We start from the raw sequence: 144,179 nt of genomic DNA, 5'->3' as shown, positions 1-144,179 counted from the left end.
AAAATAGCAAGAAGATATTGGTAAGTTTAGTCAAGGCTTGGTTCTCATGGCCCAAGAGGGTTGTCATGCCAACCGTGGCAGGGAATGAAAACATGGTACCTCGGAGAAAGATATTCACTGACAAACTATTCAACCGCGACCGTAATGTGCTTGGAATGTAATTGGATCAACATGATAGCACTCCGCAATAAAAGAGTCAAGGGTACGTTTCGTTTTGATGAAACATCGGGAAGAACAAAAAATACGGAATGAGGCTGAGAGGCAGAAACAACAATATGGAGATAGACAAAAGGAGAAAGAGGGAGGTAAATAAACGATAGCGGCAATAGGGACAGCGTGAGACGGGAAATGCTACACAGTAAAACTAAATCACAGAGAACGGGGAAAAGGGGCGCACACAGACCCATCATCTCTTCCAAAGTGAAAATAAAGAAAGACTTGCATTTATATAGCACCTTTCACGTCCCAAAGCGCTTTGCAGCCAATGAAGTACACCTTGATGTGCAGTCGCTGTTGTAATGTGGGAAACTCAGCTAATTTTGCGCACAGCAAGCTCCCACAAACTGCAATGTGATAATGACCAGATCACCTGCTTTATTTTTCGGGATGTTGATTGAGGGATAAATATTGGCCCAGGACACCAGAAGAAGAACTCCCCCTGCTCTTCTTCAAAATAGTGGCCAAGCAATCGTCTACGGCCACCTGAGAGAGCAGACGGGGCCTCGGTTTAACGTCTTATGCGAAAGACAGCACCTCCGACGGTGCGGCGCTCCCTCAGCACTGCACTGGGGAGTGTCAGCCTGGATTTATGTGCTCAAATCTCCGGGGGGGGGGGGTGGGGGGAATTTGAACCCGCGACCTTCTGCCAAGCATGCCATCAACTGAGCTGCAGCTGATACCTAAGATAGACAGAGATGGAAATGTGTTTAGAGAGACAGGGAAAAAGAAGCTGCAGTTGACATAAATTTTTTTGACACCACTGTAGTGAGCAACTGGCTTGAAGCAAGTCGTCAGAACCATACTCGGTGAGTTAGAAGTCAGTGTGATGCTAAAAGCATCAAAGTTGGAGGAAACCCAGATAGAAAAGAAAGACTTGCATTTATATAGCGCCTTTCACGACCACTGGACGTCTCGAAGAGCTTTACAGCCAATGAAGTACTTTTGGAGAGCAGTCACTGTTGTAATGTGGGAAACGCGGCAGCCAACCTGCGCACAGCAAGCTCCCACAAACAGCAATGCGATGCCGATTGAGGGATCAATATTGGCCCCAGGACACCGAGGAGAACTCCCCTGCTCTTCTTCAAAATAGTGCCCACGGGATTATTTAGTCCACCTGAGAGAGCAGACGGGGCCTCGGTTTAACGCCTCATCTGAAAGACGGCACCTCCGACAGTGCGGCGCTCCCTCAGCACTGCGCTGGGAGTGTCAGCCTGGATTTATGTGCTCAAGTCCCTGGAGTGGGACTCAAACCCACAACCTTCTGACTCAGAGGCGAGGGTGCTGCCCACTGAGCCACAGCTGACACTGGAAGATAGTACGTAACTCCCTCTCTCAGACAATTAGCATATCATTTCCACGACTCCTTTGCAGTTAATGGATTTTTAATTATGGGTTTTGGGTTGTCAGAATGTGAAGTCTGCTCTGAATGAGTATCTAGCGCCCTGCAGTACATCTGATCCCTCTATCCCTAATTAATAACGGAATATATTTTATAAAATGAGACATCAGTGATGATTGTTGGGCTTCATTCTGCATTGCGCTGGGATGATGGAGTCAGACGGTTGGCTCGTAGTCCAGAGGTGCATGAGCGAGATCCGTACCGCCTTCAGTCTGACTGCCCGGGTGGATTGACAGCTCTTCCAGTTGGGCAGGCTGTCAAAAAAGCACCCTGGCCTTTATAAGGAGGGTAACTAATGTAACACCACTTTTTTAAAAAGGAGGGAGAGAGAAAGCGGGTAATTATAGACCGATTAGCCTGACATCAGTAGTGGAGAAAATGTTGGAATCAATTATTAAAGATGAAATAGCAGCATATTTGGAAAGCAGTGACAGGATCGGTCCAAGTCAGCATGGATTTATGAAAGGGAAATCATGCTTGACAAATCTTCTGGAATTTTTTGAGGATGTAATTATAGAGTGGACAAGGGAGAACGAGTGGATGTGGTGTATTTGGACTTCCAAAAGGCTTTTGACAAGGTCCCACACAAGAGAATAGTGTGCAAAATTAAAGCACATGGTATTGGGGGTAATGTATTGATGTGGATAGAGAACTGGTTGGCAGACAGGAAGCAGAGAATCGGGCTAAACGGGTCCTTTTCAGAATGGCAGGCAGTGACTAGTGGGGTGCCGCAGAGCTCAGTGCTGGGACCACAGCTATTTACAATATACATTAATGATTTGGATGAGGGAATTGAGTGTAACATCTCCAAGTTTGTAGATGACACTAAGCTGGGTGGCGGTGTGAGCTGTGAGGAGGACACTAAAAGGCTGCAGGGTGACTTGGACAGGCTCGGTGAGTGGGCTAACGTGTGGCAGATGCAGTATAATGTGGATAAATGTGCGGTTATCCATTTTGGGGGCAAAAACACAAAGGCAGAATATTATCTGAATGGTGGCAGGTTAGGAAAAGGGGAGGTGCAACGAGACCTGGGTGTCATGGTTCATCAGCCATTGAAAGTTGGCATGCAGGTACAGCAGGCGGTGAAGAAGGCAAATGGTATGTTGGCCTTCATAGCTAGGGGATTTGAGTATAGGAGCAGGGAGATCTTACTGCAGTTGTACAGGGCCTTAGTGAGGCCTCGCCTGGAATATTGTGTTCAGTTTTGGTCTCCTAATCTGAGGAAGGACGTTCTTGCTATTGAGGGAGTGCAGTGAAGGTTCACCAGACTGATTCCCGGGATGGCAGGACTGACATACGAGGAGAGACTGGATCGACTGGGCCTGTATTCACTGGAGTTTAGAAGTATGAGAGGGGATCTCATAGAAACATATAAAATTCTGACGGGACTGGACAGGTTAGATGCAGGAAGAATGTTCCCGATGTTGGGGAAGTCCAGAACCAGGGGACAAAGTCTAAGGATAAGGGGTAAGCTATTTAGGACTGAGATGAGGAGAAATTTCTTCACTCAGAGAGTTGTTAACCTGTGGAATTCCCTGCCGTAGAGAGTTGTTGATGCCAGTTCATTGGATATATTCAAGAGGGAGTTAGATATGGTCCTTACGGCTAAAGGGATCAAGGGGTATGGAGAGAAAGCAGGAAAGGGATACTGAGGTGAATGATCAGCCATGATCTGATTGAATAGTGGTGTAGGCTCGAAGAGCCGAATGGCCTACTCCTGCACCTATTTTCTATGTTTCTATAATCAGAGGCATAGAGTGCCAAAGCAAGTGGAGTTATGCTACACCTTTATCAAACACTGGTTGATACAATTCTGTGCACCATGCTTTAGGAAGGATGTCAAGGCCTTGGAAAGGGTGCAGAGAACATTTAAGAACAGAAGAAATAGGAGCAGGAGTCGGCCATTTGCCCCTCGAGCCTGCTCCGCCATTCAATAAGATCACGGCTGATCTGATCCTGGCCTCAACTCCACTTCCCTGCCCGCTCCCCATAACCCTTGACTCCCTTATCTCTCAAAAAATCTGTCTATCTCCAACTTAAATATAGTCAATGACCCAGCCTCTACATCTCTCTGGGGCAGAGAATTCCAAAGAAGGTTGTAAATCTGTGGAATTCGCTGCCTCAGAGAGCTGTGGAAGCCGGGATATTGAATAAATTTAAGACAGAGGTAGACAATTTCTTAATCGAAAAGGGGATAAGGGGTTATGGGGAGCGGGCAGGGAAGTGGAGCTGAGTCCATGATCGGATCAGCCATGATCGTATTAAATGGCAGAGCAGGCTCGGAGGGGCCGTATGGCCTACTCCTGCTCCTATTTCTTATGTTCTTATGTTCTAATTCCAAAGACTCACAACCCTCTGAGAGAAGAAATTCTTCCTCATTTCCGTTTTAAATGGGCGACCCCTTATTCTGAGACTGTGTCCCCTAGTTCTAGATTCCCCCACAAGAGCAAACATCCATTGAATCTATCATTTACTAGAAGGATACCGGGGCTGAGGAACTTCAGTTATGTGGAGAGACTAGGGAAACGCCTCAAAGCCGAGAAGGTTAAGGGGTGACCCGTTCACCCATCACCCCCTGTGCTAGCTGACCAACACTGGCTCCTGGTCCAGTGATGCCTCGATTTCTAAAATTCTCATCTTTGTTTTCAAATCCCTCCTTGACCTCACCCCTCCCTACCTCTGTAACCTTCTGCAGCCTCACAACCTTCCGAGATCTCTAGGCTCCTCTAACTCTGGCCTCTTACCTATCCCTTATTTTCATCGCTCCACCATCGGCGGCCGTGCCTTCAGCTGCCTGGGCCCCAAGCTCTGGAACTCCCTCCCTAAACCTCTCCGCCTCTCTCTCCTCCTTTTCGACGCTCCTTAAAACCTAACTCTTTGACCAAGCTTTTGGCCACCTGTCCGAATATCTCCTTATGTGGCTCGGTGTCAAATTTTGTTTGATAATCGCTCCTGTGAGGTGCCTTGGGCTGTTAAAGGCACTATACAAATGCAATTTGTTGTTGTTGTGCGAGGTTGAATAGAGACTTCAAAATCATGAGGGGTTCTGATAGACTAGGTAGGGAGAAACTGGTTCCAGTGGGAGGACGGTCGGTAACCAGAGGAAACAGATTTAAGGAAATTGGCAAAAGAACCTGCAGGGAGAGAGGAGAATGATTTTTTTACGCAGCGAGTTGTTGCGATCTGGAACGCGCTGCCTGAAAGGTCGGTGAGAGCAGATTCAATCGTAATTTTTAAAAGGGAATTGGATACTTGAAAAGTAAAATTGTGCAGGGCTGCGGGGAAAGAGCAGATAGTGGGACTAATTGGAACGCTCTTTCAAAGAGCCGGCACAGGTATGATGGGCCGAATGGCCTCTCTCTGTGCTGTATGCTTCAGGAATCTGAAGCTAATTTTGGTTCTGAGCGAGCTTGAACATGTAAGATTTGAACCCAGGTGATGTAACTCACGACCTTTACCACCTCGAAGGACAAGGGCAGCAGGCACATGGGAACACCATCGCCTCCTAGTTCCTCTCCTTAGTCGCACACCATCCTGACTTGGAAATATATCGGCCGTCCCTTAATCATCGCCGGGTCAAAATCCTAGAGCTCCCTACCTAAAGCATAACTAAAACTGCCTTTTTTCACCTCCGTACCATCGCCCTCCTTCACCCCTGCCTCAGCCCTTCTGCTGCTGAAACCCTCATCCGTGCCTTTGTTACCTCTAGACTTGATTACTCCAACTCACTCCTGGCCGGCCTCCGACAATCTACCCTACGTAAACTTGAGGTCATCCAAAACTCAGCAGCCCGTGTCCTAACTCGCACCAAAGTCCCGCTCACCCATCACCCCCTGTGCTCGCTGACCTACATTAGCTCCTGGTTAAACAACGCCTCGATTTCAAAATTCTCCTCCTTGTTTACAAATCACTCCATGGCCCCCTCCCTATCTCTGTAATCTTTTTCAGCCTCACAACCCCACAAGATGTCTGCGCTCCTCTAATTCTGCCCTCTTGAACATCCCTCATTATAACTGCTCAACCTTCGGTGGACATGCCTTCAGCTATTTGGGCCCTAAGCTCTCGAACTCCCTCTCTTTCCTCCTTTAAGACGCTCCTTAAAACCTACCTCATTAACCAAGCTTTTGGTCACCTGCACTCATTTCTTCTTTTGTGGCTCGGTGTCAAGCTTATCTGTTTCGTCCTGTAACACTGCTGTGGTTCGCCTTGGGACGTTTTACTATGTTAAAGGCGCGATATAAATAAAGGTTTTCGGCCCTGAAATTCCGCTCCAGCTCTTCCATGCGGGCACACGGCAGAAAAAGAGATAAAAAATGCGCACTTACCTGTTGCTGCTGCGCCCATTGGAACGTCCGAGCCTGAGGCCTCCCGTGACTGTGCGTCGCAGCGCGTGCATGTGGGGACGTGCGCAGGCCGGGAGCTGGAGACAGCAGCCAATCAGGTGTAGTATAGATTCTCATTCATAGTAATAGGAGTTCCGTAAATCCGGAACTCCGATTACTATAAATGAGAAACCCCCCCCCCAAAAACACCCAAAACACAATAAAAAATAGAAGATAAACTACATATTTAACATTCATTTAAATTAAAGTTCTTATAAAAAAAATATTTTCCCGACTTTTTAAAAAGTTTTTTTAATTAAGCCTTAAAATAAACTTATCGTAGTGGGGAGGGATTTTAACAATAAAATGTGTTTTTATAACTTTATTTTAAAATGTTTGTGTGTATTTTTAAACACTTGAGCCTGTAAAAGTAAGCCAGACACCTGCTTTTTCAGGCGCAAGATTTTAAAGGATATTTGCTGGGCAAGATATTCGTAAATATCGGAAATCTTGTCCTGCACGTGCCCTCGCTCCCGGTACGCGCCAGAAACGTGACAGATCGGAAAAGCCGGTTTTCAGTGCATGCGCATTGCACGCTGAAAACCGGCTTTTCCGATGCCTTCCCGGGTCCGTCGGAACTTTGTACGGATTCGGGACATCGGAATTTCAGGGCCGTTATTATGGGCCAGCCCACACTGCGATATTTGTGCGCGCACTAGGTCCGTGCAGCCAAACTGGTCTCCAGTCATCCTGGTTAACCCTTGCCACTGGACCAAGACCTAGCTCTGTCAAGCCCCGTGTGGGGGCTGGTGTGCAACGGCCACCCCATGTTAAAACAATCCACGCACAGGCATCTTCCACCCTTCAACATGTAGTTCGGGATCTGGAATATTAGGTCCTTCATTGAAACACCTGTGAACTCATCCCTTTTTGGCGTGGAAGCAAGTCATCCTCGATACGAGGGACTGCCGATGATGGTGACGACGGTTATTATTAATAACTTATTATTACCTAATGGAGCTGTGGGAGCACCTTCACCACACGAACTGCAGAGGTTGAAGCAAGAGGCCCACCACCACCTTCTCAAGGGGCGACTAAGGATGGTTAATAAATGCCGGCCTTGCCAGCGAGACCCCCATCCTGAGAATGGATTTCTCTTAGAACTGCACCAGTTTGATGATGTCACCTGAAGAGTTCAGTCACGCTATGGCCTTGCATCAAACTCCCTGCCATCTGTTCCTGTGCATTACTCCCTCAGGGAGACCTTTTCAGTTTAATTGAATCTCACTCAGTCTGAGCCCTTCATCTGTGGCTGTGGAGTCTACAAGAATACAACTGGAGATTTGTCAAGAAACAAAACCTCGCCTGCACGATAGAATATAAAAGTATAAACTCTTCAATTATCTTCTTTATGAGGTGTACAGAAATCACCTTTGACATCAAGCAGAGAAAGAAAGCAGGAGGGAAAAGAAATATTCCTTTACCACATAGAAAGACTTGCATTTATATAGCGCTTTCACGACCTCAGGATGACCCAAAGCCAATGAAGTACGATTGAAGAGTAGGCACAGTTGTATGTAGGAAACGCGGCAGCCAATTTGCGCACAGCAAGCTCCCACAACAGCAATGTGATAATGACTCAGATAATCTGTTTTTTTTAGTGATGTTGATTGAGGGATAAATATTGGCCCCAGGACACCGGGGATAACTCCCCCTGCTCTTCTTCAAAATAGTGCGGTGGGATCTTTTACATCCACCTGAGAGAGCAGACGGGGCCCCGGTTTAACGTCTCATCCGAAAGGCAGCACCTCCGACAGTGCGGCGCTCCCTCAGCACTGCACTGGGAGTGTCGGCCTGGATTTATGTGCTTGAGTCCCTGGAGTGGGAACTTGAACCCACAACCTTCTGACTCAGAGGCGAGAGTGCTGCCCACTGAGCCACAGCTGGCAGACATTCGGCAGGAGTAATGGAGAGCTGGAGGGGGGGGCGCCGTGAAAACTAATATTGCGTAGGTGGAAAGAAGACGATCTTGGAACAGAGGCGAGAAGGAAATTCAGCTCGGGATCCAGCGATCCATTGAGATTCTGTCATATCCAAACAGGTCAGAGCCCGTAGCGATATCATCAGCTTAGCAACACGCGCGGCTTCTGTTAATGTGGAATGGCCGACGGCAACTGCTGCTTAATAACGTGGAATAGCCAACGGCAATATCTGCTTAGCAACGAGGAATGGTCTATGACAACATCTGCTTAGCAACAGGGAAATCTGTCGGTGGTGTTATCAATCAGCTTAGCAACGAGAATGGCCTGTGGGTATCGTGAGCGTAGCAACAGGGGATGACCTACGATGACATCACCATTAACTTAGCAACAAGGAAGCTGGTGCCTATGGCCACATCAGCATCAGTGGAACGGCGACGGCCTGCGTTGACATGAGCTCAGGCGCTCTCCTACACGGACCGACCCTAGGAACTCATGGCAGTGAATTTCCCCGGCTCCGCCCCCCCCCCCCCCCCACTCGTGTTCACCCCGTTTCTCAGGGGATTTTCCACTGAGGCCTGTAGTCAGAATTCAGCACCCCCACCCCGACCCCCACCCTTGCGATAGTACAATGGGGCTAAACCCAGGGATGGGGGCACTTCTGCCACTGGCCGGTCAGCCGTGGCAACCGTGGGCCCTCAGTGCCCGAGTTTCCTGTCCGATTAAACGGATGGATAGAAAGTCAACTCGCGCAGTCAACTGGATTGGGGTGGCCGCTGTGCGGAGCACCTCGGTTCAGTCCGTAAGCGTGACTCCCGGTCACTTTAATTCCCCGCTCCCACTCCCACTCTGACCTCTCCGTCCTCGGCCTCCTACACTGGTCCAACGAAGCTCAACGCAAGCTCGAGGAGCAGCACCTCATCTTTCGTTTAGGCACTTTACAGCCTTCTGGACTCAACATCGAGTTCAACAATTTCAGACCAGAACCGCCGCCCAGATCTTTTATTTCCCTTTTGAAACACTTTTTTTTCTCTTTCCCATGGCAGCTGGTGATAATTCCACTATTCCTACCCTATCTAGACGCATCTTTTGTTTTCTAACTTGTGCCATTACCATCTCAACTTTGCCCATTAGGAGGCTTGGATAATTTATGTACATTTATATATATATGGTAGAAGCAGAATCCCTCATAGCATTTAAAAAGTACTTGGATGTGCACTTGAAGTGCCATAACCTACAGGGCTACGGACCAAGAGCGGGAAAGTGGGATTAGGCTGGGTAGCTCTTGTGTCTGTGCCGGCCAAGAAAGAAAGACTTGGATTTATAGTCACGACCAACGGACGTCTCGAAGCGCTTTACAGCCAATGAAGTACTTTTGGAGTGAAGTCGCTGTTGTAATGTGGGAAACGCGGCAGCCAATTTGCGCACAGCAAGCTCCCACAAACAGCAATGTGATAATGACCCAGATAATCTGTTTTTGTTCTGTTGATTGAGGGATAAATATTGGCCCCAGGACACCGGGGAGAACTCTCCTGCTCTTCTTCGAAATTGTGACGTGGGATCTTTTATGTCCACCTGAGAGGGCAGACGGGGCCTTGGTTTAACGTCTCATCCGGAGGACGCCACCTCCGACAGTGCAGCACTCCAGTGGAGTGTCAGCCTTGATTTTTTTTGTGCTCGAGTCCCTGGAGTGGGGCTTGAACCCACAACTCTATCAGAGGCGAGAGTGCGGCCCACTGAGCCACTGGCGGACACTGTCCAGACAAGATGGGCCGAATGGCCTCCTCCTGTGCTGTAAATGTCTATGATTCTATCCAGAACAGCAGATACCCGGGCTCAAGCTATGGACTGGAATCGCTCAAATCTCTCCTGCCTTCCACCCTGTCACAGACCTTCCCTTTTGTTCTTTCCTCCCCTCCCCCTTTCATTGCCCCCTGCACTTCCTTAAGAACCTGTTACATCTCAAACTTTTTCCAGTTCTGACGAGGGGTCACAGACCCGAAACGTTAACTGTTTCTCCACAGATGCTACCTGACCCTCTGAGATTTCCAGCATTTTCTGGTTTTTAGTGCAAGCCTTCGCTTGTCTAGCCAGCTCTCCCTCTTTGCAATCAGATGTCGCTCACTCCGTCCTCTTCAGCGAAGGCAGTGGTATTCAACCACAACAACAACTTGCATTTATATAGCATCTTTAATACAGTAAAACATCCCAAGGCGCTTCACAGCGGCATTATCAGCCAAACATATAATCAGTCTAGGACAAGGGGAACACCACTTTAAAATCAGAGCCAGGCTATTCTGGAGAGAAGTTAAGAAATACCTTTTTGTGCAAAGGGTGGTAAACATAGAAACATAGAAAATAGGTGCAGGAGCAGGCCATTCGGCCCTTCGAGTCTGCGCCATCATTCAATATGATCATGGCTGATCGTGCAACTTCAGTACCCCATTCCTGCTTTCTCTCCGTACCCCTTGATCCCTTTAGCCATAAGGGCCACATCAAACTCCCTTTTCAATATATCTAACGAACTGGCCTCAACAACTCTCTGTGGTAGAGAATTCCACAGGTTCACAATTCTCTGAGTGAAGAAGTTTCTCCTCATCTGGGTCCTAAATGGAAAGTGTGGCACTGTCTCCCGCAAAAAGAAGGCGATGCAATTAATCAATTAGTCAATTAATCAATATAAATCTGGGAGCGATAGATTTTTTGCTGGACAAGGGATTTTGAAGCGGGGCTTTCAAGCTCTGTTATAATTAAAGGGTTAAGAATGGGTCTCGGGACCTAAAAGGGCTTTAGTAGTGGTCAGCTTTACAAGCTGTGTAACCTGAGGACAAGTACAGGAGGCCAAACTGTTGAATCACAGAGGCCCAGAGGGGCAGCTAAACAGGGCACGGGGTCAAAGGTGATGCATTGGAAAAACTCCATCTCGTGTGAGACATAGGCCAATGATTGTGTGACGTGAAAGGGAATTCGTCAATCAGCAACTGTGCATGCGGGCTTTGGGCCAATTAAACGGCATGGGGGGAATGTGCACGAGACTGACATGCATCATTAAGTGTATAAAAGGTGGTTTGGAACTTTGTATCATTGGAAAGGCCTGGCTGCAGACAACCAGCAGGCAGGCTCCCCATTGGTATGAATAAAGATGACTTGAATCTTCGAACCCAGACCTGGTGTTGAGTATATTGTATCTATAAGCACTCTAGTAATGACTCCACAAGGTAAGGTATTGTACTTGAACTGTGGTGACCTTAGTCCATTTATTGCAGCTCCTGAGTGAGGGTACAGTATGGTGAGCTCCCTTTTATACCTGGTTACCTGTCGTGTACAGGTGACCCCTAGGTCTCCACCAGTTGCACCCTCTGGTGGTACAGGCATAGTGTATACAGTGTGACGATACATCCAGTAGTCTCATGTAACTCCACATTGAGTGTACAGGGAGTATACTTATATTATACATACACAACAGAGTGTTTATTTTAAATATTCCACTACACATGTGGAGCAAAGGTGAGTAAATGGGGTTAGGTTACAGATCAGCTATTCCATTGAATGGCGGAACAGGCTCAGGGGCCTCCTCTGTACCCATCTTTTGTTCCTTTACATGTCTCATTATCACTACATTTTGCCTTGCACTATCATCCCTTTTGTCCTTTAATCGCTCCTACTAAGCTCTCTCCCTAAACTTCTCCGCCTCTCCACCTCTCTCTCCTCCTTTACCATCTTCCTTCTATGGGTTCTAATATCTCCTTCTGTGGCTCGGTGACAAATTTTGGTTGATAATCGCTCCTGCAAAGTGCCTTAGGACGTTTCACTAGTTAAAGACGCGATAGAAATGCAAGTTGCTGTATCCCACTGGGTGTCATCCCGGAATTCCTATCAGGAAAGGATAAACATGCTGGGTCTCTTTTCTCTTGAAAAGGAAGGCTGAGGGGTGACATAATAGAGTTCTTTAAAGTGATGAAAGGTTTTGATAGAGTGGATACAGAGAGAGTGTTTCCACTTGTGGGGAAGATCATAACTAGGGGCCATCAATATAAGATAGTCACCAAGAAATGCAATCGGGAATTCAGGAGAAACTTCTTTACCCAGAGAGCGGTGAGAATGTGGAACTCGCTGCCACAGGGAAGGGTTGAAGCGAATAGTATTGAGGCATTTAATGAAAGAAAGACGTGGATTTATATAGCGCCTTTCACGACCACCGGACGTCTCAAAGCGCTTTACAGCCAATGAAGTGCTTTTGGAGGGTAGTCACTGTTGTAATGTGGGAAACGCGGCAGCCAATTTGCGCACAGCAAGCTCCCACACACAGCAATGTGATAATGACCCAGATAATCTGTTTTTGTTATGTTGATTGAGGGATAAATATTGGCCCTAGGACACCGGGGATAACTCCCCTGCTCTTCTTCGAAATAGTGTCCTTGGGATCTTTTACATCCACTTAAGAGAGCAGACGGGGGCCTCGGTTTAACATCTCATCCGAAAGACGGCAACTCCGACAATGCACTGGGAGTGTCAGCCTAGATTTTTGTTGTGCTCAAGTTCCGGGAGTGGGATTCGAACCCACAACCTTCTGACTCAGCGGCGAGAGTGCTGCCCACTGAGCCACGGCTAGATAATCATGCGAGGGAGAAGGGAATAGAGGGTTGTGCTGATAGAGTTGGTTGAGAGGAGGCTCGAGTGGAGCATAAACGCTGGCATGGACTGGTTGGACCGAATGGACAGTTTCTGTCCCGTATATCCTGTGTAATTCAGAGTCACAGCTCTGGGACTGTCTGGAGTGGGGTTCGAATACTGCATCTGTCTGACTCAAGAGGCTCTGATGCTATCACTGGGCCAGAAATTTGCTCCCTTCAAAGAGAGAGATTTGAGGAGGTATTGTTACCGTCTCAGAAGGCTGACAGTGACTAGCTCAAGAGGCACGTAATGTTGGATGATGTGATGGAACAGACAGGTGTAACATCAGGAGCAAATACAATCCACCTGAACAGATCACAGAAACTATGAAGTGTTCTCGTCAATAACCTTCAGAACAGAGAAGGCGAGGGATAGAGAGCGAGAGTGAGAGCGAGAGAGAGAGAGAGAGAGTCCTGGATGCTGTCAATCCAAATCAGCAAAGAGGGGATCAGATGTTGTGTTGTAATCATAAAAAAAAAAGGGCTGGGCTGGATTTGAACCAAGGTGAAAGGTCAAGAAGATGGACAATGATGGGCTGAAGCACACTGTACCGTTTCCTCGCACTGTAGGGGTCAGACAACTTTAAATCCTTTCCGTAAATCGATTGCTGAATGCACAGCACATCCCAGACGCTCAGTTCCAAGAGAGCAGTTCTCAGCAATAGAAATCGCAACCACTGACTTGGGTTTAATATATATTTTTCCTCTGCACTCACCCTTGAGCTGTCGAGACCCAAAGCTGCTGACAGTAGGGCCATTCACATGTCACGTCTCTGACTGCGCTCCAGAGGGTCCCGCCGTCTTCTCTCAGATTACGGGGGGGGGGGCAGAGAGCCCGCCCCGTCAGCGACATGGCGAGGCGGATTCTGCCATCTGCCAGAGCACCCCCCCACCCCCCACCCCACACGCTCATCAAACCGGCTGAGCGTCTCGAACTGTTGCTGCTTAGATCAGGCTCAAGGGCGCGACCACTTCAAAAAACCTGAGGAAGTCATCAAAATAAAAAACCTCGGCAGCTTTCGCTCCCCGCCGTGACCTTGGCGATGCAATCATTCACTCAAGCTTGGTGGGCTGTTGGGAATCTAATAAAATCTGGCAATGCTCGTGATAGCGGAAGACAGGTTAACAGACAGAAACAAAGCAAATGGCCATTCTATAAATAAAGTGAGCGATTCCAGTCCGTAGCTTGAGCCCGGGTATCTGCTGATCTGGATAGAATCATAGACATTTACAGCACAGGAGGAGGCCATTCGGTCCATCTTGTCTGGACAGTGTCCGCCAGTGGCTCAGTGGGCAGCACTCTCGCCTCTGATAGAGTTACGGGTTCAAGCCCCACTCCAGGGACTCGAGCACATAAATCTAGGCTGACACTCCCAGTGCAGTGCTGAGGGAGCGCCGCACTGTCGGAGGTGCCGTCTTTCGGATGAGACGTTAAACCGAGGCCCCGTCTGCCCCCTCAGGTGGACGTAAAAGATCCCACAGCACAATTTCGAAGAAGAGCAGGGGAGTTCTCCCCAGTGTCCTGGGGCCAATATTTATCCCTCAAGCAACATAACAAAAACAGATTATCTGGGTCATTATCACTTTACTGTTTGTGGGAGCTTGCTGTGCGCAAATTGGCTGCCATGTTTCCCACATTACAACAGCGACTTCACTCCAAAAGTACTTCATTGGCTGTAAAGCGCTTTGAGACGTCCGTTGGTCGTGAAAGGCGCTATATAAATCCAAGTCTTTTTTTATCGACCGGCACAGACACAAGAGCTATCCAGCCTAATCCCACTTTCCCGTTCTTGGTCTGTAGCCCTGTAGGTTATGGCACTTCAAGTGCACATACAAGTACTTTTTAAATGCTATGAAGGATTCTGCCTCTACCATATATATATATATATATATATATATATATAAATGTACATAAATTATCCAAGCCTCCTGATTGGGTTCCAGCCTGCATCTCACTATCAGCTCTCTATTGTTCTATATATAAACCATCTGAAGCCCTCAATTATAGCGCAGCACAAGGTATCCATTATTCCACACGTAAACTATCAACACTTTTTATTCAGATTTCAGCCTGTAACTCTCTCAGGTATGAACTTGATCATATTCCAGCCTGTAACTCACTCCCGGGTATCTGTTATTCTATATATAAACACCCCGAACACCTCGATTAGATTCCAGTCTGTAACTCACTCCCAGGTATCTGTTATTCTATATATAAACCTCCCGAACCCCTCGATTAGATTCCAGTCTGTAACTCACTCCCGGGTATGTTATTCTATATATAAACCCCCGAACCCCTCGATTAGATTCCAGCCTGTAACTCACTCCCGGGTGTCTTGTATTCTATATATAAACCTCCCGAACCCCTTGATTAGATTCCAGCCTGTAACTCACTCCCAGGTATCTGTTATTCTATAAATAAACACCCCAAACACCTCGATTAGATTCCAGCCTATAACTCGCTCCCGGGTCTCTGTTATTCTATATATAAAGCGCCTGAACCCCTCCATTATAGTGCAGTCCCAGGTATTTCAATCAGATTTCAGCCTGTAACACTGATGTCTATTACTCTATATATAAACCAACCGAGTCCATCAATTAGATTCTTGCCTGTAGCTCAACTTTAGGCATAGATTATAAATGTTCGAAGCCTTTCACTAACTTAAATCTCCTGACACACTGTCAGGTGCCTATTGTACATATAAAATATTCAAAGACATCAATTATAGTGCAGTATCCACTATTCTATGTAAAAAAAAAAACTGTCTAAGACCCTAGATGAGATGGTAGGCTTTGACTTACACAGAGTTACATTGGATATACGGCCCAGGAACAGGCCATTCGGCCCAACCAGTCCATGCTAGCGTTTATGCTCCACTCAAGCCTCCTCCCGTCTTTCCTCATCTAAATCTATCAGCATAACCCTCTATTCCCTTCTCCCTCATATACTTGTCCAGCCTCCCCTTAAATGCATCGACACTATTCGCCTCAACCCCTCCCTGTGGCAGCGAGTTCCACATTTTCACCGCTCTCTGGGTAAAGAAGTTTCTCCTGGATTTCTTGGTGACTATCTTATATTGATGGCCTCTAGTTATGCTCTTCCCCACAAGTGGAAACATTTTCTCTGCATCCACTCTACCAAAACCTTTCATCATTTTAAAGACATCAATTAAGTCGTCCCTCAGCCTTCTTTTTTCAAGCAAAAAGAGATCCAGCCTGTTCATCCTTTCCTGATCATAGAACCATAGAAAAATTACGACACAGAAGGAGGCCATTTTGGCCCATTGTGTCCGCGCCGGCTGACAAAGAGCAACCCAGCCTAATCCCACTTTCCAGCTCTCGGTCTGTAGCCCTGTAGGTTACAGCACTTCAGGTGCACATCCAGGTACTTTTTAAATGTAGTGAGGGTTTCTGCCTCTACCACCCTTTCAGGCAGTGAGTTCCAGACCCCCACCACCCTCTGGGTGAAAAAATGTTTCTTTATCTTTCCTTTAATCCTTCTACTAACTACTTTAAATCCATGCCCCCTGGTTATTGACCCTCTCTGCTAAGGGAAATAGGTCCTTCCTATCCATTCTATCTTGACCCCTCATAATGTTATACACCTCAATAAGGTCTCCCCTCAGCCTCCTCTGTTCCAGAGAAGACAAACCCAGCCTATCCAATCTTTCCTTATAGCGAAAGTTCTCCAGTCCTTGCAATATCCTTGTAAACCTCCTCTACACCCTTTCTAGTTCAGTCACATCCTTCCTGTGATATGGTGACCAGAACTGCACGCAGTACTCCAGCTGTGGCCTAACTAGTGCTGTATACAGTTCTAACATAACTTCCCTGCTCTTGTATTCTATGCCTCAGCTAATAAAGGAAAGTATTCCGTATGTCTTTTTAACTATCTTATCGACCTGTCCTGCTACCTTTTAGGATCTGTGGACATAGACTCCAAGGTCCCTCTGTTCCTCCACACTTCTCAGTATCCTCCCATTTATTGTGTATATGTATACCCTCGCATTTCTGGTATCCTCCTTGTAAATCATCTCTGCACCCTCTCCAGTGTCTCGATAGCCTTTTTATAATATGGTGACCAGACTTGGTCCCAGGAAGGATCTATTTCCCTTAGCAGAGGGGTCAATAACCAGGGGGCAGAGATTTAAAGTAGTTGGTAGAAGGTTTAGAGGGGAAATTTCTTCACCCAGAGGATGGTGGGGGTCTGGAACTCACTGCCTGAAAGGGTAGTCAAGGCAGAAACCCTCACCACATTTAAAAAGTACTTGGATGTGCACCTGAAGTGCCGTAACCTACAGGTCTACGGACAAGAGCTGGAAGATGGGATCAGGCTAGCTCTTTTTCGACCGACGCAGACACGATGGGCCGGATGGCCTCCTTCTGTGTTGTAATTTTGCTGCGATTCTATGATCGGGAAAGTATCTACGTTGCTGGCTGGTCACCTCTCTCGCGTACAGTTTAACAAGACACCTTCAGGTTAGCCGAGAAGAGCTCTCAGCCACAATCAGTGAAAGCACTTCAACCTATTTGAAGCCAAAATAGCCTTTAAACTCTGTCTCATTAACGTCAAGAGTGCAGTAGTATTAATTAGTGTTGATGAGCGAGGCAGGGACTAATTACAATTGTAAGATAATGACAGTCAGAAAATGCATACAAGAGCACATTGCTTTTTTTCCCTCGGAGTTTCGGAGCTTGCGACCAATGCTGATTACACAGAGAGCGAGCTATCACCTCGTTTGCATAATTTTCCGAATATTTAATCATCGCGCTTGAATACCAGAAGCTGATTTTTCCGCAGGACATCCCTGGTTGCGAAGTGGGGGAAAGTATAGGCTGGTAGGGTTGGATGGAGTATGGTGGGAGGGGGCTCGTGTGGAACATAAACACCGGCACGGACCCATTGGATGGGTCTGATTCTGTGCTGTACATTCTATGTAATTCTATATACAGGGTATTGGTGAGGCCACACCTGAAGTATTGGGTCGCGTTCTGGTCTCTTTTAGGAACATAGGAAGAGGAGGAGGCCATTCAGCCCCTCGAGCCTGTTCCGCCATTCAATAAGAAAGCAAATGGTATGTTGGCCTTTATTGCAGAGGATTTCAGTACAAGAGTAAAGACGTCTTACTGCAATCATATCAGCATCATAGGCAGGCCCTCGGAACTTGCTTCCACTCTTAAAATGAGTCCTTAGGTGGCTGAACAGTCCAACAAGAGAGCCACAGACTCTGTCACGGGTGGGACAGATAGTTGTTGAGGGAAGGGGTGGGTGGAAATGGTTTGCCGCACACTCCTTCCGCTGCCTGCGCTTGATTTCTGCATGCTTTCGGCGACGATACTCGAGGTGCTCAGCGCCCTCCCGGATGCATTTCCTCTATTTAGGGCGGTCTTTGGCCAAGGACTCCCAGGTGTCAATGGGGATGTCGCACTTTATCAGGGAGGCTTTGAGGGTGTCCTTGTAACGCACTCGGGAGCAGCAAAGCAACATTACAGACAGCTCAAGGCTGAGGTCCAACAAAAAACCCGGGACCTAAAGAACAGTTGGTGGACAGAGAAAGCACAGGAGATACAGCAGTTGGCCGACAACCATGATTCTTCATCACAGTCAAGGCCACCTACAGTCCAAACATCCAAGGCCCCACCCCACTGCTGGCCAAGAACAGGGAAACACTCATCAAGGACACCGAGGCAGTCAGGGCCTGCTGGAAGGAGCACTTCGAAGATCTCCTCAATCGAGACTCTGCCTTTGACTCGAGTGTTCTCGACTCCATCCCGCAGCATGCAATTATACAGGGCCCTGGTGAGACCACACCTGGAGTATTGTGCACAGTTTTGGTTCCTTACCTAAGGAAGGATATACTTGCTATAGAGGGAGTGCAACGAAGGTTCACCAGACTGATTCCTGGGATGGGGGGATTATCCTATGAGGAGAGATTGAGTAGACTAGGCCTATATTCTCTAGCGTTTAGAAGAATGAGGGGTGATCGAATTGAAACACACAAAATTCTTAAGGGGCTTGACAGGGTTAATGCTGAGAAAATGTTTCCCTGGCTGGGGAGTCTAGAACACGGGGTCACAGTCTCAGAATAAGGGGTCGGCCATTTAAGACTGAGATGAGGGGAAATTTCTTCACTCAGAGGGTGGTGAATCTTTGGAATTCTTCACCCCAGAGAGTTGTGGATGCTGAGTCATTGAGTATATTCAAGACAAAGGTTGATACATTTTTGGGAACTAAGGGAATCAAGGGATATGGGGACAGTGTAGGAAAGTGGAATTGAGGTAGAAGATCAGCTATGATCCCAGTGAATGGCGGAGCAGGCTCAAGGGGCCGAATGGCCTACTCCTGCTCCTACTTCTTATGTTCTTATGTTAGTGCGAGTGAGGATATCTGAATGATGTCACGGGAGTGTGATGTCACATGCAAGGGACATCAACAGTTTGAAGTATCCTGGTCTGATGATCTGATTGGTTCCAGTCTTCTGTTCCCTACTAGTTTGTATTCTCCTCTTCTACATTTTGCTTGCTTATCAAGGTATAAGGATGTAATCAATAATAATAATAATAACAACTTTTATTTATATAGTGCCTTTGTTATGTATTGATGCTTGAGGTCACCAGACACCAGAGGTCGTCACTGTCAGAGGTCATCGAGCTGTACGTGCGTGTGCGCGGTCACTGGTATATAAGCGTGGGTACTATGTCACGTGTGTACTTTGGGTGCGAATAAAGATGGATCAGGTTTACACCTGAGGCAGTTTACAGTAACAAGACTCTTGAGTCACTACATTTGACGACGAGGTAAATTATGAACCTTCGCATGTACAATGGACACTATTGGAATTCTGGAAAAATCCGTGGAGGGTGAGGATTGGGCGGATTTTATCGAACGCCTGGATCAGTATTTTGTGGCCAACAAAATGGAGCGGAAGCAGTTCAGCGTAGGGCAGTTTTTCTCACTGGTTGTGGTCAGAAAATTTACAGCCTCATGAAGAATCTTCTCGCGCCTTTACGTCCAACGGACAAAGAGTACGAGGATTTGTGTGTTTTGGTGTGTGACCATCTTAAGCCAAAAGAGGGGATCATCATCTCACACTATCACTTCTACACACATGTTCGTGCTGAGGGCCAGGATGTGCCGGGATTCGTCACTGACCTGCGACGTCTTGCTGAGCCGTGTAAGTTCGGGAACGTGTTGGAAGACATGCTGCGAGATTTCTTCGTGATAGGCATCAACCACGATGTGATTCTCTGGAAGTTATTGGCCGATGAGAAGCTGGATTTGAGCAAGGCCATCGCGACTGCCCAGGCATGCATGACGACTGATGATAATTTGAGGCAGATATCATCGAAGAGTCGGAGCTCCACGGCAAGTACTGTAAACAAGATTGTGTCGTCTGGCTGAGCTGCTTATGGCAGGGCCTACTCGACTGCTTACGTGAAACCTGTAGTTGCTCAGAGTCCGCCAACTGGTACGAATCTGATTTCACCCTGTTGGCGTTGTGGAGGCAATCATCGACCTCATCAGTGTCGGTTTAAACAATACTCCTGTAATGGCTGTAATGAAAGTGGAGCATCTGCAGAGAATGTGCCCAAAACTGAGCAAGCGTGCTGCTGCTCATCACATTGTTGATGATGACCAGTCCAGTGCTGGCCCGGATCCACAACCCGAGGAGGAAGTCTATGGTCTGTATTCGTTCTTGGCAAAGAGCCAGCCAATAATTGTTAATGTGAAACTGAATGGCGTGCCTGTATCAATGGAGCTGGACACGGGTGCGAGTCAGTCAATAATGAGCCAAAGGACATTCGACAAGCTGTGGGACACTGAGGCTGTGAAGCCTAAGCTGAGTTCAGTCAATGCCATGTTGCGTACTTACACTAAGGAACTCATACCGGTGATTGGCAGTGCAGTAGTCAAGGTGTCATATGATGGCATGGTTCAAGATCTACCATTTGGATCGTCCCAGGTAATGGTCCAACGCTGTTCAGCAAGAATTGGCTCGAGAAAATGAAGCTGAACTGGAATGATGTCAAAGCGTTGTCCTTGGTGGATGACACTTCGTGTGCTCAAGTGTTGAAGAAGTTTCCTTCTTTGTTTGAACCGGGCATTGGTAATTTTACTGGAGCCAAGGTGCAGATTCACCCGGATTCTGATGCAAGGCCTATCATAAAGCTCGGTCTGTTCCGTACATGATGAGGGAGAAGGTTGAAATTGAGCTTGACAGATTCCAATGTGAAGGGGTCATATCACCGGTCGAGTTTAACGAGTGGGTCAGTCCCATTGTTCCTGTGTTGAAGAGTGATGGCACTGTCAGGATTTGTGGCGACTACAAGGTTACGATTAACCGATTTTCAAAACAGGATCAGTACCCGTTACCGAATGCTGATGACACCTAAGGCAGTTTACAGCCACAAGACTCTTGAGTCATTACAGCCTTTAACGTAGTAAAACGCCCCAAGGGGTTTCACAGCAGTGTTACGGACAAACAGATAAATTTGACACCGAGCCACAGAAGAAATTAAAGCAGATGATCAAAAGCTTGTTTAAAGAGGTCGGTTTTAAGGAGCGTCTTAAAGGAGGAAAGAGAGGTAGAGAGGCGTAGAGGTTGAGGGAGGGAGTTCCAGAGCTTGGGGCCCAGGCAGCTGAAGGCACGGCCACCGATGGTTGAGCAGTTAAATTGAGGGATGTTCAAGAGGCCAGAATTAGAGGAGCGCAGACATCTTGTGGACTCGGCTCCACTTCCCTGCCCGCTCCCTTTACTCCCTTATCACTCAAAAATGTGTCTATCTTCGCCTTAAATATATTCAATGGCCCAGCCTCCGCAGCTCTCTGGGGCAGAGAATTCCATAGATTTACAACCCTCAGAGAAGAAATTCCTCAGTTTTAAATGGGTTGCCCCTTTATTCTGAGACTATGTCCCCTAGTTTTAGTTTCCCCGATGAGTGGAAACATCCTCTCTGCATCCACCTTGTCGAGCCCCCTCATTATCTTGTATGTTTCGATAAGATCACCTCTCATTCTTCTGAACTCCAATGTGTATAGGCCCAACCTACTCAACCTATCTTCATAAGTCATTATTACCCTTAGGAGCTGGACTGACTGCACCAAACGGCCAGAGAATTTCAATGAGAATATGTTTTCTTAGCTCTCGTAACTGCATCGCCCCCGTGATCTCCAGACTTGTAAAGTCCAAGCTTGTCATTACTAAATAGGTACTTTATAGCAATTATCTTGTCATTTACCGCCTCCATTGCAATCCTCCGCCACCCCCAATATTCACCAAAAAATTAAATACTTATCAGCTGAGAATCATGTTTACATTTAATTATTACTAAAAGCAGCAGACACAGACAACCAGAATCAGAGTGGGGCTAAAAGGGTTCATTACGAAAGCAGGTTGCACAGACTAGCCTTGAGTATCGGAGATTAAGGGGCGATCTAATTGAGGTGTTTCCAATCATTCAAGGAGTTGATAGGGTAGATACGCTAAACATCAGTAAGACAAAGGTCCGCCACCAGCCTGTGCTCGCTGCAAAGCACTGCCCTCAGACATTAAGATCCACGGCGTGGCCCTGGACAACGCGGACCACTTCCCTTATCTCAGGAGCCTCCTATCAACAAGAGCAGGCATTGACGACGAGATCCAACACCGCCTCCAGTGCAGCCTTCGGCCGCCTGAGGAAAAGAGTGTTTGAAGACCAGGCCCTCAAAACTGTCACCAAGCTCATGGTCTACAGGGCTGTAGTAATATCCGCCTTCCTGTATGGCTCAGAGACGTGGACCATGTACAGTAGACACCTCAAGTCGCTGGAGAAATACCACCAACTATGTGTCCACAAGATCCTACAAATCCCCTGGGAGGACAGGCCCACCAACATCAGTGTCCTCGTCCAGGCTAACATCCCCAGTATTGAAGCACTGACCACACTTGATCAGCTTCGCTGGGCAGGCCACGTAGTTCGCATGCCAGATACGAGACTCCCAAAGCAAATGCTTTATGCGGAGCTCCTTCGTGGTAAACGAGCCAAAGGTGGGCAGTGGAAGCGTTACAAGGACACCCTCAAAGCCTCCCTGATGAAGTGCGACATCACCACTGACACCTGGGAGACCCTGGCCGAAGACCGCCCGAGGTGGAGAAAGTGCATCCGGGAGGGCGTTGAGTTCTTCGAGTCTCGACGCAAAGAGCGTGAAGAGGTCAGGCGCAGACAGCGGAAGGAGCGCGCGGCAAACCAGCCCCACCCACCCCTTCCCTCGACGAATGTCTGTCCCACCTGTGACAGGGTCTGTGGCTCTCGTATTGGGCTGTTCAGCCACCAGAGAACTCACTTTGGGAGTGGAAGCAAGTCTTCCTCGATTCCGAGGGACTGCCTATAATGATGATTTGATTTTTGATTGATGGTTTCAACTAAAATAGTTGCAGACCCGTTGATTGCGCTCTTAAAAAAGGGGCACTTGATTTAAAAGTTTTACAAAAATAGTTGTAGAGCTGTTGAGTTGGGAGTGGCTTAGCTAGTCACATGATGTTCACAAGACTCAATAAAACCTCAGCCACTTGGGTTTGGGGGATCCACGATGGGGCAGGTGATTGTGAGCCTGATGGATGAACTGGTAATGTGTAGTGTGATTGTTAAACCTTTTGCCAAATAAACCAACTAGTTCTTAACAGCAATGTGTTGCTATGTATTCTTAAGCAAAGAATCCATGAAGCAAATACACTACAGGGGTGATGTCAGGAAACACATCTTCCCACAAAGGGTAGTGGAAATCTGGAACTCTCTTCCCTTAAAATGCCAAGACCAGGGGTCAATTGAACATTTCAAAAGTGAGATTGATAGATTTATGTTCGGAAAGGGTATTAAGGGTTACGGAACAATGGCGGGTAAATGGAGTTAAGGTACAGATCAGCCATGATCTAATTGAATGGAGGAACAGGCTCGATGGACTGAATGGCCTCCTCCTGTTCCTATGGTAACAGGCTTGAGGGGGGCTGAATGGCCGCCTCCTGTTCCTATGGTAACAGGCTCGAGGGAGGCTGAATGGCCTCCTCCTGTTCCTATGGTAACAGGCTCGAGGGGGGCTGAATGACCTCCTGCTGTTCCTATGGTAACAGGCTCGAGGGGGGCTGAATGGCCTCCTGCTGTTCCTATGGTAACAGGCTCGAGGGGGGCTGAATGGCCTCCTCCTGTTCCTATGGTAACAGGCTCGAGGGGGGCTGAATGGCCTCCTCCTGTTCCTATGGTAACAGGCTCGAGGGGGGGCTGAATGACCTCCTCCTGTTCCTATGGTAACAGGCTCGAGGGGGGCTGAATGGCCTCCTCCTGTTCCTATGGTAACAGGCTCGAGGGGGGCTGAATGGCCTCCTGCCGTTCCTATCTTCTGAAACCAGATTTCCTGTCCCACCACTGTGCTGCAAAAGACTTTCCAGCGAACTGAAAGAAGATTGAAGACGGCACGATAAATTTAAATTATAAATGTCAGCCTTTTTGCATCATATTTAAAACATCAGTGGGAGATTTATCGCCATTTCACACAAAGACAATGATGTTTATGTAGCACCGAGGTGAAAAATGGCCCTGCTTCAGGTGCATCAGCAGCAGAACCGCTAGCTGCTGGTAGCCCGTCTAGCAATACTCGGGCCTGGATTTTCGGCTGGAGGCCTCTTGGGGATGCCAATGGCGGCAAATTTTGCGCCGGAGAATGGAATACAACGGTTGTCAAATGATTCGGTTGCTGCACTCTGAGAATGGGGCGGAGCGCTAAGGGAGGCCTTCAACTCCTCTCTTAGGGCGCTAGGCAGGATGAGCAACTGTATATCCCGTTGCTAAAGAGGCGGCCTCGGAACACCGAGAGAGACCTCCCAGCAAAATAAAAATCGGGACAAAAAACACAAAATACATTCCCGATAAAGTACTCCCCCCCCACCCCCCCCACCCCCAGCCCCCAAATAAAGGTGAATCAGGAAAGATCATCATCATCATCATAGTCAGTCCCTCGGAATCGAGGAAGACTTGCTTCCACTCTAAAAATAAGTCTTTAGGTGGCCGAACAGTCCAGTACGAGAGCCACAGTCCCTGTCACAGGTGGGACAGACAGTGGTTGAAGGAAAGGGGAGGGTGGGACTGGTTTGCCGCACGCTCCTTCCGCAGCCTGCGCTTGGTTTCTGCACGCTCTCGGCGATGACACTCGAGGTGCTCAGTGGCCTCCTGGATGCAATTCCTCCACTCAGGGCGGACTGGTCTTTGGCCAGGGGCTCCCTGGTGTCGGTGGGGATGTTGCATTTTATCAGGGAGGCTTTGAGGGTGCCCCTGTGACGTTTCCTCTGCCCGCCTTTGGCTCGTTTGCCGTGAAGGAGTTCCGAGTAGAGCGCTCGCTTTGGGAGTCCCCCCAAAGAAATATGGGGCGAGACTTTCCACTTCACATCACCCATCTAAGGCCCATCTATTGCCTAAAATGGACCTCTATCGCCCATTTTGAGGGAAAAGTGGAAACTAGACCCAAAATATCGCTGGAAAAACAGGTGCCCAACTTTCGGCTCACTTCGCCGAAAGGATCGGCGAACTGATCGCCCACACGAGGCCCATCCCAAGTTTCGGCACCTAGCCTGCACTTCGCTGGGCTGATGCAAGGCCCAAAAGATCACTGAGCAATCGTTGCTTTTCCTGGGCTTAGCCACCTAAGTGGAAAGTCTAGCCCCCATGAATTTCTCTTTACATTGTTCAGTCCTTCCTTCCCGTAGTGCCCCGGGGCAGCTCTGCACGCCAGGCTTTCGCTGGTGGGGTCACTGCAGGGGGGGCGCTACGTGGCGACGCTCCCAGCCAGTAGCGCATCGCTGTCGCTAGCGGGGGGGTTGTCGCACACCGGTGTGGCGCTCCCGGGCGGTACTGCTCCCCGCCGCCATAAAACTAGCACCAAATCTCCTGGCGGGGCGCGGGAAGTTGGCTGCCCATTTCGCGGCCCGTTACAGAGGCACAATCAAAACGAAAATCTAGCCCTGTACAAGATCCTGTCATTCCTTTCAAACAAAAGGCACAGTCAGTGTTCACTTTTGCAATCTTTTTCCATTTCTGTTTAATGTTGGTGTTTAGTGAGAGCCAACATGATTGAGGCGAGTGGATCCGATTCGGTCTTAAGTCCATTTTGTGTGAGGAACCCTTCAGTCAACCCATTACGACTCTCCCAGCGGGCCTCGACTCAACCCATTACCACCACAGCACGGTGGCATGGTGCTTTTTGTTACTGGACTAGTAATCCAGAGGAAGCAGAGTTAATGTTTCGGGTCGATAACCCACTCCAGTTCTGACGAAGGATTATCGACCCTAAACGCTAACTCTGTTTCTCTCTCCACAGATGCTGCCTGACCCGCTGAGTATTTCCAGCATTTTCTGTTTTGATTCCAGATTCCAGCCTCCGCAGTATTTTGCTTTTGTAGTAACCCCGAGGTCTGGGCTGTTGATCCAGAGACGAGAGTTCAAATCCCACTACGGCAGCTGGGGAATTTCAACTCAGTAATTAAATAAACTTGAAATTTTAAAAACGCTAAGACCAGTGAGCAAGGGCGGCAGCTCACCACCACCATCTCAAGGGGCAATTAGGGATGGGTAATAAATGCTGACCTTACCAGCGATGCCCACATCCCAGGAACGCATATTTTTTTTAAAAACATCCGCCCTCATCCATGCCTTTGTTACCTCCACACTTGACTATTCCAACGCACTCCTGGCTGGCCTCCCACATTCTACCCTACGTAAAATAGAGGTGATCCAAAACTCGGTTGCCCCGTGTCCTAACTCGCACCAAGTCCCGCTCACCCATCACCCCCTGTGCTCACTGCCCCGTGTCCTAACTCGCACTGAGTCCCACTCACCCATCACTCGCTGTGCTCGCTGCCCCGTGTCCTAACTCGCACCGAGTCCCGCTCACCCATCACCCCCTGTGCTCACTGCCCCGTGTCCTAACTCGCACCCAGTCCCGTTCACCCTTCACCCCCTGTGCTCACTGCCCCGTGTCCTAACTCACACCAAGTCCCACTCACCCTTCACCCCCTGTGCTCACTGCCCCGTGTCCTAACTCACACCCAGTCCCGTTCACCCATCACCCCCTGTGCTCACTGCCCCGTGTCCTAACTCACACCAAGTCCCACTCACCCATCACCCCCTGTGCTCGCTGCCCCGTGTCCTAACTCGCACTGAGTCCCACTCACCCATCACTCGCTGTGCTCGCTGCCCCGTGTCCTAACTCGCACCGAGTCCCGCTCACCCATCACCCCCTGTGCTCACTGCCCCATGTCCTAACTCGCACCCAGTCCCGTTCACCCTTCACCCCCTGTGCTCACTGCCCCGTGTCCTAACTCACACCCAGTCCCGTTCACCCATCACCCCCTGTGCTCACTGCCCCGTGTCCTAACTCACACCCAGTCCCGTTCACCCATCATCCCCTGTGCTCGTTGACCTACATTGGCTTCCAGATAAGCAGCGCCTCAATTTCAAAATTCTCATCCTTGTTTACAAATCCCTCCATGACCTCGCCCCTCCCTATCTCTGTAATCTCCTCCAGCCCCACAACCCCCCGAGATGTCTGCACTCCTCAAATTCTGCCCTCCTGAGCATCCCTGATTATAATCGCTCAACCATTGGTGGCCGTGCCTTCTGTTGCCTGGGCCCCAAGCTCTGGAACTCCCTCCCTAAACCTCTCCGCCTTTTTACCTCTCTTTCCTCCTTTAAGACGCTCCTTAAAACCGAGCTCTTTGACCAAGCTTTTGGTCATCTGCTGTAATTTCCTCTTATGTGGCTCGGTGTTAAATTTATTTGTTTTGTCTTATAACACTGCTGTGAAGTGCCTTGGTGCATTTGACTACATTAAAAGCACTATATAAATACAGGTTATTGCTGTTGGCTCATTACCCAGTCCATGACCTCCACTGTTTCACCCAAAACCATCACTACCCTCTGTAAGGGCTTTGACCTACCCAACACCAACAATATCGCAGAGGGCCAAAGCAATCAAAAAAAGCCTTTCAGGCCGTCTCAAAGCGCTTTACAGCCAATGAAGCACTTTTTGGAGTGTAGTCACTGTTGTAGTGTGGGAAATGTGGCAGTCAATTTGTGCACAGCAAGCTTCCACAAACAGCAATGTGATAATGACCAAATAATGTCTCTTTTAGTGATAAGTATTGACCAGAGCTCCACTTTAAAATAGTGCAGTGCGATCTTTTTTTACGTCTACCTGTGAAGGCAGGCGGGGCCTCGGTTTAACACCTCACTCTTTAAATCGATTATAAAAACAGAAAATGCTGGAAATACTCAGTAGGTCAGGCAGCATTGGTAGAGAGAGAGAAATAGGGCAAACGTTTCAGGTCGATGGCCCTTCAGCAGATTTTTCCTCCAACTCCTTCGCAGTCTCAGTAGTCTTCGCAGTGTCAGCTGTGGCTCAGTGGGCAGCATTCTCGCCTCTGAAGGTCATGGGTTCAAGTTTCACTCCAGAGACTTGAACAGAAAATCTAGGCTGACACTCCCAGTGCAGTGCTGAGGGAGCACCGCACTGTCGGAGGTGCCGTCTTTCGGATGAGACGCTAAACCGAGGCCCCGTCTGCTCTCTCAGGTGGATGTAAAAGATCCCACGGCACTATTTCGAAGAAGATCAGGGGAGTTATCCCCGGTGTCCTGGGGCCAATATTTATCCCTCAATCAACATAACAAAAAAAACAGATGATCTGGTCATTATCACATTGCTGTTTGTGGGAGCTTGCTGTGTACAAATTGGCTGCTGCATTTCCCACATTACAACCAAGACGGCACTTCAAAAGTACTTCATTGGCTGTAAAGCACTTTGAGACATCCGGTGGTTGTGAAAGGAGCTATATAAATTCAAGTCTTTCTATCTTGTGAACCGGCTCCTGAGCTGTTACCGCTCTCCAATCTCCTCCTGCTTTAATATTTCATGGGGCACCGACTATATTTGTATGGATGGATGACAAAGCTTTTATGTAAATATTAAAATTGATGCTTAAAATTTCAGCGGTATTATCTTCCGAATAAACACCTTTGTCGTCGTTCAGAAAGTGTATTCACTGCAAAGGAATACAGCTGATGTGTGTGTATTGAAATATTGGCAATCAAATACTGTACTGCAGTGACAGACTTTTGCCACTGTAATCAATCTTTGACTGAAGCATTTTCTCTTCTTTTCCGAATGGGGTAAGGCCAGAAACAGCGGAGGTCCAAACAGACTTCCAGGTATCGAGATCATTAAAATGTCACGAACAGGTACAGAAAGTAATTATAAAGGTTAATGGAACACTGGCCTTTATATCTAGAGGACTAGAATACATCGGGGTAGAAGTTATTCTGCAGCTGTACAAAGCCCTGGTTAGACCACACCTGGAGCACTGTGAGCAGTTCTGGGCTTCACACCTTAGAGAGGATATATTGGCCTTTGAGGGGGGTTTATCGTAGGTTTACCAGAATGATACCTGGACTTCAAGGGTTGTTACAGAGAGAGATTACACAAATTAGACAGGTTAGATGCAGGAAGAATGTTCCCAATGTGGGGCAAGTCCAGAACCAGGGGTCACAGTCTAAGGATAAGGGGTAAGCCATTTAGGACCGAGATGAGGAGAAACTTCTTCACCCAGAGAGTGGTGAACCTGTGGAATTTTCTACCACAGGAAGTTGTTGAGGCCAATTCACTAAATATATTCAAAAAGGAGTTGGATGAAGTCCTTACGACTAGGGGGATCAAGGGGTATGGCGAGAAAGCAGGAATGGGGTACTGAAGTTGCATGTTCAGACATGAACTCATTGAATGGCGATGCAGGCTCGAAGGGCCGAATGGCCTACTCCTGCACCTATTTTCTATGTTTCTATGTTTCTTAAGGGAGTGTTCCCCAGCATTTAGAAAGTTAAGCGATGATCTGATCAAAGTTTTCAAGATATTAAGGGGAACAGATAGGGTAGGTAGAGAGAGACTATTCCCGCTGGTTGGGGAGTCTAGGACTAGAGGGCATAGTTTAAAAATTAGAGCTAGGCTTTTCAGGAGTGACGTTAGGAAACACTTAGAAACATAAAACATAGAAACTTACAGCGCAGAAGGAGGCCATTTCGGCCCATTGTGTCCGTGCCGGCCGACAAAGAGGCGCACGGCCCTCGGTCAGCAGCCCTGAAGGTTACATATAAACCTCTGGAGAATGAACAATGGTGGACAGGTAAAGAGCACACAAAGGATGGTAGAAGTTTGGAACGCTCTTCCGCAAACGGCAACTGACGCTGGGTCAACTGTTAAATTTAAATCTGAGATTGATAGCTTTCTGTTAACCAAAGATATTGAGGGATATGGGGCAAAGGGATATGGAGTTAGGTCGCAGATCAGCCAAGATCTCATTGAATGGCGGATCAGGCTCGAGGGGCTGAATGGCCTCCTGCTATTCCTAATAATCTTAATTCCCTTCAAAAGGGCTGTCCCGCCTCTCCTAGAACATGTGCCCAGGTTTCTGTCACCAAGACACGCCAAAGGCTTACACAATTTTTGTCTCCCCATTGTGACATCCTCCTTTATTTGGCCCCCGCCCCTTTAAATCCGACTTGCACTCACTTGTCCTCTCTCAACACTAGTCTGCTGTTTCGATCCATCCAAGTTTATAGCGGAAACTCTGCTTATGGGAAAATTTTACTGCAAACAGCACACTTCCATTCGAGATTATCGAAAAACCCCAATTATCCTTCCGATGGCAACTATGACAAATACAACTTGCATTTAACGTAGTAAAGTTACGATTATCAAACAAACTTTGACACCGAGCCACACATTAGCAGAGTTGGCCAAATGTTTGCTCAAAGAGGTAGGTTTTTAAGGAGCATCTTAAAGGAGGAGAGAGGGAGAGACGTAGAGGTTTAGGGAGGGAGTTCGAGTGCACGCTGCAGTTGCCACAACCTTGACGCTTGCTGCTGCAGAGTGCTGGGACACAAGTTCAGTTTCCTCACTCTAGCGAGTTCCCAATCTCGCCCTTAGCGCTAGGAAGAAACGTGTCACCCGGGCTCGCTGTCTCCTCACAGAAAAGAAACAAAGATTTGCATTTGTATAGCACCTTTCAGAACCTCAGGACATCCCAAAGCGTTTACAGCCAATGAAGTACTTTTTGAAGTGCAGTCACTTTTGTAATGTGACGTGGAAACACGGCAGTCAAAATTGTGCATAGCAAGATCCTACAGATAGTAACGTGTTAAATGACCAGATAATCTGATTTCAAGTGTTGGTTGAGGGATAAATATTGGTCAGACTGCTTAGGGAAAATTCCCTTTTCCTTCTTCGAATAGTGCCATGGGATCGCTTACATTCACCAGAGACGGAAGACAGGGGTCACAGTTTAACATCTCAACTGAAAGATAATTCCGTCACAAACTCCGCTCCCCAACCACCGACTCCATCCCTCTCCCCAACTCCTGTCTGAGGCTGAACCAGACTGTTCGCAACCTTGGTGTCATAATTGACCCTGAAACGAGCTTTCGACCACATATCCGCAGCATAACTAAGACCGCCCATTTCTGCCCCTGCCTCAGCTCATCCGCTGCTGAAGCCCTCATCCATGCCTTTGTTACTCCAGGCTTGACTATTCCAACGCACTCCTGGCTGGCCTCCCACATTCTACCCGTCGTAAACTAGAGGTGATCCAAAACTTGGCAGCCCGTGTCCTAACTCGCACCGAGTCCCGCTCACCCATCACCCCCTGTGCTCGCTGACCTACATTGGCTCCCGGTTAAGCAACGCCTCGATTTCAAAATTCTCATCCTTGTTTTCAAATCCCTCCATGGCCTCGCCCCTCCCTATCTCTGTAATCTCCTCCAGCCCCACAACCACCACCCCCCCCCCCCCCCCCACAACGAGATGTCTGCGCTCCTCTAACTCTGCCCTCCTGAGCATCTCTCATTATAATCGCTCAGCCATTGGTAGCCGTGCCTTCTGTTGCCTGGGCCCCAAGCTCTAGAGCACCCTCCCGAAATCTCTCTACCTCTCTGTCCTTATTCGAGACGCTCCTTCAAACCTACCTCTCTGACTAAGCTTTTGGTCACCTGCCCTAATTTCTCCTTATGCGGCTCAATGTCAAATTTTTTATCTCATAATAATCCTGTGAAGCGCTTTGGGACATTTCACTACGTTAAAGGCGCTATATAAATACAAGTTGTTGTTGTTAGATCAAATTTCAAATCTAATGTGGCCACGGACCCTTTAACGATGCGGGCTGTGTACAGACCCTGGAAGGCATCGCAAAAGTTGGTTTTCAGTGGAGGGAAGTCTTGTTACAGCTGTACAGGGTATTGGTGAGGCCACACCTGGAATACTATATGCAATTGCTTTCCATATTTACAAAAGGATATACTTGCTGTGGAGGCAGTTCAGAGAAGGTTCACTCGGTTGATCCCGGGGATGAGGGGGTTGACTTATGAGGAAAGGTTGAGTAGGTTGGGCCTCTACACATTGGAATTCAGAAGAATGAGAGGTGATCTTATCGAAACGTATAAGATTATGAAGGGGCTTGACAAGGTGGTTGCAGAGAGGATGTTTCCACTATGGGGGAAGACTAGAACTAGAGGGCATAATCTTAGAATAAGGGGCCGCCCATTTAAAACAGAGATGAGAAGAAATTTCTTCTCTCAGAGGGCTGTGAATCTGTGGAATTCACTGCCTCAGAGAGCTGTGAAAGCTGGGGCATTGAATAAGTTTAAGACAGAGATAGACAGTTTCTTAAACGATAACGGAATAAGGGGTTATGGGGAGCGGGCAGGGAAGTGGAGCTGAGTCCATGATCAGATCAGCCATGATCTTATTGAATGGCGGAGCAGGCTCGAGGGGCCTTATGGCCTACTCCTGCTCCTATTTCTTATGTTCTTATGTTATGTTCTTATGCGCTGAAAACCGGCTTTTCCGATCTGTCAAGTTGGAGCTCGGCAGATCGCACACATCTCGGGAGCGAGGACATTTGCACGGGCAAGATTGCGGGATTTATCCATATCTTGCTCAGCAAATGTCCTCAAAACTCTTGTGCCTGATAAAAGCAGGCGTATAGCCTACTGTTACAGGCATAAGAGTTTTAAAACATTCAAAAATATAATTAAATTAAATTTAAAAAACACATGTTATTGTTAAAAACCTTGCCCACTAAGGTAAGTTTATTTTTTAACCCTAATTACAAAACTTTTTTTAAAAATCGGAAAAATATGTATTTTTTCTAAGGCCTTATTTTCAATTAATTTTAATTATGTGAGGTGTGGTTTATTTATTATATGTGCTTAGTGTGCTTGTTTTTTTTCTCATTAGATACGGAGATCCCATTGCTGCTAATGAGAAAGCTGTGGAATGCTGTACCTGATTGGCTGAGCAGTCACACGTGACTGCGCCGTCTCCGTGGGAACCTGGAGGACGGGAACGCGCTCCGCAGCGCGGGAAGAGAAGGCCTCCCCACCAGAATCCCACGCTCCTCCCGGATCACCAGGTACTTTCGTAGAAATTTTTCAGGTCGGAGGCATCTGCCCACGGGAAGCCGCAATTTCTGGGCCAATGATTCTGCTGTGGCCATTTCATCATTTCATCATCATAGGCAGTCCCTCGATTCGAGGATGACTTGCTTCCACGCCAAAAAGGGATGAGTTCACAGGTGTTTCAATGAAGGACCTAATATTCCAGGTCCCGAACTACATCCTGAAGGGTGGAAGATGCCTGTGGGTGGATTTTTTTAACGTGGGGTGGCCGTTGCACATCAGCCACCACACGGGCTTGACAGAGCTAGGTCTTGGTCCAGTGGCAAGGGTTAACCAAGATGACTGGAGACCAGCTCTGCTGCACGCACACATAGCGCAGTGTGGGTTGTCTCGTGCTGCCTCTGGGCCCCAAATCTATCTAGACCCATCTTTTGTTTCTTAACATGTCCCATTACCTTCTCCTTTCACCCCGCCCCATCATCCCCTTTTGTCATTTAATCGCTCCTGCCCTCCACCCTCTCACGGACCTTCCCTTTCGTTCTTCCCCTCCCCTCCTGCCCTTTCCCTGCCCCTGCACTTGCTTAAAACCTGTTACGCATCCGGGATATTTCCCAGTTCTGACGAACGTTCACCGACCCGTCATGTCATGTATCTCACACCACTGCACATAATTGTATCTTACCATGCTCTACATGACTGTAACTAGATATGACCCGTAACCACAAGCATACCTTGCCACCAGGGGTGCACTTGCAGGAGACACGGCACACCTGTCCCACACAGGTATATAAAGGCAGGTCTCAGGCAAGTGAGGCATTCGAGAGCTGTGAAATAAAGGTGCAGGTCCTGAGTGACCTCAACTTCAGCATGTGCCTCGTGTAAGTCTGTACTGCAGGGTCAGGACTTTACATTAACTCTGTTTCCCTCTCACCACGGATGCCGCCCGACCCGCTGAGTATTGACGCATTTTCAGTTTATATTTCCGATCTGTTGCATGTTGCGGGTTGAGTACACAGTCTAACTTGGTTCCCTTCAAGCACTGGTTACTCTTGGCCCTTTCTCCTTGTTCTTTTAAAGTGTTGGAGGTCGATTTATTCCCAATTTTCTCTCTTAGTCCTCCGCACCACTACTGCTGACAAAAAATAACTCAGCAGAGGGGCGTAGCTAATGCCAAATTCACAACATTAATTTCCAAGGTTCTCCAGGGAGCGCAGGTTTGGAATCCATAAATGGCGCCCTCTGTTGGCAGACTGCTGAAAATCACCTCGGTGCTTCCCAAACAATTACAGACACGGGTCATGTAGAACATGTTGCGTTAGACTTTCCCGAGAGCTCCTCGATGCCCGATTGCCCGCCCAGATAAACTGCTAACTGCAAGTAATGCTGGCGAAAATTTCCATTAATAAGTTAAAACTAATCGCCCGGCGAGAAAATGGATCTTGCACCATTATTCTCGGCGGTTAAAGGGGAAACTAGGTGAAACGGGTTTTTAAAAATTTAGTCTGAGGCTGCAGTTGGGCCTAGGGAGATGTCATGTATGTAACCTTCATGTAACTGTAACCTTCATATAACAACACTGTACACTGTATACACCTAAGAAATACACACCTTGACCACAGGGGGTGAACTTGTGGGAGACACTCCTCACCTGGCCATCCAGGTATATAAAGGGAGGTCCCACCTGTGAATAAAGGTACAGGTCACAGAGTGAACTTGTCTCCAGTATGTGCCTCGTGTTGATTTGCAGTAGAGTGTAAGGACATAACATTTGGCGACGAGAAACGGGAATCAACGACTCACGAGAATGACCACCGGTAGCACAGAGGAACAGTACTGTGTTGGTGAGGACTGGGACGATTTCGTTGAGAGGCTCCAGCAGAGCTTTGTCACGAAGGACTGGCTGGGAGCGGCAGCGGCTGACAAGCGAAGGGCGCATCTACTGACCAGCTGTGGACCTAAGACGTACGCGCTGATGAAAGACCTGCTCGCACCTGAGAAGTTGGCGGACAAGACCTTTGAGGAGCTCAGCAAACTGATCGGTGAGCACCTCAAACCGGCGAGCAGTAGACACATGGCCCAACACTGTTTCTATACGCACCGACGTCAGGAAGGGCAGAGCATACCGGACTTTGTTGTGGACCTTCGGCACTTGGCCAGCCTCTGTAAGTTCAGAGACGCCTGCAGGGGGGAGATGTTGTGGGATTTCTTCACTGAGGGCATTGGTCATGCCAGGATTTTTAGGAAGCTTATTGAGACCAAGGACTTGACCTTGGAAGCAGCAGCATTGATGGCTCAAACCTTCATGGCGGGGGAGGAGGAAACCAAGATCATATACGTGCATAACTCTGCTCCCAACGTGGCGATGGAGCAGGGAGTTAACATTGTAAACGCGACTCAGAACCCCGCAGGCAGGCAAGGGCAATTCGATACCACCCAGGCAGCAACAGACACTAGAGTGGGTCCTCAACAGAGACAATGGCAGGTCGAACGGACATTTACACCATCACAAGGGACAATACGTCCCGGGATGGGGCCATTGACACCCACTAACAGAGTGCTCAAGAGTAATCAGAGACAATCAGAGAGGAATGCCTTGTAACAGCTCTTTTGTTCACAACAATCTCGGCTCATGCTGGAGGTGCGGGGGCAGACATGCTGCGAAAACCTACAGATTTCAACAATTTATCTGCAGAAATTGTAACTTCAGTGGACATTTGGCCATTCCCGAGGCTGGTTTATGAAGCGGATGAACCACAAGAGGGGTCTGCAAGGCAGGGTTATGCTTGGGACACAGCAATGGACGCTGAAGTTCAGTGAGTCCAGGTGGCAAACATCCACAGCTCATACACAAAGACGCCACCTATGATGATGAGAGTACTGTTAAACGACATCCCGGTACGCATGGAGCTGGACACAGGAGCCAGCCAGTCACTTATGAGTGTCCAACAATTTGAGAAACTACGGCCACTCAGAGCTAGCAGACCCAAACTAGAACGCATTGACATGCAATTACAGACATACACCAAAGAGATCATCCCAGTGCTCGGCAGTGCAATGTTGGTGGTCACACATAATGGATCAGAGAACCGGCTGCCACTCTGGATTGTCCCGGGAAATGGTCCCGCGCTTTTGGGGAGGAGCTGGTTAGTCGAGATGAACTGGAAATGGGGGGGGATGTGCACGCCATTTCATCTGTGGAGCGAAGTTCATGCTCACAGGTCCTACAAAAGTTTGAGTCACGATTTCAACCTGGTGTCGGTACTTTCAAAGGTACCAAAGTAGTGATACGCATCACCCCGGACGCCACACCAGTGCACCACAAAGCCAGAGCTGTGCCGAATGTCATGTGGGAGAAAATTGAGAGTGAGTTGGACAGGTTGCTAAGAGAGGGCATAATTTCGCCCGTTGAATTCAGCGACTGGGCAAGTCCCATCGTCCCTGTCCTAAAAACGGATGGCTCGGTCAGGATTTGTGGCGACTACAAGGCCACCATCAACCGAGTGTCACTACAAGACTCGCTTCCGAGAGCGGAGGATCTTTTTGCCACGCTGGCAGGCGGCAAGCTGTTCACCAAGTTGGACCTCACTTCGGCCTACATGACCCAGGAACTGGCCGAAGAATCCAAGCTACTGACCACCATCACCACGCACAAGGGGCTATTCGTTTACAACAGGTATCCATTTGGCATTCGTTCAGCAGCCGCTATCTTTCAAAGGAACATGGAAAGCCTGCACAAATCCATCCCCGGAACAATCGTATTTCAGGACGACATCCTTATCACGGGTCGAGACACCGAGGAACACTTCCACAACCTGGAGGAGGTGCTACGCCGACTGGACTGGGTAGGCCTGCGACTAAAGAAGTCCAAGTGTGTGTTTTTGGCCCCAGAGGTCGGCTTTTTGGGCAGGAGGGTTGCTGCAGACAGGATCCGGCCCACCGAATCCAAAACGGAGACGATCCGTCGCACATCCAGGCCCAGCAACACATTGGAGTTGCGTTCATTTCTGGGACTATTGAACTATTTCGGGAACTTTCTGCCAAACTTAAGCACATTGTTGGAGCCACTACACGTGCTCCTGCATAAGGGTTGCGATTGGTTTTGGGGGGACTGTCAGGAATGGGCTTTCAATCGGGCGCGGAACCTGCTTTGTTCTAACAAGCTGTTGACCCTGGACAACCCCTGTAAGAAATTGGTTTTGACATGTGATGCATCATCCTATGGGGTTGGGTGCGTGTTGCAGCAGAGTAATGATGAGGGCCAACTCCAACCTGTGGCTTATGCTTCCAGGTCACTCTCCCAATCAGAAAGGGGATATGATGTTGGTTGAAAAGAAAGCACTCGCATGTGTCTACGGGGTGAAAAAGGTGCACCAGTACCTTTTTGGCAGAAGGTTCGAGTTAGAAACGGACCACAAGCCGTTAACATCCTTGTTGTCTGATAGCAAAGTTGTCAATGTCAATGCGTCAGCTCACATACAGCGATGGGCTCTCACGCTGGCTGCGTATGACTACACCATACGGCACCGGCCAGGCACTGATAATTGCACTGACGTGCTCAGCAGGCTTCCACTGGCCACCACTGAGGGGGCAGCGGAGCAAAGCGCTGAGATGGTCATGGCTGTCGATTCTTTCGACAGCGCAGGCTCCCCCATCACAGCCCACCAGATCAAAACCTGGACAAACAGAGATCCCCTCCTATCCTTGATAAAGAAATGTGTCCTGACTGGGGATTGGGCGCCCGCACACGGAGCATGCCCCGAGGAGGTCAGGCCATTTCACAGACGGATGGATGAACTCTCCATCCAAGCCGACTGCCTACAATGGTGCAGCCGGGTAGTCATGCCCCAGAAGGGAAGGGAAGCATTCATCAGGGAACTCCACAGCGAGCACCCAGGCATTGTGCTAATGAAGGCCATTGCCCGGTCACATATATGGTGGCCGGGAATTGATGCAGACCTGGAACACTGTGTTCGCAGGTGCATGACGTGTGCCCAGCTGGGCAATGCCCCCAGGGAGGCCCCACTCAGCCCGTGGCCCTGGCCCACCAAGCCATGGTCACGTATTCACGTAGACTACGCAGGCCCGTTCATGGGGAAAATGTTCCTCATTGTTGTTGATGCGTACTCGAAATGGATCGAGCGCATCATATTGAATTCGTGCACGACATCCACCACTGTGGAGAGTCTGTGTGTGGTCTTTGCGACCCACGGCTTGCCGGACATCCTGATTAGCAACAACAGCCCATGCTTCACTCGCTATGAATTCCAGAGTTCATGTCGGGTAATGGCATCAAACATGTCAGGACAGCACTGTTCAAGCCGGCTTCCAATGGCCAGGCGGAACGTGCGGTCCAAATCATCAAACAGGGCATGCTCCGGATTCAAGGACCCTCCCTTCAATGCTGCCTATCACGCCTCTTGCTGGCCTATAGGTCCCGACTGCACTCGCTCATGGGAGTCCCGCCAGCGGAACTACTCATGAAACGTACACTTAAAACTCGGCTGTCTCTCATTCACCCAGTCCTGTCAGACATTGTTGAGGGCAAGCGCCAATCCCAAAATGAGTGCCATGACCATAACTCAAAGGGGAGATGTACAGAAATCGATGACCCTGTATTTGTTCTTAATCACGCTTTGGGGCCCAAGTGGCTCGAGGGTACTGTAATTGGTAAAGAGGGGAATAGGGTCATAGTGGTCAGACTTAACAATGGGCAGATATGCCGCAAGCATCTGGACCAAGTAAAAAAAAGGTTCAGCATGGACACTGAGGACCCTGAGGAAGATCATGAGACGTTGCCCATACCACCGCCAGTGAACGAGCAACAAGAACATTCAGCAGCATGCACAGTCCCTGCGGCCAGCCCGGACAAGCCAGAATCACCACAGGGGACAGAGACGCATGCCAAGGCTCAACAACCAGAGCCCCAACTGCGGCGCTCCACGAGAGAGCGTCGACCGCCTGAAAGACTCAATCTTTGACCCAAAGACATTGGGAGGGGGAGGTGATGTCATGTTTCTAACCTTCATGTAACTGTAACCTTCATGTAACAACACTGTACGCTGTATACACCTAAGAAATGCACACCTTGACCACAGGGGGTGAACTTGTGGGAGACACTCCTCACCTGGTCATCCAGGTATATAAAGGGAGGTCCCACACAGGGTCATCACTCCTTGGTCCTGTGAATAAAGGTACAGGTCACAGAGTGATCTTATCTCCAGTATGTGCCTCATGTTGATTTGCAGTAAGGACATAACAGGAGGGGTGAAAACTTTAAAAAAAAGGTTTAACTAAAAAAAAACATTAAAAAACATTCCCAAGACACTTTTAAAGCTAATCGTCATTTTAAAATGTAAAAAATAAAGAAAGAATCTTTAACTTACTTTCCTTTGCAGAGTACTCACCTACTGCCCTGTTTAAGCAGCTTTCACTGGGCGGTTCCCTCGGCGATCTGGACGGGCTTCCGTTGAGGCCAAACTTACGCCCTGGCGATTTCCTCGGTGGTGCACATCTGCGGTTTGGTCCCGCCGGGCGTTTCGGGATTTGGGCGGTACCATTAAAAAAAACTAAGAGGGAAACTTTCGCCGGGCGGTTTTTCCAGCAAAAACAGCTGTACTGCCGAGAAAATCGCCGAGAACCCGCTGAAAATGAAGGTGAAAGTTTAGCCCACAGAATCACAGAATAGTACAACACTGAAGGAGGCCGTTCGGCCCATCGAGTCTGCACCGGCTCTTTTTTATTCATTCACGGGATGTGGGCGTCGCTGACAAAACCGTCATTTATTGCCCATCCCTAATTGCCCCGCGAGAAGGTGGTGGTGAGCCGCCATCTCGAACCGCTGCAGTCCGAGTGGTGAAGGTCATCCCACGGTGCTGATTTTGTCGCAGGGGTTTGGGACAACTGAGTGTCTTGCTGGGCCATTTCAGAGGGCAGTTAAGAGCCAACCACATTGCTGTGGGTCTGGAGTCATATATAGACCCAGACAGGATAAGGGTGGCAGATTTCCTTCCCTGAAGGACATTAATGACCCAGATGGGTTTTTACGACAATCCGGTAGTTTCAAGGCCACCATTACTGACACTAGCTTTTTATTCCAGATTTATTTAATTAACTGAATTTAAATTCCCCAGCTGCCGTGATGGGATTCGAACTCACGTCTCGAAGAGCAATCCGATAGTCCCACTCCCCCGCCCTTTCCCCATAGCCCTGCAAATTTTTCTTCTACAAGTATTTATCCAATTCCCTTCTGAAGGCTACTATTGACTCTGTGTCCACCACCCTATCAGGCAGCGCATTCCAAATCCTAACCACTCGTTGCGTAAAAATGTTTTTCATCATGTCATCTTTGGTTCTTTTGCCAATCACTTTAAATCTGAGCCTTCTGATTATCGACCCTGCACCATTAGAAATAGTTTCTCTTTATTTACTCTATCTAAACCCTTTGTGATAGTAAGCACCTCCATCAAATCTCCTCTTAACCTCCTCTGCCCCAGGAGAACAACCCCAGCTTCTCTAGTCTATCCAGGTAACTGTAATTCCTGGAACCATTCCAGCAAATCTCTCCTGCACCCTCTCCAAAGCGTTCACGTCCTTCCTAAAGTGCGTTGCCCAGAATGCGACACTGTACTCGAGCTGGGGCCGAACTGGTGTTTTATATAATAATAACGTGTATTTATATAGCGCCTTTAACGTAGTAAAACGTCCCAAGACGCTTCACAGCAGTGTTAAAATACAATACAAATACTCTTGACACCAAGCCACAAAAGAAGAAATTAAGGCAGATGATCAAAAGCTTGGTCAAAGAGGTAGGTTTTAAGGAGCGTCTTAAAGGAGGAAAGAGAGGCGGAGAGGTTTAGGGAGGGAGTTCCAGAGCTTAGGGCCCAAACAGCTGAAGGCACATCCACCGATGGTTGAGCGATTATAATGAGGGATGTCATGTATCCTACATGTTCACTGCTGGTACCATTACATGTGATGTACCACCAGAGGGCACTGCAGTGGGAGACCTGTAAGTTACCTGTACAGGTGTGCCTGGCCTAGTATAAAAGGCAGGTCACCAGGTGTGATCCTCACTCTGGAGTTAACTAATAAAGGACGGTCCAGGGTGTCCTTGGAGATGGAGCACGCGGTGTCCACCGGTACGCTCGCGGCCTTCCGCGAGAGGTGGGCACCGGAGGGACTGGAGTGCATCATCACGCCCGGCAACCAAATTTTAATTTGATTTTACGTTTTTTAAGTTTAATTTGTTTTAATTGCCGGTGCTTTTAGTGTCCCCCTTCCCTTTTATAGGGGGCACTGGGGAAAATTGTGATTTTAGTGCCCAAAAAAAAAGAAAAACACAAAAAAAAAAGGGGGGAAAAAAAAAAAGGGCCTTGTAAATGTCTGGAGTGTCACCCAGATCGGGTGGCACCGTTTAATGTTTTATGTTTTGCAGGTGAACTCCAAAAAGAGTTAACTAATAAAGGACTAAGGTCACTACAGTTCAAGTACAACACATTGCCTCGTGGAGTCATTATCAGAGCATCTAAAGACATAACAAGGGATGTCCAAGAGGTCAGAATTTGAGGAGCGCAGACATCTTGTGGGGTTGTGAGGCTGAAAAAGATTACAGAGATAGGGAGGGACGAGGCCATGGAGTGATTTGTAAACAAGGAGGAAAATTTTGAAATCGAGGCGTTGTTTATATCTCGGTGAACTTTGAGGTCGTCTGGTCGACCAATTGGCACAGATCTTCCACCTATTGCTGATTAGTCAGTTTACAAACGCGGCCTCTGCTCCAGGGATGGTGGACACCTCTTTGCTCTAAGATGCTTTCCCCTCTCCTACGCCTTGTTCTGATTCATTCTGATATCGCTAACAGTGATTTCTCGGCACACGTGGTACTCGACTGGGTTGATCGAACCCAGGCTGCTTCAATCAGGATCTTGGTTAGACACGAGAAAGCTTCCTTGTCATCGCCCCGGCCCCCCCCCACTCCTCTCCCTCGGGTTGGCCAACTCTGATTGGACGTATTCCTGGAGGTATCACCACATGACCTCGTGCCTCCAACCACCCTGCCAGAGAATGCAACCGCTACACCAGCAAAGACAAGCCGATCCAGGCCCACTTGAACAACCTACCACCAAACCTGTCTCAAATCTAGAAGGCCATTTTGGTCCATCGCCGACGTCCTTCAGTGATCTCCCCTCAGCCTTGACGACCGACGGCGAAATGCTTGGAAGAACTGCGACATACGGAATGGGTTCCTTATCAAGGACCCCACAGTACAACCTGAAGGATCAAACCTTCCTCGCAAACATAGACAACCATCCACCGCCTCAGAACCGGTTATGGTCGATATCTGCCATAGATAGAAGATCAAAGCATCTCCATAAATGCAAGTTCTTTTTAGAATTGGCTTATCTCAACCAGGGAACAGCAGCCTGGGCTAAGGTCCCTCTCCTGACACCGTCCTCAATCCCCACTGATAAGTGGGCGTCCGTGGGTCTCAGCTGAGGGCATGACCATGGCCGCGATGCCTTCCACGGTCAAATAGCCCATCACAGCACACGGTGCAGGCCCGCATATGAAGAGCGGCCACTAGGGCAAGGCACTGTTTGGTAGCCTGTGCCTATGGGATTGTTCTCCAGCGGGGATACGCGCCTTAAGGACAGGAGGGCGGGGAGGAAACCGTGAGAATAGATCACTTGGCCGGGAAGGGGATCAGGAGAAGGTTGTAGGGCCCAACCTAACTTGGGCCCTTCTGGAAGAGGACCTCCAGTTGTCCACCTTCTCACCGTGTGCCTCCTCCACAAACACTTCGAATCACCGTGCCAAGCAAAATATCAATAAAAGGGTGATTCACAGAAAGATTTTTAAAAATTGATTGTTTTTTAAAAAATTGAGTACAAGTTGTACCGAGACAGTGAGCATGAATAATTTGTCAGCGGAGAAGCATTGCAGATTGCAATGATATTTTCATTTCAGTCAGTCTCAATGTACGAATGGCGCCTTGGGTCAGCAGACAGACAGCAGTTCCAGGCCACGTTCTCAGGGTGTCTCAAAGCGCTCGACAGACAACATTACAAACCTGAGTTTGATAGATTTTTGTGAGGCCAGGATATTAAGGGTTACGGAACTAAGACGGATAAATGGAGTTAGATACAGATCACATAAGATCTGTAGAATTTACCAATATCTCGCAAAGATTCCATGTACCTTTCCCCTGCAGAGGAGAAGAATCCCTTTCTGGGCTTTTAAAATGAGTTTAAAGGGGCAGACGAGGCCTGCGGGGGATAAAAGGGGATGCATTCATGGAGTCCCCTCCCCCTAGTGTTTGGACTCATAGGAAAGGGAATTCAAAATGGACCTAAATTACAGAAGCTTGAGATCCCCTAAACATCTATGGGAAGGAGCATATCAATTTTAAGATTCTACAACATTTTGGTTGCGAAAAAGAGTTACCAAATACAGGATGTGGGGCCAACGTCTGAAGCAAATTCATGTATTAAAAACCCCAGGCTATTCACCCCCTAAGAGATAATCGAATTACCCAATCAAGCACAATGGAAATCATGGTCAGACAAACTGGACAATCCTAAAACAATGCAAACCCAGTGATAGCACATTCTCACACCCTAATCGAGTAACTGCTGACAAAGGAGACAATTGAAAATCAATGGACAGAACAGTTTAAACAGAGCCCAAGAGATTTGATGGGAGATAACGGAGCTTTTTTTTTGGGGATATATCTATCCCCCAGTTTTTACAAGTAAGAAGTAGCAGAACACAGAACGGAGCAGAACACAGACTCGAACAGAACACAGACTCGAAAGGAACACAGACAGACACAAGCAGCCGGAGTGAAGAAATGGAGTCGTGAAGGAACTTACAAGAAATCGTCAAGGACCGACTGAGCACGAGGCCCACGAAACGGAAGGTTGTCAGCAACCAAATTGACAAACGCGGGCCACCACAACCAGCGAAACGACCAACCAAAACCAACTCAGCAAAAACCGAAGAATCGACATTTATTTCCACTCTACAATCTACTTCTGAACGGCCAACAGGTGAGAAATTACCTAAAGGGACTAACTAAAACCAAAGAAAGTGGGTACTTATCCCATACATCCGAAACGCAACTTACCGCATCAACGGACGCACCCCAACCGAAGACTACGCAGTCCGAAGCCCTCTCCTCCGTCCGGGGTACGGCTCGCCTAGAAGGCCAAGTGCAGTGAACCCCGAAACCGCGATTCACCGGCAACTGTCTAAAGGGATTGGTGAGCATAGCCCCTGAACCCTCAGAGCTATAACTTAGTTAGTTAGGGGAATTGGGAGGGGGAGAGGCTGGGATAACTTGTGTAAATGTATCTGCATTCTCCTCTTTACCCCATTTAGAGTTTAAGCTGTATTCTTTTCCCCACAGGCTGTACTTTGACAATTTATTCAATGTGTTGTATCCTTCAGTGTGTATTGGTCTGTGTGTGTTATTAAAGGTGTGCCTTTTACTTCTTTTTAAACACAATAAAGCCATACCTGCTTCCTACCTTGAAACCGACTGTCTGTCCAAGTCTGTCACAGTCCCTTCATAATTCCAGTGTCGAGAACCAAAGGTGTGGGAGCGATTCGGAACCGCTCATATAAGGTCAGAAGGGAAAGCTGACCCCCTGCAAACCACCCCTTACAGATCTGATCCATTCAATGAGATCATGGCTGATCTTCTACCTCAACTCCACTTCCCTGCATTCTCCACATATTCCTTGATTCCCTTAATATTCAAAAATCTATCGATCTCTGTCGTGAATATACTCAAAGACTGAGCCTCCACAGCCCTCTGGGGCAGAGAATTCCAAAGATTCACCACCCTCTGAGTGAAGAAGTTTCTCTTCATCTCAGTCCTAAATGGCCGACCCCTTATTCTGAGACTGTGACCCCTGGTTCTAGACTCCCCAGCCAGAGGAAACATCCTCCCTGCATTTACCTTGTCAAGCCCTGTAAGAATTTTGCATGTGTCTATTATGTATGCAATAAAGGTTCAAAGTGAGTACTGTCTAAACTGAACAAGGTACAACCTTGCTTCTGCTTTATTTTGGCCCAAAGTGCCTGACTCACAAAATGGCTGGCCTTTTATACCAGAGCAGCACCATGTGCATGCTGCTCAGTGGCCTCCAACAATGCCACCATCTGGTGGCCACAAACAGCATGTACATACATGACAATACCCTCCTCTGAGATCTTATCACGAGTCTTTCACAGGTTGAGGTGGTCCGGTGCTTTACGCTCCTGGGTTGACCGTCTCAGTTCGATTCCGGCCTTGGGTGAATGTGCGGGGTCTGTTGTGGCTGGTGGCTGGATGGCTGACTTGTTGGGGGTGGCAGTGGCCATGTCAGGAATTGAAAGTCCATTTTTATTGAACAAGTCCGTGATGGAAATTCCGGGTTCACTGATGACCCTTGAGTCCTCTGAAGGCTGCTGGTAGGTTGGTTGGTCGTCGATGGTTTCTTTGTCCGACTGCTCTGGCTCGCCTGTGTGCCTCAGCTTTGTCTGATCCATGTGTTTCCTGCAAGTTTGCCCATTCTTGAGCTTAATAACAAATACTTTGTTGCCCTCCTTGGCCATGACCGTACCAGCGATCCATTTGGGACCCTGACCATAATTCAACACATATACAGGATCATTAACAGAAATCTCGCGTGACACAGTTGCGCAATCATGGTACCTTTGTTGACTCTGTCTTCTGTGTTCAACATGATTACTTAAATCCGGGTGTACAAGAGATAACTTGGTCTTAAGACCTCTTTTCATCATGAGTTCAGCAGGCGAGACCACTGTGAGTGTGTGAGGTCTTGTCCTGTAACTCAGCAGTATGCAAGACAAGCTGTTCTGCAGTGACCCTTGGGTTACTCTCCTCATGCTTTGCTTGATAATTTGTACTGCACGTTCTGCTTGCCCGTTGGACGCAGGCTTGAACAGTGCTGACCTTACATGTTTTATTCCGTTAAGTTTTACAAACTCCTGAAACTCCTGACTGGTGAAGCACGACTCATTGTCGCTCACCATTATGTCAGGCAGATCATGTGTCGCGAACATGACATTGAGATTCTCTTGGTTGCCGTGGACATACTGGATGACATGATTATGCATTCTATCCACTTCGAATAAGCATTCACCACCACTAAAAACATCTTGCCCAGGAAGGGACCTGCAAAATCTACATGGATCCTGGACCAAGCTTAGGATGGCCATGACCACAGACTCAGCGGCAATTCCGCTGGTGCTTTGCTGAGCTGCATGCAGGTGTTGCACTGATGCATGCATGCTTCCAGCTCAGAATCAAGTCCTGGCCACCCCTACATGGGACCTGGTGATGGCCTTCATAATCACTATACCAGGATGTGTGCCGTGTAACTCTCGCACAAACTTCTCTCTCCCTTTCTGAGGCATTACAACTCGATTGCCCCACAATATACAATCTGCTTGAATAGACAGCTCGTCCTTGCGACGAATGTACGGTTTGGCCTCCTCGCACATTTGCTTAGGTATGGCAGACCAATCTCCTTTGAAGGTACAACCTTTTACCACTGATAATATCGGGTCCTGGCTGGTCCAGGTCTTAACTTGGTCCAGGGCCGCCAGTCACAGGGCCCCCAGTCACAGGGCCGCCAGTCACAGGGCCCCCAGTCACAGGGCCGCCAGTCACAGGGCCCCCAGTCACAGGGCCTCCAGTCACAGGGCCCCCAGTCACAGGGCCGCCAGTCACAGGGCCCCCAGTCACAGGGCCTCCAGTCACAGGGCCCCCAGTCACAGGGCCTCCAGTCACAGGGCCGCCAGTCACAGGGCCGCCAGTCACAGGGCCTCCAGTCACAGGGCCCCCAGTCACAGGGCCGCCAGTCACAGGGCCCCCAGTCACAGGGCCGCCAGTCACAGGGCCCCCAGTCACAGGGCTCCCAGTCACAGGGCTCCCAGTTGATCTGTGACAGGGGTACCTTCACTCTCAAAAGCATCCATGATTAACATTAAATCTGCCGGTTGTGGCGTTTCCACCTCCGGTGTGGGCAACGGCAACCAGATCAAAGCATCATCACAATTCTCTGTGCTAGGTCTGTGGCGAATGACTCAATCATAGGCAGATAATGTCAGCGCCCACCTTTAGATGTGAGGTGAAGCGTTGGTATTGATACCTTTGCTCTCGGAAAACAATGAAATGAGCGGCTTGTGATCGATCTCCAATTCGAACCTCAGACCGAACAGGTACTGATGCATCTTTTTAACACCGCACACACATGCTAAAGCTTCTTTTTCGACCATAATGTAGGCTCTTTCTGCTTTAGACAAACTTTTGGATGCATATGTAAGAGGTTGAAGTTTCCCTGACTCATTGGCTTGTTGTAACAATTCCATACGACGGTGCGTCACAGGCCAAAACTAAACGTTTACATGGGTCATAATGTACCAACAGCTTGTTCGAGCAAAGCAGATTGGTGGCTTTCTCGAAAGCTCTGTCTTGCAATGCACCCCACACCCAGTTGTCGCCTTTTCTCAACAGCATGTGCAGTGGTTCCAATAAGGTGCTCAATTTAGGTAGGAAGTTACCAAAGTAGTTAAGTAGACCCAGGAACGAACGCAGCTCCATCATGTTCTGCAGCTTGTGTGCATTCTTAATGGCCTTGGTTTTCACGTCAGTACGTCTGATGCCATCAGCGGCGATTTTCCTCCCGAAAAATTCCACCTCTGGTGCCATGAAGATGCACTTCGGGTGTTTACGTCTGAGTCCCACTCTGTCCAAACGGAGTAGAACCTCTTCCAAGTTGTTCAGATGTTCCTTGGAGTCACGACCAGTGATCAGGATGTCATCTTGGAACACAACGGTTCTGGGAACGGACTTCAGTAGACTCTATATTCCTCTGGAATATTGCTGCAGCTGAATTAATTCCAAACGGGCACCTGTGGTAAATAAACAGTCCTTTGTGCGTGTTAATGCACGTAAGTCTCTTCGACATCTCGACCAACTCCTGCGCCATATAGGTCGATGTCAAGTCCAGTTTTATGAATGACTTCCTTTCGGCTAGTGTCGCAAACAAGTCATCAGCCTTCGGTAATGGGTACTGATCTTGTTTCGAAACCCTGTTGATCGTTGCTTTGTAGTCTCCACAGATTCTGACTGTGCCATCACTTTTCAGCACAGGAACAATGGGGCTGGCCCATTCATTAAATTCAACCGGTGATATGATCCCTTCACGATGGAGTATGTCCAGTTCAATTTCGACCTTCTCCCTCATCATATACGGCACTGCCCGAGCTTTATAATGGACGGGTCTTGCAAACGAATCCACGTGGATCTGCACCTTGGCTCCCTGAAGTTGACGATACCCGGTTCGAACAGCGAGGGGAACTTGCTCAATACTTGGACACGTGTATCTTCCTCCGATGACACGCCTTTATGTCGTTCCAGTCGCATCTGATTTTCTCCAACCAGCTCCTGCCGAGCAGCGTTGGGCCATTGCCTGGAACAATCCACAGCGGTAACTCATGAACCGCACTGTTATACGACACATTACTTTGTGCACTGCCAATCACCTTGATCAGTTCTTTGATGTACGTGTGCAGCTTGGTGTTAACAGGGCTCAGCCTGGGCCTCACAGTCTTAGTATTCCACAGCTTATTAAATGCCCTCTCGTTCATGATCTACTGACCTGCCCCCGTGTCCAGTTCCATCGATACCCGTATTCCGTTAAACTTCACATTAAGCAAAATTGGTTTACTCTTGGTTATAAAAGAGTACAGTCCATACACTTCCTCCTTTGGCATCTCGGATTGCGTATCCGGATCCGGGCTAGTCTGGCTCTCATCCTCCATGTGGTGTGTAGCAGCTCGCTTGCTCATCTGCAGACACTTACATAAAAACATAAGAACATTAGAAATAGGAGCAGGAATAGGCCATACGGCCCCTCGAGCCTGCTCCGCCATTTAATAAGATCATGGCTGATCTGATCATGGACTCAGCTCCATTTCCCCGCCCACTCCCCATAGCCCCTCATCCCCCGCCCATCGCTCAAGAAACTGTCTATTTCGGTCTTAAATTTATTTAATGTCCCAGCTTCCACAGCTCTCTGAGGCAGCGAATTCCAGATTCACAACCCTCTGAGAGAAGAAATTTCTCCTCATCTCAGTTCTAAATGGGCGGCCCCTTATTCTAAGATCATGCCCTCTATTTCTAGTCTCCCCCACCAGTGGAAACATCCTCTCTGCATCCACCTTGTCAAGCCCTCTCATAATCTTATACGTTTCAATAAGATCACCTCTTATTCTTCTGAATTCCAATGAGTACAGGCCCAACCTACTCAACCTTTCCTCATAAGTCAACTCCCTCATCCCCGGGATCAACCGAGTGAACCTTCTCTGAACTGCCTCCACAGCAAGTATATCCTTTCGTAAATATGGAAACCAAAACTGCACGCAGTATTCCAGGTGTGGCCTCACCAAAACCTTGCATAACTGTAGCAAGACTTCCCTGCTGTTATACTGCATCCCCTTTGCAATAAATGCCAAGATTCCATTGGCCTTCCTGATCACTTTCTGTACCTGCATACTAACCTTTTGTGTTTCATGCACAAGTACCCCCAGGTCCCGCTGTACTGCAGCACTTTGCAATCTTTCTCCATTTAAATAATAACTTGCTCTTTGATTTTTTTCTGCTAAAGTGCATGACCTCACACTTTCCAACATTATACTCCATCTGCCAAATTCTTGCCCACTCACTTAGTCTGTCTATGTCCTCCTGCAGCCTTGTTATGTCCTCCTCACACATTGCCCTTCCTCCCATCTTTGTATCGTCAGCAAACTTGGCTACGTTATACTCAGTCCCCTCTTCCAAGTCATTAATATAGATTGTAAATAGTTGAGGTCCCAGCACTGATCCCTGCGGCACCCCACTAGTTACTGATTACCAACCAGAGAATGAACCATTTATCCTGACTCTCTGTTTTCTGTTTGTCAGCCAATCTTCTATCCATGCTAATATATTACCCCCAACCCAGTGAACTTTTATCTTGTGCCGTAATCTTTTGTGTGGCATCTTGTCAAATGCCTTCTGGAAGTCCAAATACACCACAACCACTGGTTCCCCTTTATCCACCCTGTTCGTTACATCCTCAAAGAATTCCAGCAAATTTATCAAACATGACTTCCCCTTCATAAATCCATGCTGACTTTGCCTGACCAAATTTTGCTTTTCCAAATGTCCTGTTACTGCTTCTTTAATAATGGACTCCAACATTTTCCCAACCACAGATGTTAGGCTAACTGGTCTATAGTTTCCTACTTTTTGTCTGCCTCCTTTTTTGAATAGGGGCGTTACATTTACAGTTTTCCAATCTGCTGGGACCTCCCCAGAATCCACGGAATTTTGGTAAATTACAACCAATGCATCCACAATCCCTGCCACTACTTCTCTTAAGACCCGAGTATGCAAGCCATCAGGTTCAGGGGATTTATCTGCCTTTAGTCCCATTATCTTACTGAGCACCTCCTCACTTGTGCTGGAGATGCCCCACTCTCAGACAGCCTTTGCAACTATATTGCTTAAGTCGGCACTGCTGGTGCCGATGATTTCCCCCACAACGCCAACACGGAGAAGTCGAATACATTCCGGCTGGGGGACTTTGGGCAACCACAGGTTTCGCGAACGCAGCCAGATAGGCCCTGCCATGTGCCGCTCTGCCGAACGCCGAATCAATCGCATTTACAGTACTTGCCGAGTTTCGGTTCTTCACCGATATTTGCTTTAAACTCCTGTCTGTCGTCATCCATGATTGAGCGATCTGGATGGCCCTTTTTAAATCCAACTCCTCCACCGCCAGAAGTTGCGCAGGATCAGCTCGTGGTTGATACCGATAACAAAGAAGTCCCGCAGCATGTTTGCCAACACTGTCCCGAACTTGCACGGTCCCGCTAGATATCTCAGGTCGGCAACGAATTCCGCCGCGCTCTGGCCCTCCGACCGAACGTGTGAATCAAACCTGTATCTCGAGATGATGATGCCGTCGTCTGGCTTGAGGTGCTCCTGTACCAATGTACACAACTCCTCGTACGTTTTCTCTGTTGGATCACTAGGCATGATACAACAGTAGATTCTTTATCAGACCGTAGATCTTTGAACCGCACACAGTGAGGAACACGGCCCGGCGCTGATCTGCATCATCGACCCCCTTCATTTTGTTGGCCACGAAGTACTGGTTCAAACGGCTCACAAAGTCTGCCCAATCTTCTCCCTCCACGAATCGCTCAAAAATACAATCGTGCTCATTTTGCAAACAAAGGTTCTTGTATTCTCGTCGCCAAATGTTATGTATGCAATAAAGGTTCAAACTGAGTACTGTTTAATTAAGGTACAACCTTGCTTCTGCTTTATTTTGGCCTAAAGTGTTTGACTCACAAAAAGGACTGGCCTTTTGTACCAGAGCAGCACCATGTGCATGCTGCTCAGTAGCCTCCAACAATGACACCATCTGGTGGCTACAAACAGCATGTAAGTACATGACGGTTTCAGTGAAATTCTTCTAAACTCTAGAGAATATCGGCCTAGTCTAATCAATCTCTCCTCATAGGACAATCCCCCCATCCCAGGAATCAGTCTGGTGAACCTTTGTTACACTCCCTCTATGGCAAGTATATCCTTCCTTGGGTAAGGAGACCAAAACTGTACACACTACTCCAGGTGTGGTCTCACCAGGGCCCTATATAATAGCAGTAAGACGTCTTTACACCTCATACTCAAATCCTCTTGCAATAAAGGCCAACATACCATTTTCTTTCCTAATTGAATGGTGGAACAGGCTTGAGGAGCTGAAGGGCCTCCTCCTATTGCTGTGTTACTAAAAGTGATTGCCAATTTAGCCCCAATCAGTACGGAATTAGGGTCAGTTCTGCACTGTGAGCCACACTGGATTGAAACAGCATCTAACTCATTGGAGGTAGGACCCCTGCAGTTGGGCAAGAGAGGGAGAGGAGGCTTTCATCTGAACTGGAGATAGCTGAAAGCGAGAATTTGTAGAATAAATTATGCATCAAAATGATGTGTTTGCCTATTAAAGTACAGTTACAAGACACGGATTATGTTCATTACTGGAAGAGATGAAGTTGCATTATAATCCTTCTTAATGGCTTGCATAAAATATGCATGATACGTATTATAATAAATTGTAAAAAAAAAACAATTAAATTCTTAATTATGAAATGGAATCTCACCTGAGGGGACAGTCTCAATTATTTTTCCAGCGTCCTGACTTGTTATTATTCATTCTCGGGCCGTAGGCCGACATTGATTGACCTGAGGTTGGCCTGAGATGGTGGTAGGCCTTCTTCTTGAACTGCTCATGGTTTGGTAAAACTGAGTGCCTTACTTAGCCACTTTTTTATTTTATTCGCTCATGGGATGTGGACGTCGCTGGCAAGGCCAGCATTTATTGCCCGTCCCTAATTGCCCCTTGAGAAGGTGGTGGTGAGCCGCCTTCTTGAACCGCTGCAGTCCCGTGTGGTGAAGGTGCTCCCACAGTGCTGTTAGGGAGGGAGTTCCAAGATTTTGATCCAGCGACAATCAAGGAACGGCCGATATATTTCCAAGTCAGGATGGTGTGTGACTTGGAGGGGAACTTGCAGGTTATGGTGTACGAAGTGATACAATGATCTCCGTACTGTGAGCCAGTGACCAGGTGTAACCTGGTTAGTCTTTAATGGCTTCCAGAAGTGAAGATACAAAGGTGAAGTTCAGGTTATATACCGGGCCCAGCATGAGTGTACCTATGACCCTAGGACCTCCGACGGTAGTGCCCTCTCCTAGCGAGCAGTCCTTATGTACATACATTACGCAGGTGGTAGTGTTCCCATGCGCCTGCTGCCCTTGTCCTTCTAGGCAGTAGAGGTCGCGGGTTTGAGAGGTGCTGCCGAAGAAGCCTTGGCGAGTTACTGCAGTGCATCTTGTAGATGGTACACACTGCAGCCAGGGGGCGCCGGTGGTGGAGGGAGTGAATGTTGAAGGTGGTGGATGGGGTGTCGATCAAGCGGGCTGCTTTGTCCTGGATGGTGTCGAGCTTCTTGAGTGTTGTTGGAGCTGCACTCATCCAGGCAAGTGGAGAGTATTCCCTCACACTCCTGACTTGTGCCTTGTAGATGGTGGAAAGGCTTTGGGGAGTCGGGAGGTGAGACACTCACCACAGAATACCCAGCCTCTGACTTGCTCTTGTTGCCACAGTATTTATGTGGCTGGTCCAGTTAAGTTTCTGGTCAATGGTGACCCCCAGGATGTTGATGGTGGGGGATTCGGCGATGGTATTTTACCTGGCTCTGTACTTGCTTATAAACTGGTAAATCTCTTAACTTCTTCCAATTACTTTTGCCCTGGTTTTCAGAGGGCAGTTAAGAGTCAATGTTAGGCTTTAACAGCCTTAAAATGGGACTGGTCACCTCACCACCCCGTTAAAACGTTAAAACTGGAGAAGTGGCGACCGACATTTTGAAAGCGGCCTGTCGTCGGGTGTCTAAAGCTCTTGCCTGTTTCAAGTGACATGGAAATCAGGGTCCTGCAACATAAATAGGACCCCCAATTTTAGGTGGCAAAGGTCGGGCCTGTGCTATGCACATACTCCAAGCAGTTCCACGGGCGAGGAAGTATGGATCGGCAAGTATGGATCGGGAGGGGCGGGGGAGGAAAGAATAAAAGGGAAGGTCTGTGATAGGGTGGAGAGCTTATAAACTAAGAAATCTCTTGAAAATTTATCGACCTGAAATCTTAACTGTTTCTCTCTCTCCCCCCCCCATGTGTTAGCTATGGCTCAGTGGGTAGTACACTTGCCTTTAACTCAGAAGGTTGTGGGTTCAAGTCCCACTCCAGGAACTTGAGCAAATAAATCTAAGCTGACACTCCCAGTGCAGTGCTGAGGGAGTGCCGCACTGTCGGAGGTGCCATCTTTTGGATGAGACGTTAAACCGAGGCCCCGTCTGCTCTCAGGTGGATGTAAAAGATCCCACGGCACTATTTTGAAGAGGAGCAGGGGAGTTATCCCTGGAGTCCTGGAGCCAATATTTATCACTTAATCAACATGACCAAAAACAGATTATCCGGTCATTATCACATTGCTGTTTGTGGGAGCTTGCGGTGTGCAAATTGTCTGCCGTGTTTCCTGCATTAAAACAGTGACTGCCCTTCAAAAGTGCTTTGGGTGATCGGGAAAGGTGCTATAGAAATGCAAGTCTTTCTTATTATGAGATGCAGACCTGCTGAGTATTTCCAGCATGCTGTGTTTCTTTATTTCAGATTTCCAGCATTTTGCTTTTAGCTGCTAAAAGTTGCTTTTTTTCAACAAAAAAAATAATGTTTGTTCTGCAGCTTTGACATTGGGAGCTAAATGAGAATCTGATCCCAGAATCTGAAAATGGTAAGCAAGGTAGAAAAAGGTACAAAATGATTGCCTACTGGGCTTCCCTGCAGTGTGTGGGAGGCAATCTGAAGAGCAAATTAGAAAGAGCAAAGGAACTAGAAAATAAGCTATTTCCAGAAGAGTGCAATGTGCAGAATATAAATAGCAGGAGCTCGCCTTGAAAATGCAACAATGGTCTTCTCATTTGGCTCTGATTGTAAACACTTGCACAAAGTGCACTTCCACCATATGCACTAGAAGGTATGAAAACTGAAAATGCTGGCAATCTCAGCAACTGTGGAGGGAGAAACAGAGTTAACGCTTCACGTCTGTGACCCTTCGTCAGAACTGGAAACGGTCGAGATGTCTCAGATGCTTGAGGATGTGCAAGGGGCAGGGAAAGGCTGGAGGGGAGGAAAGAACAAAAAAGGGGAAAGTCTGTGATAGGGTGGAGAGCGGGAAAGATTTATGAGACAACGGGGATGATGGGCCAAAATGAGAGGGCAGAGTTTTGGCAGATACTTGTTCAAGCATAAGAGAAACGGAAAGCAATGCCCTAAATTGGCCTGGGTTTTTAATCTGGTTTTTGCCTCTGCCAGATCGCATGGCTCCGGTTGGAGTGGAGTGTAGAATGCTTCAGTGTAAGGGGTGTCGCAGTTGTGTGGGGCGGACTGGTTGGGCTGCGTGCTTTTTACCTTTCCGCCATTGTTCACAGGTCTGTATGTAACCTTCAGGGCTGCTGACCGAGGGCCGTGCGGCTCTTTGTCGGCCGGCGCGGACACGATGGGCCGAAATTGCCCCCCTCTGCGCTGTAACTTTCTATGTTCCGAAGATGAACAAAGTAAAAGAGACAAATGGGGATCCCGTCGGTGAAGGTCCTGTGTTTGATTGGCAGTCAGTGCCGAGTTTGATCGCTCGGTTGACGAGCTACAACTCGTTTCAGGACTCTTGGAGTAGGGGGGACAGAAACAGGAACAACTCCTGTTCAGCTGGTCCATTAAATGAAGCATCATCCACCAAAACGGCATGTACCCTGAGCACTAGCAGGCAATTGTCAATCAGCCCTTAATGATGTTTGGGATGGCTGATACGAGCACTGACTTCAAATCCTTTACCAAGATGGCATCTTGTGGGCAAAACAAGCATTGCAGCTCAAGACCCCCACCTTGGCCACCTCTTTAGCGCCGAAAGTATTTGGCCACAATCGGCCCCCTTGCACTCTATTAATAAGAACCTAAGAAATAGGAGCAGAAGTAGGCCATACTCGAGCCTGCTCCGCCATTTAATACGATCATGGCTGATCTGATCATGGATTCAGCTCCACTTCCCCGCCCGCTCCCCATAATCCCTTATCGGTTCAGAAACTGTCTATCTCTGTCTTAAATTTATTCAATGTCCCAGCTTCCACAGCTCTCTGAGGCAGCAAATTCCACAGATTTACAACCCTCTGAGAAGAAATTCCTCATCTCTGTTTTAAATGGGCGGTCCCTTATTCTAAGATCATGCCCTCTAGTTCGAGTCTCCCCCATCAGTGGAAACATCCTCTCTGCATCCACCTTGTTGAGCCCCCTCATAATCTTATACGTTTCGATAACATCACCTCTCATTCTTCTGAATTCCAATGAGTAGAGGCCCAACCTCCTCAACCTTTCCTCATAAGTCAACCCTCTCATCTCCGGAACCAACCTAGTGCCTCCAAAGCAAGTACATCCTTTCGGAAATATGGAAACCAAAACTGCACGCAGTATTCCAGCTGTGGCCTCACCAATACCCTGTATAACTGTAGCAAGACTTCCCTGCTTTTATACTCCGTCCCCTTTGCAATAAAGGCCAAGATTCCATTGGCCTTCCTATCACTTGCTGTACCTGCATATTTAACCGGTACTGATCCTAATCTGGAAGTGCTTGACGGGAGAGTTCAGAGGGAGCTTTTTTCTGTAACTAGTGCCGAGTACAGCCAACGGATGTGAACAATGCAAGGCTCTAGTCTGTTGACCCCTTCAGGACTTTGAAGTGTTTGACGGGACACTGCGTGGGAGCTTTCCTTTGCAGCCAACGCAGGCTGGAACGAGGAATGCTTGATGGGACAATAAGGAGGCTTTACTCTGCCTGAACATGTACTGTAACTGACTGGAGTGTGCTTACACAGAATTATGAGCAAGCACAGAATGAGATAATTGGCTCGGATGCTGCCACTCCAGGTTAAATGTAACAAGTGCAGGCAGCTGGAGAACCGGGACAGCATGGTTTCTTCCAATAAGCAACACTTCAATGCTGGAATTGGCAACTCTCCTGCAGTCACCGGTGCTCCAGACCTGTCAAGCCTCATTGAGTGACAGTACCACTCCACTATTTTATGGGAAACTCAACTGCGTTTCCACAAAGCAAACATTTCATTTCTGTAGAATCTGTTTCAACCATAGTGCGAGGGACGCTAGGACGGATAATGTAACATATCTTCGCATTCAGCACCCAGCTTCAGCATCAGGCATAAAAACAGAAAATGCTGGAAATCTCAGCATGTCAGGCACCATCTGTGGCGAGGAAGCAGAGTTAACGTTTCAGGGCTGTGACCCTTCGTCAGAACTGGAGAATGTTCGGAAAGAACAGATGCTTAACCAGCACTGAAAGGGGAGGGAAGAAAGAACAAAAGGGAAGGTCTGTGATAGTGTGGAAGACAGGAGAGATTAGAGAGACAAAAGGGATGATGGCCCAAATTCAAATGGTAATGCCAGGAGTCAGAAAAACATTAGTCAAGATAGGATGTGAATGGTGGGATAATGACCGACTGCCATTAGAGACACGGAAATAAAAAGGAAACAGGCTCTGGGAGGGGGGGGGGGGGGGGGAGAGGGGGTAAGGGGAGCCAGATTAGCAGAGGTTACGCTCTGAAATTGTTCAACTCGATGTTGAGTCCAGAAGGCTGTAAAGTGCCTAAACGAAAGATGAGGTGCTGTTCCTCGAGCTTTAGTTGAGTTTTGTTGGAACAGTGTAGGCGGCCGAGGATGGAGAGGTCAGAGTGGGAGTGGAGCGGGGAATTTAAATGACAGGCAACTGGAAGCTCAGGGTCACACTTACGGACTGAACGGAGATGTTCCGCAAAGCGGTCACCCAATCTAAGCTTGGTCTCCCCAATGTATAGACCACATCGTGAGCAGCGAATACAGTATACTAAATTGAAAGAAGTACAAGTAAATCGCTGTTTCACCTGGAAGGAGTATTTAGGGCCCTGGACAGTGGGAAGGAAGGAGGTAAAATGGCACGTGTTGCATCTCTTGCGCTTGCACAGGAACGTGCCGTGGGAAGGGGGTGACTGCGGAATGCACCAGGCTGTCGCAGAGGGAGCGGTCCCTTCAGAATGCTGAGGGAGGCGAGGGGACGATGTGATTGGTGGTGGGATCACGCTGGAGGTTGCGGAAATGGCGGAGGATGATCGCTGAACGTGGAGGCTGGTGGGGTGAAAGGCACTTGTTAACTGCAGAGTAAAGCCACCTCTATAGCGCTCCTTTGGCAACATCGACCACGGCGTCGTCCTCCACCACCTCAATGGGACTGCCCTTGCTTGCTCCTCACTTTCCTACCTGATTGTAGCCAGAACATCTCAGCATGGCTTCTCTTCCCACCCCTGCACCGTTGCCTATGGAGACTCTGAATCTATCCATGAGCCCCCCTCCTCTTCCAAATACTGCCCTGTGGGCATCATCTCGGGATATAGCTCCCACGTGTATGCTGACAATATTATCTCTCCACCCCTTCTCTCGCACCCTCCACTGCCTCGGTGTTGTCTGACATCGTGTCCTGGATAAGACTTGCATTTATATAGCGCCTTTCACAAACACCAGACCTCTCAAAGTGCTTCACAGCTAATGAAGTACTTTTGGAGTGCAGTCACTGTTGTAAGGTAGGAAACGCGGCAGCAATGTGATAATGACTAGATATCATATGATGTTGATTGAGGGATAAATATTGGCCAGGACAGCGGCGATAACTCCCCTGCTCTTCTTCAAAATAGTGCCATGGGATCTTTTACGTCCACCTGAGACCAGACGGGGCTTCAGTTTAACGTCTCATTCGAAAGATGGCACCTCCGACAGTGCGGCACTCCCACAGCCACAGCATCCTCCAGCTATACATTGGGAGGGCTAAAAGCATGGCCTTTGGCCCCCGCCGCAAACTCTGTACCCGTGCCGCTGATTCAATCTCCCTCCCTGGCCACTGTCTCAGGCTGAACTGGAGCGTCTATAACATCAGCATCTTATCAGATATGGAGCCGAGTTTCCAACTCCATATCCTTTCTGCCACAAAGACTGCATACTTCCACCTCTGTGCTGTCATGTGCCTCCACTCCAGCCTCAACCCATTTCCTGACTTGAGCCGTCATCTGTGATTTTATCGCCTGCAGTCTTGATTGTTCCAACGCTGTATTGGCCAGCCTCCCAGCCTTCACCCTCCATAAAGTGCAACTCCATGATTCTGCATCCATCACGCCTGTCCTTGTTGACCTACGCTGGCTCTCAGTCCAACACCTCAAGTTATTAATTCTCATCCTGGCATTTAAATCCTTCCATGGCCATGCCCCTCTCTATCTTTGTAACTTCCTCAGACACTACAATCGCCCCCCCCACACCCAGCCCGGAACTTGCCAATCCTCTGAATTTAACATCTTGTTCACCCGTTCCCCTCCCCGCCCCCTCCATTTATCTCACCATTGGCGGTTGTGCCTAAACCCTACCACCTGTCTGCTTCCTTCTCCTTTAAGAGCCTCCTTAAAACCCACTTCTTTGACCAAGCTTTCGGTCGCTTTCATACAAATTAGGAGCAGGAGGCCATTTGGCCCCTCGAGCCTGCTCCACCATTCAATAAGACCATGGCTGATCTATCTCAACTCTACGTTCCTGCACTGTCCCCATATCCCTCGAGTCCCTTAATATCCAAAAATCCCGATCTTAGCCTTGAATAAACTCAACGTATTTTTTTTTAATACTTTCCTAACATCATCATCTTTGGTTCAGTGTCCATGGTTTCTTTACACGGAACAGCAGGGCTTTTTTTCCCAACGTTAACAGTGCTAAATAAATACTTGTTGTTGATTGGTCTCAACACGCACTCCCAGGTCAGGTTACAGTGGGGGGGTGGGGGGTGGGGGTCCATGTTACATATGCATTATATTCCCAAGACTTTCTGCACTACATTACAACAGTGACCACACTTCAAAAGTACTTCGAAAGCTGTGAAGCGCTTTGGGACAGCCCGACGTTGCGAAATGCCCTACAGAAATGCAAGTCTGCCTTCCTTTCAGATTGATTCACTCGCAGATTGCTGCACCAATCCCCTCCCAACTCACACACCATCCTGAGCAAACATAGCCATTCTTTCATCGGCGCTGGATCAAATTCCTGGAACTCCCTCCCCAACAGCGCTGTAGGAGTACCTTCAGCACACGGGACTGCAGCGGTTTAAGGCGGCAGCTTACCACCAACTTCTCAAGCGTGATTATGGATGGGCAATAAATGCCGGCCTTGCCAGCGATATTACATTCCATGAACGAATAAAAAGTCTATTTCTTATCTTCAGGTAATTTCTCTTCCAATCGCCATCACACCCTTGTAAACCCATCCCTCCCACGATTCACTCAGCCCTCTGATGTAGGAGGAGCAGACACCGAGATGTACACACAAGTCAAACAGGACCGTCCGAGAGTGAATTGGACGCAGTACAAATCGCCACGGACCTGCAAGAAAATACTGACGCTCGTGTTTCTAGGGTTTGGTTTATTAGCTGGATAAAAAAAAACACAAGCCACTTTATAAACTGGTGCCCTGTCGTGCCGGGATCCCTGCTGTTCAACCAGACCAGAGACTGCAGTCCCATCAGCTCACTCGATTTAACAACTTTAAAAATGCAGCCGTTTCAAAATCATCCCGGTAACAACGCGTAAGTAGCCACGCGCGATCAGGCACCGAAACGCGCACAGTTAATCGGCATTGTGGTTAACAAGGTGCAATAGGCTGGGGCTGCGGCAAAGGTTTTGCCTCAACGGTCCCGGGCTAGAGGATGGAAGGGAAGAGGATGTTGAAGGACATCAACCAAGGCTCCAGCTCCTGATCGCAAACTCTTGCTCAGCGAGGCCAGGATCTGTGCGCCGATGGACGTGCTGTGCTGACAACCATAGCCAAATAGCCTGCCAACGCTCGCAGGTGAAGAATGGCCGCTTCAGCAAGGCGGCTTGGCGTGTATTCCCTCGAGGTTAAGGGGGTGATCGAATCGAGGTCTTTAAAATAAGAAAAGGGATTCGATAGTGTAGATACGGAGAAGCGGTTTCCTCTGGTGTGGAGGGGAATCCAGAACAAGTGTGGCACAAATTTCAAATCCGAGCTAGGCCGTGTTGGCATGAAATTGGGAAGCTTTTTTTCCCCCATACGAAATGGGTGACGGAAATCTGGAAAAAGGCTGTGGTTACAGGGGGTCGGGGGGAGTCAACTGAAGTTTGTCAGGACCAAGATCGACATTTCTGTGAGGTAAGGGTATCGAGGGATATGGAGCTAAGGCGGGTAAACAGAGTTGAGGTACAGGTCAGCCGCGATTGGACAGAGTGGCGGTGCAGGCTCGAGGGGCTGAATGGCCTCCTCCTCCTCCTGGGGGCCGGCTTTGGCCTGTTGAACAGCAACACTGTACCTGCAGGTGAGCGAAGGATAAACATTTTGTTTTTTAAGCTACCGCTGTGCTTTTGGCTTCAGTCTGAGCCACGCAGGGGACTACGATCACACTGGCTTAATCCAACAGGAGACGAGCCCAGGCACGATGGGCCGAATGGCCTCCTTCAGTGCTGCATCACTCTTAAGAGTTTGAACGATAAGGCAGTCGAGGGTTACGGGGAGCGGGCAGGGAAAGTGGAGTTGAGGCCAAGATCAGATCATGAATGGCAGGGCATGCTCAAGGTGCCAAATGGCAGACTCCTGCTCCTATTTCTTATGAAGCGATGTCAATGTAGAACCCCACCCCTCCACAGAGAATGCAAGTTACCCACAAAGTCCCTGCTGTGAATGTGGACTCTCCCAACATCTCCCCGTCTTCCCGCGGTCTGTATCCAACCTTAAAGGGACAGGCACAGCGCAACGCCAACAACCACTCAAGTCCTAAAAGCTGGGCTCGCTTATTAGGATCAGTTCAGACTCGAAACGCAAACGCTCTCCCTCTACCCCAGCCGCTGACCATAGGAGCATGGGAACAGGAGGAGGCCACTCAACTCCTCAAGCCCGTTGCGCCATTCAATGAGATCACGGCCGCTCTGTGTATTAAACTCCATCCACCGGACTTGGCTCCCTGTCCTTCTGTACCCTTGGCTAGCAAAAAAGACCGTCTATCTCCGATTTAAAATGTAACTGAGTTAGCTACTGTCTTTTGTGGGAGAGAGCTGCACACTTCTGCCACCCTTTGCATGAAGAAGTGTTTCATCATGTCTCTCCTGAATGGCCTGGCTCCAATTTTAAGGTCACGTCCCCTTGCCCTCGACCCACCTACCAGCGGACAAATTCTCTCACTAACTATCCCATCAATTCCTTTCAAAATCCTTAAAAAAACATAATCAAATCACCCCTTAACCATCTCTATTCCAGGGAATACAAGGTCTACTTTATGTAATCTCCCTCATAATATTAATGCTTGGAGCCCTGGCAACATTCTGGTGAACCTGCACGGCCAATATATCCTAAGGTGTGGTGCCCAGAACTGCTCCCAGTATTCCCGATGTGGTCTAACCGGTGCTATGTACAGCTGCAGCAAAACTCCATCCCCTTTATACTCCAGCCCTCGAGTTTTAACGGCGAACATTCCATTGGCCGTTTGAATTATTGCTCCGAATTCCGCTAAGTTTTCATTCTTGTATATCTCAAATTGTTAAAACGCTGTGTGTTGCTCTTAGACTGGCCTCCCTTTGCTGGGTCCTCTTATCAACATGGTTCCGAGCTCAATCTCCTGTCCATAAATAGGCGTAATAAATATTATAAATAAATAAATTAGAATAAATTAATTGCTAATGTTCAGTCGATGAGCCGAGTGGCGGACGTTCTGATTGGCGGCCCCAGGTCGCGACTTTCGGAGGCAGGCAGACCGTAACTTGCACTGCACACTGGCCCGCTGTTATATCGTTTCATTCCAAATTAAATCCGATTCGTCTTAAAATCTGCACGCTCGGGGGGGGGGGGGGTGGTGGGAGATGGTAGCAAGGGTAGATCAGGAAACGCAAGATGTCCTGCATTATCGGGGCAAATTAATGAAAAGCAGGCAGACTCACGGCAGCTGGAAGGGACCAGGCACTGTAAGCGGACGCGCCCTGGTTGAACGGAATTGTGGACACAGTCAGACCCGCCACAGAAACAGATCGAGGACCACAATAGATACGGAGCTCCCTCCCTCGCCCCAACAGTTGGAACTGCCCAGCTTGGGGAGAGTGGGGAGGGGGTCACAATCAACCGCTGTGGCTGGCGAGTATGGGTGGATGCCCCTTTTCCCAAATCACCCGGATTGGGGCCCAGACCAGCGACCACCGGCCGGTTTTCTCCTCCCCGCCCATCGCAGCCAGAATGGGGGAGGGAAGGCAGGGTCGCCGATATACTTCTCTCGCGTGCAGGGATTACGGGTCACACGGTCTTGTGGTTTCCGTGCATGAACACCAGCATGTCCACGTGTTCGGGCGCAAGGGCGGCACGCTTGCTGTAGACGGCGTGCCCGGCCTCCGTGAATATCCAGCTGGCCGGCACCACGGTGGCCGGCACCGCCAGCAGCTTGCGGGCGGCGTGGGCGAGCAGCGGGTACTGGGTGTGGTGGGCCTTCCACCACTGCAGCGGGTCCTGGCACAGGGCGGAGGCCTCGCTGGTCTGGAAGCTGCTGATCTCCTGCTCGGCCTGCTGGCTCACCGAGTTGGCCGAGGCGCTGCGCACGTTGCACAGGTCGCCCAGGAGGAACTCGATGCCAGAGTCGTGCCGGGGCCGCTTGGCCGCCTCGGGGAGGGCGCCGGGCTGAGGGGGGGGCGGCGGCGGCGGCGGGGGGAGGAGGAGGAGGGGGGGGGGCGGCAACGGCGGCGGCTCCGGGCCGAAGCGGGCGCCGGGCGTCGGCTGCAGCCGGGCCAGCTCGGCCGCCTGGCGTTTGAGGGCGTGGAGCGTCTCCACCCGCTCGGCCTGGCTGAGGAAGTCCAGGCCGCGGAAGCGCGGGTCCAGGGCGCAGGCCAGGTTGAGGATCTGGTTGACCTCCCGGTCGGCGTACCATTGGTTGAGGTCGGCGCAGATGGTGCGCTTCACGTCATGGGCCAGCTCCGAGTCGCTCTCACTGGCCGCCAAGTGCTTGTACACCAGGCTGGTGACCACCGGCTTGACCAGTGACAGGCTGGAGAAGCGCTCCTTGGTGAAGGTGGAGGTGGCGATGGCCAGGGGCTTGAGGATACCCACCACCTCGTGGACCACCTGCCAGTCGTCTGGCCGCAGGGCCAAGCCCTGCTCCTGCAGGCTCTCGCTCAGGCCCCCGATGAACTGCCGGTGCTCCTGCAGGCTCTGCAGGACGCTGTACGTGCTGTACCAGCGCAGGCTGCCGCCGAGGAACAGCTTGGACTGCGCCTTGAGGAAGGGCTCGCTAGAGCCCAGCTTGTCGCTCAGCGACGGGGAGGAGAAGATGCACTCCATCAGCCGCTTGCAGCGGCTCAGCACCCGGAGGATCAGGGGCTGCTGCAGGGCCGAGTCCACGCAGTTTTGCAGCACGTGGCCAATGCACGGGAGGGCCTTCCAGCCCAGCTTGGAGGCGGCCACCTTGACGTCGACGTTGCTGACCATGACGGAGTACGAGGTCCGCTCCCGGATCCCCCACTCGTTGGCGGTCTCCAAGAGGGCGGCTTTGATGTTCTCCGCCGTGGTCTCCTCGGCGACGGGGCGGGTGGACAGCACCCGGTTCTTGAAGTCGAAGGCGGCGTCGATGTGGTGGACGATGACCGTGAGGTAGGAGCGCGCGCACTCGTGCTTCCAGAGGTCGATGCTGATCGCGCAGTGCTGCAGCGACTTCAGGGACTCCAGCACCCGCAGCTTCGCCTGGGCGTGCTTGTCCTGCAGGACGGCCTGGGCAAAGAAGGCCACGGTGGGGATCTTGTAGGTGGGCTCCAGCACGCTCATCATCTGGACAAAGCCCTCCCCCTCGACGGTCTTCAGGGGCAGGAGGTCGGCCACGATGAACTCGGAGATGGCCCGGGTCGTCCTCCCGACGGGGGGGGTCGCCCCCTTGGCGGTCCGGGACGGAAAGTCCTGCGGGTAGGGCTCGCCCCCCTTCTGCGGGGCAGAGGTGGCGCCCACCAGCTCGTTGTACTCGTGCCGGTGCTTGTAGATGAGGTGCTGCCTCAGGTTGGTGGTGTTGCCGCTGTAGGACAGCCGCACCCCGCACAACTTGCAAATGATCTTGGTCTTGTCCAGGATGCGGCCCAGGGCGTCCCCCTGGAAGCCGAAGAAGGTCCAGTAGCGGCTCTGCGCCCGCCCCAGGCTCACCAGGTTCTGGGTGCCCTCCAGCATGGCACCGGGGCCCTCCCGGCTCACGTGGCACAGGCTGCCGCCCTGCAGGTTGGCCTTGTGGGCGTGGATGATGGAGGCCACCAGGTCGCTGCAGTTGTACTGGTCCTGGGGGTTCAGGTGGCTCGCCATCCCTTCGGGAACCTTGCTTTGGAGGTCCTGGAACAACTTCATCAGCAGCTCTTTCTCGCCAAACTCGTACTTGAAATGCTCACCTGATGGAACAAAAGCTGCATCAATCAGCGCCTGCTCAACGTCCCGTGGGGCTGGCTGCCCACTATAATTTAGAGACAGCGCTGTTACACATTTTTTTACTCGGCAAAGTGTGGGTGTGTGTGGTTCAGGCGACAAAAGTCTAAATGATGTTGTGCAAGCACTCGATGAGTTCAAACGGAGGTCAGTGATGAGACTGCAGATATTCTGGCTCCTGTGGCTCGCCTTCACACTTTCCTTTGTTCTACAACACTAAGTTAAGTGCAACTATGAAAGGCAGGGAATGTGTGCTAGACATATCTTCAGACATATGATTGCCTAAATTCTGACGGGATTGGACAGGTTGGATGCAGGAAGAATGTTCCCGACGTTGGGGAAGTCCAGAACCAGGGGTCACCAGTCTAAGGATAAGGGGTAAGCCATATAGGACCGAGATGAGGAGAAACTTCTTCACTCAGAGAATTGTGAACCTGTGGAATTCTCTACCACAGAAAGTTGTTGAGGCCAGTTCGTTAGATATATTCAAGGCTAAGGGGATCAGGGGGTTATGGAGAGAAGGCGGGAGTGGGGTACTGAAGTTGCATGAACAGCCATGATTATATTGAATAGTGGTGCAGGCTTGAAAGGCTGAACGGCCTACTCCTGCATCGATTTTCTATGTTTCTATCCAATTTCCCCAACTCACACTCCTTTCCCTCCCAAGCCTAATGTTACCAACTATGTTGAAATCCACGTTCATTACACTGTCACTCACTCTATCCTTGGTTCTTGGGGTCATTGCCTCCTCTTTGTAAATCAACAGGGTTCTAAAATCCAACCCAAATCTAACTACTATTTCATCCCAATTGTATTCCACACTGTGAGCCTTGGCAACTCCACCTCGGTTTCTGCCCTACACTTAGGGTACCATTCCGCAGGGGATACAGGCCATGGGTACCTCACCCAAGTGACTATTCTTCATGTACAAACTTAGACCCTTTCTCACAATGTGCTCTTGGCACATGGGCAAAGCAGCTAAGGTTTCGTATTCGTTGGGAGAGAGGAAGGTTTGCAAAGTGGCAAGGTACGTAGTCCGGTATAAAATAAGGAATTCAGGAGAAACTTCTGCACCCAGTGAGTGGTTAGAATGTGGGAGCCACTAACACAAGGGGTAGTTGAGGCGAATAGAGTAGATGCATTTAAGAAGGAGCGAGATGAACACGAGGGAGAATCCAAGCGTCTGTTGTTGGGGTTAGATGAGGAGGGTGGGAGGAGGCTTGTGTGGAGCATAAACACTGGTATTGACCTGGAGAGTCAAACGGTCTGTTTCTGTGCTGTAAATACTATGTAACTAGACAGGGACTGCAGTGTGGCTATTTTACCGTGGGAGGAAGCACATCCAAATCTGCCCCTTTTCCCATCCTATGTCCACACTGGATGGTCATTACATGCATCAATCTGGTTTGTTTTTTTGTCCTTCTTAAGTCAGGAGGTAATGAGGCAATTTGTTGACACTCCAATGCTACTCTGGCTGAGATCACCCAAATAAACAAAAACTAGAAATTGAGCATAACATAGGAAATAGGAGCAGGGAAATAGGAGCAGGAGTAGGCCATGTGGCCTCTCGAGCCTGCTCCGCCATTCAATGAGATCATGGCTGATCTTCGACCTCGTCTCTACTTTCCTGCACTGTCCCCATAACTCTTAATGCCCAAAACTCTACGATCTCAACCTTGAATATACTCAACAGCTGATCATCTACAGCCCTCTGGGGCAGAAAATGCCGAGGATTCACAACACTCTGAGTGAAGAAATGTCAACTCATCTCAGTCCTAAATGGCCGGACCCCTTATACTGATACTGTGACCACTGGTTCTAAACTCAGCCTGAAGGCGGGATCTTCTTGATACCTATGGCTTGGTACCAGGCCAGACAGTATAACAGAACGTGATGGGTCTTTGTCATCGTGCACACACAGGCTCCTACAATCAATGAGCCTCTGTCTGCACACAAAAGGCTGTAGGCACAGGGAACTGTTATGAAGACAGATGTCCTACCAACCTAGTTATTCCCAAATTACAGGAAAACCTGGAGGAATTTGACTTGGCAAATCAAGAGGCCAATCACAGCCTCCCAACCATGCAGCAATCAGTCAGCCTCACCTACAGGTTAAGAAGTTCCCATTTGTAATATCGCCAGCTAGTCAAGGACTCAGGAGGCTCCTGTCTGAAGCAACCCCTACTGTCGTGTGGTCAGTACCCCTTATCTAGGGCCAAGAGACTCCCGTCTCCAGAAACCTTACCAGCTTGTAATGATTACCCCTCAAAGCCTCCCTGAAAAAAAACGTAACACCTCCACCGACTCTTGGGAACCTCTGGCCCATAACCGCTCAAAGTGATGGCGAAGCATTCGGCAAGGTGCCGAACACTTTGAGTCTCTTTGCCGGGAGTACATGGTAGTCAAGTACAAACAATGCACCCCGACCTACCCGTCCCCTCCAACCTCCCGTCTGCCCCACCTGTGACAGAATCTGTAGATCCCGCTTTGGACTCATCAGCCACCTTAGCACTCATGTTACTGTGGAAGCAAGTCATCCTCGACTCCGAGGGACTGCCCAAGAGGAGTACCCCTTATCAAAGACCAAGAGGCTCTGTCTTGTGCTTAGCTAGGCTCGTGGCACGTTCTGTCATTTCATCGTTAACACCAACAGCAACGACGCACAGTCACCCTAACACTTCCTATCTCGGATGTCTCACCGCCACAGATATTCCTTTCAGTCCCTACCCAGTTTCAGCCCAAGAGTCCTGGCGTATTCTTCCCCGATCCACACCAGCAGCTCTGCTGCGGCGGCAATGGTCTGGCACGCCCGGTAGTAGATTTTGCTGCGGTACTGAAAGACAGTCAGATTATGTTCCTCTTCGCTTGAAGCACATGCCACGTACCTGGAGGGAAAAGGCAGAGTGTTAATGGAGAGCCAGGTCATGAAGCATGGAGTTCTTCAGCCAGTTCAAACTTCAACTAAGAGTTGAAGATACACACACGGGCCGAAATGGGCGATATCGAATTGGCTTCCCATTATACATCTGCTCCGATTGTCTCTTCCATTAACCTCAGGTGGCCATTTCGTTTTGGCCCATTTTACGCCATCATCCAAAGTAACAACGACCCTCGAGGAGTCAAGAGCAATCAGGAGGACAAAAACAAACTGGATCGGGGCATGCAGACAGGCTCAGTCCCCATTTTAAAATCATAAAGAAAAAGACTTGCATTTATATAGCGCCTTTCACGACCTCCGGACATCTCAAAGTGCTTTAAAGCCAATGAAGGACTTTTGGAGTGTAGTCACTGTTGTAATGTGTGAAACACAGCAGCCAACTTGGGCACAGCAAGCTCCCACACACAGCAATGTGATAATGACCAGATCATCTTTTGTTGATTGAGGGATAAATATTGTCGCCAGGACACCGGGGATAACTCCCCTGCCCTTCTTCAAAATAGTGCCATGGGATCTTTTACGTCCACTTGAGAGAGCAGACAGGGCCTCAGTTTAACGTCTCATCCAAAAGATGGCACCTCCGACAGTGCAGCGCTCCCTCAGCACTGCACTGGGAGTCAACCTAGATTTTGTTTTTTGGAGATCAAGTCCCTGGAGTGGGACTTGAACCCACAACCTTCTGACTCAGAGGCAAGTGTGCTGCCCACTGAGTCACAGCTGACACGGACACATACACTTAGATTCAGTACTGCGCTTTGGTATTATATATAGTTAATTAGCAAAATGTCCGGGAAGTCAAGACATAAGAGTTGTTTGGAGCACCGGAGTTTCTCTGCAGTACAGGCTGAGGAGCTGCAAAAATGCAGCGCCACCACTGGTGGGAATGTGTTACTACAGCGTGATATGTTTACATAGCCATTTACTGTTAGTAATGCGGAGATAGGAATTGGCAGTGGAAAAGTTGACACGAAGGTGTGACAAATAAAAGTGCTAAGAGGGAGTAAGGAGTTACAGACGGGGAATGTAAATTCTACACCTCTGCAAAGCCATGGGACATTTTTCTATGCTTAAGGCTCTGTATAAATGCGAGTCGACCCTACAAACCCAAATGCTGCACTAACTCTACGGCAGAAGCAAATCAGTCTGCGACACTGAAATATCAGGTCAGTCATCTTTCACTCCAGAATAATCTGCTTGTCAAAAAATATTACCGGATTAAATTATTGGGAATATAGCTCAGTGAACCAGAACGCAGAGTGACATATCACTGCAGTCAGGCTCCGTCTATGAATAAATCGATTTGTCACATATCGTGAGCGTTCACTGAACAATTCTTGACAACAGCTAGCAGATTCCCCTGGATCTCCAGCAGGGCCAGTGCCCTCTCCAGGTGTATCAGTGCCCTGGAATGGTTGGCAAGTCACATTTTGACTCTCTTCCCTGTGCCGCCAATCTACTGCTCTTTCTCATTCTTGTCTTCGGCCCTTCCTTTCTTCCACCCTCCTGCTTCTCCCTGGCCGGAGAGTCTAGAACCGGGACTCTCAGTCTCAGAATAAGTGGTCAGCCATTTAGGTCTGAGAGGATGAGAAATTTCTTCACTCAGGGGGTGGTGAATCTTCTGGAATTCTCTACCCCAGAGGGCCGTAGAGGCTCAGCCGTTGAGTATATTCAAGACAGAGGTCGATAGATTTTTGAACACTACAAGGAATACACTAAATTGAATATCGATGGCTATATTTAAACCGTGAACTGATCAAGTGTCGTTCATAACGTCTCCCCCAATGTGGTGTATGTAGTACACAAATCACTGACTCCACACGGTCTGGTGTAAATCTAACTGCTGTGACCTTCGCCCTTTATTGTTCCGCTCCAGAGTGCCTCTCAGGTGTGGTGGTCAGCCTTTTATAGTGCCTGTTGCAGGTACTTCCAGGTTTCCCACCACAGCGCCCTCTGTGGTGTAGCATTGTGCTTACATTACATTTAAGGTACCAGGACGATACACACATCAATTCATAACATCACACTTGTCCAACAGAAGGCAGGTAGGCATAGACAGTGCGTTAGTATGGTACATGTTATCTGGTACATTAACTAGTTATTGACTGGTATTTTCTTGTTAGCCCTCATCATTAATTGTACTTCATATCCATTATTTTACACAAATACAGTGGCCATTCAGCATTAAAAAATTAATTCTTATTATAAATTCGCCATCTCACATGAACATAGCTCATTTTAGACTCACTCTGCCTTACAGAAGTCCTCTGTGGGGACCACCACATGGTAAGGCCCTTTTAAGACTCCCGGGTGCATTTCCTTTTTAAGGCGCCATCTTTGATGCAGGAGGATTCCACGAGGCTTCTCCTTGGGCGCCGCCATCTCTGATGCACTGGACTGAGGACACCGACATCTTGCCCTCCGCCGCCACCTGACTTGCTGCCTCTCCCGCGGCCGTCATCGTCGCTTCTCCGGCGGCCACCGTAGCCACCTCCCCTGTGGCCGTCGTGGCCTCTCCAGCGGCCGCACTTGCCGCCTCCCCCGCGGCCTCCGACCTCCAGCTGCTGCCGCCGCCCGACTCTCCCTCTGCGTGGGCCCTTCCGATCCGCCGGCCATCCTGGATCCCTCGCACCCCGCCGGCTCACCTCCTCCCCACTAGGCCCCTCTCTGCAGGGCTGCTTGCCTGTGGGGGCTGAGGCTGCAGGATCTCTGTGTGAGGTCTGGGCCTGGGGCTTGCCTGTGGGTGGATTGAGGCTGCAGGGTCTCTGTGTGAGGTCCGAGGCTGGGACTTGCCTGTGGGTGGATTGAGGCTGCAGCTCCAGCTCGGTCGGCGCTGCTCTCTGGGGACCCGGGGCACGGCAGCACCCCGGGGAGCAGCAGCCTGTGGAGTGATGAAGTCTTCCCAGCTCCCACGGACCGTCCCCATCCACCTCCGGCCGAGGAGTGTCGGCCCATCGCCTGCAACGACCCACAAAGGTAAACCGTGCGTCTCGTCCCCGTGGGATACCTGCACCATCGCTCTGCCAAGAACAGGTATCAGTTCCCTGGTGTAGGTACGCAGCTTCGCCGTGACCGGGACCAGCTTGGGTCGTGCAGCTGGGTTCATCCACAGTTTATCAAAAGTTCTCCGACTCATCAACGACGGACCCGAGCCCGTGTCCACTTCCATACTCACAGGGACTCCGTTGATTTTTACTTCCCTTATCACTGGGGGCGAATCGTCGGTACACGTGTACAGTCCCAACACCTCATCATCTTCTGCCTGCTCCTCGCTGAATGGTGGATCATCCCCCATCTCCCCAGCTACATGGTGAGTCCGATTTCTTTTACACACACGCTGAAGGTGGCCTTTCGTGTGGCAGGTATTGCACGTGTACTCCGCAAACCTGCACCGGTGAGCCCCATGGCTTCCTCCACAATGCCAGCATGGTGCTGCTTGATTGGCCCCCCTCAGCGGACTCTGAGTTCCAGGACCCCGAGGTCCGTGCTCTCTGCCCCGGGCAGAGCCACGTTCTGCAGTTTTGTCCGTGGTGGGCGCTACCCTGTGGACAGTGCCTGCCGGGTTCGAGACTGTGTGGATCATCTGCCTGGTGCTGCAAGTCGAGGTCATATATGCCCGGCTGATGGTGATGGCCTTTGTCAGAGTGACTGTGGGTTCCGTGGCTAACAGCTTGTGAAGGAGGCACTCGTGGCCAATCCCCATAACAGAAACGTCCCGTAACACCTCGTCAAGGTGTACGCCAAAATCACACGGCGCCGCGAGTCTCCTGAGGTCCGCAGCATATTTGGTGACATCCTGGCCCTCAGGTCTGCAGTGATGGTAAAATTTGTATCTGGCCGTGAGGATGCTCTCCTTCGGTTTCAACTGGTCACGAATGAGTTCAGTCAGCGCCTCGTACGACTTGTCCCTGGCGCTCCCGGGTGCCAGCAAATCCCCGACGAGACAGTAAACCTCATCACCACAACTGGAGAGCAATATCGCCTTACACTTATCTCTCATTGCATCCGTGTCCTCCGTCAGGTCGTTTGCTGTGAAGTAGTACTTGAGCCTTTCCGTGAAGGCCTCCCAATCACTGCCCACGGTAAAATCCTTTAGCGAGCCCAGAGTAGCCATGGTTGCGTGGAGTTCGTCCGCTTCCTTGTCGCCAATGTGGTGTATGTAGCACACAAATCACTGACTCCACGCGGTCTGGTGTAAATCTAACTGCTGTGACCTTTGTCCTTTATTGTTCAGCTCCAGAGTGCCTCTCAGGTGTGGTGGTCAGCCTTTTATACTGCCTGTTGCAGGCACTTCCAGGTTTCCCGCCACAGCGCCATTGTGCTTACATTACATTTAAGGGACCAGGACGATACACACATCAATACATAACACCCAAGATACCTCATCCAGTTGGCCTTCGACTCATCTGAAGCATCGACGTAATAATAAGATCCATTTTCTCGTAGCTGCAACAGAAGGATTACATAGGATTACATGGGATTTACGACACAGGAACAGGCCATTCAGCCCAACCAGTCCATGCCGGCATTTATGCCCCACTCGAGCCTCCTCCCGTCTTTCCTCATCTATCAGCATAACCCTCTATTCTCTTCTCCCTCATATGCTTGTCTAGCCTCGTGTTAAATGATCAGATCAGCCATGATCGTATTAAATGTCGGTGCAGGCTCGAAGGGCCGTATGGCCTACTCCTGTTCCTATTTATTCTGTTCTTATGTAGGAAAGGATGATACTATTCGCCTCAACCCCTCCCTGTGGCAGCGAGTTCCACATTCTCACCACCCTTTGGGTAAAGAAGTTTCTTTTGAATTCCCTATTGGATTTCTTGGTGACTATCTTATATTGGTGGCCTTCCCCAGAAGTGAAAACATTCTCTCTGTATCCATTCTATATCAAAACTTTTCATAATTTTAAAGATTAAGTCACCACTCAGACTTCTTTTTGCAAGAGAAAAGAGACCCAGCCTGTTCATCCTTTCCTACATAACAGAAGAAATAAGAGCAGGAGTAGGCCATACGGCCCTTCGAGCCTGCTCCGCCATTTAATAAGATTATGGCTGATCTGATCATGGACTCAGGTCCACTTCCCCGCCCGCTCCCCATAACCCCTTATCCCCTTATCGTTTAAGAAACTGACTATTTCTGTCTTAAATTTATTCAATGTCCCAGCTTCCACAGCTCTCTGAGGCAGCGAATTCCACAGATCCACAACCCTGAGAGAAGAAATTTCCTCCTCATCTCACAGTTTTAAATGGGCGGTCCCTTATTCTAAGATCATGCCCTCTAGTTCTAGTCTTCCCCATCAGTGGAAACATCCTCTCTGCATCCACCTTGTCAAGCCCCCTCATAATCTTATACGTTTCGATAAGATCATCTCTCATTCTTCTGAATTCCAATGAGTAGAGGCCCAACCTTTCCTCATAAGTCAACCCCCTCAACTCCGGAATCAACCGAGTGAACCTTCTCTGAATTGCCTCCACAGCAAGTATATCCTTTCGTAAATATGGAAACCAAAACGGCACGCAGTATTCGAGGTGTGGCCTCACCAATACCCTGTACAACTGTAGCAAGACTTCCCTGCTTTTATACTCCATCCCCTTTGCAATCAAGGCCAAGATCCCATTGGCCTTCCTGATCACTTGCTGTACCTGCATACTAACCTTTTGTGTTCCATGCACAAGTACCCCCAGGTCCCGCTGTACTGCAGCACTTTGCAATCTTTCTCCATTTAAATAATAACCTTTTCTGCTCTAAGGAGAACGATGTCAGCTTCTCTAGTCCTCTCCACCTAACTGAAGTCCCTCATCCCTGGTATCGTTCTGGTAAATCTTTTCTGCACCCTCGCCAAGGCCTTGACCTCAACGCTCCCTCTAGCTGTGTGGCCGCTAGGCTCTCAGCCGGTCCTGATTAGATATAACCTGACGTTTCTGGTATCATGCTTGTAAATCTTCTCTGCACCCTCTCCAGTGCCTCTATATCCTTTTTATAATATGGCGACCAGAACTGTACGCAGTGCTCTTAACTATGGTCTGACCAAGGTTCGATACAGGTTTCGCATAACTTCCCTACTTTTCAATTCCATACCTCTACAAATAAACCCTAGAGCTTGGTTTGCTTTTTTTGTGGCCTTGCTAACCTGCGTCCCAAATTTAGTGATTTGCGTATTTGTACCCCAAGGTCCCTTAGTTACTCTACCCCACCTAGACTTGCACCCTCCAAGTAATAAGTGACTTCCCTATTCTTCCATTTACCTGTGTTGAACTTCATTTGCCAATTATATGCCCATTCTATTTATTAATGCCCCCCTGTTAGTTGTTGCAATCCTCCTCAGTATTGACTATCGCCCCCACAATTTGGTGTCATCCGTTTTTTTTGGGGGTGGCGGTTTTTGATGAATTTCCAGCCCTAAATGTTCTTCGACTTTCTCCTTTACTAGGGATTCCATTATTTTTCCGACCGCTGACGTTAAGCTGACTGGTCTATAATTCCCTGGATATGTTCTAGCTGCCTCCTTAAGTATAAAAGGAAATGTCAACTGAAAATATTTCTGCTTGGCTTCTTGATAGGAAGGAATCAGGATACGGAATGATGTCAAGCTATGTACACCCCGTAAGTTATTTTTTGGGTGCATGGCCCCTTTAAGGGGCTGCGTGAGACCGGCTGAGAGCTGTGCAGTCACATAGCTCCGAGGGAGCGTTGAGGTCAAGGCCTTGGCGAGGGCGCAGGAGAGATTTACCAGAACGATGCCGGGGATGAGGCACTTCAGTTTTGTGGAGATGACTAGATTGTTCTCCTTAGAGCAGAAAAGGTTAACGGAAGGTTTAATAGGAGTGTTCAAACTTATGACGGGTTTTTGAGAGAATAAACAAGAAACTGGTTCCACTGGCAAGAGGGTCGGTAACCAAAGGACACACAGGTTGGAGATAATTGGCAAAGGAACCAGGAGGGAGATGCGGGGATTTTTGTCCCGCTACACAGCGAGATTTGATGATCTGGAACGTGCTGCCTGAAAGTGCAGTGCAAGCAGATTAAATGGTAATTTTCAAAAGGGAACTGAATACTTGAAAAGGAAAAATTTGCACGGTTATGAAAAAAAACTTGCATTTATATAGCGCCTTTCACGACCACCAGACATCTCAAAGTGTTTTACAGCCAATGAAGTACTTTTGGAGAGCAGTCACTGTTGTAATGTGGGAAACGCAGCAGCCAATTTGCGCACAGCAAGCTCCCACAAACAGCAATGTGATAATGCCCCAGATAATCTGTTTTTTTTGTTGATAGGAATAAATATTGGCCCCAGGATACCGGGGTAACTTCCCTGCTCTTCTTCGAAATAGCGCAACGGGATCTTTTACATCCACCTGAGAGGGCAGCCAGGGCCTCGGTTTAACATCTCATCCAAAAGACGGCACCTCCAACAGTGCGGCACTCCCTCAGCACTGCACTGGAAGTGTCAGCCTAGATTTATGTGCTCGGGTCCCTGGAGTGGGACTTGAACCCACAACCTTCGGACTCACTGTGTTCCCCACTGAGCCATGGACGACACTATGGGGAAAGAGCAGGGGGAGTGGGACTAATTGGTCGGTGTTGGGGTAAAAAGACTTCTCTTCCTCTAGGTAGGCTCACTGATATAAGGAATCGACACCCGCCCGTATAGCGACCACGGGAATCACTCAGACGAAACCTCGGTTTAACGGGTTTTTATTCAAGCATGCTCGGGAAGTGTTCACGGATGAACCTCCTCAGAACAAAGGTTTTACAATTACAATTTGCGAGGTGTGCAACCCTCCTACAAAACCATCGATTAGCCGGCTGCTATCAGCAAAGTTACATTGATTTATTGACCCTGATCAGACTGGCTCTGGGTGGTTCTCCGCCACCTGTCCATCTCCCATCACCCTACCGGAATGTGTTATTCAGTGGTGTCAATTTTCAAAGAGCCGGGCATAGGTACAGTGGGCCAAATGGCCTCCTTCTGCCCAGTGTCAATCTATTCTATTCCCCAGCATTGGGTTAATGGTCAAGAATTCACGAAGGAAAGCTGAAGTGGGATGTTCTTACCGCCCAGGAGTACACGGTGCAATCATTCTTGTCCGTCAGGATGTCCCCGTCGAAGGGCCCGAAGATGCAGCCTCGCGGTATGGCAGGCAGCGTGCACCAGACTCCGAGCCCGCCCTGCGGCCGCTCTTTGATGGCCAGGCCCTCGGGGAGGGTCAGCAGGGCACGGGATGGCATGCGCTCGGGCACCAGCCGGTCCGACACGAATGTCGGAGCGCCGTGGTGCGGGCAGGAATCTCGGAAGTAGAGCCGGCAATCCTCGCAAACTGAAGGAGGAGCAAAGAGCACACGTTAGTGACGAAGCCCGGACTTTCAATTTAAAAAGATTTACATGTTCTGTGTCAGCCGTGGCTCAGTGGGCAGCACACTCGCCTCGGAGTCAGAAGTTTGTGGGTTCAAGTCCCACTCCAGGGACTCGAGCACAAACATCAAGGCTGACACTCCCAGTGCAGTGCCGAGGGCACACCCGCAGGTCGGGGACATCAAAGTGCATACCACTGCAGCTTCCAGCCGAGCTGTTACAAGTGTGCGACAGCGTCAAAGTGGGCGACTGGGTGACGTCATCAAAACCCAGGTCGCCATTTGGAGCACGGGCAGCGACATCGGCGGGGCCCTGAAGGAGCGGGAAGGTCGGGGCGGATGAGCAGTGAGAGATTGTGGCGGAGGAGCAGCGAGAGATCGTGGCGATGGAGCAGCGAGAGATCGTGGCGATGTGGCGGAGGAACGGCGAGAGATTGTGGCGGAGGTGAGGAGAGAGATTGTGGCGGAGGAGCGGCGAGAGATCGTGGCGATGTGGCGGAGGAACGGCGAGAGATTGTGGCGGAGGTGAGGAGAGAGATTGTGGCGGAGGAGCGGTGAGAGATTGTGGCGATGTGGCGGAGGAACGGCGAGAGATTGTGGCGGAGGTGAGGAGCGAGATTGTGGCGGAGGAGCGGTGAGAAATTGTGGCGGAGTTGCGACGAATGTTTATGGCGAAGGTGCGGCAAATGAGGGTACGGGGCCTAGAAGGGGCGAGGGCCCAGGGGCAGCACGGACCAGCCCACACTGCAATATGTGTGCGCACTAGGTCCGTGCAGCAGAGCTGGTCTCCAGTCGTCCTGGTTAATCCTTGCCACTGGATAAAGGCCGAGCTCTGTCAAGCCCGTGTGGTGGCTGATGTGCAACGGTCACCCCACGTTAAAAACATCCACGCACAGGCATCTTCCACCCCTCAACTGGAACTCAGGACTGGAACATCGGGTCCTTCATTGAAACATCTGTGAACGTAAGTCATCCTTGTTCGAGGGACCGCCTATGATGAGTACTGAGGGAGCGCTGCAATGTCGGAGGTGCCGTCTTTCGGATGAGACGTTAAACCGAGGCCCCATGTGCTCTCTCAGGTGGGTGCAAAAGATCCCACGGCCACTATTCCAAAGAAGAGCAGGGGATTTCAATAGCGCCTTTTCCTACCCTCAGAACGCCCCAAAGTGCTTTACAGCCAATGAAGTACTTTTGGAATGTAGTCACTGTTGTAATGTGGGAAACGCAGCAGCCAATTTGCGCACAGCAAGTTCCCACAAACAGCAATGTGATAATGACCCAGATAATCTGTTTTTGTTATGTTGATTGATTGGCCAGGACACTGGGGATAACCCCCCTGCTCTTCTTTGAAATAGCACCATGGGATCTTCTACATCCACCCGAGAGGGCAGACGAGGCCTCGGTTTAACGTCTCATCCGAAAGACAGCGCAGCACAGGAGTGTCACCAGATTTTGTGCTCAAGTCTCTGGAGTGGGACTTGAAACTACCAACCTACTGACTTCAAAGGCGTGAGTGCCACTGGGCCACACCCGATGCGGCTCGGCACTGGTACCGGGCTAGACCTCAAGGGTCTGAGAATGAGGGGGTCCATCTTGTGCAGAATTGGGGAATGCAAGGGTCAGAGGTCAGGGCTCAGAGAAACAACAACAACAACTTGTATTCATACAGTGTAGTAGTGAAACGTTCCAAGGTACTTCACAGGAGCGTTATCAGACAAAGACTGACAACAAGGCAAACAAGGAGGCATTAGGGCAGGTGACCAAATGCTTGGTCAAAGAGGTAGGTTTTAAGGAGTCAATGGCGAGGCGGAGAGGTTTAGGGAGGGAGTTTCAGTCTCGGGCTTGGACGGGTGAAGGCACGGCCGCCAATGGTGGGACGAAGGAAGTGGGGGATGGACAAGAGGCTAGAGAAATGCAGGGGCTAATGCAGCAGCTGAGATCAGCACAGGACATGAATTGAACCTTCCTGGTTTTGCTTTTATGAACAAAACTTTGAAAAAGTATTGGGTTGGGTTGCCCATTTGTTTTCTTAAAAAGTAACACGACTGACAACACCAGGCTGCATTCATTAATTATCTCCGCGTCTGCTCTTTGATGGTGTTTGTGGGACTTGACTGTTCGCTCAGTGCAGGTTCGACTAGTCTCTCCGTTATCATCAAGAAGAATTTTTGGAAATTAACGAGAACACAAAGGAAACCGACGCAAGAATGTGGCGAATTATTAGACGAAAGAAGGACCCAGGTCCATCTGCCATCCTGGATAGTCGCACGATACAACTAAACGACAGGTATCCCGATCTCGGCCTACACCCACTGTTCGCTCATAACCTCCGGCGCAGCACAAAAATAAGCGCAATGCAGGTTACCAGAAAGCAAAGGGAGGCAAGGGTTATGGGGAGCGGGCAGGAAAGTGGAGTTGAGGCCAAGATCAGATCAGCCACGATCTTATTAAATGGTGGAGCAGGCTCGAGGGGCCGTATGGCCTACTCCTGCTCCTATTTCTTATGTTAAGCTTAGTCCTTCTTTAGCTGTGAGGCTGAGTTCAACCAAACAGGAGGAGCTTGGTGTTAGCTAGCTCGGCGCTGGGAAAGTTCAGGTGGCAAACTGGGTGAGATAATAAAAACAGAGAATGCTGAAAATCTCAGCAGGTCAGGCAGCATCTGTGGAGAGGAAGCAGATTTAGCCTTTCAGGTTAATGACCCTTGGTCAGAACTGGAGAGGGTCATCGACCCAAAACGTTAACTCTGCTTCCTCTCCACAGTTGCTGCCTGACCCGCTGAGATTTCCAGCATTTTCTGTTATTATTCCAGATTCCAGCATCCGCAGTATTTTGCTTTTGTACTGGGTAAGATAATAGAGGCACCACTGTAATTAAAATGTATATTAATTGTCTTTAGTCCGCAGAATGAAGGAGCCGGGGTACTCGGTCAGTCTGTTCTGCTGACATCAAATTCTGACCAGGCTCATTCTGCGGGGGACAACTCTGCCGACACGTCAATGTCTCGCAGAATGAAACATGGTGTTGCACGGACTTACAGAGCAACTCATCCTCGAGCTGGGCGCACGCCTCCTCGGCAATTTGCATCTCCCTCCGCCTCTCGATCCGCCAGCTGAAACACATCGGGCCAAATGAACAAACAAGGTGAAAGGGTGCGTCGCGACCCCAGCAATGAACTCAAAGTCGCGCAGAGCAAGGACGGGAGCAGTGGGTTAATGGGAGCGTGCGAGGAGGAGCGGGTGGGTTGGTTAGGGTGCGAGTACAATGAGGGGGAGATTAACGGGACGGTACTAGGAGCGGGGTCCGTGCGAGTGCAGTGAGGGGTGGGGTTATTGTGAGAGCAGTCTCAGGATGAGTCGGCCATTTAGGACTGACATGAGGACATATTTCTTTAATCAGAGGGTGGTGAATCTTTGGAATTGTCTGCCCCAGAGGGCTGTGCATGCTGTGTCGTTGAGTATATTCAAGGCCGAGATCCGATAGATTTCTGGACTCTCAGGGAATCAAGGGATATGGGAATCGGGCGGGAAAGTGGAGTTGAGGTAGAAGATCAGCCATGATATTGAATGACGAGGCAGGCTCAAGGGGCTGTATGGCCAACTCCTGCTCATAATTCTTTATGTTTTTATGTTCGTACAGCGAGCAGCAGGGTCGTGTGACAGTGCAATGAGGAGTTGGGTAGTGAGAGCAGTGAGGGGTGGGGGTAGGGTTAGAGTACAGTGAGAGGTGGGTGGTACAGAGGGGTAGTGTGAGAGGGCAAGGAGGGGTGGGAGTAGGGTTAGAGGGCAGTGAGGGGTGGGCGATACAGCGGGATAGTGTGAGAGGGCAGTGGTTCTATATTAGCTCGGCTGTGAACTGAATTGGTGATTGGCCTCTCGGTGGTTTAAGCCGCAGGGTTTGCAGGTTATGGAAAGGCTGCTCGGTTTCATCATGAAGGTAATGTCCGGATTCCGGTAACTAACCATCCTATCTGATGCGTAGATTCCTCTCGTCTATCTGTAGTGAGCTGGTGTGATGTGCGAGACCTGCTTATTGACTGCTGGGGAATTATGCTACTTTGTCAGCCGTGGCTCAGTGGGTAGCACCCTCGCCTTGGAGTCAGAAGGTTGTGGGTTCAAGTCCCAGAGCACATAAATCGCGGCCGACACTCCCAGTGCAGTACTGAGAGAGTGCTGCACTGTCAGAAGTGCCATCTTTTGATTGAGCAGTTAAACCGAGGCCTCGTCTGCTCTCTCAGGTGGATGTAAAAGATCCCAAGGCACTATTTTGAAAAAGAGCAGGGGGAGTTATCCCTGGTGTCCTGGGCCAATATTCAACCCTCAACCATCAGAACAAAAACAGATTATCTGGGTCATTATCACATTGCTGTTTGTGGGAGCTTGCTGTGTGCAAATTGGCTGCTGTGTTTCCCACATTACAACAGTGACTACACTCCAAAAGTACTTCATTGGCTGTAAAGCGCTTTTGAGACTGCCGGTGGTCGTGAAAGGCGCTATATCAATGCAAGTTTTTTCTTTTTCTTTGAACTCCTGTTCAATTAGATTAATCTCCTGCGTGAACCTGCAGACTGCACAAGATGAAAGTGGCTGCCGACTGTGATCACACCCGCAGGCTCCTCGTGTGTTACGATATAGATTCACAGCTTTGTCTCCTCGCTAACTGATCCTTCCCTCCCTCGGTCCCCCACAGTGGCCTTACAGTTCGACAACCCATGCTTGGGGTCATCTGATTCCCCACCTCCCCCCCCGCAACCCCCCTCCCGGATATACTTCACCTTCGCTCCTGCTCTCTGAAGCCTTGACAATGTCCCGCGCTGTGACCCTTGGCCTGTCACCCAGCAGCAATCAAGGAGGCGCTGGAACAAAAAGACAGTGCACTTCGATAGTGCCTTTCACCACCTCCAGAACATCCAAAGCACTTTAGAGGTCAGTGAAGTACTTTTTGGAGTGTAGTCACTGTCAGAATGTGACAAACACGGCAGCCAATTTTGGGCACAGCAAGCTCCCACAAACAGCACGCTCCCACAAACAGCACGGTGATCATGACCAATACAAAAGCAAAATACTGCAGGTGCCGGAAATCTGAAATAAAAGCAGGAAACGCTGGAAATACTCAGCGGGTCAGGCAGCGTCTGTGGAGAGAGAGAGAGAGAGAAATGATTCAGGCCGATGACCCTTCATCAGAACTAGCTAGTTCTAGAGATAATGACTAGATGATCGGTCTTGGTGATGATGTTTGCGTGCTAAGTGTTGGCCAGGACTCCAGGGGGAACCCTGTTTTTCTTCGAATAGTGCCATGGGATCTTTTTAATGTCTCATCTGAACGATGAGACAACCTCTGCCGCCTAGAAGGACAAGGGCAGCAGGCGCATGGGAACACCACCACCTCCACGTTCCCCTCCCAGTCACACACCATCCCGACTGGGAAATATATCGGCCGTTCCTTCATCGTCGCTGGGTCACAATCCTGGAACTCCCTCCCTAACAGCACTGTGGGAGCACCTTCACCACACGGGACTGCAGCGGTTCAAGGCGGCAGCTCACCACCACCTTCTCAAGGGGCAATTAGGGATGGGCAATAAATGCCGGCCTTGCCAGCGACGCCCACATCTGGAACAAATTTTAAAAAATATGAAGCAACCAAGTTCTGAACAGCAGCAGCCTGCTGATCCCATGTGGGCTACCTGAGATAGCTCATTCAGAGCTCACCTCTCCTACTCTGGCATTAACAGTCATCAGGACAACCCACCGTCTTTCCAACAAAAGTCTTCAGTCTCCTTATGAAGGATTGCCTCCACCCAATGTGACTGAGCACCGTGCCAGACAATAATTTGTGACTATGCCCCAAACGTACTTCATTGGCTATAAAGCGCTTTGAGACGTCAGATGGTCGTGGAAGGTGCTATATAAATCCAAGTCTTTCTGCCTTTAATAGTCTTCTAAGTAGAGGCAGAATTAGGCGATTCAGCCTCTCGAGCTTGTTCCGCCATTCAATTAGATCATGGTTGATGTGTATCTCAACTCAGTGTGTGAAATAAAATTCTCCTCATCTCACATCTGGTTCTTTTGCCAATTTCCTTAAAGCTGTGACCTCCGGTTTCCAAGCCTTAATAAGAAGAGTTTTATGTCCTTTTCATTCAGGGTACAAATCATGGTACCACAGAATCTGATCTGATACATTACAGCACACAGCCCTACCTCCCCCAATTTGACTATGGCTGCAGAGGGGGGTCAAACAAACCATCATCTGCGTGCCTTTGTTACCTCCAAACTTGACGACTCCAACGCACTCCTGGCCGGCCGCCCACATGCTAGAGGTCAGCCCGTGTCCTAACTCGCACCAAGTCCCGCTCATCCATCACCCCCTGTGCTCGCAGCCCCGTGTCCTAACTCGCACCAAGTCCCGCTCAAACATCACCCCCTGTGCTCGCTGACCCGTGTCCTAACTCGCACCAAGTCCCGCTCATCCATCACCCCCTGTGCTCGCTGACCCGTGTCCTAACTCGCACCAAGTCCCGCTCACCCATCACCCCCTGTGCTCGCTGCCCCGTGTCCTAACTCGCACCGAGTCCCGCTCATCCATCACCCCCTGTGCTCGCTGCCCCGTGTCCTAACTCGCACCAAGTCCCGCTCATCCATCACCCCCTGTGCTCGCTGCCCCGTGTCCTAACTCGCACCGAGTCCTGCTCACCCATCACCCCCTGTGTTCGCTGCCCCGTGTCCTAACTCGCACCGAGTCCTGCTCACCCATCACCCCCTGTGCTCGCTGACCTACACTGACTTCCGGTTAAGCCACGCCTAGAGTTCAAAATTCTCATCCTGGTTTATAAATCCCTCTATGGCCTCGCCTCTCCCTGCCTCTCTAATCTCCTCCAGCCCCACAACCCCCCCGACAGAAAACTCCCGTGGAGCAGAAGTGCAAAAGCTCGCTTGATCTTGATTTTCAGTATGAATACAGACCGTGAAAGCAGGGCCTCACGATCCTTCTGACCTTTTGGGTTTTTAGTAGGAGGTGTCTTTCGGCCCTTTGAGCATCCTTGATTATAACTACTCAACCATTGGTGGCCGTGCCTTCAGCTGCTTGGGCCCCAAGCTCTGGAACTCCCTCCCTAAACCTCTGCACCTCTCGTTCCTCCTTTAACACTCTCATTAAAATCTACCTCTTTGACCAAGCTTTTGGTCACCTGCCCTAATTTCTTCTTATCTGGCTCGGTGTCAATTTTTTGCATCTTGTAATACTCCTGCGAAGCGCCTTGGGGCGTTTTACTGCAGAAATGTACCTCTCTAGTTCGGGACTCTCTAATCCAGGACTCTCTAATCCAGAAACATCCGTGGTCCAGCATCAGTCCCAGCGAGGGTGGCGTCCCGCGCTGTTCGGTGAGGTAAGCGAGCCAAGCAAGGAAAGGGAAGGGAAGGGCAGGTGGCTGAGTGAGGTGCCGAAGCTGGGCCTGAGGGAGCGGGGCGGGTTTAAGAAAAACGGAGTGATTGTAGACAATGACGAAATGCTGCGCATGCGCAGAACGCTTCCGTGTCGTTGGTCCCAACCGCGTCACACCCTGTCACTAGATCGTATAGATTTGCCCACGCGCACAAAAACCGCGCAAATCCAGCTTCGGGGTCAGCACCCGACAGCTGCCGCCATCTTGTTTCGAACTACCCGGAGCTGGGGAGGGAGACATGACCTTAAAAAAAAAAAAGAGCAGCAAACCAGCATTGAGAGAGAGAACGAGGCCCGAGTTTCGCAGCCAGAGCGTGGCGGAAGTGTTCAGGAACCTGTGCTCAGCGCGACCTCCCGCGGTTCAGACATTTCTCTGTTCCAGCACCGGTCGGGTCCCGAGGGCGCTGGACCAGAGAGGTCCAACCTGTACGTTAAAGGCGCTATATAAATTCAAGTTGTTGTCGTTGTTGCATTTTAAGTTGGGATTCTGGGCCTTGGAGTCAGCACATTATCAAAACCAGCTATGAGGGTCTTCCCTGTTGATAAGTTGTACGGGACGCCAAGACTTCCTCATTGCTGGACCAGAATATCTGCTTCTCAAACAGGCCTCCACTATATGGCCATGTTCCACTGCCTAATGCTGCCCTGTTGAGTTGGGGGACTGGGTATTCTTGGAACGCCTTCCTTACAGAAGTATCTTCTCTACCAACCACCCCATGCTGCACCATCCTGGAAAAGACCTAAACACTCCTCACTGGTGTGCAGATTTCTATTCTTTCCATCCAGTGTGTTAGTGTTCGAACATGCTCCCTGGATATACCACACTCCGCACCCCTAGCTTGCCATTATTTATACATAATGCATCCCCATCTCTGTGCCACCTCATGCGTAACGCATCCCCGAGCTCTGCGTTCTTATACACAAGAACATAATAAGAATTAGGAGTCGGCCATTCGGCCCCTCGAGCCTGCTCTGCCATTCAATAAGATCATGGCTGATCTTCGACCTCAACTCCACTTTCCTGCACTGTCTCCATATCCCTTAATATTCAAATATCTATCTATCTCGGAGTGAAGAAATTTCTCATCTCATTCCTAAATGGCCGACCCCTTATTCTGAGACTGTGACCCCTGGTTCTAGACTCCCGAGCCAGAGGAAACATCCTCCCTGCATTTACCCTGTAAGAATTGTGTACATTCCAATGAGATAACCTCTCATTCTTCAAAACTCTGGAGAATATCGGCCTAGTCTACTCCATCTCTTCTCACAGGGTAATCCTCCCTACCCAGGAATCAGTCGGTGAATGTGGAAACATAGAAAATAGGTGCAGGAGTAGGCCATTCGGCCCTTCAAGCCTGCACCACCATTCAATATGATCATGGCTGATCATGCAATTTCAGTACCCCATTCCTGCTTTCTCTCCATACCCCTTGATCCCTTTAGCCGTAAGGGCCACATCTAACTCTTTTGAATATATCTAACGAACTGGCCTCAACAATTTTCTGTGATAGAAAATTCCACAGGTTCACAATTCTCTGAGTGAAGAAGTTTCTCTTCATCTCGGTCCTAAATGGCTTACCCCTTACCCTCAGACTGTGACCCCTGGTTCTGGACTTCCACAACATCGGGAACATTCTTCCTGCATCTAACCTGTCAGAATTTTATATGTTTCTATGAGATCCCCTCTCATTCTTCTAAATTCCTGCGAATACAAGTCTAGTCGATCCAGTCTTTCTTCATATGTCAGTCCTGCCATCCCGGGAAACAGTCAGGTGAACCTTCACTGCACTCCCTCAATAGCAAGAATGTCCTTCCTCAGATTAGGAGACCAAAACTGTACACAATATACAGTAAGACCTCCCTGCTCCTATACTCAAATCCTCTCGCTATGAAGGCCAACATGCCATTTGCCTTCTTCACCGCCTGCTGTACCTGCATGCCAACTTTCAATGACCTTTGTTGCACTCCCTCTATGGCAAGTATATCCTTCCTTAGGTTAGGAGACCAAAACTGTACACAATAGTCCAGGTGCTGTCTCACCAGGGCCCTGTACAATTGCAGTAAGACATCTTTACTCTTGTACTCAAATCCTCTTTTAATAAAGGCCAACATACATAATGCACTCCCAGCTCCATTATCCAATTGGCAACGTACCTTGGGTTCTGTATCTTTTATACATAATGCACCATGAACTCCACATTATACATAATGCACTCATAGCTCTGTTACATTGTTACATGTGCACTTCCAGCTCTAAGTTATCTTATACATAATGCACCATCAGTTCTTTGTTATCTCATAATGTCCTTCCAGCTCTGCAATATATTGATGGCAATGCACCTTCAGCTCTGTGTTAACATATTGGTGAAGTACCCTCAGCTTGGTGTTAACTTGTTGGCGATGTGACGTACCTCTGGTTCTACATTATCTTCTACATAATGCAGGGACTGGAGCATAAAATTCTAGGCTAACACTCCCAGTGCAGTGCTGAGGGAGCGCTGCACTGTCGGAGGTGCCGTCATTTGGATGAGACGTTAAACCGAGGCCCCGTCTGCTCTGCCAGGTGGACGTAAAAGATCCCACTGGCACTGTCTCGAAGAGGAGCTGGGGAGTTATCCCCAGTGACCTGACCAAGATATTTATCCCTCCATCAACATAATGAAAAAACAAGTGATCTGATCATTATCACATTGCTGCTTGTGGGAGCTTGCTGTGCGCAAATTGGCTGCCGCGTTTCCCACAATACAGCAGTGACTGCACTCCAAAAGTACTTCACTGGCCTTAAAGCACTCAGACATCCAGTGGCCGTGGAAGGTGCTATATAGATGCAGTTGTCGTTGGAAATGGCCTGATCGCCATTGGGGGTGTGGAGGCCTGATCGCTGTTGGAGGGGGTCCAATCGCCGCTGGAGGGGGTCCGATCGCCTGGTCGGAGGCTCACCTGGTTCACCGGGCATCATCGAGGATCAGGGATCGGGCGGAGCAGCTGAGTCGACGTCGAAGGAGGAGGCCGCCGAAGGAAGGAAGGAAGACGATCGGGACATTCCCAATGACGACAATCAGGCCACTCCCAACGACAACCGGGCTCCCTCCAGCGGAGATCAGGCCTCCCTCCAGTGGCTCTCGGGCCTCCTCCAGCAACAACGGCTGGCCTCTCCTCCTCCTCCTTCGACGGCAGCTGGACCTCACCTCCTGAACGGTGATCGGGCGTCCTCCCCTTCAGCGACGACCGGGCCTCTGCTTACCCGCTGGTGACCTGGCCTCTTCTCCCCCAGCACGTGGCGAGTACCCTGACCTTCCACACTGAACTCCAGCGGACCGCTGACCCCTCTCAATGCCTGCCCCCCCCCAACCAAGCAGCAGACCACCTACCATCACGGGCGCTACTCAGCGCAGAGCTTGCGGCCAACATCTCGCCGTAGGCAACGAGGCTCATACAGCAGAGCCTAGCTTCCAGTCGTCTTGGCCCCCCTTGCCACTGGACCAAGACCTTGCTCGGCTAAGTCCGTGTGGTGGACAGTGTGCAACGACCACCCCACGTTAAAAGAACTCACGCACAGGCATCTTCCACTCATCTAAAATGAAGTTCGGGACCTGGAACGTCAGGACCCTATTGGACAACTCCAGCAGTGACAGCTGGAACGCCGCCATAGTTGCCCGGGAACTTAAGACGCTTTGACATCGACATCGCCGCCCTAAGCGAGACCCGGCGGGCAGGGGAAGGCCACCTCAAGGAACATGGTGGAGGTTACACCTTTTTCTGGAAAGGAAAACCAGAGGAAGAACGCCGTCTTCATGGAGTCGACTTTGCCGTCAAAAATGAATTGGTCAACCGCCTCAAAGACTCCCCCTGCGGGGTTAACAAATGCCTCGTGACCCTTCACTTTACCCTATCCCAGAACCAATGCGCCAGTTATCAGTGCGTACGCCCCAACGAATGAGGCTAAAGAGGGTTTCCAACCTCGAGACATCCCTGTCCCGCGTCCCCATGGCCAACAAATTAATCCTCCTTGGTGACATTAATGCCAGGGTCGGCAAAGACACAACCCTCTGGGGAGGCGTGATTGGCAGAGAGGTGGGTAGGGAAATCCAACTCCAACGGCACCCTTTCTCCTGACAAAATGTCTAGAACACGGACTCATCACCAAAACCCTGTTCCACCAGAGGGACAAATACAAGGCACCGTGGCAACTATTGTACATGCAGACTATGGATGTACTCTATGTGTAGTCACTGTGTGATTGCACAAGATGAAAACTGGTTTACCTGATGTACCATCACTAAGGTTTACACTGTGTACATACATGCTGGCACCACTAGAGGGTGCAACTGGTGGAGACCGGGGGTTTCCTGCCCTGGTGGCAGGGCCCTGTATAAAAGGCTGCACACCATGCTTGTACAGCACTCTGGAGTTTGGAATAAAGGACCAGGGTCACTACAGTTTGAGTAGAACACATTGCCTCGTGGAGTCATTCATAAGTACATTACAGACATAACAGCTGGCGACGAGAATAAGGACTTTCACGCGATCATGGCTACCTTTGTCACACTAAGACTTTGCAGAGGGTGATGATTGGGATGCCTTCACGGAAAGGCTTGAACAATATTTCATGGCAAACGACCTGGCAGGGGAGACGGATACATTGGCGGAGAAGCGCAAGGCTATACTGCTGACCAGTTGTACCGTCTCATCAGGGACTTGCTGGCACCCACGAAGACCAAGGATAAGACATACGATGAGCTGACTTAAGTTGGTCGCGACCAACCTAAACCAAGAGAGAGCATCCTCACAGCCAGGCACAGATTCTACACTCACCACAGACCCGAGGGCCAGATTACAAAATATGCTGCCGACCTCAGGAGACTTGCGGCACCGTGTGATTTTGGCACGCACCTCAACGAAGCATTGAGACATCTTCGTTATAGGAATTGGCCACGAGGGCCTCCTTCACAAGCTATTACCTGCCGACACCACAGTCACCCTGCAGAATGCCATCGGCATCAGTCAGGCGTTCATGACCTCGACCTGCAGCACCAAGCAAATCATTCATCCTGTGGACTCAAATCCGGCAACTTCTGTACACAGAATGGTGCCTTTCACAGGCAAGATTGTAGAACGTGGCTCTGCCCAGGGCAGAGAGCACAGACCTCAGGGTTCCAGAACTCAGAGTCCGCCGAGGGGTGTTAATCGAGTAGCACCATGCTGGTGTTGCGGAGGAAACCATAGGGCTCACCAGTGTCGGTTTGCTGAGTACGTATGCAAAGCCTGTAACATGAAGGGCCACCTCCAGCGCATGTGTAAAAGAAATACGACTCACCGTCCAGCAGAGGAGTCGGTAGCTGACTTTGAATCCAGCAGGAATATATGATTTGGCCAGAGAGGCAGCTCAGCCCCAAGATGAAGTGTATGGAGTGTATACCTGCACCACCGATTGTCCTCCAGTGAAGATGGAAGTTGAGATAAACGGCGTCCCAGTCTTCATGGAAGTGGACACGGGAGCGAGCCAGTCAGTAATGAGCCAGGATGCCTTCGAAGGCTATGGAACGAAAAACGACCCGAGCTGGTTCCAGTACAGGAAAAGTTGCGCACCTACACCAAGGAGCCGATCCCAGTCCTTGGTAGTGCGGATGTAAGTGTAATCCATAATGGCGTGGTGCACAAGTTACCTCTGTGGATTGTTGCAGGTGATGGTCCAACGCTACTCGGAAGAAGGTGGATGGGGAAGATCCAGTGGAAATGGGAAGACCTCTTCACTCCAGCAATCGATGTCCCCCGTGCTCAGAGGCAGAATAAAACCTCACCTTCGCTTGGGCCAGGCACCAGAGAACAGACCAGCGCAGCACCTGAGGCACAGACCGTCCATCACGACTGCGAGGCAATGATCCGACTGGAACGACCTAAAAATACCTTCCCGGCTCCAGTGGCAGGACTCCTGGGAAGGAAGATCGAATTCACAGGCACTCGTCTAGCGTTTGTGGCAGAATCGCGGGAGAGTAGGATCGAGGCAGTCGACTTTGAGGACAGAGGCAAGATGGCGTTCTGCTGCAGCGAGGGGCAGCGTGGCAGAAAAAAAAAGATGGCCGCGGCAATATCCCGAGATGCAACGCTGAGGGACCAACACGTGGTGTCCAACAAAGGATTTGATTCGGGTAAAGCCAGCAGGGTTCTCTTAAAGGAGACCTGCAACCAACTGAACTTAGAGAGATATTGTATGCATGGCAATCAATGTCACGAACCGATTAAGATTGTGAACAAGATGCTGCGAGATGTCGGTACTATAAAGAACAAAATGCTGTTGTGAGATGTCGGGAATAGAGTGTCCCCAAGTGTAGCAAGCGAGCGAATTCGGGAGGGTAAAGACGCTGATCCTGATGCCCTGCTCCAGGTGTCCCTACAAGTTATAGGCCAGCGACCTCAGGAGGGTGAAGGCACTGATCCTGATACCCTGCCCCAGGTCTATCCCACGCTGCAGGCACCCGATGGCACCAATCGCCACGGACCCGGAAACGAAAACTGCGCCAATACGCGCAGTCGGCCGCCGTTACCCACCACACCCGGGTACAGACTGCACAGCCCCCAGACCCAGTCGTTACCTCGGCCATGTCCGGGAGCGAAAGGTCAAAACCAACGAGTTCCCCAAACGGGACCTGGAACAGCCAGGTTCCCAACATCATTAAGAGAGCAGGCAGAAGATTCTGCAGCCCTCAAAGGAGGACAGGGAGGCCGCACACATCTGTGGCTCTGCCCACCACTAGGCAACGGCAGGGGCCCCCCCGAGTCCTGGCTAGTTGAGCGAACCAAACCCACCTCGCTAGCAGGGGGCACAGCGCCACCATCAGACGACTAGGACCCCGTCCGGTTGTTCTGGAACCAGCGTCCTCGCATACCTGTACTGCTACCTCAGTACTGACCATGATTGAACCATGAATGCAATCTACCCAATCCTGGCGCACGACAGTAAACGTAACGAATAAAAGTCACTGAACCTAGGTGCCACGATTACAAACTGAAAAAAGAGTTTTTTCTTCCTTTCTTTGTACTTGCACTGTGTCTGATCCCGTATGTTAATGTAACGGGCCTGCTGCATGATCTTGTGGTGGAGGGGTGGGGGCAGGGTGGAAATGGATGTATGTAGCCATGGACACACACATGAATCACACCCAGAACCCACTGCAACCTCCACTGCATCATCGAACCATCCAATCTGGTAACCACTACCCAATGTTGTGGCAAAAGGACTTGGGGGTTAACAGGGAGAGTGCCAAGCCAAAGCACAGCCAAGGCACTTAAATCTGGAGAGAGCCAAGCCAGAGCACATAGTGCAAAGGTAATTGGGGGAAGAGTGATGTTGTACATGCCGACAATGGATGTACTCTATGTGTAGTCACTGTGTGATTGCATAAGATGGAGACCGGTTTACCTCATGTACCATCAATAAGGTTTACACTGTGTACATACATGCTGGCAGCACTAGAGGGTGCAACTGGTGGAGGCCAGGGGTTTCCTGCCCTGCTGGCAGGTTCCTGTATAAAAGGCTGCCCACTATGCTTGTACAGCACTCTGGAGTTTGGAGCAAAGGACCAAGGTCACTACAATTTGAGAACAATACATTGCCTTGTGGAGGCATTCATAAGTACATTATAGACACAACAGCAACACCCTCACCCCAAACACTGGCACCTGCTGGACTATGTCATCGTCCGAGCCAGGGATCGCAAGGATGTGCGCATCACCCGCGCCATGACAGGAGCTGACAACTGCTGGGTGGACCATCGCCTAATCCGATCCATCATCAACATTAACATTGCCCCAAAGCAGAGGGGACAGCAGAAACAGTGCCGCAAAAAAGTTAATACCGGGGCACTTAAAGACCCAGCTAAGAGAGCCCTATACAGCCAGTGGCTGTGAGGCGCTAGCTGTATATGGCTCTCTTAGCGTGCCTTGATGACCCTGAGATACTCAATGCCCACAGTGCTTGGTCTGCCCTGCAGGCCTCCATAACCAGTGCCTGTGAAGAGACACTTGGTTACTCAACCAGAAAACACCAGGACTGGTTTGATGAAAATGATCAGGAGATCCAAGAACTAATAGACCGTAAGCGCAGAGCATTTCTGAGCCTCAAGCAACAAACCAACTCGGGAGCTACAAAGCAACGTTACAGACGGCTCAAGGCTGAGGTCCAACAAAAAACCCGGGGCCTAAAGAACAGGCGGTGGATGGAGAAAGCGCAGGAGATACAGCAACTAGCCGACAACCATGACATGCGAGAATTCTTCATTGCAGTCAAGGCCACCTACGGTCCAAACTCCCAAGACCCCACCCCACTCCTAGCCAAGAATGGGGAAACACTCATCAAGGACACCGAGGCTGTCAGGGCCCGCTAGAAGGAGCACTTTGAAGATCTCCTCAATCGAGACTCTGCTTTTGACTCGTGTGTTCTCAACTCCATCCCTCAGCATGTGATCTGCCACCAACTCAGTGAAACCCCAACGCTGCACGAGGCAGGCAAAACCATAAAACAGCTCAAGAATAACAAGGCCACGGGTGCGGATGGAATTCCTGCTGAGGCGCTAAAATTTGGCGGAGAGGCGCTGTTGGCGGGGATACACGACCTCATCTCTCTCATTTGGAAGGAGGAGCGCATACTGCGAGATCTCAGAGATGCAGTGATTATGTCCATTTTTAAAAAGGGGAACAAATCTGACTGCGGCAACTACAAGGGAATCTCTGGGAAGGTTGTCACTAGAGTTCTCCTCAACCGTCTTCTCCCTGTGGCCGAGGATCTCCTCCCGGAGTCACAGTGCAGATTTCATTCCCTACGGGGCAATGGACATGACCCTTGCAGCACGACAACGGCAGGAAAAATGCAGGGAGCAGCGCCAGCCCTCATTCACTGTCGACCGTGAGGGCTTATGAAGCGTCCTCCTCCGTTTTGAATGCCCCCAAAAGTTTGTCAACATCCTCCGCCTGCTCCACGACGACATGCAGGCCGTGATCCTTATCAGCAGATCCATTACAGACCCAATCCACGTTCGGACCGGGTGTCAAACAGGGCTGCGTCATCGCTCCAACCCTCTTCTCAATCTTCCTCGCTGCCATGCTCCACCTCACTGTCAACAAGCTCCCTGCTGGAGTGGAACTAAACTTCAGAACCAGTGGGAAGCTGTTTAACCAACGACTCCAGGCCAGGTCCAAGATCACCCCAACCTCTGTCGTTGAGCTACAGTACGCGGACGATGCCTGCGTCTGCGCACATTCTGAGGGTGAACTCCAGGATATAGTCGATGTATTCACCGAGGCATATGAAAGCATGGGCCTTACGCTTAACATCTGTAACACAAAGGTCCTCCACCAGCCTGTCCTCGCCACACAGCACTGCCCCCCAGTCATCAAGATTCACGGCACAGCCCTTGACAACGTGGACCATTTCCCATATCTCGGTAGCCTCGTCAACAAAGGCAGACATTGATGCGGAGATTCAACACCGCCTCCAGTGCGCCAGTGCAGCCTTCGGCCGCCTGAGGAAAAGTGTTCGAAGACCAGGCCCTCAAATCTACCACCAAGCTCATGGTCTACAGGGCTGTAATAATACCCGCCCTCCTGTATGGATCAGAGGCATGGACGATGTACAGAAGGCACCTCAAGTCGCTGGAGATATATCACCAACGATGTCTCCGCAAGATCCTGCAAATCCCCTGGGAGGACAGACGCACCAACATCAGTGTCCTCGCCCAGGCCAACATCCGCAGCATTGAAGCACTGACCACACTCGATCAGCTTCGCTGGGCAGGCCACTTAGCTCGCATGCCAGACACGAGACTCCCTAAGCAACTGCTCTACGCGGAGCTCCTTCACGGCAAACGAGCCAAAGGCGGGCAGCGGAAACATTACAGGGACACCTTTCTTGGTGAAGTGCGACATCACCACTGACACCTGGGAGACCCTGGCCGAAGACCGCCCGAGGTGGAGAAAGTGCATCCGGGAGTGCGTTGAGTCTCATCGCAAAGAGCGTGAAGAGGTCAGGCGCAGGCAGCGGAAGGAGCGTGCGGTAAATCAGTCCCACCCCGCCTTTCCCCGACGAATATCTGTCCCCCCCTGTGACAGGGTCTGTGGCTCCTGTATTGGACTGTTCAGCCACCAAAGAACTCACTTTAGGAGTGGAAGCAAGTCTTCCTCGATTCCGAGGGACTGCCTATGATGACGATACAAATGCAAGTCTTTCTTTTAAGGAAAGCGTATAAATAATACCCGGGGGGAATAAATTGGATCTCGGGTTCAGGTTCGCTTCTAATTTCTCCGACCGACCATCAGCTCGCACCTTTAATAAACCAATGTTGCTGGGAACACAACTACAGCAAACCCAGAAATAATTGTTCCAACACATCTCCAATTGAAGCAAATTTAAATATTTTGAATTTTTTTTTAATTATTAATTTTGGCATCCCTTTCTCCCTACATCACATCATTGCCTACCAAACAATCTCGATTTCAATCAGCAAATCATTGCCTTCGGTTGTTACTCCTTTTCTCTTCCCTCCCCCACCCCAATCGATTATATCGATTATTCCCAAAACCCGAGGCAGTTTCCTGGGGATAAAAAAAAACTCGGCCAATCGCAATTTGACGTCGAGTGTTATTTTTTTTTAACAACTCGTTCTTAAAAACGCAACTAATCGCTTTCGATACCCGCGATAAATCGATTTCGGCCTCGAGTTTTTTTCTCCCCGAAAGAATCGCCCGATTTCCGGAACCGGCCCGCCGTATCGGCCGGGTATCTTGCCCACGTATCGATTAGTTCCCGATTAATCGGACGATTTTTGTTTTCTCCCTCCTCAAAAAAAAAACTGGGATGGGGAGGGGAAGGGGGGGAAACCGGAAAAAATCGATTATTATCACGATCGCGACCCTAATCGGATGGGTATCGGCAACTGTTTTACCTGATTAATCGGCGGGAAGGGTCGGAGCGAGGGGGTTCCCGGCTTCTCGGGTCGGGGGGTGTGTGGGGAGGGGGGGGGGTTGTTTAAAGTGACTGGAATTTAATTAATTTGTTAATTCTTTAATCTCTCCGCCTCCGCCTCAAACTCGGAGAGTCGATACCCAGCGCGCGCCCGCCCTCCCGCTCCCGATCCCGCCGCTCCGATTGGTGGCGGCGGCGTGAGGGACGGGGCGGCCGACCAATCGCAGCGCGGCTTAGGAAGGTGGGGGCGGGGGGGGTAAGCCTGCCCCGCCCACCCCTTCCTTTCAGCGGGTGACTGACAGTCCCCGGCGTCCAATCAGGGCCCGCCGCCCGCTGATTGGTCGGATTGAAAGGGGGGGAAGGAGGACAAAACTCCACATTGGCCAAAGAAAAAAGGAAGACCTTTGCATTTGTTTAGCGCCTTTCCGTCCCAAAGCGGCGTGTCGTAACGTGGGAGCCAATTTGCGCACAGCAAGCTCCCACAAACAGTAATGCGATAATAAGAAATAGGAACAGGAGTAGGCCATACGACCCCTCGAGCTTGCTCCACCATTTAATAAGATCATGGTTGATCCGATCATGGCAGCTCCACTTCCCTGCCCGCTCCTTTATCGGTTAAGAAACCGTCTATTTCTGTCTTAAATTTATTCAATGTCCCAGCTTCCACAGCTCTCTGAGGCAGCGAATTCCACAGATTTACAACCCTCTGAGAGAAGAAAGTTCTCTTTATCTCTGTTTTAAATGGGCAGCCCCTTATTATAAGATCGTGCCCTCTAGTTCTAATCTCCCCCATCAGTGGAAACATCCTCTCTGCATCCACCTTGTCAAGCCCCTTCATAATCTTGTACGAGACCTGGGTGTCATGGTACATCAGTCATTGAAGGTTGGCATGCAGGTACAGCAGGCGGTTAAGAAAGCAAATGGCATGTTGGCCTTCATAGCGAGGGGATTTGAGTACAGGGGCAGAGAGGTGTTGCTACAGTTGTACAGGGCCTTGGTGAGGCCACACCTGGAGTATTGTGTACAGTTTTGGTCTCCTAACTTGAGGAAGGACATTCTTGCTATTGAGGGAGTGCAGCGAAGGTTCACCAGACTGATTCCCGGGATGGTAGGACTGACCTATCAAGAAAGACTGAATCAACTGGGCTTGTATTCACTGGAGTTCAGAAGAATGAGAGGGGACCTCATAGAAACGTTTAAAATTCTGACGGGTTTAGATAAGTTAGATGCAGGAAGAATGTTCCCGATGTTGTGGAAGTCCAGAACCAGGGGTCACAGTCTAAGGATAAGGGGTAAGCCATTTAGGACCGAGATGAGGAGAAACTTCTTCACCCATAGAGTGGCGAATCTGTGGAATTCTCTACCACAGAAAGTTGTTGAGGCCAATTCACTAAATATATTCAAAAGGGAGTTAGATGAAGTCCTTACTACTAGGGGGATCAAGGGATATGGCGAGAAAGCAGGAATGGGGTGCTGAAGTTGCATGTTCAGCCATGAAGTTATTGAATGGCGGTGCAGGCTAGAAGGGCCGAATGGCCTACTCCTGCACCTATTTTCTTTGTTTATATGTTTATACGTTTCAATAAGATCACCTCTCATTCTTCTGAATTCCAATGAGTAGAGGCCCAAACTCCTCAACCTTTCCTCATAAGTCAACCCCCTCATCCCCGGAATCAACCGAGTGAACCTTCACTGAACTACCTCCAAAGCAAGTATATCCTTTCGTAAATATGGAAATCAAAACTGCACGCAGTATTCCAGGTGTGGCTTCACCAATACCTTGTATAGCTGTAGCAAGACTTCCCTGCTTTTATGACCCAGATAATCTGATGTTGATTGAGGGTTAAATGTTGGCCCCAGGACACCGGGGATAACTCCCCCTCTTCGAAATAGCGCCCATAGGATCTTTTACATCCACCTGAAACGCCACCTCCGACAGTGCGGCGCTCCCTCAGCACTGCACTGGGAGTGTCAGCCTCGATTTTTGTGCTCAAGTCCCTGGAGTGGGACTCGAACCCACAGCCTTCTGACTCAGAGGCGAGGGTGCTGCCCACTGAGCCACGGCTGACACGCTCAGAAACAAACAGTCACAAGAATGGCCCCTAATAATAAGAGTCCCCCACTCATCCTTCAAGGGAGGTGCCCATCACTGAGACTCCTTCTCCTTTCACACCAGTGCCTCAGTTGGTCGCAATTCCCTCCCTATCTCTCCAACCCACAACCCTCCCGAGATTTCAACTATTCCAACGCACTCCTGGCTGGCCTTCCCCCCCGCTACGTAAACTTCAGCTTATCCAAAACTCAGCCGCCCATGTCCCAACCCGCACCAAGTCCCGTTTGTCCATCAACCCCTGTGCTCGCTGACCAACATTGGCTCCCGGAACCCCTGGCTTTTACAATTCTCATCCTTGTTTTGAAATCCCTCCATGGCCTCGCGCCCCCCTCCCTATCTCTGCAATCTTCCTCCAGCTCCACAACCCTCCGTGATCTCTGCACTTCTCCAATCCAGGCCTCGTGCGCTTCCCCGATTTTCGTCACTCCACCATGGGTGGCAGTACCTTCAGCTGCCTGGGCCCCAAGCTCTGGAATGCCCTCCCTAAACCTCTCCGCCTCTGTACATCTCTTTCCTCCTTTAAGATGCTCTTTAAAGCTACCTCTTTGCCCAAGCTTTTGGTCATCTGCCCTGTATCTCCTTATGTGGCTCGGTATCAAATTTCGTTTGGTAACGCTCCTGTGAAGCGCCTTGAGATTAGGTTAAAAGCACTATATAAGTGCAAATTGTTGTTATTGTTAAGTGCGGCAGTATTTCCTGTTCTCCAGAAAACCTTGGTAAACCTGCAGCCCCCACAACCTGATAACGACACAGTTGATTCTTTTGCTTTCTTTTGAGAAGAGATCAAAGGGAAAACACTATCGAGAAGCGTAAATGATGTCGAAGCAAGCAAACATTTAGAGTTAGATTTTGTGTAAGCACAGAATCAAATGTCAAAGCAAGATTAGAGGAATGAAGAGCTCCCTACCCCACTCCCACAGAGTCATGGATACGTGGAACACATCTCACCAAAAATAATTGTTGCTGTGATGTTGGATTCCTTCGAAGCGAGCTGGATAAATTTCGAGTTGAGAACAGGATTGACGGGTACTGGCAGAACATAGACTGAAAAGATTAAATACTCAAAGTGGTACAACAATGTTTGGGGGTGCAATGTAGGCATCTGTGAGTGTGCTCAGGTTTGTAGACTGTCGCTGCTCCTGAGCACGGCCAAGGTGGCCATCAGCCGGTCCAGGCAGCGGGCGGTCGAGGGGGTCGTTCAGCCCGACTGCCTGCCTCTCTTCCGCGGTTACATCCGAGCCAGGGTGTCCCTGGAGATGGAGCACGCGGTGTCCACCGGTACGCTCGCGGCCTTCCGCGAGAGGTGGGCGCCAGAGGGACTGAGTGCATCATCACCCCCGGCAAAATCATTTTAATGTGATTTAAGGTTTCGTTCAAGTTTAAAATTGTTAATTTGTGGGTTCTAATGCCCTTAGAATTATAATTTAAAATCTATGTAGAGCTGCTGCATTGTGAGTGGCTAAGCCAGTCACGTGATGTTCCACAAGACTCAATAAAACCCCAGCCAGTTGGGTCTAGGTCGTCCACGATGAGGTATGCAGTTGTGAGCCTAGTGGATGAACTGGTAATGTGTAGTGTGATTGTACAGGGTCCCTTCGGCCAGGGACAGGAGCGTACCGGACATTTCTATCCCGGGCCAAAAGGACTCTGCACCGGCCCGGGCCAAAGGGACTCTGCACCGGATTCGGGGGATGTCCAACCAGCCGAGGGGACTCCGGGACGACCTGCCAAGGGGACTCGAGGACATGGAACCGGCTGAAGGGACCGAGGCGTGGCGTCGTTTTATACCCCCAACCAACTTTTAATTAATTCTTAAACTTTTAACCAACTTTTAAACTTTTAAACAATTTGGGAGAACTTCTAAAACTTACATTTTAGATTCTCAATCGAAATACCTTTAAATATCTATTATTAATCTACATCTTTGACTTTTAACAAATTTTAGAAACTTTTAAAATTGGGGAAACTTTTATAATCTATTATGGATCTACATCTTAGATTTTTAACAACTCTTAGAAACTTTTTAAAATTTCTTAACAACTCTTAGAAATAAATTGGGAACCTTTATCAACTTTTAACTTTTAAAGTAACTTTGGAAGTCACCTTCCTAATGCCTGCCCCCAGCCTCGGGCCATCTACCATCAATGGCGCTACCTGGCACCGAGCTTGCGGCCAACACCTCGCCGTAGGCAATTAGGCTTATCCAGCTGTGCCTGGGCTCCAGCTGTATTGGACCCCCTTGTCACTGGACCAAATCCTTGCTCAGCTAAGCCCGTGTGGTGGACAGTGTGCAGTGGCCACCCCACGTTAAAAGAACTCACGCACAGGCATCTTCCACTTCATCAATATGAAGTTTGGGACCAGGAACGTCAGGACCCTCATGTACAATCCCAACAGCAACAGGCCGGAACGCCGCACCTCCATAGTTGCCCAGCAACTCAGATATTTTGATATTGACATCACTGCCCGAAGCGAGACCCGGCGGGCAGGGGAAGGCCAGCTGAAGGAACATGGTGGAGGTTACACCTTCTTCTGGAAAGGGAAACCAGAGGAAGAACGTCGCCTTCATGGAGTCGGCTTTGCCGTCAAGAATGAGCTGGTCGACCGCCTCAAAGACTCCCCCTGTGGGGTTAACGAACACCTCATGACTCTCCGTATCACCCTATCTCGGAACCAATGTGCCACAGTCATCAGTGCGTACACCCCTACACTCGATGCAGTGGATGAACCTAAAGCGGGTTTTTATTCCAACCTCGAGACATCCTTGTTCCGCATCCCCACGGGCGACAAATCGATCCTCCTGGGTGATTTTAATGCCAGAGTTGGCAAAGACACAGCCCTGTGGGGAGGCGTGATTGGCAGAGAGGGGGTAGGGAAAGCCAAATGCAGCAGTACCCTACTCCTGACAAAATGTCGAGAACTTAAACTCATCACCAACACCCTGTTCCGCCAGAGGGACAAATACAAGGCATCGTGGCAACACCCTCGCTCCAAACACTGGCACCTGCTCGACTAGGTCATCGTCCAAGCGAGGGATCACAAGGATGTGCGCATCACCCGTTTCATGACAGGAGCTGACGACTGCTGGATGGATCACCGTCTAATCCGCTCCGCAAAAAAGTTAATGTCAGGGCACTTAGAGACCCAGCTAAGAGAGCCCTATACAGCCAGCGCCTCACAACCAATCTGGCATGCCTTGATGACCCTGAGATGCTGAATGGTGCTTGGTCTGCCCTCCAGGCCTCTATAACCAGTGCCTGTGAAGAGACATTTGGTCACTCAACCAGAAAACATCAGGACGTGTGATGAAAATGATCAGGAGATCGAAAAACTAATAGATCGCAAGCGCAAAGCATTTCTGAGCCTCAAGCAACAGCCCAACTCGGGAGCTGCAAAACAACATTACAGACGGCTCAAGGCTCAGGTCCAACAAAAAACTCGGGACCTAAAGAACAGGTGGTGGATGGAGAAAGCACAGGAGATACAACAACTGGTCGACTGCCACGATATGTGAGGATTCTTCGCTGCAGTCAAGGCCACCTACGGTCCAAACTCCCAAGGCCCCACCCCACTCCTGGCCAAGAATGGGGAAACACTCATCAAGGACACCGATGGAAGGAGCACTTTGAAGATCTCCTCAATCGAGACTCTGCCTCTGACTCGAATTTTCTTGATTCCATCCCGCAGCATGCGACCCGCCACCACCTCAGTGAAACTCCAACATTGCACGAGGTTGGCAAAGCATAAAACAGCTCAAGAACAACAAGGCTACGGGAGCGGATGGAATCCCTGCTTAGGCACTAAAATATGGCGGAGAGGCGCTGTTGGCACGGATACATGACCTCATCTCTCTCATCTGGAGGGAGGAGAGCATGCCGGGAGATCTCAGAGATGCAGTGATCGTGACCATTTTTAAAAAGGGGACAAGTCCGACTGCGGCAACTACAGGGGAATCTCCCTGCTATCAGCCACTGGGAAAGTTGTCGCTCGAGTTCTCCTCAATCGTCTACTCCCTGTGGCCGAGGAGCTCCTCCCGGAATCACAATGCGGATTTAGTCTCCTACGGGACACAACAGACATGATCTTTGCAGCGCGCCAGTTGCAGGAACAAATGCAGGGAGCAGCGCCAGCCCTTATACAGGGCCTTTTTCGATCTTACAAAGGCCTTTGACACTGTCAACCGCGAGGGTCTATGGAGCGTCCTCCTCCGTTTCGGATGCCCCCAAAAGTTTGTCAACATCCTTCGCCTGCTTCACGATGACATGCAAGCCGTGATCCTGACCAACGGATCCATCACAGACCCAATCCACATCCGGACCAGGGTCAAACAGGGCTGCATTATCGCTCCAACCCTCTTCTCAATCTTGTTCGCTGCCATGCTCCACGATGTCATGTATTTCACCATCTTGCAATGACAATAGTTATGTAACTGTAACTCATGTACACTGTACCTGTACCCTTGAAATGCACACCCTGACCACAGGGGGTGAGCTTGCGGGAGACACTCCTCACCTGGGTTTCCAGGTATAAAAAGGGGAGGTCCCACCCAGGGTCAGTACTCCTTGGTCCTCGGAATAAAGTGAAGGTCACGGAGTGACCGTGTCTGATATATCCATGCCTCGTGTGAGTTTGCAACAAGGTGCAGAGACACCACATTTGGCGATGAGAAACGGGAATCACCGAACTACGAGGATGGCCACCGGTGGCACAGAGGAACGCTGCTGTGTGGGTGAGGACTGGCTGGAAGAGGCAGCGGCTGACAAGCGGAGGGTGCATCTACTGACCAGCTGTGGTCCACAGACGTATGCGCTGATGAACGACCTGCTCGCACCCCAAAAGTCAGTGGACAAGTCCTTTGAAGAGCTCAGCCAGCTGATCAGTGAGCATCTCAAGCTGGCAAGTAGCGTACACATGGCCCGGCACCGGTTCTACTCTCACCGGCGTCGGGAGGGTCAAAACATCTCGGACTTCGTGGCGGAACTGCGGCACTTGGCCAGTCTCCGTAAGTTCTCCGATGCCTGCAGGAGGGAGATGTTAAGGGACTTTTTCCATCGAGGGCATTAATCATGACGGCATTTTCAGGAAGCTCATAAAGACTAAGGACTTGACTTTAGAAGGGGCGGCGTTGATAGCTCAGACCTTTATGGCAGGGGAAGAGGAGACCAAGCTAATTTACGCACGCAGCCCTGGTTTTAACGTTGCGATGAACCAGGGAGTTAATGTTGTAAAAGTGATACAGAACCCCGCAAGCAGGCAAGGGCAATTTGACACTGCCCAGGCAGGCAGGCAGGGGGAATTCGACACCCCCCAAGCAGCAAAAAGCTCCAGGGTGGGCCCGCAACAGGGACAATGGAAAGGGGATCGGCAATTCACACCATCACGAGGAACAATGCATCCCGTGATGGGACCAATAACACCCTCCATCAGAGTGCTTAGAAACAGCCAAACGGGCCACCAGAGAGGAATGCCTGGGAATAGTCCTTTTGTTAACAGCAATCTCAGCTCATGCTGGAGGTGCGGGGGTAGACACACTGCCAAAAGCTGCAGGTTCCAACTTTACACCTGTAGGATTTGTAATGTCAAGGGACACCTGGCCAGGATGTGCAAAAAGGCAGTAGCGAGGCTAGTCTGCGAGACAGAGGAACCAGACGAGGGGTCTGTAATGCAGGATGAGGCCTGGGGAACAACCATGGATGCTGAAGTTCAGAGAGTTCATGTGGCTGACGTCCACAGCTCATACACCAAAACGCCACCCATGATGATGAAAGTCTTACTAAATGGCATCCCGGTGCACATGGAGCTGGATACGGGCGCTAGCCAGTCACTTATGAGCGGCCAACAATTTGAGAGACTACGGCCACACAGAGCTAGCAGGCCCAAACTGGAACGCATTGAGATGCAGCTACGGACGTACACCAAGGAGATTATCCCAGTGCTGGGCAGTGCAAACTTGGTGGTAACACATAATGGATTACAGAACCGGCTGCCACTCTGGATTGTTCCTGGAAATGGCCCCGTGCTTTTGGGGAGGAGTTGGCTAGCTGAGATGAATTGGAAATGGGGGGGATGTGCACACCATTTCATCCGTGGAGCGAAGTTCATGCTCGCAGGTATTGCAAAAATTCGAGTCACTCTTTCAACCCGGTGTTGGAACGTTCAAGGGCACTAAAGTAGTGATACGCATCACTCCGGGCGCCAGACCAGTGCACCACAAAGCCAGAGTGGTGCCGTACGTGATGCGTGAGAAAATTGAATGTGAAATGGACAGGCTGCTCAGAGAGGGCATAATTTCGCCCGTTGAATTCAGCGACTGAGCAAGTCCCATCGTTCCCGTCCTCAAAGCAGATGGCTCGGTTAGGATTTGTGGACAAAGCCACCATCAACCAAGTGTCGCTGCAAGACCACTTCTGAGAGCGGAGGACCTCTTTGCCACGCTGGCAGGTGGAAAGCTGTTCACGAAGCTGGACCTCACTTCGGCCTACATGACTCAGGAACTGGGAGAAGATTCCAAGTTTCTGACCACCATCACAACGCACAAAGGATTAATTGTCTACAACAGGTGCCCATTTGGAATTCGTTCGACAGCAACTATCTTTCAGCAAAACATGGAAAGCTTGCTCAAGTCCATCCCTGGAACAGTCGTAATCCAAGACGACATCCTTATAACGGGTCGAGACACCGAGGAACACCTCCACAACCTGGAGGAGGTGCTACGCCGACTGGACTGGGTAGGCTTGCGGCTGAAAAAGGCCAAGTGTGTGTTCTTGGCCCCAGAGGTCGAGTTCCTGGGCAGGAGGGTTGCTGCAGACGGGATCCGGCCCACTGAATCAAAAACTGAGGCGATTCGCCGGGCGCCCAGGCCCGGCAACACGTCGGAGTTGCGATCATTCCTGGGACTTTTGAACTATTTTGGGAACTTTCTGCCAAACTTAAGCACATTGTTGGAGCCGTTACATATGCTCCTGCATAAAGGTTGTGAATAGTTTTGGGGGGATTGTCAAGAACGGGCTTTCAATAAGGCGAGGAACCTGCTGTGTTCCAACAAACTGTTGACTTTGTATGACCCCTGTAAAAACTGGTTTTAACATGCGATGCGTCATCCTACGGGGTTGGGTGTGTGTTGCAGCACGGTAACGATGACGGCCGACTCCAACCGGTGGCTTACGCCTCCAGGTCGCTCTCCCAGGCAGAGCGTAGATATGGCATGGTCAAGAAAGAGGCACTCGCATGTGTGTACGGTGTTTAAAAGATGCACCAGTGCCTTTCCGGTAGACAGTTCGAGCTAGAGACAGACCAGAAGCCATTAGCATCCCTGTTGTCCGACAGCAAGGCTGTCAACGCTAACGCGTCAGCTCGCATACAGCGATGGGCCCTTATGCTGGCTGCGTATGACTACACCATACGGCACCGGCCAGGCACCGAAAATTGCCCTGAAGCACTCAGCAGGCTCCCACTGGCCACCACCGAGGGGCATCGGAGCAGAGCGCTGAGATGGTCATGGCCGTTGAGGCTTTTGACACCGCAGGCTCCCCCATCACAGCCCGCCAGATAAAACTCTGGACCAACAGAGACCCCACCCCCTCCTATCCATGATAAAGAAATGTGTCCTGACTGGGGACTGGGCGCCCGCACACAGGGCGTTCCCCGAGGAGGTCAGACCATTTCAGAGACGGATGGATAAACTCTCCATCCAAGCCGACTGCCTGTTATGGGGCAGCCGGGTAGTCATGCCCCAGAAAGGAAGGGAAGCGTTCATCAGGGAACTCCACAGCGAGCATCCTGGCATCGTGTTAATGAAGGCCATTGCCCGGTCACATGTATGGTGGCCGGGGATTGACTCAGACCTGGAACACTGGGTTCGCAGGTGCACGATGTGTGCCCAGCTGGGAAATGACCCCAGGGAGGCTCCATTCAGCCCGTGGCCCTGGCCCACCAGGCCATGGTCACGTATTCACATAGACTATGCGGGCCCGTTCATGGGGAAAATGTTCCTGATCGTAGTCGATGCATACTCGAAGTGGATCAAGTGCATCATATTGAACTTGTGCACGACATCCATCACCGTGGAGAGTCTGCATACAGTTTTCACGACCCACGGCTTGCCGGACATCCTGGTCAGCGGCAATGGCCCGTGTTTTACCAGTCATGAATTCCAGGAGTTTATGTCGGGCAATGGGATCAAGCACGTCCGGACAGCGCCGTTCAAGCCGGCTTCCAATGGTCAGGCGGAACGGGCGGTCCAATTCATAAAGCAGGGCATGCTACGCATCCAAGGACCCTCCCTTCAGTACCACCTATCGCGCCTCCTGCTGGCCTACAGGTCCCGGCCGCACTCGCTCACGGGAGTCCCGCCAGCGGAACTCCTCATGAAACGCACGCACAAGACGTGGCTGTCCCTCATTCACCCAGGCCTGGCAGACATTGTTGAGGGCAAGCACCAGCCCCAAACTGAGCTCCATGATCGAGGCTCAAGGCGGAGGTGTATAGAAATAGATGACCCGGTATTTGTTCTTAACCATGCTTTGGGACCCAAGTGGCTTTAGGGCACAGTAATTGGCAAAGAAGGAAACAGGGTCATGGTGGTCAGACTAAACAATGAGCAGATATGCCGCAAACACTTGGACCAAGTAAAGACAAGGTTCAGTGCAGACACGGAGGAACCGGAAGAAGAGCATGATGAGATAGCACCCACACCACTGCCAGCGTACGAGGAACAAAGACAGCCCTCAGCATGCACAGTCCCTGCGGCCAGCCCGGACAGGCCGAAATCACCTCAAGTGACAGAGACGTGTGCTGAGGCTCAGTCACCAGAGCCACAACTGCGGCGCTCCACGAGAGAGCGTCGACCAGCTGACAGACTTAACCTCTGAAACCAAAAGACTCAAGGGGGGAGGTGATGTCATGTATTTCACCGTCTTGCAATGATAATAGTTATGTAACTGTAACTCATGCATACTGTACCTGTACCCTTGAAATGCACACCCTGACCACAGGGGGTGAGCTTGCGGGAGACACTCCTCACCTGGGTTTCCAGGTATAAAAAGGGAGGTCCCACCCAGGGTCAGCACTCTTTGGTCCTCGGAATAAAGTGAAGGTCACAGAGTGACCGTGTCTGATACATACATGCCTCATGTGAGTTTGTAAAAAGGTGCAGAGACACCACACACCTCACAATCAACAAGCTCCCCGCTGGAGTGGAACTAAACTACAGAACCAGTGGGAAGCTGTTTAACCTACGCCGCCTCCAGGCCAGGTCCAAGATCACCCCAACTTCTGTCGTCGAGCTACAGTACGCGGACGACGCCTGCGTCTGTGCACATTCTGAGGCTGAACTCCAGGATATAGTCAATGTATTCACTGAGGCGTATGAAAGCATGGGCCTTACGCTTAACATCCGTAACATAAAGGTCCTCCACCAGCCTGTCCTCGCCGCACAGCACTGCCCCCCAGTCATCAAGATCCATGGCGCGGCCCTGGGCAACGTGGAGCATTTCTCATACCTCGGGAGCCTCTTATCAACAAAGGCAGACATTGATGCGGAGATTCAGCATCGTCTCCAGTGCGCCAGTGCAGCCTTTGGCCGTCTGAGGAAAAGAGTGTTTGAAGACCAGGCCCTCAAGTCTACCACCAAACTCATGGTCTACAGGGCTGTAGTAATACCCGTCCTCTTGTATGGATCTGAGACATGGACGATGTATGGAAGGCATCTCAAGTCGCTGGAGATATATCACCAACGATGTCTCTGCAAGATCCTGCAAATCTCCTGGGAGGACAGGCGCACCAACATCAGTGTCCTCGACCAGGCCAACATCCCCAGCATTGAAGCACTGACCACACTAGATCAACTCCGCTGGGCAGGCCACATAGTTTGCATGCCAGATACGAGACTCCCTAAGCAAATGCTTCATGCGGAGCCCTTCCTGGTAAACGAGCCAAAGGAGGACAGCGGAAACGTTACAGGGACATCCTCAAAGCTTCCCTGGTAAAGTGCGACATCACCACGAACACCTGGGAGACCCTGGCCGCAGACCGCCCGAGGCGGAGAAAGTCCCTCCGGGAGGGCGTTGAGCTCTTCGAATCTCAACACAAAGAGCATGAAGAGGCCAAGCACAGGCAGCGAAGGAGCGCATGGCAAACCAGCCCCACTGACCCCTCCCCCGACGAATGTCTGTCCCACCTGTAACAGAGTCTGTGGCTCTCACATCGGACTGTTCAGCCATCACTCACTTTGGGAGTGGAAGCAAGTCTTCCTCGATTCCGAGGGACTGCCTGTGATGATGAGTGTGATTGTTAAGCCTTTGTTAATAAACCAACTAGTTCTTAATTGTGTTGCTATGAGTTCTTAAACAATGAACCCATGAAGCAAATACATTATAGTAATATGTAAATATTGGTGGGTTCAGGGGGAAAAATTTTGCCTGCCAGCTGGGAGACCCGGGTTCAATTCCTAGCCAATGCAGAGCTTCCACATTCATTAAAGTATTTCAGTGCAAATGTTACATTAAAAAAAATTATATATTTTTGAGCGATAAGGAAATAAAGGGTAATGGGGAGCAGGCAGGGAAGTGGAGCTGAGCCCAAGATCAGATCATCCATGATCTTATTGAATGGCGGAGCAGACCCGAGGGGCCAGGTGGCCTACTCCTGCTCCTATTTCTTATGTTTTTATACAGGGGGAGGGGGCAGAGTTGGTGTAATGTTTGCTATGGAGGACGAGGGGAAAAAAACCAGTGAAGAATGCAAGAAATTGCAGAGCGAGGAAAAGGCCATTCAGCCCATCGAATCCGTGCCCATGTGAACTTTACTCCCGTACCATTTGTCGGCCCCCTGACTTTAGTGAACACTCGTTTTCTTCTCCAAGCACCCTTCAAAATCAGTGTTGCGAACCATCTCTGATCCCTCCTCGGTCCCACTCCCAACGAGGACCGAGGCGGGATCAAAATGAACTGACGTGTCGCTTCATGATCTCTTGCGATTAGGGAGTGTTCCTGAGCAACTCTCCCTCAGGGAGTTAAGTAGGTGGGGTGGAGAGTCCATAATAGAGGTGATTGTGCATGGTATGAGGAAACAGCCAGTGTCATGGGCTGAATGGACCATTTTCTTGATCAGTGTTTTTTCTGGCAACCCACTCGAGATGCCTTTCTGATGGGAGGTGCAGATAACTCTTCCCTCAAGAAGCACTGTTGCTTCACGTCAAAAAGGCGCGGAAAACAATCGAAATGAACACATTTTACAACGCGCCCCTCCAATTTCTTCCCCAGACGGTGGGGCATACGTTGCCAGGGTCACACCAACAGCTTTCCCCAAGAGACGCCAGTGAGGATGGGATGCCAATAGTTGGCATCGTATTACTACCACAAGAATGAGAGGGAAGTTAAACCCGTTCTTCGTATAGGTGATATGGCAGCAGTCCAACAAATCGCAGCCTTAGAGGGACTAGAAACTGCAAAATATTGAAATGTGTACACTGTTGCTTTCTCTCTGTGTTTCACTCTCACACCCACCAGCAAACACGCACACACAGACACACACACACTCGGCAGTTTCTTCATGCGAGAAGGATATTCCCGAAGTTGTTGAAGATTGTCGCCCAGAGGTCAGACTCAGCCACCCAGCAGTTTGTCTCGCTGCGTCTGCTGGTGATATTTTAATTCTGTGAGTTGTGCTTCTTTGACCACACGGACCTGCAACGTTGTGTGTGCTGGAGCTACCAGAGACGGTGAAATGTATTTCCAACAGCCCTCGGCCCTCCCCTTTCACTGCAAACTGGGCGATTATAACAACTTCATCACTACAGTCAACGGAGCAGGTAACCGGCTTGTGTTTGTTTCAACATATTCTGTCAATCATTCGTAGGCGGTTTTGAGGCTATGTGTCAATTGTGGCTCAGTGGGCAGCACTCTCGCCTCGGAGTTAGAACATTGTGGTTCAAGTCTTACTCTAAAGACTCGAGCACAAAGTCTAGGCTAGACTAGGCTGTGCAGTACTGAGGGAGTGCTGCACTGTCGGAGGTGCCGTCTTTCGGATCAGACGTTAAACCGCGGTCCCGTCTGCTCTCTCAGGCGGGCGTAAAAATTCCCGCAGCACCATTTCAATTATCCCTCCACCAACATCACTAAAAAAACAGATTAATCTGGTCATTTAGAAACATAGAAATCTACAGGGTGGAAGGAGGCCATTTCGGCCCATCGTGTCCGTGCCGACCGACAAAGAGCCGCACGGCCCTCGGTCAGCAGCCCTGAAGGTTACATATAAACCTATGAACAATGGCGGACAGGTAAAGAGCACCCGGCCCACACAGTCCACCCCACACAACTGCGACACCCCATGTTTCGCAACATTGTACACTCCACCCCAACCGGAGCCATGCGATCTCCTGGGAGAGGCAAAATCCAGATTAAAAAACCCTGGCTAATTGAGCGGGAAAAAATCTGGGAAAATTCCTCTCCCACCCATCCAGGTGATCGAAACTACTCCCTCGCTGTTTATTTCATTGCTGTTTGTGGGAGCTTGCTGTGCGCAAATCAGCTGCCGTGTTTCCTACATCATCATCATCATCATAGGTGGTCCCTCAAAGCGAGGATGACTTGTTTCCACGCCAAAAAAGGATGAGTTCACAGGTGTTTCAATATTCCGGATCCCGAACTACATGTTGAAGGGTGGAAGATGCCTGTGCGTGGATTTTTTTAACGTGTGGTGGCCGTTGCACACCAGCCACCACACGGGGCTTGACAGAGCGAGGTCCAGTGGCAAGGGATTAACCAGGATGACTGGAGACCAGCTCTGCTGCACGGACCTAGTGCGCGCACATATCGCACAGTGCGGGCTGGGCCCGTGCTGCCCCCTGGGCACTCGGCCCCAAACTCAGGCTTCTCCTGGGCCCCGGTCACTTCCCTCTACAAACTCTCGCCTCTCCTTCGCCGCTCCTGCTGTGCCTGCCCGCACTGCGATCAGCGACCTGGCTTCTCAGCCACTGCCCTCCTGCAGTGGTATACCAGCGCACGCTGCTCCCTCTGATGACTCCGGCCGGCCGACGGGCTTGCAAGCCGGGACCGTGCTGATTTCCGGACCGCTGCGCGCTGCTCCCTCTAATGCAACCTTTCAATCACAGTAAATCCTCTTCCCACATTACAATAGTGACCACACTTTAAAAGTGCTTCATTGGCTGTAAAGCACTTTTGGGATGACCTTAAACAGTACATAAATGCAAGTTCTTTAACGAAATCCTTGAAGACAACAATTTAATTGATTTGCTCCAAGAACGTCACTGAAATCTTAATTTAGTAATAAAATAAGTGCTTTTGGCAGCCAGCCCTGCACGAACAAGAAAAAATCCTTTGTGAAACCGACCACCGTAACAGACCCGCATCAGAGAGACTGACAGTGTAAATTGCTTGTAAATTAGTCAGAAAGGTGGAAAAGCCCCCTTGCACGTGCTTCTGGAGAGGCAAGCCTGCTTCAGAGCAAATCACCCACTGCTCGCTCGGCCGAGGGAGTAAAATAATCGGGCCCCAGTCTGCAGGCGAGGTGCTGGGTTGTGATTTGCTTTATAGCTTCCTGCAGCTTGGCTTGGAAAATATGACCGACTCTGATGAACCATGCAAGTGCAACTTGAGTGAAATCGATGCCGTCACGCAGTGTGTCACCTCCAAAACACGGCATTTTTTCCCCACAGTGTGCTGTGCACGAGTCTCAACACGAAAACTATTTTGGTTAAAAAGTTTACTCACCCCCCCTCCCCCACTTACTTTCTGAGATACCAGAGAACACCTTCTTCTGACACCCGACTGCCCCCTTAAAAATACCGGTCAGGAAAGATTGAATATGTATCAGGTAAGATTGAACAGACTGGGTCTCTTTTTTTCCAGAAATGAGAAGACTGAGGGGTGACCTCATCGAGGTCTGTAGGATTATGAAAGGGTTCGATAGGGTAAACGTAGAGAAGATTGTTTCCACTTGCAGGCGAGATCAGAACTAGGGGCCATAACTATTGCGTTCTCCCTAATCAATCCAATAGGGAATTCAGGAGAAAGTTCTTTACCCAGAGAGTGATGAGTGTTGTATATGCAGACTATGAATGTACTCTCTGTGTAGTCACTGTGTGGGTTGCAGAAGATGGAGACTTGTTTACCTGATGTACTATCAAATCGGTTTACACTGTGTATATACATGCTGACACCACTAGAGAGTGCAACTGGTGGAGACCGGGGTTTCCTGCCCCTGTGGCAGGGGCTGTATAAAAGGCTGCCCACCATGCTTGTGCCTCACGCTGGAGTTTGGAATAAATGACCAAGGTCACGACAGTTTGAGTACAACACATAAGTCATTCATAAGTGCATTACAGACATAATAGTGAGAATGTGGAACTCGCGACCACAGGGAGTGGTTGAGGCAAGTAGCAGAGAGACATTTAAGGGGAAGTTAGATACATATGAGCGAGAAAGGAATAGGAGGATATATTGATGGGTTTAGATGAAGAAGAGATGGGTGGAGGCTTGTGTCGCCCATTTAGAACGGAGATGAGGAGGAATTTCTTCTCTCAGAGGGTCGTAAATCTGTGGAATTCTCTGCCCCAGAGAGCTATGGAGGCTGGGTCATTGAATATATTTAAGGTAGAGATAGACAGATTTTTGAGCGATAAGGGAGTAAAGGGTTATAGGGAGCGGGCAGGGAAGTGGAGTTGAGGCCAAGATCAGCCATGATCTTATTGAATGGCAGAGCAGGCTCGAGGGGCCAAATGGCTGACTCCTGCTCCTATTTATGTTCTTATGTAAGCATACACACCGGCATGGACCTGTTGGGGCACATGGCCTGTTTCTGCGCTGTAAATACTTTGCAATAAGGTACCCCAATGGGCTAGTGGGCAAGGGCTTCAGCAGCATAGCACTAAACCACATCGACCAGAAGATCCCACGTTTGATTCTGGGTCTGTTAGCCATGGAGACAGTTGAGGCACTATAATTGGTGTCAGTGTCACTGGGCTAAGTCATCATTATCATAGGCGGTCCCTCGGAATCGAGGAAGACTTGCTTCCACTCTAAAAATGAGTCCTTAGGTGGCTGAACAGTCCAATACGAGAACCACAGTCCCTGTCACAGGTGGGACAGACAGTCTTTGAGGAAGGGGTGGGTGGGACAGGTTTGCCGCACGCTCCTTCCGCTGCCTGCGCTTGATTTCTGCATGCTCTCGGCGATGAGACTCGAGGTGCTCAGAGCCTTCCCGGATGCATTTCCTCCACTTAGGGCGGTCTTTGTCCAGGGACTCCCAGATGTCAGTGGGGATGTTGCACTTTATCAGGAAGGCTTTGAGGGTGTCCTTGTAACGTTTGTTCTGCCCACTTTTGGCTCATTTGCCGTGAAGGAGTTCCGAGTAGAGCGCTTGCTTTGGGAGTCTCGTGTCTGGCAGGCCAACAATGTGGCCTGCCCAGCGGAGCTAGTCGAGTGTGGTCAGTGCTTCAATGCTGGGGATGTTGGCCTGATCGAGGACACCAACGTTGGTGCGTCTGTCCTCCCAGGGGATTTGTAGGATCTTGCAGAGACATCGTTGGAGGTATTTCTCCAACGACTTTAGGTGTCTACTGTACATGGTCCACATCTCTGAGCCGTACAGGAGGGCGGGTATTACTGGGCTAAGTGCGCGTGTGTGAACAGCAGGCAAGGGCAGAATCGTGGGGCTGTTCGTGACGCATCTCAACACCAACTACGTCCAACGACGTTGACCGACACATGGCTACTTGATCAGAGGTATCAGGGATGGCCAGGACCTATGGTGGCGTCATAAGGATGGGGGAAGACCAGAGGGGAAATCAAAGATATTGTACCTTATCCGCTCTGCTTTCTCCACAGCACTGACCATGCTGCCAAATCCCATGATGTCTGAACGACCCAATATTTTCCTTGGAGGCAATGACACAGAGATCTTTTTCCCATTCATCCCCGCTCCCCTTCATCCCGTAATGGAAATAAATTCACTGGAGATGATGGATTCCAACCTTCCCAAGGAACATAACATCTTCAAAGGTAAGCACAGCAACATAAGAATTGCTACACAATAAGGGTGTGATCTTATTGAACAGCCATGATCTTATTGAATGGTGGAGCAGGCTCGAAGGGCTAAATGGCCGAGTCCTGCTCCTATCTCTTATGTTATGATAAAAGACCAAGGTACATCTAGTTCACCTTCTACCATCCTGGCAGTCCCTGCCACAAACTCCTTTCCCTAGCCACCAACTCCATCCCTCTCCCCAACTCCTGTCTGAAGCTGAACCACACTGTTCGCAAGCTTGGTGTCATAATTGACCCTGAAATGAGCTTCCGGCCACATATCCGCAGCATAATTAAGACGGCCTATTTCCACCTCCACAATATTGCCCCTGCCTCAGCTCCTCTGCTGCTGAAGCCCTCATCCATGCCTTTGTTACCTCTGGACTTGGACTACTCCTGGCCGGCCTCCCACATTCTACCCTACGTAAACTAGAGGTCATCCAAAACTCGGCTGCCCATGCCCTAACTCGCACCAAGTCCCGCTCACCCATCGACCCCTGGGCTCGCTGACCTACATTGGCTCCCGGTTAAGCAACGTCTCGAGTTCAAATTTCTCATCCTTATTTTCAAATCCCTCCGTGGCCCTCGCCCCTCCCTATCTCTGTAATCTCCTCCAGCCCCACAACCCCCCACCCCCCGAGATGTCTGTGCTCCTCTAATTCTGCCCTCTTGAGCATCCCTGATTATAATCGCTCCACCATCGGTGGCCGTGCCTTCTGTTGCCTGGGCCCCAAGCTCTGGAACTCCCTGCCTAAACCTCTCCGCCTCGCTACCTCTCTTTCCTCCTTCAAGATGTTCCTTAAAACCCACCTCTTTGACCAAGCTTTTGTCATCCGCCCTAATTTCTACTTATGCGGCTCGGCGTCAATTTCCTTTATCTCCTGTGAAGCGCCTTGGGAACATTTCACTAAGTTAAAGGCGCTATATAAATACAAGTTGTTGTTGTTGTTGTTGGCGATGTTGACTGATCACGGCAATCAATCTCGATCAATGAGTCTTCAACAGACCCAGACATAAGGCAAGGAGAACCCCCAGTGGCGGAGAGCTTTGCAACTGACTAAACCAAGGCTGACACCTGGGTCTAGGTGAGAACTTTCGGGTCTTTCTGTTAACAAAGCTTCCCCACCGCCCTCCCCAGCCCCGCCCCCATTTCCTCAGTCTCTCAACAAATGACGTTGAATATTCCAGCTCAGATCATCAGCGAGTGTCAAAGTGACACTGGTGTGTAGTTTGAAAGTTTAGGCAGAAGTCACCTGACCAACCCAAGCATCATCATCATCCTCATCATCATCATCATCGGCGGTCCCGCGAACGAGGATAACTTGCTTCCACCAGAGTTCACAGATGTTTCAATGAAGGACCCGATGTTCCAGTCCTGAACTCCAATTGACATGCCACACTTAGCACACTCCATGCCTCCTATTACTCACAGATTATATCCCAGCATGTTAGTTCAAGTAAGAAATCAATCTCATTTGCATTTGAATGAATCAATACCAGTTGGTTCCACCGTCTCGCCGGGGAGTCTGCTCCAGAAATTTACCACTCAATCACTTGTGTCCGCAGACTAGTTACTGCCCTTCGAGCTTAGGTCGGGTCCTCTGGTTCTACACAAGGACAAGGCGAAACATTATCTAGTCCCTAAACCTTCCATCTGCTTTCTCCATCTCTCCTTTTTTAATCGTGGAGCCCACCCTATCTTCCATCCATTAGTTTGAATGGATGTAAAACGGGCAGCTTCCCTGATAGTCCATCACCCTGGGTTTCCTGGATTTGGTCTAGGTGATCCAAGATAAGGGATAACTGATAAGGGATCAAGGGGTTATGGGGAGTGGGCAGGGAAGTGCACCTGAGTCCAGGATCAGATCAGCCATGATCGTATTAAATGGCGGAGCAGACTCGAGGGGCCGTATGACCTACTCCTGCTCCTATTTCTTAAGTTTTTATGTTTTTAAGACTAGATGCAGGGAGGTTGTTTCCCCTCGTGGGGGAATCTAGAACTAGGGGGCATAGTTTCAGAATAAGGGGTCGCCCGTTTAAAATGGAGATGAGGAGGAATTTCTTCTCTCAGAGGGTCGTGAATCTGTGGAATTCTCTGCCCCAGAGAGCTGTGGAGGCTGGGTCATTGAATATATTTAAGGTGGAGATAGACAGATTTTTGAACGACAGTGGAGTCAAGGGTTTTGGAGAACAGGCAGGAAAGTGGAGTTGAGGCCAAGATCAGATCAGCCATGATCTTATTGAATAACGGAGCAGGCTCGAGGGGCTGAATGGCCTACTCCTGCTCCGATTTCTTATGTTCTTATTATCTAGTTCCTTTATAATCCTAAACTCTCCACCAGCTTTCACCGTCTCTCCTTTTGTTCATGGAGCCCACCCAATTTTCCATCCATGAGTTTAAATGCTTACAAAATCGGCAGGTTCCCTTATCCATCAACCCAGGTTTCCTGGATTTGGTTTCGGCGATCCAACACTCCCAGATGCAGGACCATGAGTCTCTATCCTTGTAGCCTCTGGATCAGTGGAGGGCTTAAGAACATGCGAACATAACAATTAGGGGCAGGATTGGGCCATTCGGCCCGCTGACCCTGCCCCGCCATTCACTAAGATCAGAGATTGGAGATAGGCCAGTGGCTGGAGAGAATGGAAGCACTGGCCAGCAGAGGAGAGACTGCTTGATGGGGTCAAGGCGGTGACGTTACGTGACCAGTTGGGAAAGAAGACAATCAAAAGAACAGCCGTTTGGCTTCATGAGTGTGTTGAGTGTCAGGGGCAGAGATGGGAGAAGCTGAATGTTATGGGATGGAAATTCCTCCCTTACCTCTCCGCCTCTCCCCTCCTTACATCAGTGTGTTTCTCTGCCCCTCTGCCTTGTGTCTCTCTCTCCATCTCCAGTATCAAAGCACAATAATGCTCGTGAATGGCTGCAATTGATTCCAATCATACATTTTAATACAGGAAGTCTACTGAATGTGGCTCCCAGTGCAATTTTATACAGGGGCTCCCAGTGCAGAAAGCCTTACACTAAACATCCGTAAGACAAAGGTCCTTCACCAACCTGACCTCGCCACACAGCACTGTCCCCCGTTCCCCGGTTATCAAAATCCAGCCTTGGACAACATGGACCACTTTCCATACCTATCAGCAAGGGCAGACATCGATGACGAGGTCCAACACCGCCTCCAGTGCGCCAGCGCAGCCTTTGGTCGCCTTCGGAAGAGAGTGTTCGAAGACCAGGACCTCAAATCTGGCACCAAGCTTATGGTCTACAGGGCAGTAGTGATACCCACCCTCCTATATGGCTCAGAGACGTGGACCATATACAGGAGACACCTCAAATCGCTGGAGAAGTACCACTAACGATGTCTCCACAAGATCCTGCAAATCCCCTGGGAGGACAGACGCACCAACGTCAGTGTGCTCGATCAGGCCAACGTCGCCAGCATCGAAGCACTGACCGCACTCAACCAGCTCCGTTGGGCGGGCCACATTGTCCGCATGTCTGACACAAGACTTCCAAAGCAAGCGCTTTACTCGGAGCTCCTGCAAGGCAAGCGAGCCCCAGGTGGGTAGAGGAAACATTTCAAGGACAACCCTCAAAGCCTCCTTGATAAAGTGCAACATCCCCACCGACACCTGGGAGTCCCTGGCCCAAGACCTTGAGGAAGAGCATCCAGGAGGGTGCTGAGCACCTCGAGTCTCGTCGCCAAGAGCAGAAAACAAACACAGGCAGCGGAAGGAGCGTGCGGCAAACCAGACTCCCCACCCACCCCTTCCTTCAACCACTGTCTGTCCCACCTGTGACAGAGACTGTAATTCCCGTATTGGACTGTTCAGCCACCTGAGAACTCACTTTTAGAGTGGAAGCAAGTCTTCCTCGATTTCAAGGGACTGCCTATGATGATGTTGTAGGCGCTCCCAGTGCAATGTTACAGGGTCTGCCGGTGCAATGTTACAGGGTCTACCTGTGCAATATTACAGGGTCTGCCTGTGCAATATTACAGGGTCTACCTGTACAATATTACAGGGGCTCCCAGTGCAATATTACAGGGTCTACCTGTGCAATATTACAGGGGCTCCCAGTGCAATATTACAGGGTCTACCTGTGCAATATTACAGGGTCTACCTGTGCAATATTACAGGGGCTCCCGGTGCAATATTACAGGGGTTCACGGTGCAATATTACAGGGGCTCCCGGTGCAATATTACAGGGGCTCCCAGTGCAGTGTTTTCGAGAGATCGTACACCAGATTGTCTCACCGCACTCCGGGTGTGGAACACTGCGCTGTAACCTGATGCTTTCTTTTTGTTTGCTGCTTCACTTTCAGGTTTGTTGGCAACCGTGACAACATACCACGGAAATAGTGAGCAACCAGAGGTGCCGGTTAAACAGGTCCTTCCCTGTATTGATTTATGTGAGTAGCCAAACTTTACCTCTCAGGGAATTTACAAACCCCTTAATTAAACCATCTGCACCGAGATCATTCGAAAAATATAGCAGAAGAACAGTTTGTTCGGCCCAATGAAACACAGCTCACCAGCACCCACACTCTCCCATTGTACCTCACCCCTACACCCACACTCTCGCATTACAGCTCACCCCTACAGCACCCACACTCTCGCATTACACCTCACCCCACCAGCACCCACACTCTCGCATTACACCTCACCCCACCAGCACCCACACTCTCCCATTGTACCTCACCTCTACAGCACCCACACTCTCCCAATACACCCCAACCCTACAGCACTCAAACTCTCCCATTATACCTCACCCCTGGAGCACCCATCTGTCTCATCCCACCAGCACCCAGACCCCAACCCAGAAATTAGTTAGGCAGACTCAATTAAGTTCCTAATGGACATTGGCCCACACCTTAAAACTGACCCATACTCATTACTAATTGATGCCTCTATATTTTTTTAATCCATATTACAGTGATGACTCCCAATAATATCAAATGCAGCACAGACATCAAACAGCAAGAGAAACCTTCAACCCAGAGAATGAAACGGGGCAAGCGAGGTAAGGGGACACTAAGTTCCATTGGTTGTGAAAGGCACTATATAAATGCAAGTCTTTCATTCGTGTGGAATGAGTTAATAGTAATTATCCAGCTCCACCCACAAACACACACACCTCCCCCGCCTCCCAACACCCCTGCCACTGGATCACAGCACCATCCAATGTGGAACCTCCTCATACAGATCACAAAGGTCCCTGGATCCATCGCTGGTCTGGGCTGAGTGAGCTGATTTTCGCTGAGGCTGTTAATTTTATCACCTCAAATTTAAAACTCTCAACCTCGTTTTCAAATCCCTTCATGGACTCGCCCCTCTCATGATCTCTGTCACCTCCTCCAGCTCTACAACCCTCCGAGATCTCCACATGCCACCTATTCTGGCCTCTTGTGCATCCTCGATTTTAAATGCTCCACCATTGGTGGCCGTGCCTTCAGCTGCCTGGGCCCCAAACTCTGGAATTCCCTCCCTGAACCTCTCCGCCTCTCTTTTTTTGATGCTCCTTAAAACCTACCTCTTGTAATGTATGTACATAAGGTCTGCCCACCTCCAGGGGGCACTACCGTCGGCGGTCCTAGGGTCGTGCTGAGCCCGGTATATAACCTGAACTTCACCTTTGTATCTTCACTTCTGGAAGCCATTAAAGACTGATCAGATTACACCTGGTCACTGGCTCACAGTATGGAGTTCATTGTATCATTTCAAACACCACAACTGGCGACGAGGCAAATATGAACCCACGCAAAAGTATGGCGAGCATAGCACGATTGAGTAATATTGGCATTCTCGAGAGATTCAATGAGGGAGAGGATTGGGGTGATTTCACGGATCGTCTTGACCAGTATTTCGTGGCAAACGACCTAAACAAAGATGAGGATGCAGAGAAGCGCAGGGCAGTTCTTCTCACCGTCTGTGCACTCATCAAGAATCTGCTCTCATCCAAAGCTTTTGGTCACCTGCCCAAATATCTCCTTTGTGGCTCGGTGTCAAATTTTGTTTGATAATCGCTCCGGTGAAGCACCATGGGACGTTTTACCACATTAACAGCGCTATATAAATACAAGATTTTGTACTTGAATCAGATAACGTGTAAATGATGAGGAAGAAAAACAAGTTAAATCAAATGCAGTACACTATAGCATTGACCAAAGGAATGAGAAGTGATCTTTCAAAGGAATGAGAGATGATCTTATCGAAATATATAAGATAATGAGGGGGCTCGACAAGGTGGTTGCAGGGAAGATAGTTCCACACATAGGGGAGACTAGAACTAGGGGACACTAAAATTAGGGGACATAGTCTTAGAATAAGGGGCCACCCATTTAAAACTGAGATGAGGAGGAATTTCTTCTCTCAGAGGGTTGTAAATCTGTGGAATTCGCTGCCTCAGAGAGCTGTGGAGGCTGGGTCATTGAATATATTTAAGGCAGATTTTGAGCAATAAGGGAGTGAAGGGTTATGGGGAGCGGGCAGGGAAGTGGAACTGAGTCCATGATCGGATCAGCCATGATCTTATTAAATGGCGGAGCAGGCTCGGGAGGGGCAAGGTGGCCAACTCCTGCTCCTATTTCTTATGTTCTTAAATTATGATACAGTAAGTTATCAAAGAGCTTTGTGAGGAGTTGACTGAGTAGAATTTTTTTAATTCGTTCCTGGGATGTGGGCATCGCTGGCAAGGCCAGCATTTATTGCCCATCCCGAATTGCCCCTTGGCTCGCGAGACCATTTCAGAGGGCAGTTAAGAGTCAACCACGTTGCTGTGGGTCTGGAGTCACATATCGGCCAGACCGGGTAAGGGCAGCAGATTTCCTTCCCTAAAGGGACGTCAGTGAACCAGATGGGTTTTTATGACAATCTGGGAGTTTCATGGTCACCATTACCAACACTAGCTGTTTATTCCAGATTTTCTTTTAATTGAATTTAAATTCCCCAGCTGCCATGGTGGGATTTGAACTCATGTATCCGGATCGTTAGTCCAGGCCTTTGGACGATTGGTCCAGTCACATAACCACTATGCTACGATTCCCATGAATGGGCCTGTATTCCCTGGTTTAGAAGTATCTTAATGAAGTGATCTCATTGAAACATATAAAATTCTTAGAGGGCTTGACAGGGTAGATGCTGAGAGGCTGTTTCCTCCTGGCAGGAGAGTCTAGAACCGGGGAGAAGGGGGGGCACAGTCTCAGGGTAAGGGGTCGGCCATTTAAGACCGAGATGAGGAGAAATTTCTTCAGAGGGTTGTCAGGTGTCAGCCGTGACTTAATGGGTAGCACTGCAAGTCAGAAGGTTGTGGGTTTAAGTCCCACCCCAAGAACTTGAGCACAAAAAGCTAGGTAGATCCTCCCAGTGCAGTGCTGAGGGAGTGCCGCACTGTTGGAGGTGCCGTCTTTCGGATGAGACGGTAAACCAAGGCTCCATCTGCCCTCCCGGGTGGACATAAAAGATCCCATGGCGCTATTTTGAGGAGGGGCAAGGGGAGTTATCCCCAGTGACATAGGCCAATATTTATCCCTCCATCAACATTACTAAAACAGATTATCCGGTCATTGTTGTAGTATATGCAAGCACTCTAATAATGACTCCATGAGGTAAGGGTATTGTACTTGAACTGTAGTGACCTTTGTCCGTTTATTGCAGCTCCTTGAGTTCAGACACAATGAGGTGAGCTCCCTTTTATACTTGGTTACCTACAGTGTGCAGGTGACCCTTAGGTCTCCACCAGTTGCACCCTCTGGTGGTACTTTTCAGAATGGCAGGCAGTGACTAGTGGGGTACCACAAGGTTCTGTGCTGGGGCCCCAGCTGTTTACACTGTACATTAATGATTTAGACAAGGGGATTAAATGTAGTATCTCCAAATTTGCAGATGACACTAAGTTGGGTGGCAGTGTGAGCTGCGAGGAGGATGCTATGAGGCTGCAGAGTGACTTGGATAGGTTAGGTGAGTGGGCAAATGCATGGCAGATGAAGTATAATGTGGATAAATGTGAGGTTATCCACTTTGGTGGCAAAAACAGAGAGCCAGACTATTATCTGAATGGTGACAGATTAGGAAAAGGGGAGGTGCAACGAGACCTGGGTGTCATGGTACATCAGTCATTGAAGGTTGGCATGCAGGTACAGCAGGCGGTGAAGAAAGCAAATGGCATGTTGGCCTTCATAGCGAGGGGATTTGAGTACAGGGGCAGGGAGGTGTTACTACAGTTGTACAGGGCCTTGGTGAGTATTGTGTACAGTTTTGGTCTCCTAACTTGAGGAAGGACATTCTTGCTATTGAGGGAGTGCAGTGAAGGTTCACCAGACTGATTCCTGGGATGGCGGGACTGACCTATCAAGAAAGACTGGATCAACTGGGCTTGTATTCACTGGCGTTCAGAAGAATGAGAGGGGATCTCATAGAAACGTTTAAAATTCTGATGGGTTTAGACAGGTTAGATGCAGGAAGAATGTTCCCAATGTTGGGGAAGTCCAGAACCAGGGGTCACAGTCTAAAGATAAGGGGTAAGCCATTTAGGACCGAGATGAGGAGAAACTTCTTCACCCAGAGAGTGGTGAACCTGTGGAATTCTCTACCACAGAAAGTTGTTGAGGCCAATTCACTAAATATATTCAAAAAGGAGTTAGATGTAGTCCTTACTACTAGGGGGACCAAGCGGTATGGCGAGAAAGCAGGAATGGGGTACTGAAGTTGCATGTTCAGCCATGAACTCATTGAATGGCGGTGCAGGCTCGAAGGGCCGAATGGCCTACTCTTATTTTCTATGTTTACAGGTATGGTGTATACAGTGTGAAGATACATTCAGTGGTCTAGTGTTACAGTATATGCATTATACATACATAACAATTATCATAACGCTGCTAGTGGAAGCTTGCTGTGCGCATATTGTCTACCGCGTTTCCCACATTACAACAGTGACTGCACTCCCAAAAGTCCTTCATTGGCTGTAAAGCTTGTTGAGTCGCCCTGTGGTCGTGAAAGGCGCTATACAAATGCAAGTCTTTTTCTCCGTTTAATCATTCTTTCTCGTGTGTGTGCGTAAAAATAATAAGCAGGTCAAGGCGTTCACCTGTGGGAGTTTGTCCGCGACCTGCTGCTGAACCCCATGGAAAACCGCGAGATCTTGCGGTGGGAGGACCGGAGAGAGGGGGTCTTCCGCGTGATCGAGTCCCACGCCTTCGCCCAGCTGTGGGGCAAAGAGAAGAAGAACAAAGGCATGAATTACGAGAAGCTGAGTCGAGCACTAAGGTAGGAGGCTCCGAATCATTCCGCCTCCCTCTGGGAACACCCAGAAGCTGCTCTGTCTCCCCCTGCAACTAGTGTTGACAACCAATGTTTCCCCTAAGCTACGCTGTGTTGTGCGCGGACTCTGTATTTCAACGTGCGGTTGCTTTAAGCTTATGCGCATGTGTGTGTAATGTATTTGCTTCACGGGCTCTTTGCTCAAGAATCCATAGCAACACATTGCTATTAAGAACTAGTTGGTTTATTAGCAAAAGGTTTAACAGTCACACTACACATTACCAGTTCATCCACCAGGCTCACAACCGCATACCTCATCGTGGATCCCCCGAACCCAACTGGCTGGGGTTTTATTGAGTCTTACGAACATCACGTGACTGGCTAAGCCACTCCCAACTCAACAGCTGTACCAACCTGTGAACATACTCACAGGTGCATACATTACACTTGGCTAAATAAATGATCTGGAGTCTAACAAACATGAACTAAAAACAGGAACTAAGCTAGCTAAGGTAGTACATAATTTGGCCAGTAGCAAAGGGAGTGGGTATTGAATGCAGTGGCAGGGACACCTATTTAAGTAAACTGCTTTGTTCTTGATGGGGTCAAGTTTCTTGATTGTTGCGACTCTAATGTATTTGCTGCATGGGCTCTTTGCTTAAGAATTCATAGCAACACATTGCTATTAAGAATGAATTGGTTTATTAGCAAAAGCTTTAACAATCACACTACACATTACCAGTTCATCCACCAGGCTCACAACCACCTGCCTCATCGTGGATCCCCCGAACCCAACTGGCCGGGGTTTTATTGAGTCTTGCGAACATCACGTGACTGGCTAAGCCACTCCCCAACTCAACAGCTCTACAACTATTTTTGTTGAAAACTTAAATCAAGTGCCCCCTTTTGACAAGGACACTAGAACCCACAAATGAACGATTTTAAACTTTAACGAAACCTTAAATCAAATTAAAATTTGGTTCCCGGGGGTGGTGATGCACTCCAGTCCCTCCGGCGCCCATCTCTCGTAGAAGGCCGCGAGCGTACCGGTGGACACCGCGTGCTCCATCGCCAGGGACACCCTGATGCAAACATAACCGCGGAAGAGAGGCAGGCAGTCGGGCTGAACGACCCCCTCGACCGGCTAATGGCCCCCTTGGCCAGGCCCAGGAGCAGTCCTACGAGGAGGCCTTCCGACCTGCCCCGCTCCCCTCCGCACAGGGTGCCCAAAGACCAGGAGTGTGGGACTGAAGTGCAGCCAGAATTTGAGGAGCAGCCCCTAATGGAAGAGGGCCTGCAACCTCGCACATTCAATAAAAAAGTGGAACACGGACTGCTCCAGACCGCAGAAATTGCAGGCGGCCTGGGAGCCCGTGAACCGACTTAAAAACTTATTGCACGGGACTGACCCGTGCACCACCCTCCAGGCCAAGTCCCCGATAAATAGTGGGAGGACTCCATCGATGGAGTGCACTCCATCGGGGACCTCCGCCTCCTCCGGACGGCAAGATGGTGCGCCATGGCGTGTCCGGACGACAGACAAGGATGGCAAAGTGGAGAGTGCGCAGGAGCAGCCCGTACAAGAATTCCCTCTGCGCGGAACTAAAAGGCACGGAGGGGACTTCTACAGCTCTACAAACCCGTGAGCATGCTCACAGGTGCATACATTACAGCGCGGTATTTCCGATGGAAAAGCCCTTGAGCTGCCTATGTGGCACCTTGCAAGTTACTGCGCGCGCACAGCTTAGAGGAAACATTGTAGACAGCCCTTCAGCATTGCCCTGGGGTCTCCAGGAATTTGAGATTAATCGCCCAAGCAAACTAGGAGGAGAATCATAAGGGCATTAAAAAGTCATGTATTTTTTTTTTTAAAAAGACATTTTTCATATATTAGCTATAAAAATATCAAAAGTGCAAAATAAAAATGCAGGCGCCGAACGGGCGACAAAGGCCGACCTTAGACGGTCAGCGGTGTCCATCGCCTGCGCAGAGATTCAGTCGGCTCTTTGGCAGAGGCACCAAGAGCTAACGCCACGCCGGTTAACGTCACCCGCCTGGTGACATCATCCGGCGTGCTGCGCCTCGAACGCCATATTTAGTGTGAACATCGGCCTCGTCGGCAGGCCTTCTCACAGCCTGCAAAAGGTCTTGAGTAAATAGCGGAACCGTGAGAGCAAAACATTTTTTTTCCTCTTTTATTTCTTCATTTTTTTTCCATTCGGGGAAGTTTGTGCGCACGGGTTGGTGAAGTTTGAGGGGTGGGGGGGGGGGGGTGTTTTTTCCCCCGTTTCCCCGCTCGCCTGGCGGCAGCCTCCCAAAGCGGAATTCAGTCGCCCTCCTGAGCTCCCGCCCGAGGGGGCGTCCGCAACACCACTTTTTAGCGCTGCTCTCTCGTCTTTGGCCGCTAAAACTGAGGGCCCGAAATTGACGAAGGCTTCCGCCCACCCAAGTGCCGGCCAAAGTGCCGCCGAGGTTCCGGACGGTTCTTTGGGCGGTGTTTTCATGGCCGAGGTCCCCTCGAAGGTCGGCGGGCAGCAAGTGGGAAGACGCACACCGCCAATCTGGGCGGCAGCGGGCGGCAGCCCTGATTCTCGGCGGCAGAGGCTCTTGCCGCCCGAGCGCCGCCGGGGATGGAGTCGGGCCCACGCAGGGTCGAAGAGCTGCAAACAAAAAAATCATCAGGCAAGCATTTTTTAAAACTATCGGAAGACCTTCCAGGGGACCCCCACCCAAGTAAGTCGCTGCGGGGAAAAACAAATAAAAAATGTTCACTCACCTTTTTTTTTTTTTCCCCCCCGCGATCTTCCTACTTACCGTCGGGGGGGCAAACCGGCCTCCGGCCAGCGGGGTCCGCCCCCCCGTTCTGCCGCCGACTCCCGCCCGCACCAATCTGGCACCACGGCGGGCGGGAATCCACTTACGCCGCTCGGCCGCCCGCTGACGTTGGCGGGCGCTTCCCGGCGGCCCTCCCTTCCCTCGCCCACTACGGGCCACGTTGAAAGTGGCACTGGGCGGATCGAGCAGAGGAATGTCGGCAAGAGCGGGCGGTAAGTTGACCAATTTCAGGCCCCAGATTTTGCAGTCGGAGGCTGCAGCTAACGCCCGGCGGTAAAACCAGCACTCAGGCGGTGACACCGCCTCAAAAAACGGCGGTAACCAATTTCGAGCCCGAAGCCTCAATGACATCAGGGGCGAAACCCAGGGAAATAATTCTAAAAATCGTGTTGTTCAAGATATAACAAAATGAATTCAGCTAATTTAATTGGAGTTGAAGTGTAACGTTTGTAACGTGGATGTCCTTCCTCTCCCTCCTCAGGCACTATTACAAGACTGGAATCCTGGAGCGTGTGGACGGGAGACTGATGTACAAATTTGGAGAGCGAGCTTCAGGATGGAAAGAGAGTTGGTATCTATAAATGGACTTGCAGGCCCACACACACTCGATGAACCCTTGCTCCGTTGTGAATGAACATAAGAAATAGGAGCAAGAGTCGGCCATTTGACCCTTCGAGCCTGCTCCACCATTCAATAAGATCATGGCCAATCTGATCCTGACCTCAACTCCACTTCCCTGCCCGCTCCTCATAACCCTTGACTCCCTTATCGTTCAGAAGAATGATGACGTGAAGTAATCCTGCCGACGTTGCTCACGGACGAGACAATTCCTACAACGCCTCAGCCGTCGAATGTTTCAGCAAACTTTAGACTTAACCAAACGGCAAGGTACCCGTAAGGTCAACGAAAGGTTAAGTTACTCTTTGTCACTAAATCGCCAATGTTTATAGGACGACACCGGTCTGGCTTTTTGAGTGGGTTACCTGGACATTTCTAAAAACGCCAAAGGGCGAAATGTCCACCACTAGTCCCGAGTCTGTCTTCAGAGCAGCGTGGATTGGAGAACTGGGCGCTGAGGTCGGTCTGTCTGATTCACCGCCATCCCCATTTTCCGGACATTGATTTTAGTGATCGGAAAGTGCGTCGGGCCTTGAATCACAAGCGATGGTCTCCACGCCTTGCAAAATTCACCCTCAAATTTCTGCTTTTTAAAATACGGAACCTCCAAAATACACCTCAACAGGAACAGGAGTAGGCCATTCGGCCCCTCGAGCCTGTTCCGTCATTCGATGAGATCATGGCCAATCTGTACCTCGGCTCCAATTACCCTCCTGATAAAGTCACCGAACAAAAATATATCGATCTCCGCCTCGAAAGTTTCAATTATCCCCCAACATCCAAAGATTGGGGGAAGAGTGTTCCAGATTTGCACTACCCTTAGTGTGAAAAGTGCTTCCTGATTTTGCTCCTAAATGGCCTGGTTCGAATTTTAATGTAACCAGCCCTCCCCCGCTCCACCCCCACTATTTCGAAGAGGAGCAGGGGGGACTTTTTCCCGATGTTCTGGGGCCAATATTTATCCCTCAAACAATGTCACGAAAATGGATTACCTGGTCATTTATCTCAAACACTGTGCACAAATTGGCAGCCATGTTTCTGACACTTCAAAAGTACTTTATTGGGGCTCCCAAAGGTGTGATGTGAATGCAAGTTGTCTCTGTTCTTTCTTCATTGGTGCTCCAGAGGGAATGGGATGAGGTGGGGGAGGAGGTGAGGGTGGTCGGGGTGGAGGTGAGGGTAGTGGGGTGGAGGAGGTGGGAGTGGAGGCCAGGGGTGGGAGTGGAGGAAGTGGAGGGGTGTGTGGAGGAGGTCACGGAAGGCCAGCAAGGGCAGCTGGGACATAGAGGTTGGGGGTAACACTGTGGAAGGATCTGTAAACAAGAATTTGCCTTTCGACATCAAAATGCAACCACAGCAACTAATTGCAGATATGACCTGCACTCTATAAGAACATAAAAAATAGGAGCAGGAGTAGGCCATACGGCCCCTCAAGCCTGCTCCGCCATTCAATAAGATCATGGCTGATCTGAACATGGACTCAGCTCCACTTCCCCGCCCGCTCCCCATAACCCTTTATCCCTTTATCGTTTAAGAAACTGTCTATTTCTGTCTTAAATTTATTCAATGTCCCAGCTTCCACAGCTCTCTTAGGCAGCGAATTCCACAGATTTACCACCCTCAAAGAAATTTCTCCTCATCTCTGTTTTAAATGGGCGGCCCCTTATTCTAAGATCATGCCCCCTAGTTCTAGTCTCTCCCATCAGTGGAAACATTCTCTCTGCAGCCACCTTGTCAAGTCCCCTCATAATCTAATATGTTTCGATAAGATCACCTCTCATTCTTCTGAATTCCAATGAGCAGAGACTCAACCTACTCAACCTTTCCTCATAAGTCAACCCCCTCATCCCCGGAATCAACCGAGTGAACCTTCTCTGAACTGCCTCCACAGCAAGTATATTCTTTCGTAAATATGGAAATCAAAACTGCACGCACCAATACTTTGTATAACTGTAGCAAGACTTCCCTGCTGTTATACTCCATCCCCTTTGCAAGAAAGGCCAAGTATCCATTGGCCTTCCTGCTCACTTGCTGTACCTGCATACTATCCTTTTGTGTTTCATGCACAAGTACCTCCAGGTCCCGCTGTACTGCGGCACTTTGCAATCTTTCTCCATTTAAATAATAACTTGCTCTTTGTGCAGTACTTTGGCAGAAAAAAAATCAAAGTTAAACTTGGTGGCAAAGAAGTCCTTGGGATGGGGAGCTGGGCAGAATCGTGTTGTACACCTTGGATCTTTCCTCCAATTAAATCACATGCAATATATTTCAATTTGCTTTTGTATGTACGTGCATTTTGATGAATCTTTATCTGAATAAATATTTTACTGCCGCTGTACCAATCTTGTGTTATAGGGTGTGATAGTGTCGCGGTTATGTTACTGGACTAATATTCCAGAGAATGTGACATCCAATCTTACCGTGGCAGTTTGAGAATTTGAATTCAGTGCAGAAATGCAAAGCCCTTGTCAACATCACTGCCGAGCCAAATTTGTCGCCTCACCTGATGCCCACACGAATTATGCTTCGTGCAGGGGCTACAGGAGCAGGAGCCTTCTCGGAATTCCCACTTCAGCCGTGGGCTCAGTGGGCAGCACTCTCGCCTCCGAGTCAGAAGGTCGTGGGTTCAAGTCGCACTCCAGGGACCCAAGCACACAAATCTAGGCTGACACTCCCCAGTGCAGTGCTGAGGGAGCGCCGCACTGTCAGAGGTGCCGTTAAACCGAGGCTCCCGTCTGCTCTCTCGGGCGGACGTAAAAGATCCCACGGCCACCACTTCGAAGAAGAGCAGGGGGAGTTAGCCCCGGTGTCCTGGGGCCAACGTTGATCCCTTAATCAACATCACTAAAAACAGATTATCTGGGTCATTATCACATTGCTGTGTGTGGGAGCTTGCTGTGCGCAAATTGGCCGCCGTGTTTCCCACATTACAACAGTGACCACACTCCAAAAGTACTTCGTTGACTGTAAGGTGGCCTTGGGAACTCCGGTGGTCGAGAAGGGCGCTATATAAATGCAAGACTACCTTTCCTTCGTTCTGCAAGTCCAGGGGTTGCTAAAGCTATTTGGAATCAGAACAACAAAGACCGCGCGGTGTACCTGGGACATCGAGAGCATTAAGCATGAAGGGGACGAAACTGGCCACCGCCCGAAACGAGGCGCACCTACTGTTTTCGATGTGTTCTGGATGCCCCAAAACACGAGGCGGCCAAACCGTTGAGATTCAGTCGTTCGGGGTTTGTTTTTTTTTTTTGAGCGTCATCATGGGGGTCAAAGTTGGGGCTGGATGGAGCAACCGACGCGGCAAGTCATTGCGCTGGCGCGTCACAACGTCCCTTCCCCCTTCACTTCAGTGGCAAACACTGGGCCGCCAGGGAGGGCGTCAGCCGAGCCAGCGGCCTGGCACCCAAGGCGGGGGCGGGGGCGGGGGCGGGGCAGGCTGCCCGTTGGTGGCCCAGTTCCGAACCCGCGGCCATAATTGGCGGCACGACCTGGCTGACAAAAAAAAAAAATGGCGACCGCGGCGGTGCGCCCTCCCCTTTAAGGGCGGCCGCTGTACCTGCATACCAGGAAAGGGGCAATTTCCAGAGGGGCAATTTTGGGAAGGGGCCACTGCTGGTCGGTAAGGGGTCAGCGCCTGCACACTGTGGCAGGAAAACAGGCGGAGTGGGTCCTGGACACCACCCCAAAAGTGAGGAAGGGCAATTTTCAAAATGGCGGCTACTCCGCAGAGACTCGGCAGCCATTCCGCACCGACCCGTGCTTTCAGCCAGCCAGAGGCCTTATCGAGAGGGGGCAATTGCGGCCTTGAAGGCTATAACATCAGCGCTTTAATTGGTCTTGGTGCCTGTGGTTTCAACGGGCCCCCAAAAAAAAATCATGTAATGCTCCTGCTCCTGACCGTGGTCCACTCCCCCACCTCTCTCTCGCCCGCACACGCACGCACAACGGCGCAACGACAATACTGACAACCCTTGTCCGCACTTGCTCACTTAGGTAGCGTAGTGGTTATTTTACAGGACCAGTAATCCAGAGGCCTGGATGAATGATCCAGAGACGTGAATTCAAATCCCAGCACGGCAGCTGGGGAATTTAATCTCGGTTAATTAAACAAAATAAAAATAAAAAGCTCGTGTCAGTAATGGTGACCATGAAACTAACGGTTTGTCGTAAAAAAAACAATCTGGTTCACTAATGTCTTTTAGGGAAGGAAATCTGCCGCCCTTACCTGGTCTGGCCGACACGGGACTGCAGACCCACAGCAACGTGGTTGGCTCCCTTCACTGCACTCTGAAATGGCCCAGCGAGACACTCAGTTAAGGACAATTAGGGACGGGCAATAAATGCCGGCCTTGCCAGCGATGCCCACATCCCGCGCATGAAAAAAAAAAACTTGGGAGAGCTGCTGGCGTATACTGCAACACGAGTGAAATGCCTTCAGGTGTTGCAGGAGGGATAATGGACAGAGTAAAAACTAGAACAAAAATATCAATAAAAAGGGTAAAATTTTTTTTTTTTTTAGAAGCAGCACTCAGCGGGTTAAAGGTGGCAAGGTTGGAATTGGCAGAGTCTCTTTACTGGCCCAAGGCAGTTCCTGGTCAGGTGTTCTGTGCTGCTCTGGGACTGACAAAGAGATTAATGTAGATACAATATGCAAAGTCGAGGTAGCAGGAAGTAGTTACTTCGCGGGCTAGGCCTATGTGCGCCAAATAAAACAAAATATAACAATACGTGTATGCTGGCAGAGGGGTTGGGGTAGAGGAGGATGCAAATTACATTTTCTCCATTGTGCAAAAAGTCAACTGCAAGTCAGCAACTGGACGCATGAAGCGGTGCTTCGAGCTGATTTTGAGAGACACAAAGGACATATGAAGTAAACATGTTGTCTTCGGCCTCTTATGTCTACTATCAGCAAGGGCAGGGGGCGATGACGAGGTCCAACACCGCCTCCAGTGCGCCATGGCAGCCTTCGGTCGCCTGAGGAAAAGAGTGTTCGAAGACCAGGACGTCAAACCCGGCACCAAGCTCGTGGTCTACAGAGCAGTAGTGATACCCACCCTCCTATATGTTTCAGAGACATGGACCACGTACAGCAGGCGCCTCAAAGCACTGGAGAAGTACCACCCGCAAGATCCTGCAAATTCAAGGCATTGACCACGCTCAATCAGCTCCGATGGGCGGGCCACATTGTCCGCATGCGCGACACGAGACTCCCAAAGCAAGCGCTCTACTCCGAGCGATGTCACGGCAAGCGAGTCCCAGGAGGGCAGAGAAAACGCTTCAAGGACACCCTCAAAGCCTCTTTGAAAAATGTAACATCCTCACCGACTCTTGGGAATCCCGGGCCCAAGACTGCCCATAGTGGAGGAGCACCTCGAGTCCCTTCGCCGGGAGCACGTGGAAGCCAAGCCCCCCACCCACCCGTCCCTCCAACCACCGTCTGCCCCACCTGTGACCGAGACTGTAGGTCCTGCATTGGACTCATCAGTCACCTGAGAACTCGTGTCAGTGTGGAAGCAAGTCATCCTCGCCTCCCGGGGTCTGCCTCAGAAGAGATGTGACAGATCAGCACAGATAAAGTTGGCCGGTCTGACAGCATGGACAGAGTCTTTCGCCTCTTGCTGCACACCTTCCTTCATTTCCACACCGGTAGATATTTTGTCGTAACAACCAAAAGGGTATTCAGGGGACAACCGCGAGGGCTAATCAACAACAACTTGTATTTATATAGCACCTTTAACGTAGTGAAATGTCCCGAGGTGCTTCACAGGAGTATGAGATTAAAAAAATTTGACACTGAGCCGCATAAGTCGAAATTAGCGCCGGTGACCAAAAGCTCGGTCAAAGAGGTAGGTTTTAAGGAGCGTCTTGAAGGAGGAAAGAGAGGCGGAGAGGTTTAGGGCGGGAGTTCCAGAGCTTGGGGCCCAGGCAACAGAAGGCACGGCCACCGATGGTTGAGCGATTATAATCAGGGATGCTCAGGAGGGCAGAATTAGAGGAGCGCAGGCATCTCGGGGGGGTTGTGGGGCTGGAGGAGATTACAGAGATAGGGAGGGGGCGAGGACCATGGAGGGATTTGAAAACAAGGATGAGAATTTTAAAATCAAGGCGTTGCTTAACCAGGAGCCAATGTAGGTCAGCGAGCACAGGGGGTGATGGGTGAGCGGGACTTGGTGCGAGTTAGGACACGAGGCAGCGAGCACAGGGGGTGATGGGTGAGCGGGACTTGGTGCGAGTTAGGACACGGGGCAGCGAGCACAGGGGGTGATGGGTGAGCGGGACTTGGTGCGAGTTAGGACACGAGGCAGCGAGCACAGGGGGTGATGGGTGAGCGGGACTTGATGCGAGTTACGACACGGGACAGCCGAGATTTTGGATCACCTCCAGTTTACGTAGAGTAGAACGTGATAAGGGAGGCCAGTAAACAAGAAGGATGCTGAAAATTATCCCCCCTACATCTCCGGATCATTCAGTCCAGGTATCATCGGTCACATCAGCACCATGCCTAAAGACCCCCTTCCCGCCAAGTGCGTATCGTACTCCCACTCGCGTTTTCGACATCCTGAAGGGAAGTGATCGAAGAAAATAACTTGTTGGGGTGAGGGGCAAGAGGTGAGGGCTGAGGGGTAAGAGGTGAGGGGTGAGGGGTAAGAGGTGAGAGGTGAGGGGAACATAAAGGGCCGCAGAAAGCATTTATACAGTGCCTCATCATGTCTCCCCAAAGTGCTTTACGAGCAAACTACTTTGAAACACAGTGACCACTGTAATGTCGGCAATAACTGGCACCGTTTTGTGCACAGCAAGTTGCCATGTAGCAGCAAGATGGGAAATCAGGTGGAACCTTGTCACCCAAAGAGCGACAGGGTTGTGGAATAAAGGATGATGGAATGCAACAGAAATAGACAGGTTCTAAACAGGTTCAAGAGGGAGCAGATCAGATTTCTGAGAATGATTCATTAGGGATGAGTGACCTCAGTGACGTGCATAGACTGGAGAAGCTGGGGTTGTTCTCCTTGGAGCAGAGAAGGTCGAGAGGAGATTTGATCGATGTTATGTAATGATGTGTGTATCGTCCCAGTACCTTAAATGTAATGCAAGTACTATGCCACACCACAGAGGGCGCTGCGGTGGGAAACCCTGGTAGTACCTGTAACAAGGGCCATATAAGGCTGACCACCACATTGTGTGCTACATACACCACAATCGAGGTGTTCAAAATCATGAGGGGTCTGGACAGAGTAGAGAGCGAGAAACTGTTCCCATTGGTGGAAGGGCCGAGAGCCAGAGGGACACAGATTTAAGGCGATTGGCAAAAGAACCAAAGGCGACACGAGGGAAACCTTTTTTACGCAGCGAGTGATTAGGATCTGGAGTTCACTGCCTGAGAGGGTGGTGGGGGCAGACTCAATCGTGGATAAGTACCTGAAAGAAAACATTTGCAGGGCTATGGGGAAAGGGCGGGGGAGTGGGACTGGCTGAGGTGCTCTTGCAGAGAGCCGGCACGGGCTCGACGGGCCGAATGGCCTCCCTCTGTGCCGTGACCGTTCTATGGTTCTACGGGTAGGTGCGATTATTAACCGCAAAAGGGGCTGGGCTTGTTGGGCCTATCCTGTGTTCCTTAAAAAAACCTTGGGGGACAAAATTTGGTTAGGCCCCGATTTGGGGCGTTAACCGAGAAGTGGCGGTACTTCTGACAGCCGGCGCGGAAGGTCAGCCATGGCCACGAAATTCCGGTTACCGCCCCTCATAGGCAGTGGAGCGCAAAATGTCGCGCGCTGCACTTCCTCTTGGGGCGGGTTCGGGGAGCGCTACGCAGCCTCTCCTCGTAGCGCTGACACGTTTCAACGCCCCCTCTCTTGCCGTTAAAGGGGCGGGGACGATGCGAACTCTGCAGGGTCATTGGAGGCCGCCACTGACTGGGCCACTGGGGATGCAGGGTGCCGTGGCTGCATTCGATCGCGGCCTGGAACCCCGCGGAAGGAGCGGCCGACGGCCCACCGGGAAGGCGCGGGAAATAAAAGATGGCGGCGCGCGGCGCGCTTCTCCCGTTAAGGCTCGCCTCCGCGGTGGGTGACCGACCGACCCCGGTACGTGACCCATGAGAGGCTGGCGCTGGCATCGCCCGCAGCGACTTCACGGGGCGCTGGCCAATTACCGCCGCGGCATTCCCGCTCTCCGCTAACTCCTGCGCAATTACGCGGGAACCGATAGCCGCGCCCCCCCCCCCCCCACCCCGGACCAGCCCGACAAAAACAGATTCGCGCCCCGTTAGCGCCCCCCACAGGCGCTAACAGGAGGTGCAGAATAGGCCTTTGTTTCCTTAACTTTATCCCACACACGATCGGTACTCACGGGGTTAAGTGATTCTCCTTCTGCAGCAAAGCTCGCCCATGGGTTATTTTTTTTTTAATAGCTTCCGTGACTTGTGAAATCAAACCAGTAGCTCTTCTACCTGCGAGTAGTCCAACATAGTGAGGCTCACCATCGGGGTTGGCTTTTAACAAGACAGCCTCACAACACAGGATCAGCTTTAACAAGAGAGTCGCACAACAAGCGTCCCTTTTAATGAGAGATTCTCACCAGGATTCCTTTCAAGGTGGGCGTGATACCACCGGGATCTTTTTTTGTTTAAAACAAGGAAGTGGCATCAACAAGACTCCTTTCAACGAGGGAGTATTCGGACCAGAGCCCCTTTCAATGGGGGTATAACCATCGTCCGGACCTCTTAAAAAATTCTCACCAAGACCCCATTGAAAATAGGAGTGTCCTCGTCACCAGGACCCTTGAACAAATCAGATACAAGCAAAATAAATGTTCCTTTATTTCACATCCTCTGGCCTATTTCTGTATAGCTGTTGATTTGTTGGAATAAAAAGGGTAAATTCACCAATTCTATGCTTCCAGCAGGGAGTCATGCTCAAAGGCAGCATGGGTTACAGGCAACTCTTCAATGCCAATTGCACAGGATATACGACACAGGAACAGGCCATTCGGCCCAACCAGTCCATGCCGGCGTTTATGCTCCACTCGAGCCTCCTCCCGTCTTTCCTCATCTAAATCTCTCAGCATAACCCTCTATTCCCTTCTCCCTCGTAAGCTTGTCTCATCATCATCATAGGCGATCCCTCAAAACGAGGATGACTTGCTTCCATGCCAAAAAGGGATGAGTTCACAGGTGTTTCAATGAAGGACCTAATATTCCAGATCCCGAACTACATCCTGAAGGGTGGAAGATGCCTGTGCGTGGATTTTATTAACGTGGGGCGGCCGTTGCACACCAGCCACCACACGGGCTTGTTCCAGTGGCAGGGATTAACCAAGACGACTGGAGACCTGCTCTGCTGCACGGACCTAGTGAGCGCACATATCGCAGTGTGGGCTGGCCCAGTATGTTTGTCTAGCCTCCCCTTAAATGCTATTCGCCTCAACCACTCCCTGCGGTAGTGAGTTCCACATTCTCACCACTCTCTGGGTAAAGAAGTTTCTCCTGAATTCCCGATTGGATTTCTTGGTGACTATCTTATATTGATGGCCTCTAGTTATGCTCTTCCCCACAAGTGGAAACACTCTCCCTGTATCCACTCTTTCAAAACCTTTCGGAATTTTAAAGACCTCTATTAGGTCACCCCTCAGCCTTCTTTTTTCCAAGAGAAAAGAGACCCAGCCTGTTCATCCTTTCCTGATAGGTGTACCCTCACATTTCTGGTATCATCCTTGATGTCATCAAGCGAGAGCTGGATTTGTTTCTGGCTGCGGCGGCGATCACCTTACAGAAGGTGGGCACTGCAGGGAATTTAAAGGCCAGAGTGATCTCCTGCACTAGTTTCGATTGCCGAGATTGGGTCGGAGAGGAATTTCCCAGATTTTTTTCTCCCAAATTGGCCTGGGTTGTTTATCTGGTTTTGCTGCCTCTCCCAGGAGATCACATGGTTCCGGGTGGGGTGGATACACAAGGTATCGCAAATGTGTGGGACAGACTCGATGGGCCAGATGGTCTTTACCTGTCTGTCATTGTTGGTATCCGTATTTGTTCATATTCGTAAATGTTGTATATGCATGCCTGTTTACTGTGTGGTGTCTGTAACACTGTTATGCAACACTGAATGTACCCTTACACTGTACACACCTTACCTTACACCAGAGGGTGCTGCTTCTGGAGACCCAAGGGTCACCTGCACATTGCAGGTAACCCAGTATAAAAAGCTCACAGCTTGGTGTCCTCACTCTAGGAGCTGCAAATAAAGGACTACAGGTCAGTATCATACCCTGCCTCGTGGAGTCACTTGCTAAAGGTATCTACATACACTACAGTAAATCTAACAGGTTATTAAAAACCGAAGCTTAGTGCCACTGAATCTCTCCTTCCTGATTCACCCTGCCCTCTCTTCTATTGTTTCCAGCATTGCTGGTGACCTGCACTGTGGGCCTTGCCCTTCACCTGGGTTTCTTAATGAAAGAAACTGCTGCCACCTCCTCAAATTCTGGCTGTGCTTCGGTCCCACGCTCCTGATCTTTGGGCACCCTGTGCGGAGGGGAGCGGGCAGGTCAGAAGGCCTCCCCCATAGGACTGCTCCTGGGCACGGCCAAGGGGGCCATCAGCCGGTCCAGGCAGCGGGCGATTGAGGGGGGCCGTTCAGCCCGACTGCCTGCCTCTCTTCCGCGGTTACATCCAAGCCAGGGTGTCCCTGGAGATGGAGTACGCGGTGTCCACCGGTACGCTCGCGGCCTTCCGCGAGAGATGGGCGCCAGAGGGACTAGAGCGCATCATCACCCCCCCCCCCCGGCAACCAAATTTTAATTTGACCGTAGTTTTTCAAAATTTCATTTGTTAATTTATCGGTTCTTTAATAAGGGGGCACTTATTTTAAAGTTCTACTCAAAATATCGTGAGACTGTGACCCCCCTGGTTCTAGACTCCCCAGCCCGGGGGGGAAACAACCTCTCAGCGTGTACCCTGTCAATCCCCCTCAGAATCTTGTACGTTTCAATGAGATCCCCTCTCATTCTTCTAAACTCCAGAGTATCGGCCCCGAACCTACACAATCTCTCAGCATGAGACAAGCCCGTTCATCCACGACACAAGTCTAGTGTCTATACAGAGATTGTTGGTGGTAGATAGCGAGCCTGACCATGTGCGAGACGCAAAGCCAAGAAACCTGCTGGGCTGGGTGCCCATTTTTCCAGACGCCAGAATGCGATCAGCCGCTTATTGATGGTACGCCACTTTTGCTGGCACCACCATCTTTGGCACATTGTCCCACCAGTTGCCACGTCCTTCTTGAATGAATCTCAATATATTGCCGGGAAACATCAATTAAGGCGATGATTAGGGCAATCAACTTTTAAATCAGTCAAGCTGGCAAGTCCCGCGTTTCACGAGAATGCCAAACGCGGGCACCGTGCCCAGTCTGAAGCTCGGTTTATTGCCACACAAGATGTTCCTCCAGTGGTTTATCATAAGCATTTGACATTTATTCGACGATGAATCTGCCGAGTCATCGTTAACAATGGCGCAATCACGGGTTGTCTTTTTCAATAAAGATAAAGTCGCATGGCAATTAGTCTTTCATTGTTGTGCAAACGTTGTACGTCACCTGCCATCGGGGTCAGAGGTTTATAGTTTGTCTTTTTCCTCAACAGCCACACCAACAATCTCTGTATAGACACTAGACTTGTGTCGTGGATGAACGGGCTTGTCTTATGCTGAGAGATTGTGTAGGTTCGGGGCCGATACTCTGGAGTTTAGAAGAATGAGAGGGGATCTCATTGAAACGTACAAGATTCTGAGGGGGATTGACAGGGTACACGCTGAGAGGTTGTTTCCCCCCCCCCCCCGGGCTGGGGAGTCTAGAACCAGGGGTGGGGGGTCACAGTCTCAGGATATTTTGAGTAGAACTTTAAAATAAGTGCCCCTTATTAAAGAACCGATAAATTAACAAATGAAATTTTGAAAAAAAACTACCGTCCCCTCTTCCCCGAATTAAAGGGAGGGAGCCCGAGCTGCGTACTCTGGAGGAGAGAAAGGGTTCTCTCCCTCGCCCCACCCGTGGACCACCGGGGGAGAAGGGGCTGCCGTGCCAACAACCTGGCACTCAAGCCGAGCGCCGGGCCGACCAATTGCAACACAGACCCCGCGTCCAAAACGGCGACGGGGAGGGCGCACGACAAAATCGGCCATTTTTTTTTTAAAGGAACATCCGCGCACCTCCCCTTTAACTGTCGCCCCTCCAACAGGCAGCTGCTCACTAAATTTAGGGTGCGGGGCGCTGCACATGGTGAGGATGTCAGCATCACCGGGGCAGCGGAACGAGACGCCACATATTACCGCCGCCGCTAAACTCACGCCCAATTTTTAGCGGGAGTCGTTAGCACCGTTCCCCATCCCCCCACGAGGTGCAAATTACGTGAATTTCTCTCCCATAATCACACTACGATACAGAACAGAAGGCCCCATCATTTGGCCCCATCATGTCTGCGCCAGCTCTTTGGTAGATCTATCCAGTTATGTCCTCCCAGTACAGCAGACACCTCAAGCCGCTGGAGAAATACCACCAACGATGTCTCCGCAAGATCCGACAAATCCCCTGGGAGGACAGAGGCACCAACGTCAGCGTCCTCGACCAGGCCAACATCCCCAGCATCGAAGCACTGACCACACTCGATCAGCTCCGCTGGGCGGGCCACATTGTCCGCATGCCGGACACGAGACTCCCAAAGCAAGCGCTCTACTCGGAACTCCTTCATGGCAAGCGAGCCCCAGGTGGGCAGAGGAAACGTTACAAGGACCACCCTCAGAGCTTCCCTGATAAAGTGCAACATCCCCACCGACACCTGGGAGTCCCTGGCCAAAGACCGCCCTAAGTGGAGGAAGTGCACCCGGGAGGGCGCTGAGCACCTCGAGTCTCATCGCCGAGAGCATGCAGAAAGCAAGCGCAGGCAGCGGAAGCAAACCTGTCCCACCCACCCTTTCCTTCAACGACTGTCTGTCCCACCTGTGACAGAGACTGTGGTTCTCGTATTGGACTGTTCAGTCACCTAAGGACTCATTTTAAGAGTGGAAGCAAGTCTTCCTCGATTCCGAGGGACTGACTATGATGATGATCCAGTTAATCCCACTCACCTTGCTCGTTCCCCACAGTTCCACAAACATTTCCTTTTCAAGTATTTATCCAATTCCCTGTTGAAAGTTACTATTGAATCTGCTTCCACCGCCCTTTCAAGTAGCGCATTCCAGATCACAACAACTCGCTGCATATCAGCACTGTGGGAGCACCTTCACCACACGGACTGCAGCGGTTCAAGAAGGCGGCTCACCACCACCTTCTCAAGGGGCAATTAGGGATGGGCAATAAATGCCGGCCTTGCCAGCGACGCCCACATCCCAGGAACGAAAAAAAAAGCTTCAATTCCATCTCTCGAGAAATGAATATTGAACATCACTCGGTTTTCAATTATACGATCACACTAAAAATCTATCCGATGCAGAACCTTGAACAGAGCCAGTGAAAGGACCCTTCACAGAGGAACATAGGATGCATACAGCATATAGCTGCGGCAAACCTGGCTCAGTGGTACCACCCCTCGCTCCTCTCAGTCAAAGGGTCGTGGGTTCAAGCCGCACTCCTGGGACATGAGCACAAAATCTAGGCTGGCATTTCTGCGTGCGCTGTGTGAGCGCCGCACTGTCGCAGGTGCCGTTGTTTGGGTGAGACGTTGAACCGAGGCCCCGTCTGCCCTCTCGGGTGGATGCAAGAGATCCCACGGCCACTATCAGAAGTAGTGCAGGGGAGGTCTCCAACATCTATCCCTCAACCAACAAGCCCCTTTCATAGCCTCAGGACATTCCAAAGAGCTTCACAGCCAATGAAGTACTCTTGAAGTGTCGTCATTGCTGTTGTCGCGGGATATGTGGCAGTTAAATTTGAACACAGCAAGATCCCACAAGACAGCAATGAGAAAAAATGACCAGCTGGTTTGGTGATGTAGGGGGTGGTGTGTGGGGTCAGGTTCACCTCGGACCTTCTGAGCGGTCCGAATCGCTCCCACTCCCTGGGTTCTAGACTCTGGATTTATTTGGGGGATGTGATAAAGTGCAAGAGACAACTGGTTTGGTGCAAAAGAACTTCGATTTTATTAAAGGCAAGAAAACACAATGTCAAACTTATAATAATTCAAGTAACGAACAGTACATCACACATTCAAAGGGGTTACAGTGAATAATAGACCTCCCACCTCCCAATGCTTAACACTTGTCATGTTTGTAACTACAATGTAACACCACTGTGTTACTGCATACACTCAACTTAGATGCACACCTTGACCACAAGGGGTGAACTTGTGGGAGACACTCCTTACCTGATCACACAGGTATATAAAGGGAGGTCCCATGCAGGGTCATCACTTCTGGAGTCCTGTAATAAAGAGTTAAGGTCACAGAGTGGCCTTGTCCCTGGAATGTGCCTCGTGTGGTTTCATGCTGTAGAATAAGGACTTTACATTGGCGACGAGAAACGGGAATTCATGGCCCACGAGAATGGCCACCGGTAGCACAGAGGAACGGTATTGTGTTGGGGAAGACTGGGACGATTTTGTCGAGAGGCTTCAGCAAAACTTCGTAACTAAAGACTGGCTGGGGGATGCAGCGGCCGACCAGCGACGGGCTCGTGTCCTGACCAGCTGCGGGCCAAAGACTTACGCACTCATGAAGGATTTACTGGCACCCGAAAAGCCGGCGGACAAAACCTTTGAGGAGCTCAGCAAATTAATCAGGGAGCACCTCAAACCGTCGAGCAGCATACACATGGCTCGACACAGATTCTACACCCACCGACGCGGTGAAGGACAGAGCACATCAGACTTTGTAGCGGACCTCCGGTGTTTGGCCAGCCTCTGTAAGTTCACAGATGCCTGCAGGGGGGAGATGCTAAGGGACTTCTTCATCGAGGGTATCGGTCATGCGGGAATTTTCCGCAAGTTAATTGAGACCAAGGACTTGACCTTGGAAGTGGCAGCGTTGTTAGCTCAGACTTTCATGGCGGGGGAGGAAGAGACGAAAATGATTTACGCGCGCAATTCTGTCTCTAACGCAGCGATGGATCAGGGAGTCAATATCATAAATGCTACTCAGAGCCCCGCAGGCAGGCAGGGGCAGTCCGACATTTACCAGGCAGCAACAGATCCCAGAGCAGGATCTCAACAGAGACAATGGCAGGCTGAACGGACATTCACGCCATCACAGTGGACAATGCGGCCCGGGATGGGACCATTGACACCCACTCATAGGGTACTCAAGAGCAGTCAAAGGGACAGTCAGCACGGAATTCCTGGCCATAGTCCCTTTGTCCCCAACAGTGCAAACTTTAACTCATGCTGGAGGTGTGGAGGAAAACACTCAGCCAGATTCCAACATTTTGTCTGCAGAAACTGCAATCTCAGTGGCCATTTAGCTCGAATGTGTAGAAAACCTGCAACCAGACTGATATATGAGACAGAGGGACCAGAAGAGGGTTCTGTGAGGCAGGATGACCGTTGGGGCAAATCGATGGACGCCGAGGTTCAGCGGGTCCATGCGGCGAATATTCACAGTTCATACACCAAAACGCCACCAATGATGATGAGGGTTTTGTTGAACGGCATCCCAGTACACATGGAGCTGGACACTGGGGCCAGCCAGTCACTCATGGGCGTTCAACAATTCGAGAAGCTATGGCCACTCAAAGCCAGTAAACCCAAGTTAGAATGTATTGAGACATAATTACGGATTTACACCAAGGAAATCATTCCGGTGCTAGGCAGTGCAATGATGGCTGTCACACACAATGGGCCAGTGAACCAGCTCCCACTCTGGATAGTCCCGGGCAATGGTCCTGCTCTGCTGGGGAGGAGCTGGTTAGCCGAGATGAACTGGAAATGGGGGGGATGGTCACGCAATGTCCTCAGTGGAGCGAAATTCGTGCTCACAAGTCCTACAACAGTTCGAGTCACTATTTCAACCGGGCATCGGGACTTTCAAAGGCACTAAAGTAGTGATACACATCACCCTGGATGCCAGGTCAGTGCACCACAATGCCAGAGCATTGCCGTTTGTGATGCGGGAGAAAAGAGAGCGCGAATTGGACCGGCTGTTGTGAGAGGGCATCATCTCGCCTGTTGAATTCAGCGCCTGGGCGAGCCCCATCGTTCCCGTTCTAAAAGCGGATGGCTCTGTCAGGATCTGTGGCGACTACAAGGCCACCATCAATCGGGTGTCCCTACAAGATCAATACCCACTCCCAAGAGCGGAGGACCTCTTCGCCACGCTGGCAGGCGGCAAGCTGTTCACCAAGTTGGACCTCACTTCAGCCTACATGACCCAGGAACTGGCCGACGAATCCAAACTACTGACCGCCATCACCAGACACAAGGGATTGTTTGCGTATAACAGGTGCCCATTTGGCATTCGATCAGCGGCTGCGATTTTTCAACGTAACATGGAAAGCCTGCTCAAATCCATTCCGGGAACGATCGTATTCCAGGACGACATCCTCATCACGGGTCGAGATACCGAGGAACACCTCCACAACCTGGAGTAGGTGCTACGCTGACTGGACCGGGTAGGCCTGCGACTCAAGAAGTCTAAATGTGTGTTCTTAGTTCCTGAGGTCGAGTTTCTGGGTAGGAGGGTTGCTGCAGATGGGATTCGGCCCACCGAATCCAAAACAGAGGCGATTCGACGAGCACCCAGGCCCTGCAACACATCGGAGTTGCGTTCATTCCTGGGACTGTTGAACTATTTCGGGAACTTTCTGCCAAACTTGAGCACGTTGTTGGAGCCGCTACACGTGCTCCTGCGTAAGGGTTGCGATTGGTTTTGGGGGGACTGTCAGGAACGGGCGCGAAACCTGCTTTGTTCAAACAAATTGTTGACACTGTACGACCCCCATAAACGTTTAGTTCTGACATGTGATGCATCGTCCTATGGGGTTGAGTGCGTGTTGCAGCAGGGTAATATTGAGGGTCAGCTACAACCTGTGGCTTATGCCTCCAGGTCGCGCTCTCAAGCAGAACGGGGATATGGGATAGTCGAGAAAGAAGCACTTGCATGTGTCTATGGTGTAAAAGAAATGCATCAGTACCACTTCGGTGGGAAGTTTGAATTAGAGACAGACCACAAGCCCCTCACATCCCTGTTGTCAGACAGCAAGGCTGTCAATGCCAATGCATCAGCTCGCATACAGCGATGGGCCCTCATGCTAGCTGCTTATGACTACTCCATCCGGCATCAGCCCGGCACTGAAAACTGCACTGACGCGCTCAGCAGGCTCCCACTGGCCACCACCGAGGGGGCAGCTGAGCAAAGCGCTGAGATGGTCATGGCTGTCGATGCCTTTGACAGTGCAGGCTCCCCCATCACAGCCCGCCAGATCAAAATCTGGACAAACAGAGATCCCCTCCTTTCCTTGATTAAGAAATGACTGGGGATTGGGTGCCCGCACACGGAGCATGCCCCGAGGTCAGACTGTTCCACAGGCGGAATGATGAGCTCTCCATCCAAGCCGACTGCCTACTATGGGGCAGCTGGGTAGTCATGCCCCAGAAGAGTAGGGAGGCATTCATCAGGGAACTCCACAGCGAGCACCCTGGCATTGTGATGAATGAGGCCATTGCCCGGTCACATGTTTGGTGGCCTGGAATTGATTCAGACCTGGAACACTGTGTTCGCAGGTGCACGACCTGTGCCCAGCTGGGTAATGTTCCCAGGGAGGCCCCGCTCAGCCCGTGGCCCTGGCTCACCAAGCCATGGTCACGCATTCACGTTGACTACGTGGGCCCGTTCATGGGGAAGATGTTGCTCACTGTAGTAGATGTGTAGTCGAAATGGATCGAGTGCATCATCCTGAATTCATGCATGTCACCCACCACCGGTGGAAAGCCTACGTGCGATCTTTGCAACCCATGGCTTGCCGGATATCCTGGTTAGCGACAATGGCCCGTGTTTCACGAGCTATGAAATCCGGGAGTTCATGTCGGGCAATGGCATCAACCACGTCAGGACTGCGCCGTTCAAGCCGGCCTCCAATGGCCAGACGGAACGGGCAGTCCAAATCATTAAGCAAGGTATGCTCAGGATTCAAGGACCCTCCCAACAATGCCGCCTATCGTGCCTCATGCTGGCCTATAGATCCCACCTGCACTCGCTCACGGGGGTCCCGCCCGCAGAGCTACTCATGAAACGGACACTCATCCACCAAGTCCTGACCGACATAGTTGAGGGCAAGCGCAAGTCACAAAACGAGTACCATGACTGTAATTCGAGGGGGAGATGTATAGAAATAAATGATCCTGTATTCTTCCTCAGTCACGCCATGGGGCCCAAATGGCTTGAGGGTACTGTAATTGACAAAGA

At 50.1% G+C, this 144,179-nt stretch overlaps 2 protein-coding genes across 4 annotated transcripts; one reads left to right on the top strand and one right to left on the bottom strand.

Moving 5' to 3' along the window:
- Positions 1 to 63,092: 63,092 nt before the first annotated feature.
- On the bottom strand, positions 63,093 to 79,653 carry zbed4l1 (zinc finger BED-type containing 4-like 1). The gene is made up of 5 exons (XM_070862116.1): positions 79,569 to 79,653; positions 76,237 to 76,499; positions 72,560 to 72,624; positions 67,971 to 68,128; positions 63,093 to 65,209 (listed from the first exon to the last, which is right to left on the bottom strand). The coding sequence occupies exons 1-5, from the start codon at positions 79,651 to 79,653 to the stop codon at positions 63,093 to 63,095; spliced, it is 2,688 nt and encodes an 895-aa protein (XP_070718217.1).
- Positions 70,984 to 126,918, top strand: LOC139230525 (ETS-related transcription factor Elf-5-like). Of its 3 annotated transcripts, none has more exons than XM_070862356.1 (7): positions 70,984 to 71,488; positions 79,430 to 79,674; positions 112,883 to 113,056; positions 117,409 to 117,495; positions 118,020 to 118,106; positions 122,155 to 122,347; positions 125,658 to 126,918. In XM_070862356.1, exons 2-7 carry the CDS (start codon positions 79,662 to 79,664, stop codon positions 125,755 to 125,757), a joined length of 654 nt encoding a protein of 217 aa, XP_070718457.1. In that variant the 5' UTR covers positions 70,984 to 71,488; positions 79,430 to 79,661; the 3' UTR covers positions 125,758 to 126,918. The 3 variants fall into 3 exon arrangements, with proteins under 3 accessions (XP_070718457.1, XP_070718455.1, XP_070718456.1); XM_070862354.1 differs by having other exon boundaries at positions 122,152 to 122,347; XM_070862355.1 differs by lacking the exon at positions 70,984 to 71,488 and adding an exon at positions 78,735 to 78,820 and having other exon boundaries at positions 122,152 to 122,347.
- Positions 126,919 to 144,179: the final 17,261 nt, after the last annotated feature.

Source organism: Pristiophorus japonicus, chromosome 19 (assembly GCF_044704955.1).
Source record: "Pristiophorus japonicus isolate sPriJap1 chromosome 19, sPriJap1.hap1, whole genome shotgun sequence".
Taxonomy (NCBI): Eukaryota; Metazoa; Chordata; class Chondrichthyes; family Pristiophoridae; genus Pristiophorus; species Pristiophorus japonicus.
The sequence above is the reverse complement of the archived record's forward strand: the minus strand, read 5'-3'. Positions and strand labels throughout refer to the sequence as shown.

Bases quoted from the DNA above. Each gene is read 5' to 3' on its own strand.
- LOC139230525 (XM_070862354.1), top strand. The intron at 113,057-117,408 runs GTAAGCACAGCA...CTTCACTTTCAG, and splicing joins GGAACATAACATCTTCAAAG to GTTTGTTGGCAACCGTGACA. The intron at 122,348-125,657 runs GTAGGAGGCTCC...CTCCCTCCTCAG, and splicing joins AAGCTGAGTCGAGCACTAAG to GCACTATTACAAGACTGGAA.
- zbed4l1 (XM_070862116.1), bottom strand. From the start codon at position 79,653: ATGTGTTTCAGCTGGCGGATCGAGAGGCGGAGGGAGATGCAAATTGCC. The intron at 76,500-79,568 runs GTAAGTCCGTGC...CTCCTCCTTCAG, and splicing joins GCTCGAGGATGAGTTGCTCT to TTTGCGAGGATTGCCGGCTC. The intron at 72,625-76,236 runs GTAAGAACATCC...CTTCTGTTGCAG, and splicing joins GCACCGTGTACTCCTGGGCG to CTACGAGAAAATGGATCTTA.